Below are 144,179 nucleotides of genomic sequence, written 5' to 3' on the forward strand. Positions count from 1 at the left end.
AGACGAGGCTTGTTAATTTATGTTTATTTTGGATAATTGTAGGCCAGAAGATGGTGGATTTTATTTGTCCTTTTTTTTTGCCTTTTTTGGCGTTTTTTTTATTGGTCTTTTTAAGCTTTTCATAGGTCTTAAGGTCTTTTTTTGCACTTCATCTTTCGACAATAAGTTTACTGGGCATTAACTCGAATCACCACCACCTCTTTTTAGTAAAGAAAGTTCAAAAGATAAGACATTCTTCAACGACTGAACTGATAAGACCAGATCTACAACAATCACAAGTCAGATAAGGAGGCGTAACAATGTCCTCCAGCAAGGATTGATGAGGGTGGGGAAGTTGTCTGATTTTAGTTTTGTACTTCAGGTGGAAGAACAGACAGTTAACCTACCCGAAACTTGTATTTCTTGACCATTATATTCATTAAATATGCAATTCGAATTAAATTGGGTCTTATTTTTACGTCCTTTTTTCCAGTATTTAGGTCCTTTTCTTAAAAGATATTTTTAGGCCTTTTTATAGGTCCTTTTTAGGCAATTTTTAGGTCTTCAACTTCCGAACCCTAATTATCATAATTGATAAGCAATGCTGGCGTTGATAGATTTTGAGTCTTTAGTTCTGGAATTTTCCCGTGCTCCACTTTCCACTACAATCCTTTTTATGACTTGATTACCCGTTCTCCTAACAGGTGTCGCTAGTGCTCTTTAAAAGCGCTTTATTTGTTTTAACTGTCAAGAGTAAATGTGGCTATCATTAGTGGAAAACATTTCTGAGTTTTTGATGTATATGCTTTTAATGCGATCCACTTTTTAAAAGCTTGCTTCGGAGAACTATATGCATTAGTCTCCTGTCCGCTTTCACTTTTTTTCTGTTTTTTTAGGTGAGGGTTATATTACCTAATTCTCAAATGTAATACACATTATTCTCTTTTTTTTAAAAAAATCATAAAACGAACTTGTAATCAATCTACATTCCGAAATTTAATTTCTGCAACCACTTTAATACGTAATAAATATTTCATAGTACATTATGTGTATGTTCCAACACAATGAAACCGATTCTTAACGTAATCGAACGTTAAGATGTTTTACATCCGTTGTACAGAAGTTTTTGTACTTATAGTTTACGGAGCTGTAAAATGTTTACATTAAAGTAGGGCAGTGGCGTATTTAGCGGGGCTATCGGACTCAAGCCCTCCCTGAAATAAATTTGTTAATTTTTCGCATTTCACGTACAACAATACCTAATCCTTTTTATCATTTCTAAGAATTTCATTAACTTTCCATATAAGAACTGCGTTGTTTTTACCTTTCTTTCGTCCGTTCTACTCTTCTTTTTCTTTTTCTTAGTTGTTACTTTCTTTCGTTTCTCGTATCATACTTTCGACCATTGTTAGTTGTGATTCAAGTCGGCCGTCGTCAGTAACACCAAAACTAAGAGGAGCTGATAAGCGAAACTGGTTTTCCACACTAACTTGCATAAATATCAACATAACGGGACTTTGGTTATTATAGGAAAGGGATATTGACATAATTTAGTTATAAAGAAAGGCAAATGTTTGAATTTAAAAAAAAAAAAAAAAAATCAAGAGGGGGGAATAAGTAGACCAGGAATTTAGATAGGCCAAGACCATGCTTTCTTTTTCTTCTATGAGTAGTATAAAAAGTTAGGTTCACTGCTAGATTTTTGTATCATATCACATAAGATTCACCAAACTGCAATTCTAGCTATTAAAATTTCAATTTATGCATAAATTAAATTATATTTAATTCTCAAACTCAGGTGGGAAATTGCCCCCTTGCTTCCCCATGTTGCGCATAGCCCCCGAAACAAAATCTTAAATATGCCACTGAAGTAGGGTAACCAGATTTAGAAAATAAATAAATAAATTGTAATAATAACGAGTCAGCATAGCAAACTCGCATAATTTGCCAATTTAGTGAAGTATAAATATTTTTATATTGTTACTCATGCTATTCAGGAAGAAGTTTCTACCTTTTAAAATTACCAGATTTTTTTATTTATTGAAATTAATTTCTAATTTGAAGTTTTAAGTACCTTTCAAAAATGAACAGGAACGAGAATTAGAGGCATCGATTATCTCTTGAATGACGCTGTATTATATTAATGACTGCATTTCTTGTAGAAGGTTTGTTCTTTCCTTCAAAAACTGTCCAATTATAAAAAAATACTAGTATAGTAGCTTACTAGGAGCCTAAAATGAATCTTTCTTCGTAAAAAGTAGAGAAAAGGACATCTTACATCTTACTTGATTTTCTTTGTGGTGGACAAACACCGTGTGCGTGGGTTTTCTCGGGGTTCTCCCGCTTCCCCCACTTTTTTCATTCCACCATTTCATTCATTACTCATCATCACCGTCTCCTTTAGCCTACCCGGCATAACCGTGGGACGTAAAACTCAAAAATTTCATTTCATTTCATCTTACTTGATTTTTTCTCAGAACATCATAGGACATTCTGAAAGAAGGAACGATTGTGTTTAGTGTTCTCCTTGAGACGACACAAGAAATAAGGTTTTGTCGTCTTGCAAAATTTTGTAGAGTTTCGTCTTGTTTTGTAAATTTATGAACAACATTTTGATTTTTTTTTTTTCATAATTCCATTTACAAGGTATCAGAATTCATCAGCACCACAAGAGGTCTAAAAACGTCGTGATATGACAGCATTTTAAAACCATATTTATTATTGGAGTATATTGTGTATTAACTTGTGCATTTTTAAACATTGGTAAATGCTCTTCATTATGTTCGTACAATCACTTTATCAATACATAGCTTTTATGTTATGAATACGAGGAGAAGTCAAAAAGTAAAGGGACTTTCAATTTCTTGCACTAGGGTTTGGTAACACTGCTAGTATCCAGCGCTGAATTAGTGTCTCCGCAACACTTCTATGCAAAGTGTCACTCTTATCCCCGCGTTAGTCGTTGGAGTGTAGCAAACCGTTAAACGTGGCAGCTCTATTGTCGATCTGCACCAAGGAGGAAAGGAGGGCAGTGAAACGATGTATGATGATAGCTGTTTATCGCGAAGCAAGATCTACGAATGGATAGAGCGTTTCAAACAGGGAAGAACTTTATGTGACGAAGAAAGATCGGGCAGGCCATCGACGTCAACGACTGAGGACCATTTAAAAGTCGTTGAGGGTATGGTGTCCGAAAAAGACGAATTACAGTGAACGAAATCGCCAATACTTTATATATCAGTCATGGTTCAGCGTATTCCATCTTACACGACAGGTAAGAAAATTTGCAACCGATGCAGAAGTCATTGATCCGGTGCAAAATTGCTTACAGGTGCAACCGAAAAACGTTTTTTTCGACAGAATAAAAAAAAAAAAATGTGAAATGTTGGGGAAAGTGCGTTGAAGTACAGGAAGGTTATGTAGAAAAATAATCTATGTTTCAGTTTTCTACCATTAGAGTAAATGTACCTTTTCTCGAAAGTTCTTTTATTTTTTGACTTCCCCACGTAATATAATACTAAAACAGTGCCTGAGATCTAAGGCTTGAGTGAACTAGAGTTTCCTTTATATATGCAATATTAATAAAGTAATAAGTGGACTTTGAAAAGTCATTTAAGCTCTGACCACTAAAAACAATATTGCGCCATGTTTCTGCGGAAATGACGTAAGTGGTGCCCAAGAATCTATCGACAATTTAAGAGGTTATCTGCATATAGAGCAAATAGGAGTGATTTGTTTTTAAATTTGAGTACATGTTGTAAAACTACATGTACAATATACCACCACGTTAAACCAAAGTCACTCTCACCGTAAAAATGTTAATTATAGCGCCCATGACTAAATTGGACGAGTTTCATAAAGTACACTATGCTTTCCTAATTTGTCGATTACAGAGACAGGCTTAAATTATGTTATTATTGTACTAGTTGCTGAACCTCCTCATTGTATGCAATATTTAATTATTCCATATACAAACTGTAAAGATTTCGAAGCAAATTTATTACAACTGACTTGTTAACAAATTAACTTTGCACTATCACAGGTAATTTATATTGGCTTCCACTTTACGCTGTTATTTCATGAAATATAATTTATATCATAAAGACCACAATTGCTACTAGTATATGTCAAATTTACACTGTACATGAATCGTTCAGGGCAAATACACTGAGAAAAAAATGCAGGTGACGTACTTGACAAGGTAGGTTATATTTGTAAATCCTATAGCTTTTGGACTTAACGTACAGCAAACGTATAACTGAAAACGCATGTTTTATAATACTTTCTGTATAAGTGTTCCATCTACACGTACTTCCCGTATGAAACAACATAGGCGGTCAGGATCTCACATACAAATGAACGCATATAACATATAGCTGACGAAGGTATATATATATATATATATATATATGCTCCGCATTGATTTCTGTAGTAAACATAAAGATTCCGTATATTTGTACAATACACCGCTTTTCCGAGAACGGATTTTTCTCAGTGTACACTATTTCACTTTCACACCACGCACATCTTCTAAGTTTGAAATATATGTACATTTTACATCTTAAATTCTCGTGAAATCAACCTAATCCAAGAATCAAATAAAAGTGGATTTGTCTTTAAATACCTGTTACTACGTTAGAGATTCGAAACAATGCAATGAAATCGTTCAGTTTTACGTCCCATGATTATGTCGTGCAAACTATATGAGGCGGTAATGAAGAGACTGAATGAAAGGGTGCAATGAAGAAAATGGTAGAAAACAAGGGAACCCCGAAAAACCCTAGTTGTGATTGAACCAGAAGCCCTATGCACCGGAGACGAATGCCGTACCATTGAGACCTCTAGAGAGATTCGAAATAAATTACATAAATGATAAAATAATAACATGCATTCGAGATTCTACAAAGTATTTGAATAAATTCTACATATAAGTAGATAGTTCAGTTAAAAAACGAAATGAAATTAGTTTAACGTCCGACGGTTATGACCTTTCGGTGAAAGAAGACAGATAATTACTGAAAATGAATAATGATTAAATCAAGCTGTTGTGCTCTCCCAATTGGAAATCGAACCCGGGATCATGCGCACCAAAGGCATACGCGCGAACCATTAGACTAGCATGGTAGGTTTACCTGCTCATTTTACAGTTCAGTTCGCTCTTTTTCATTATGAGAGGTTCTTGCTGTGGGCAAGGAACCCAATACATTTGCTTTGCTTTAGTACTCTTCGTGTTTCTCCTTTTATTTAAGCACCTCTTTGACTGGTGTTGCGATGGATCAGTTTTCAGAAATCCTTCTTCACTAACTTATTTACATTTATTTTTAACTTTAAATATTAGATCCACATTTTAGTGGAAATCTCCATTGCGATTGGGAATGTGAAATTTAAAGTATTGGGTAAATGATGGCAAATTGTTGGGTGACCAATATAAAGTTTTAATCACGTTGGGTTAACATATTTTTTAACTTTATTTTTGCAAATATCGATTATTTACCAACGCTGGATCTACCAAGTGTGCTGCTAGTGCATATTTACAAATGACAAGTGGCCCCGCGTAGCGTAGTCGCTAACGCTCTCGCCTTCGGTGCGAGCGGTCCCGAGTTCGATTCCCCGTGGGGTCACTCGGTCGAAAAAGTGTAACACGCTTTTATAGGCCAGCCACCCTGAATGAGGTTTTCCTGGGTTTTCTTCATTCACACTAGGCAAATGCCGGGGTGGTACCTAACTTATAGGTCCCAGGCCGCTTCCTTCCTTCCCCATCCGTTCTTCCTTCCCTTTCCCCGGATTGTGTGCTCGTTGAGAGACGTCATCCCTCAAATTGTGATGGGCTAAATGACCTTAGATGCCGAAAGCCCAGAAATCCAAAATCCTAAAATCAAATGGCAATGACTTGTTGATATAAGTGACTTTTACCTCATTCTTCCTTTCTGAACTTATTATTTACTGATTGCCGAACACACTTTCATCATCTGATTGGTATATTAAACTTCTAGGACGGTATTTAGAGAGAATTCGTTAATCAAGCGTTAGTCACGCAATTAGTTAGTGTTGTATTAGTACTGTACTAAAAAGGGTGTACTTTTTGGTATTAAGAGTCTGCTTGGAGTTCAGCTAATAAATTGATTTAGGTTTTATTAACTAACTAATATAACCTCAATACATCGAGTGAGAAATAAATCTGACAATTATGGAAATCTACACGTGCGCATATAGGAAATTCGATATATATATATATATATATATATATATATATATATATATATATATATATATATATATATATATATATATATATATATATATATATATATATATATATATTTCGAATTTCTTATTTCATGTATCCTCAGTTTTACAGACTATGAATGTGCACGTGTAGATTTCCGTAATTGCCACATTTATTTCTTGTATATATATATATATATATGTGTGTGTGTATGGTTTGACATTACAACTTATAAATACTTATGAAATCGAATTATAATTAACTTACTCATTTCTGAGGGAGTATTTGTATTTACGGGGGAAATAAGTAGAAGTCAATTAATATTAGTGACAATAGAAGGATTATATGTTGTAATTATAAGGGAAGATAATTTATTGATCAGTAGTACGTATCCCTCAGAAACTGGAAACTTTCTTCTTATCTCTCACTGTCACTTTAAGAAACAGTTCTGTTATTGTAGAGGACTCGGCTTAATAGCTGCTTCATAGTTAACTCATCCAATGAGGTTATTAGGAAAGTAAGACTAGTAGAGGAAAAGGTTTAAATATGGGCTACCACTTTTATTTTCGTTCTCATTTTCAAACAATGTATATAACTGAAAGTTTCAATGTTCAATAATATATTTCAAAGATTACTCTTTACTACAAATATTATAAAGTAAATAAAAAGTAAATATTTCTTTGGAAAAAAACTAATTTTTTTAGGAGCTCCAAAATTTAAGTTTTTAAAAACTGGTCTAAATATGGGCCCCACTTTTAAAAAATCGAAAATAAATACACAGACCTTAAAAGAATACAAATCAAACAGTAAGATTAATCCAAATGCAAATGAACGTTCTACTTGCAAAAATCACATATGTATATGTCAGCATCTGCACCTCCACATTCAGTGTGTGCCCACATCAAACAAATTTGGCACATAACCCACAATTCGTTAGGACGGTCCTGTGAAAATTTCATATCATACAACATGCAGTTTTCATCGTTCTCTTCTGGAATTCTCTGTCATATCGGGAGTTCAATGTCACTTTCCCCGCTGTCAATTAATTAAATACCAAAACAATTTTCATCTTCTGAGTCACTACACTCCTGGTTTTTATCTTTCTTCTTTCCCACTTCTGATTTTTTTCTAGTCTTCTCCGTTTCGATCCATTTTCCCCCTCTGCTGTCCTGGAACAACCTTGTTTTCTCAAATTTTCAATGCCCTCTTTTATGTTTTCCTTAAGAGTTTTCAAAATCCAAATGCCTTTTTTTCCTTTTTTTTTTTTTTTTTCGTTGCTGACTTTGCCATAGAGGCGGACAAGGCACTTTTATATGGAGAACCTGTTATGCAGGAGGCGCCTGCAGCCTTCGGACCTCGATTACTAACCTTCTTAATTGCAGGAAGTGGTGAAATGTCGAAAGGTGTCACAAGACCCTAGCCCATATTTAGACCAGTCATTGTAGCCCATATTTAAAGAAAGAGGCCAATTTGTTTTGAAATGTTTTGATGATGTATCCTTATAAATACTTACGATTTAAACATGCAAATTATAAACGCTATGTAGTAGGAATACAGTTCATATGAGGCAATTGGTTTAAAGCATTTGTGGAAACAAGAAACGTGAAGTATATACATACCTACAAAACTTTTAGCACGACGAAATTGTCTTCTGCGCACTGAACAGCCAACAAACAGAAGTACACATGCTCCGGTCTGGCCCCCAACTAGTGCCTCGTCTTTTGTGTATACAAGTAACGAGCTCTTACAGTTTCCGCCTCAGTGCAGCACTGTGGAGCGCAGATATTGCTGGTAGCCCATTTTTAAACCCTAGCCCATATTTAAACCTTTTCCTCTAATTAATTACCTTTGTATTCTCATAATGTAAGTCTATTGTGGCTAAACCACAATACCCTCTGCTCTAAATTAATTAGTCACTTGTGATTAACTTAGTCAACAACTCCGTGCTAATCGGAGATTCTGAATACACTTTTGATAACTATGCTTTAGTCATATTCTTAGTATGGCGCTAATCATATGTCAAAACGACTCTGCATAGGCCCTTAGTTTCTAATGTAAATAGTTTTATTCTTCTAAGTAAATAGTCTCTGTTCCATTTCTTTCGAAAGTTTCTCTTTAAACTTTGTGAAAAGGGCGTAGACGATTAAGTATCATTTATAGCAGCGCTGAAAATACAGTTTTTCCATTGTCTTCACCTCATGATAATGTTTCCTTTGTATGTTGCAGGGCTTCGTCCACGTGCGGGTGTGGTTCCCCCAGTTCTCGGGCGTCGTAATGAACACAGATCAGGAGGTGATTATTATGTGCAAGCCACCGGAACCCACTGTCATCGAGAATAAAGCAGCAGGATTCGCAGGAACATTGTAAGTACAACTTGCATTACAACAAGAATAAAACAATTTTCTTATTTTTCATAACATTTCTTTTATCTACGGCATCTTCGAAAGAAACTTTTACGAAAGATTGTTCAAAAGTTCGTTGTACAATATTATTGTCTACACACCGGACATATGAACACTACACAAAAGCTACGAAAATAAAGTAGCGGGTGCTGAGAAGAGACAAGAAGGTTAGGCCTAGTTGCGTAGAATGAAAAACCACGAACCTAAAATCAGTAATACTATTCTAACACGTTCATTCTGTTCTGTCAGAGGGGAAAATTCTGTCTTTGCCTGCTAGGTCACGAGGCTTACCTGTAGGTAAAGGGAGTACTCACGGAGGGGTTCACTGGGTCCAGATCCCCCCGAAAAAACTTCGTAACTTTTTTAATACTTTAAGATTTTTCTGCACCAGGGGCATATTCACGAGGGTTAACTCGGATCGACCCCCTTCCAACCTTAGTAACTCGACACACATTTGTATAGTATCTTAATAAAGCTATACTTGCTTTAGTAAGGACATGATTGATATGGCCTAATACAGAGTTTCCCAACCTTTTTCAACTTGCGGCACACTACAGTGTAACTTGAATTCTCGCGGCACACTCATATATATATATATATATATATATATATATATATATATATATATATATATATATATATATATATATATATAATTATTATTATTATTATTATTATTATTATTATTATTATTATTATTATTATTATTATTATTATTATTTGTATATATGAAATACCGTGATTTTTTTCTGTGATTAGGCCTACTGATCTTCTCACAGAGAAGAAAGCTCGATGACTGGTTCTCCTTTGTGGTAAATCATTATGCTTATTGTTCATTCTAATATAAAAATAGTAAACAATTGTAGTGAAATATAGGACACGGGTTTTTTTTTTAAAAATCCACTTTCTCTTTCGAAAACTGTATCCAACCTTTCACTAAAAAGGATGATCACTAAATAACGAACGAATAAACAAATCTCTTGTACTTTTAACACACAAATGTAGGTAATTTTTACGCATGTTTGCTTTGTCAAAAGGATTGAATGATGTTTTAAAATTTCAAATTACGAAATAAACTGCAACAATGAAGCAATAATGGTCATGACAATGATAACAAAAACTTTTCTCAACATTAAAAATGTACAGACAAGTAACACAGTATAAAACCTTTATTCATAGCAGAGGTTCATAGTAATGTGAAATACAAATATACAGTTTTCCCTATGTCTTGCAATTTGATACCTATAGAATTAACAATTTTGTTTGGATTTCCTCGCGGCACACCAGCGACCTATTCGCGGCGCACCAGTGTGCCGCGGCACACCGGTTGGGAAACGCTGGCCTAATATATGAACTTAACATTACATGTGTAGTCTTTCTTTTCTTGTAGAAACAATTTAGTTGTACCATTTTCTCTGAGAACATAGGTGAACGCATTTGAAAATTACTTATCGTTTTCTCGATTATAGGACGACAACAGTTTAATACTATATAGATCAAGGATGTTATAAAATAGAGGATCTGCCCATACGTATCTTCATCCTATGAACTCAGTGAAGCCGAAAAACAACTGAGCATCGTCTGAGCTAGTACGTCTGATTGGCTACTCTCGTTTCCGCCATGTTTGTTGGCAAGAAACATTGCGATATTAGTGGCGCGGAACGGGCAGAGTAGGTGTGGCGGAACTGTAACGTATGGCTTCACGATTTTGTTGTATGGGCAAATCCTCTATTTTATAACATCCTTGATATAGATCTAGTGTCCTGTAGTATTAGATCCCCCAACTTTGGACCTCCTTTAAAACATTTCTGGTGTTGGCCTCTCTGTGGGGCTCGTATTGCTGTTACCCAAAACCTTTGAAGATATGCATTGATGTCCTAAAATGGAAGAATGCCCCCTAAAATATAACTCAACGAAGCATAAAAGTAAATAATGCACGAGGGAGGATAAGAAACTAAGGTTACAAGGTCGACATTTCTGGAGTTTGTCTGTTATAGAGGAATGAGTATGTAGTAATTTTAATACATGGAGTTGTCAACTGTGCAGAGTTTCTGCCACCCACCACTTGTGGCGCTAGTTGTACGTAAACACAAATGGCGACTCGTTTGGAAAACTGTTCTCGCAAAGAAGTCCGCTCAGTTACTCGATTTCTGTGGGCGAAACATGTAACCGCGGCTGAAATTCACCGGTAGCTGGTAGAGGTTTACGGCCAGGACTTCCCACCGAGGGGTTATCTTCCTTCAAGACAATGCGCGCCCACATACAGTCCAGAAGACCATCCCGCTTTTGAAGCAGTTTCCGTGGGACATCATCGAGCACCCTCCCTGCAGGCCGGACCTAGTTCCAAACGACTTTGATCTGTTCCTACACTTGAAGGAGCACGTAGGGTGTCGTCGCTTCGCTGTAGACGAGAATGTGAAACACTTGGTGACAATGTGGTTGACCACGCAAGGACAGGGTTTTTACCAGGAGGATTCTTTAAACTCATCCCACGAAGTGATAAGCCTCAACCGATATGGCGAGTGTTTTGAAAAATAATCTAATGTATGTATTATCTGTTGGCTGTATTGGTTGTATGAATTAATAATATACACGTTTCAATGCAGGCTTTGTAACTTACTTTCTGATCAGCCCTCGTAAATATTTAACAAAGATTCATAAGAATAGCAATTACTAGGAAGTTTTCCAAGCAGGAGCGTCATTTCAGATTTTGCTTTGGGGGGGGGGCAAGACCCCTTGATATAAGTAAAATTTCGCGTTTTTCACTGATTTACTACTATTCTATTGATAAAATCTATATAGTCTACATCTCAAACTCATAACCCCCTCCCTGCCCCTCCTCCCCCAAATGACGCCCCTGTTTCCAAGTTGGTTTCGTTCTGAATTCTTGTCTTTAAGCTCTAAAACATCGATCACAGGGCACAGCACATCGCTGACTTACAAAAGGAAAAAATTATGTGGTTCTTATCTCGTTGTCAATGCTGTGGCCTAAAATATGAGCAAAAATATTCTTTTATATCGCTTCAGCGTCAAGTATAACCTAAAATTAAAATATCGTTCAAATATACATTTATATGGCCGATAAAAGTCTATTTTCATGTTTGCAAGAGTCAGAAATGTGTTAGTGTCAGCAGTTAGGATGAATCTGATGCAGCAGCTACAGCAGGTCTACTAAATGATCCTCCACAAAAGAACATTAGGGGCGGTATTCAGAGAGAATTCGTTAATCGAGGGTTAGTCACAGACTAGTTAGTAAGCATACTAATTCTTTACTAAGGAAGGTGCACTTTTTGGTATTCAGTCAATTTTGAGTGCAACTAAAATGATGATTTGAGTATGATTAACTTATTTAACTGCAATGCATCGGGTGAGAAAAAATAAATGTGACAACTACGGAAAAGTAGATCAGCGCATGCGTAGTCTGTAAAAATGAAAACACATGAAATCCGAAATCCGAAATGTTGTGTCGCACGCTAAACCGTGGGTAAAAGATTAGCCTTTGCTCCAGATTAATTAGTCAAATGTGATTAACTTGGTCAAATCCAAGTCCTAATCAGAGACTCTGGATACAATTTTGATAACCATCGGTTAGTCAACGACGTAGTATGGCATTAATCAGACGTCAAAACGACTCTGCATAAGGCCCTAGGTGTCTCAATGAATCATGCTAAATAGAACCATAGGAAATTACCCTATAAAAGGAATCAATTTTATTTGACATAGTAAAGTTTACGTAATCATCCCTATTCAAGGTGACCAGAACTTTTACTTTTAAAAACGGGACGCATACAAATCGGCGAGCGACGGGGGGAAGGGGTGACTTCCACATTACATTTTGGGACTCAGCAGTGTTTTCAATTTACAAAATACACAAGTAAGAATGATAACAGCGTTTCTAACTTAAGTACTACCCAAAAATACTTTTAACTACTTCAACACTCAAAATTACTTCTCGATTCTTTCTTGAACCACAGAACACTTAATTTTCATTTGAATATTCAGTTCTAGGCACGGCTGAACCTTCCCAATGAGTGTTAGTACGGAAGAGTGTAGAATTTACATTGGCCATTTATATTTTGAATAATAATTACGGGACACCTGGGTCACGTTTGTTTAAAAACGGGACATTTAAGCGTCCCGTTCGAGAATCAGAAAGAAACGGGACAACGGTTGAAAATAAGGGACTGTCCCGGCTAAAACGGGACGTCTGGTCACCTTGTCCCTATTGTCTATTCAAAGCGTCATTGAATCTAACAGTGGATTATTTTATTTGCCAATGAATATATTAAGAAAATATTTTTATTCTTATGTTAACACATAATTCACACCTAAATGCAGTGTACTTATTCTGCGAATTCCAGCTTCGAAAAACATTTCTTTATTACCGAATTCTAATCAAGGTTATAGAAATGTATAAAATTACTGCAGTACTACAGCCTATTTGATGTTTCTGCACTCTTATTGACTTCTTCATTCCTTCCTCCCCTTTTCTGAAGGAGCTGGAAAATCTAAAGAAAGTACACATAGTGTAGAAACATTTCAGTATAATAATATTATACAAATTGTGTAAAATACTCTGAAAAGAATTCTACAACAATCGACACAATCAGTGTTGAATTCAGACATTTTCACCCGGGGGGGAATGTCAACTCCTCGGGGGAGGGTTGTTTTTCTGTATTTTTGCAAGAAAGCAGCATATTTAACGATTCCATTCACATGCACATTTTACCTAATATTGAGACTAATTGCTGATAAATATTCAATGTAAGATTATAATTTACAAAATAATAATAATAATAATAATAATAATAATAATAATAATAAAAAATAAATAAAAAATAAAAAATAAAAAAATCGTTTGATTTCATCTAAAACATTAAATAAAGACTGGCAAAAATATTTTACACTAGACTTTAACTGCTATTTACAGTAGCTATTTTTGTTATTTCCTATATTCAGTAGTTACTGTTTGTTACTAATGTAGAAGTTTTTCAAAAGATTTAAATTAACTCAAATATTTTTTGTCCTAAAACAAACACACACAGAAATATCTTAACAAAAAGTTATCATTCTTTCTCACACTTCTGATTCTAAATCAACCATATTAGCCTTGGTTTCTTCACTGCATACACATCAATAGTTTAGTTTACGAAATCTTCAGTAGGATTAGTACCGTGTCGTGGAAAATCAGCGCTTGGCGCGAGAGTATACGACGGCACCCCCGTAGAAAATATATATATATATATATATGAGTGAGGTCGACAGACCAGCCGCGAAAGGTGAGAGAATTTTAAAAAGTAAACCCTGCTTTTCCTTGATTTTGAGCATTTGCATTACTTTTTTCCTTTCATTATATATATGTGCACATGTGTTTCATTTCTCTGTTTTTTTCCTTCTTTTCTTTTCTTTTTCCCTCCCGAATTTTGCGCCCCTTACTTCGGCGCCCGGGGCCGTCGCCCCGCTTGCCCCTCCCCCCTGGAACGGCACTGAGCAGGGTCTTCATCACCTTCAATAGCAATCTTTCACTTATATACTACTATCATATTGATAAATTTTATATAAGTCTCTAATCCAGGAGGTATAACTGTTCCTTCCTGATCCCTCTAAATGACGCCCTCTGAATCTCTCCCTTTAACTGAAGTATTTTTAATTAAAGAAATATGTGTTTACTTTAACAATCGTAAAACACATTTACGTCAGTTACTTCCGATGCGAGAAATGGGATTTAGGCCCCCTATTTCAAATAATGCAAGAACTGTATATTTTCAAGAACTGAAGTCTGTTGACATCGGAGATCATATGGAATGATCGAAAGATCTTCCCTATCTCAACCTGCGCTAGTGCTACCTACTAATATACAATATAGGGCGAGAGTATAGTACCTACTAAAATACAAACCTTTCTTCAACAGTTGACAATTTCATATTCTGCCAAACTCGGTCATAGCGTTAAGAAATACAAGTTTTATTGGCTATTTGGTATTCTATCTTAGATGTTACATGTTTAATATTTATATACAATGGGTCTGCGTCATTTATATGTATATTGAGAGATTGGATTTCGTCTGCACGTGCACGGAAAGAAAGCAAATAATTGGGTGAAGTAATTTCTACATTTTGTGACTGAAATTTTTTGAGTTTCTACGGGGGGAATGAATTTTCTTCGGGGGGGGGGGGAGATTCCCTCCCGGGCTACCCCCTGAATTCAACCCTGGACACAATAGGCAGAATGTAATGTTAACATGTCCTAATTTTGTATTTGTATTTTCAGTTCAGCTGGCGCGAGAGTGTCTGGCATTGTTGAAGAAACGCCTGGGCGTTTGGAGTACGAGGTGGCGCTGTACAAAGAAGCGCCTGCAAGGATAGGCAATAACACAAACGAACTCCCCGTGGACCAAGCTGTGCCAATTGGAACTAAACTGCAGCTGAGAGCCAGGATTAACCCCGATTCAGGTAAATATCAACACGGATTTATTTCATGAAACATTTAAGTAAGCTACGCCCTAGGGACATTTATTGGAGGCTTGTATACATAACGTGATCATCTTCTTTGCGGGAGCTCCTGTGGTTCGGATTTCACGTTAATCAGTAGGTCCTGTCTCATATAACCTCGCCGCTGAAAGGAACGTTCAACTCAAAATCAACTCAATGACTCGATCATCTAGTAGACGTAAACTAAACACACGGCACTCATTCACATTCTATTAGCAACTTTCTAGTATTTTCAAAATCATTACACTTAAAAGGATACCATGATTCGTTATTATTATTTTCTAGAATATAATATATTAAACATTTATTACATTCCACGATTTGTTAGAATTAATAATGAACAAAAGAACTTCAAAACAAGAATTTTAGGAATGATCTAAAAATGCATAAAAAGTTTACGATCTTGGCCGGTAATTAATTTTTGGACCAGAGGCCACAACATTTTTGAACGGCCCCTAAATCGAGTTTCCCTATTTGTTACGGAATAAGCGCATTATACCGAGTTAAGTGATAGTTTGGGCTTGGCTATGTTACATGTAGTTCTCCAGATATAAGACCTACAAGTAAACTTTTAACTGGAATATATTGGATCTTTTAGAGAAAAATACCTGAACATAAGCTCCGGGGAAGCTTACCCCATTTCGATCGTTTATCATTAAGCAATTTCAACAAAAGTGGGAATGATCGAAAGCCCCCCTCCCCCCAAAATACAAGATTACATTGTATCAAAATAGAATATTTTTATATAATTATACTGGAAAATTATATAGTTATCACATTATTTCCTTCATGTAGGCTGTAAACATCTAGGAAGAGTTTCTTTTCGGGTATCCATTAGTATTCCAGTGAAATTACTTTAACTTCCGAAAAAAATTCCGAAGAAGTTGAATTTTTGTGGAGACCTTTATTTACGTCTTCAGCATATTCTATAATGCACCCTTAAAATTTGAGCCATGAGCATTATCATTTTTTTCAAGGAACGTAATTATGAGAAACATTGTACTTTATAAAATTCGATATGAAAAAGATCATTATTTTTTCGTAGAATCAATCATTTCAAAGATATAAACTGAATTATGTTTGAACAGAGATAGTGTACACCACTATAATCTTATATTGTATATAAAATAAAAGTTCGTTTGTTTTTGTTTGTCCGGTATACAAACCCTTGCCGATTGCTTCGTATGCCTATAAATAACTCTATGGAGGAGACCAAAGTTTGGAAGAGGCTGTAGGCTATTTAGAATGTTTTATGGGAACCCTACGGGGGAATACGGGGTTCAAAGTGGAAAAGATGGTTTAAGATTTGTGCCAAAAATGAAATATCGCACGAGCACCTCGTGTTAGGAACATGAAACCCATTTTGTAAATTCATTGTTAAAAACAGGTGGACATACTCATCTGACTTACAATTAAAAAAAAAAAAACTCTGGATAAGACATTCTTATCACCAGGGCCCGGATCTTGTTGACAAGTCACCTTTTTTCTGTTACGCATAGGACAAAGCAAGTTCAAATAAAAACGTTATCCATCAACTCTAAGTTCTAAAAATATAACTTTTTAGGGTCAACTTTTGGTCACTTTTTGCCGTTTTGAAATTTCAGGTCATTTTTTAATATTTTAAGGTAACTTTTAGGTCACTTATGGTCTTTTTATTCTTTTTTTCCTACATAAGGAAATCTTTAAATGAACACGATTTACGGATGTGGAAATTACGAAGTTGAATAATCTTTTTTCTTACTTCCTGACTATTGGAGTGGAAAAACTGCATTCTTAACAAGCTAATGAAAACTAAACTGTAGCTGGTTAACGAAAGGTGGGGGTTGGTAGGTGGCCAAACAGATAGTTTTGGGTTGTTGACCACAAAGGATGTGATCAGATGAATAACTGAAAATGGATTAGAAGGCATACAAGGGTTTTAAACACGTTTTTATCTATTATTTTCATGTAGTCTACACTTGCTAACTTTTATTGTTTTAAGAGTGCTTCCTAGTTTCAACTCGGAAGTGAATTGACGCTTTCAATACTTACAATGCCGTACAATGGACTCATCAATAGAAATAAATGATCAATGGACTGCAACGAACTGAAATAAAACTTTTTGAATATGAGTGAGAAATGCTAATTAAAAATCAAATGGATATTAAAAAACGTCAATGTTTAACGAAATAAAAGTTTGAGAAAACATAAGTTTTAAGGTCAATTTTTGTGATTTTTAGGGTCATTTTACAGGAATTTTAGTGTCATTTTATAGGTCACTTTTTGAAAAATTTTAGGGCAACAAGATCCGGGCCCTGCTTATCACCAAAGGAGAGTGGAATAGGTGTGACGTAAAAATAATCGAGAACAACTTATATTAATGCCGAGTTTTTCAGGGTCGCTGAAATGAATAGTAACTTTCCCGATGCTGCTCAAGTTTAATTTCTGACCCATCTGCTTGCGGAATGAGAAGAAATGAAAAATAAATTATTCAAAATGACCGAGATCAATACTGAAACCACAGTTTTCGAGGTTATTAAGCACATTTGTGACACTTCCCGATGACATCGAAGCTCAAGTTTAGCAAAGAACGTGCATGTTAGCTGGCTGGAAATTGATAGGGGCAATGCCTCGTCGTTACTTTCACTACTTAGTTCTTTATGCTAGGCTTATTTCGAACTTTCCCCTTTTTTCTGTAATTTTCCTGGGCTACGGGACTCCCAATGGAGGAAACCTTTCGAGAAAACCTAAACTTACAATGCCATCTATCATTAATCGAGAAAAATGTTGCGAATTAAATTTACTTATGTTTTCTTGTAGAATCCGAATGAATAAATGAATAATAATAATAATAATAATAATAATAATAATAATAATAATAATAATAATAATAATAATAATAATAATAATAATAATAATAATAATAATAATAATTTTAAAATGGGGTCCCTATTTTAGTTATAGTTGTCTCCCTCACTCCCAAGGGGCGGGAACGGATTAATTTTATTACAAGTGAATTTCTTCCTCCACAATACAACTTTTAATTTCGATTATTTTCTTTGTTCGATACCTGTTTTCTAGATATTTTGCAGTCTCAAGTTAAAAACCTCCCCCTACTTCTGTCCAAACATAAGGGAGCACGGTGGCTCAGTGCTTACCTCGGCTGCGTTCGATCGCCGGCCAAGTAAGCGTGTAGTGGACAACATCGTATCCGTTGACACTCCCGTTTCCTTCCACATTCTCATTCTACCGATTCTTCCATTCTGAGTCATTCGTCCTTGCCTTTATCATTCGCCTCCCTTAGCCTAAAGGACGTAACATGGGACGTCAAACTGAGAGATTGCATTTCATTTTTGTTCAGACATAATCCAATCTATATCTCCGAAACGTTTGATTCTACGCAAAAAAGAAGTGTAAGAATTACTTTTTTGTGCAGTATTTCGTAAACTGCAATTTTCCTTAGTACTATTTTCTTCAAAAAATTGACAATTTTCAAGATGACTGGAAAGAAACTAACTAAAAAGCGAAAAATCCATGATTGAAATCAAAGGTATTTTTCATGGTATGCTGAGGACATCAAAATAAAAGGTTCCATAAAGATCCGACTTGTTCGGAATTTTTTCGAAGTTCTGCCCATTCCCATTCCCCCCTTTTTTGGTTTAATTTTCCCTGGGCTATAAATTGCTCAATCGCTTACCAGAAGCCATTAGACTGAATAAAGATGTCGAGAAGTTCAAGGAAGCATCTAATGTAAGAAAAAAAATCCATTAAACGGTGCATTCTATTCTGTCCATGAGTTTCTTAAGGAAGAATATAAATAATAGTCCCAAAATAACTATAGCAATGATCTGTTGTACTTAATGTCATTTATGTAAATAGTACTTCCATTTATTATGATCAAGTAATTTCACTGTGGCCCATAATTATGTATATTGTGTCTGACTGACTGTAGTATTTTTAATTCTGGATAAAAAGTTTCGAAATTGCAACACTGTGTAATCTGAGAGTGGATATAACGGTCACTGAACTTATCATCTTAGAACCATACCAATGCGAGAGTGACTGAAAGAAACATTCAAGAACTGCTGGATCGGTCGACGTGGGTTTATGAAGTGGTCAGCTCGATCTCCCGACTAAACACCACCTGACTTTTTCTTATGGGCTGTTTTAAAGGACAAAATGTATCAACATCACATACGAATTACAGAAAGCTATCACAAAAGAGTTCAACAGGATACAAATACAGGTCTGTCAAACTTCTTGTGACAACGTTGCTCTTCGTCTCCATGCATGTATCGATTTGGATGGTTGCTCTTCGTCTCCAGGCATGTATCGATTTTAATGGTTGCTCTTCGTCTCCAGGCATGTATCGATTTGGATGGTTGCTCTTCGTCTCCAGGCATGTATCGATTTGGATGGTTGCTCTTCGTCTCCAGGCATGTATCGATTTAGATGGTTGTTCTTCGTCTCCATGCATGTATCGATTTAGATGGTTGCTTTTCGTCTCCAGGCATGTATCGATTTTAATGGTTGCTCTTCGTCTCCAGGCATGTATCGATTTGGATGGTTGCTCTTCGTCCCCAGGCATGTATCGATTTAGATGGTTGCTCTTCGTCTCCAGGCATGTATCGATTTAGATGGTTGTTCTTCGTCTCCATGCATGTATCGATTTAGATGGTTGCTTTTCGTCTCCAGGCATGTATCGATTTGGATGGTTGCTCTTCGTCTCCAGGCATGTATCGATTTAGATGGTTGCTCTTCGTCTCCAGGCATGTATCGATTTAGATTGTTGCTCTTCGTCTCCAGGCATGTATCGATTTGGATGGTTGCTCTTCGTCTCCAGGCATGTATCGATTTAGATGGTTGCTTTTCGTCTCCAGGCATGTATCGATTTGGATGGTTGCTCTTCCTCTCCAGGCAGGTATCGATTTAGATGGTTGCTCTTCCTCTCCAGGCATGTATCGATTTAGATTGTTGCTCTTCGTCTCCAGGCATGTATCGATTTTTATGGTGCATTGGTGGACCATGCTACGGCGAACAGAGATTAAAATTCTTGTAAGGAAAGGTATGAGAATAAGGTGTTCATGTTCAATTTTATGTTAGGTTATGTTGCTAGTTTCTTTACCGCTGTCTTTGAAATATCATATAATAATTATGGGCCACTATGTAAATGTAAACACAATATGTACGAATCATGTTAATGCTTTCTGATATATTCTATACTAAGATAAAATTTACATGTGTATTCATTACTGAAGGTAATGAATACAATACAATAGAAATATGTGTAGAATTCCAAAATGGCGTTACTTTTGGTCCTTTAGTCTTGACATAGTTCAACGCTAATCAATAGTCGTATTTCCAAACTTAGAGGAAATACATGTCTAATAGGATCAATTATGTGAGAGCTATCATAGAAAACATAGATAAAGGGAGAGAGACACGCTGACGCTAAATGAGTGTAATGGTAAAGATTCGCTTCAATAATTAATAATTACATGCAGTCACCAAACTTATTCTTTTCCATATTTGTGAGTTATGTACAGGGTGGTCCAAAAGTAGGTATACACCCCTGCATTGATGAAGCTAACATTCTAGTTCATGAGTTTATTTACTTCGGTTGTTCCGAGTTTAAGACGTAAGTAAAAACACATTAAGAACAAATAATAAAGAAACTAAGTCTACCTGATCTATAACAATAAGAAATTATATAAAAAGCAATGAGCTGATCAGTATGGTACTGTATGTCTACTTTTGGACCACCCTATATATTATTCCAGAAACTATGTAAGTATTTTAACTTACAACTGAACGTAATTTATATGTTCATGTGAAATATAAGTACACATATTACAATAGCCCCCTGTTTATCTATTTTTCAGCGTGGAAATACGTCAAACTGATAGAAGTGACGGTATCACCGGATCCAGAGAAGCCACATGCCCACGGTCACGTAGCCCTCGTGAAGGATGGGTAATCTATTTACTTATTTATTTATTTATGTCTGTGTTTACTCTCAGTTTACGCACGATAGTTGTCACCATTCAAAGTGCATGTTTATAATGTTCACTCTTAAACAAGGATCGAAAGTCATGCGTAAGCAATTGGAAAGCTTAAAGTGACTTTAGGTTCTCGTAAGTGAACGTGTCTTGAAAACAATGTAAGTTTATATTTTAATGTATCTTAAGTAATCTCGCTGTCCATATAAGATATTTCGGCTGTAGGCTATATTGATTTTTCAATACATTATTCTATACTATAAAATATATAGGCCTATCTATTTAAAAATATATATGAAATATTTCAAAAAGAAAAACATGAAATATCAGAGATGTTGAATGAACATATTTAATAGCTATATACAGTTGGAAATTCAATGTATTAATGTAGCTTATTGTACAGTCAGTGACAAAAGTTCTTTCTGGTTGTAGAAATTAGTTTCGTAAATAACTTCAGAATGCAAGGACAATTTTTTAACTACAGTTTTCAGTAAACTTTAAAGAATGTAATTTTGTGTACTACCCAACTTAAATCATGTAATTGCGAGAATACTTGTTGTAATTAAACGTACTAAAAACTATTGCTATAATGCTATAAAAGAGGAAGGAAACAAAAATCATTTTAAATATTTTCCATAAATGTGCCAATTTCAGCAATGTTGCAAATTTCAGCATTGCTTATCATATCTCAGGAACGGTTTGAGATATCGAAGTGCTGTAAAGGGGAAAATAATTTGTATGTTTATTGCAAACCACACATGTAATTAGATATGACACTTAACTAAGTTCTTTTTTTCGAAATAAAGCCTTTCAAAAAAATTGAAATAGTCAAGCCCTGGTAACTTCGTTTCTATTCATTCGAAAAAAGTCATACCATAAGCATGGCATGCAAAACCAAGATACTTTCGATATGCATTATCCTGTTGTAACGTAATAGTCCCAATAAATGTATATTTTATATATATTTTGTATAAGAACATTTGTAAGAGCGCAAAGGATAAAAACTACATAGAGGGAGAGATAGTCTATAATTGACAGGCCTATGTCTGAAGTGAGCTACCATCTGGTGGGCAATCTCGGTACTCGGTAGAGAACTAAACCGGGCCGTTACGAATTTGCCTCACTTTGGATTTCGCAGGTAAGGAGTAATGACATATTTAAGTTACTTCTATTGAAAGGATTTAATCTATAAAAATGTAATACTTTAATTTTATTTAGACTATATGTAAATGGAAAAGGAAGTCTTTAGGTATCATCCCGGCATATTTAGGTCTCATGGAAAAATATATTTGGTCTATATTAACCTTCGAAATTTAACCTGCCACGAGGCCTTATGCAAACTAATCATTTGTGCTCACAATTAAAAGTATTAAACTTGTTATTTGTCTTGAGACTTTACGAAATTAATGGTTTAGAGTATATAAAAGATACCGTATTTAAATTACGATTTCGATATTGAATATTTATATTACTTGTTGTTCTTCGTTACATTTTCACTACTTGTTTAACGTGTATAAAAAGCATATACTTTCCATGTTAATAAAATTGTTGCTTTAAAATTAGTATTATATTTCCCACGATATCTATTAATAATCCTTGTGCTGGCCTCCGTTGAATTTATAGAATTCACTAGAAGCCAAGCATGTTACATAATTTTTAAGGCTGCGAAATCCAAAGTCCATCAAGTGGGCAAGCATAAAAATTACAGCTGTCTTCTTGATGAGATATCGTGTGGGAAAAAAAAAATATTGAAAGTTGTGAGCACCTTAGAGATTTATCAAGTGTAAAACATGAGTGAACATAATTTAATTTCTTTCTCGGATAATGAAGATTTTACTGAAAGTAATGAAAGTGATAAAGGTGAATTTAATCAAACTATTGAAACTGAAAGTGAAGTTGGTGTGGGTTACCCAAACGCCCAGGTTTTTAGAGAGCCACTTAATGTTGAGTTGAATGCACGAGGTTCACGGGAGCCATTTCGTGCTGAACAAACTGCACACACAGCCAGTGGGTTATATGGTGCAGAATTAAATGCACACTCCTTTAGAGAACAATACTGTTCTGAACAAAATGTACAAGCTCCGTGTGAGCCCTTTAATAGTGAACATTTTTCACAGACAATTAGGTACCCATGTCCACGATGTGGCAATATTAGTGGTGCAGGTAAACCTTATGTAGGCCAATCAAAGGTATCTTGGACTAAGGTTCCGATGCGACGCGGAGTGAATGTACAGTCTGTAGGCCAAAATAATCTTGGACAAGGCACAGATATACATCAGCGTAACATTTATTTTTCAAAACACAATAATAAAGGTACTCCCAATGTACAGGGTAGGCAGGATCAGTTCATGAAAAATGAACGAACTGTGTCCTATAGGAATGAAAATGAAACGCAGTGTAAACAGTATAATGAAAGTAGAATGCCGTCTTCATTGGCACAGATGAATTTAATGCAGCCAAATATGGCACGTCCTGCTATTCAATGTAACTTTGATAAATTACTAGGGCAAAGTGTTTTCCGTTCATTGGAACAGCAAATTAAGTCATTACCTATAGTAGATGGCACAGATAGCCATTCTTGTTTCATCTTTCTGGTTAGGTTAGATGAGCTTATAAGGAGGTATGACTTGGAATTAGAAGCTATTTTGGTAGCAAGTTTAACCCAAACTAGGGGTGAATTTAACAGAACCTTTCATTCTTTCCTTACACGTTGTAATGATTGGGAGGAAATTTGTACTAATTTGCTATGTAAATATATATCCACAGTAGGTCGCACACAATATGTACGAAAATTCTTCTACCGATTAATGAATGATGGGGAAGAACTTGGAACATTTTTCCAAGAGAAAATCAGTGTTGCCAATGTTCTGGGTATGACATACACTGAACAAATATTTTGTAATATTGTAACCAGTCTGGTTTTACCAGAAATATACCAAAATTGTTTTGGGGAAGCCATACCATCTTCAGTTTCTGAATTGTTGACCATAGCGCAAACTTACGATCATTTTGTTAAATATCAAAGAGATTATATGTCACTTAAAACAATGCCACCTGCTATAAATATACCGAACATTTTTGAAGAAACACAAAATCATTCTAAAATTCAAAAACAAGTTTCTGGCTTGCAAAATGAAAAACGTAATCTTATTAGATGTTATAAATGTGCTGGTTATGGACATACTCAGCGGTTCTGTGTTAGTGGAAAAACTATGCGTACATCAGTGCCACCTTCAAAAACACTAATTAATATGCAGCGTGATAAACAAATATTATACATCATAGTACTAATTGCGGGCATCACAAACTCTTGTTTATTGGACACAGCTTCTAGTATCAATTTGATAAGCAGAAAATATTTACATCAAATTATGTGTCGTGTTCCTATAAACCCTACTTCAGCAGAATTAGTGACTACCACTGTTGATGGTCATTTGGTTGAACTTCATGAAAACACAGAAATTAAATTTTCAATTCAAGGTTGTGAATTCAGTGAAACATTTTACATCATAAACTCTCCACATTTTGATTTGCTGTTAGGAAATAACTTTCTTTTAAAATGGAAAGCTGATATCAAATTGAGTGCCAAACAATTTATAATTGAACAGAAGAATCTTACTGTTCCTCTATTTTGGAGGGATTATTTGTCTCCAATGGAAACTACTCGTCCTATATCTCATTCCAGCGTCTCCGATGCGGTCCGGAGTCACTCTAGAGAGAGGCGTAATGGACAAAGGATCGTACGGGAAGGACACTGGAAACCAAAAACAAATAAACAAAGTGCCCGGCAGAAACAGCACTGTACCTTTCTGGCAGCAGATTCCGGTGGACCGGAGGACCAGGCCACAACAAAGAAACCAGGTAGTGAATACCTTGTTTATTATCATAATAAAACGAATAGCATTAATGACATATATGATGAATGTGATTCTGACAATTGTAATTTTGATAATACTTCCTCTCTTTCAGTTAAACTTGTAGAACAATACCCAGATTTACCATGTTATGTTGAAAATCTTTGTGAGAAATATAGTGATGTTATCACTGAACAACTAGGGACAATAAAAGGGTTCACTTATGAAATAGAAATGGAGGATGAAACTCCAGTACGTCTCCCCCCATATCAAATTACAGGCCCTAAACTTAAAGCTCTTGATGATTATATAAATCAGCTTATTGACAAGGGAGTGGTTCGTGAGGTCGATTTCTCTCCTTATTCGTCTCCGTGCTTTTTAGTTCACAATAAGGACGGTACTCCTAGACTTGTTATAGCATACTCTGAAATTAACAAGAAAGTAAGGGTTAATAGTTATCCATCCCCGCATGTAGAAGCTACTATAGCGAATTTAGGAAAGGATACCATCTTCGGAAGATTAGATATAAAGCAAAGTTTCTATCAGTTCTCTATCTCTGAGAGTAGTAGAAAATATACTACATTTTGTACACCTAATCGTTTACTAGAACATTTAGTTCTCCCAATGGGATTTCGTTTGAGCCCACATGTTCTTACTAGTTTCATGTACAAAATCTTTGGGGATTTAGTAGGTAAAAATCTTGAAATTTTTCAAGATGATTTCCTTATTCATGCCTCAGATATTGAAACATACAAAAGGGTATTAGAGGAAATTCTTGAACGTTTTCGAAAATGGGGAATTACAGTTTCAAAAAGGAAAACACAACTCTTCCAAACTAAAATCAAATTCCTAGGTTATGAATTTGAAGCGGGAGAAACTAGAATTGATCCGGATAGGATTGACACAATTCTTAAATTACCTAAGCCCAAAAATAAGAAAGGTGTAAATCGTATCTGTGGGTTTTTTAATTATTTCCGAAAATACGTGAAAGATTATGCGGAAATCATGGAACCTCTTCACCGCTTAAGATCCAATAAAATTAAATTTCACTGGGGTGAGAGGGAAGATGAAGCCTATAATAATATTAAGCAAGCATTTGTTGAACATGCTGTATTACAATTACCAGACATGAATAAATCTTTTGTCATTCATGTAGATAGTACTTACAAGAAACATTCCGCTATACTTTCTCAATATGATGATGATGGCCTTCTTAGACCCGTATCATTTTTCTCTAAGAATATTTCATCAGTAGATTGGTCTAAAAGCATATATGAACTTGAACTACGTTCTCTTCTCCTAGCTATCGAAAAATTTGAAATGTATCTTATAAAACCATTTACTGTTTTTTGTGATAATTCATCAGTCACGTGGTTGTTACGGAATCATAAGCGTCAACGTAAGTATGGTACATTAATTGAAAAACTATCTAAATATTCCTTCAAGGTTGTTTATCTCCGCAGTAAGCAGAACCTTTTATCTGATTTTATTTCGCGCACGAACAATGGTGTGGAATTCTATACTAATGATCCTTCAGTTAATGAAATTGAAGAATTTGAAGGGAAACCAGTCAACCTTAGTTTCGCCAATTTTTGGAGTTCACCCTTGTTTAACAAACCGTTAAAAGAACATCAAATGGAAGATCCTGAAGTACGGAATATTATCCAAGAAGTGCGGCGAGGTCAAAGGGCGGATGAATACTGTCTTAAGGACGGAATCTTAATGAAGAAGACCCGAGGCAGAAGAAACCATGGTTGGAGGATAGTCATCCCTAAGGAAATGGTGTATCCTATCATGAAATATTTTCACTGTGATGAGATGGGCGGATTTCACGCTGGATATTCCAAGACGATAGCGAAGATAGCCTCCAGATGTACCTGGAAGACCTTATACCGTGACGTCAGAGAATACGTGAAAGGATGTCAGCGATGTCAACTCTGTAAGGACACCAACAGAAAAAAACAAGGAGTTTACTATAGTAGGAAAGTTACTACGCCAAACAACAGCTGGTATTTGGACACTGTTGGCCAGCTTCCAAATTCTGGACCTTATCGTCATATCCTCGTTATTACTGACGCAGCATCACGATTCGTCATGCTTCAACCTTTGCGTTCCTTGAATTCCAAGGTTATATGCAAACATTTAATGAAGTTGTTCATGTTAGTTGGACAACCTCAGAAAATCATTCATGATCGTGCTCAGGTGTTCTGTAGTCATCACATGAAACAATTTCTCTTTAGTTTAGGTATCCAGGATGTGAGGACAGCTCCGTACAATCCTAGCAGTAACCTTTGTGAAAGAGTGAACAGAGTGCTTAAGAACATGCTCCGTGTTTATTGTAATGAACATCAAAATAATTGGGCTGAACTGTTGGATAGAATCCAATTCACCTTAAACATCAGTAAGAGTGAGAGTACGGGATACGAGCCATCTGAATTGTTTCTTGGGAGAAAACTTTATACACCTTTGGACGTGTTGTGGGAAATAGACTTCGACGAGTTAACTAAGGCGCCGGATAAAGAAGAAAGGTTGAGGAGAGTCATCATCAACATTGATAAAGCCTGGCGTAGAAAGGAGAAATGTTATAATAAAAATAGAGAACCTAGTAATTATTCGGAAGGTCAGAAGGTATTGGTTCGGAAGTTTCAAAAGGCTTCATTACTTAAACATTATACTCCTAAATTATCCCCCTTATTTTATGGGCCATTTGAGGTCATTAATAAACCTACGTTAAACACCCTTTGGTTAAGAAAATGTGATCAACCTAATGTTATCATTAAGAGACATATAAATCATGTTAAACCTTATGTTGATAATAATGAATCTTAATATGTATATGTTATCTTGTAATCATTGTTAGATATTTTTGTGGGTTTATTATTTTTTCTTTGCAGAGAGAAGTATTCCATATCCTCCTAATACTTTGTAAAGCAGGCATGGCAATAAGATGTAATATGTAAGAGAGTAGTTTATTATAAGATTCTGGAAAACTGTAAGTAGAAAATTTTTGGTCAACAATTCATATTCCATTTATTGTGGACTATTCCTTTTGTAGTAAGGTTAGTATCCTATATAGAGAGAGGGGTAGGATATATTATGTAACGTAATAGTCCCAATAAATGTATATTTTATATATATTTTGTATAAGAACATTTGTAAGAGCGCAAAGGATAAAAACTACATAGAGGGAGAGATAGTCTATAATTGACAGGCCTATGTCTGAAGTGAGCTACCATCTGGTGGGCAATCTCGGTACTCGGTAGAGAACTAAACCGGGCCGTTACGAATTTGCCTCACTTTGGATTTCGCAGGTAAGGAGTAATGACATATTTAAGTTACTTCTATTGAAAGGATTTAATCTATAAAAATGTAATACTTTAATTTTATTTAGACTATATGTAAATGGAAAAGGAAGTCTTTAGGTATCATCCCGGCATATTTAGGTCTCATGGAAAAATATATTTGGTCTATATTAACCTTCGAAATTTAACCTGCCACGAGGCCTTATGCAAACTAATCATTTGTGCTCACAATTAAAAGTATTAAACTTGTTATTTGTCTTGAGACTTTACGAAATTAATGGTTTAGAGTATATAAAAGATACCGTATTTAAATTACGATTTCGATATTGAATATTTATATTACTTGTTGTTCTTCGTTACATTTTCACTACTTGTTTAACGTGTATAAAAAGCATATACTTTCCATGTTAATAAAATTGTTGCTTTAAAATTAGTATTATATTTCCCACGATATCTATTAATAATCCTTGTGCTGGCCTCCGTTGAATTTATAGAATTCACTAGAAGCCAAGCATGTTACACTGTCTATTTCTGTTATGCTGTATGTGTGATAAAGGCTTTCAAACTTTGAATGTTTGTGATACTATAACATTTTTACTTTGCAACAATGATTAATAAATGTGGTATTTTAAGTTTTCGTTTGAAATGCTGATTTGAAAAATGTAATTATCTGGTGTAATACCATTTAAAAAAAAAACAACTTTATATTGGGTTGGAAACACTGTTTGTTGGATGCAAAGATGGCCCCTTTCTTATAGTTGCTTCGTACAAAGTTTTGCTTTTCTCCCTCTTTTGATTTCTCAGTTATCAGTTATATATACAGTTTGTTTCAAAAGTCCGGGAACACTTTAAAAAATATATTGTAGCCAAACTAGTAGCTTTGTAAACTAACGAAGTAAATAATTTGGAACATTGAAGTTCTATTTTTTTTTTCATTGGAGGTGTAACGTGTAGTTCCATGTATCGCCACTAGGTGGTACTAAAATCTAGATGGCGCTTTCTGGAGGTGAGAAGGCTTTCTGCGTCCTACAATTTGACAAAACAAAGAGTGCAACAGATGTCCAACGAAAATTTAGGTTGAAGTACGGTAAAGCATCACCAACAAGAAAGGCAATCTACAATTGGCATGAGAAGTTCGTTGAAACAGGGTGTCTGTGTGCCAAGAAGAGAAGTGGTAGGCCAAGCGTGAGTGCAAATGACGTTGAACGAGTGAGAGAGAGAAGCTTTCAGAAGGAACCCAAGAAAATCGTTAGTTACGCAGTGCTTCACTTGAGTTGCAAATGTCAACAACATCTGTGTGGCATATTTTGCGTAAAAAATTAAACATGAAACCATACAGACTACAGTTAGTGCAAAAGTTATATCCAAAAGACAAAGAAGAGCGTTTCCAGTTTTGTTGTGCATTGCAGGACAAAGAGGATTGGAAGTCTCCAGATATCACCCCTTGCGATTTCTTTTTGTGGGGGTACGTGAAGGAGCTTGTATACGTCCCTCCTTTGACAGGTGATGTTAGGGAATTGAAAAGGAAAATTGAGCAAGCAACAGCAACAGTCTCGGAAGACATGTTGGGTCGTGTGTGGCAAGAGTTGGATTATCGCGTAGACATTCGTAGGATCACACGTGGTTCCCACATAGAGTGTCTGTGAAATAAGCATTGTTCAAAACAAACTTTACAGTTTACCCTTTACAATTATGCAATTCGTTACTTTCCATTGTTACTAGTTTGCCTACAATAAAATATTAAAAGTGTTCCCGGACTTTTGAAACACGCTGTATATAAAGTACGGGACAAAATTAAACGATCGAAAATGCCATTAAAACTTATGACGATGTTGGTCGTTTATTTTTGTCCCGTACTTTATATATATCTTTCCGATAAACGATATATCTTTCCAAACAGTACCAATAATTATTTTTCACTATTTGATAGTCAGAGTCGCAGTTCTATATGTAATGTTTTTTTTATGATCAAAAATACAAACCAACTATGCTTTAGCCGTGAAAAGAAAAGTTAAACTTTAACAGGCGTGCCGTAGGATTTTAAATACACAGTTAAATTGAAAATTATTAGAAACAGAAAAACATTGAAAATGCTATTTTACACTCACGATCACAGCTTCACCACAGTTTTGCACTGCGTTGTAGTTGTAAATTTTGTGTTGTACTGTCGAAAACACTTTTGTTGCCTCCTACATATTTTGTGTTAAATTATAGTTAACAATCTCATTTGTGCATTTTTTTGTGACAGGTGCCGCAACCGAGATTTTGCGTCTATTATTCCTCACCAGCCAGCGAGGTTCCGAGACAGATCGAACGAAGTGTTCCTTGACTTCGAAGCTTTCCTGTTGAGCACAATGAAAGACAGGTCAACGCTTTGGATTCATTCACAGATCAAGGCCTGCATGGAGCCATCCGATTGCCAACCCGTAAGTACAACAATCATCTACAGCTCTTACTTATCATAACAGGGTAATTGTATAACGAAAAGAAAAGAAAATTTAATTATTTCCGCACAAAGTATGGTTAAGAGTTAAACAAACATTATTCTGACTAATATGCATTGAATTAAAATAATTTTATTTAGTTCTGAGGACCATATGTTCTGCACAATCGCACAAAAATAGCATAAAACTGGTCACAATACAAGAACCCCAAAACAAAGCAAACACACATTAAAAATGTTAGAAATTACAATGCTGAACATCATATTGTAAAGTACCCAAAATCCTTATATGTATTTTGGAAATTTATTTTGATTATTGTAAAACAAGGAAGTGATATTCAAACTGTTTAGGAAAATAAAAATAGATAACGTAGGCATCGCACCACAATTATAGGAAGCTTTCCTATACGGAAATAACAAAGTAAGGCATTTCATAAGGAGACCTGAGCTAAGCTCTACGCTACAACCAGGAAGCATCCCGGAAAGGGGTTGTGCTGGTTGAGGACGGAGAGTAGACTGGGGAGTTGTAATTAAGATCGCATAGTGTAAAGACATCGATTGGAGATTATCAAAGCTGAACTACCTGTGAGTATTACATCTATTTACGATGTTGGATAATCATAATGGTTAACCTTCTGTGCCATTACGATTTAGTAGATTTTTATAGTTAAAACCATTTCAAGTCCTGATAGCTTGTGGTGTGATGTCGAAAATATCCAAAAGAAATTCATTACCGTATTTCATTTCTTATTTTAAGAAGATTAATTAAATCCATCATTGAGTTGGCTAAATACACGGTGTTACAAATTTCAGATGAGCTACGCTCTGTCCCCAAGTATAAAAAGTTTCTAAGATACTAAGTCATTCCAGTTAGAAATTTGTAGCACACGTTAATATTATATTTAATCTGTAACAATAATATGCTATTTTACGTATTAATCATAATATATAACGATAATGATAATCTGGTAATCTGTTATTTACAATATATAGCTGAATGTATGAATATAATGTACTATACGAAAGAAATACAACGTGTGATCAAAAAGTAAGGTGAATGTAGTTTCACAGTGCCATCTATTGAAGTTGTATCCATTTCAACTAGTAAACCCGGTCGCCTAAACCTTTGGTACGGTCAGTGTCCAGTTTGAATAAGTTGTGACATGAAAGGCAGAAGAGTGAGGACATGTTAAGAATGCCTGTCGCGCGTCAACATTAAATTTTATTCTAAGCTGCAAAAAAGTGCCGAAGAAGCTCACGAAATGTGAAAATCAGTGTATGGCGATGAAGCGGTGGTATTGAATATTGTTTACAGGTGGTATGAGCGATTTAAAAGCGGCCAGGAGTAGGTGGAAAACGAGTAACGCTTGAGACATCCTTCGACGTCAAAAACAGATAAAAATGTGCAAAGAGTGGCGCAAACAATTTGTTCAAACAGGCGAATGAGAATTAGAGAGCTTTGCGGAGAACTGAATATCTTGTATGTGTCCGTAAAAAACATTTTAACCTCCAATTAAATGGGTAAATGTGTTCCTTCTTCACCACGAAAAGGTGTCGTGCCATAATTTGCTTTTGATGCACGAGTTTTTGGCCGATAAAGGTGTCCGTCTCTCCACATCCACCTTACTCACTAGATTTAGTACCATGCGACTTCTGACTCTTCCCAAAAATTAAAACCATGCCTAAAGGTAAACGTTTTGACACCATTCCTGACCATTCCAACGCCCTTCCAAAAGAAGCCTTCCAAAAATGCTTCCAGTCATGGATTGAACGTTGGGATAAGTGTATTGCTAGTCAAGAGCAGTTCTTTGAAGGAGATTAAATCAAATTCCATGTAAACATATTACTTTGTTTCTAATTAAATGATTGATTGTACTTTTTAATCACACCTCGTATATACACGTATATTTTACGAATATAATATATATAATGATAAAGCTGATTCGTTGATCGAATAAATATAATGTCTTAAGAATAACGTTCCACGCATATACCCTTTAGATAAGTAATAGAAATCAATTATGAAACAATGTTGGAAGGAAACAGAGAAAATAGATGGAACACGATTTTGTCCATCACAAAGTCATGTCCTGGGATCGAACCAGGAAACCCTTATTCCAGAGAGGACCATCCTATCACTGAGCCACTGCATTCCCGAATTAACTGACTAGTTTACCGTGCTATTCCTTTTAGCATAGAAACTATATGAGACATGCATTGGCGTCTCTGCCATGTAAAATTTGGGGGGGGGCATCAAAGGAAATGATCTAACTGTTAGTGAGTATCTAAATAAATTAAATTAAAATAAAATATTGAATATTTCGTATTTCAAAATATTGGGGGGGGGGGCGCGTCCCCCAGTCCCCCCGCCAGAGACGCCCATGGAGACATGACATATTACTTAAAGTAGGATCCGAAGAAGTAATTGGATTTTTATCCGAGGTGAGCACCCTTACCGAGAATCAAACTTGAGACCACGCACAGAAAGCACATTACTACCACTTGGACAGGATCATCATCATAGGTATTCTGCCATTGTTGGCAGGTCACTTATCGCAACTGAGAATCTTCCATGCTCCACGGTCTTCAGCTAACCTCTTCGTCTTCACGTACGATTTTTCTATTTTGATATCGTCCATTAATTGTAGTGTCCTTCGCCCTCTCACTCCCTCTCTCTTGTCCCATACCCTCTAGCACGTCACTCATGATACAGTTCCTTCTTAGCCAATGTCTCAACCAATTTCTCCTCCTCTTCTTAATAATATCTAAAATTGTTCTTTTCTTCCCTACCATTTCGGAATGTAATTATGATAGGGTTAAAACGGGCCCAATTCTGTGAATAATTTCCTACAGTGAGCTGTTCGAAATTTTTGAAAACACAACTTTTACAATTTTCTTTTCTTAATCCAAGATTACTACCGTGTTTTCTTATACCACTATTAGTACCGATACGTAAGTTTTACGAACACGAAACACTAGCATATACTAGCTTTCATGCGATTCTGGAGAGAAGGGGTAAGCAAAAACATTGCTGCATGTAAATTTTACTCACGATAGTAATTTAGGGTAAAGAAAAAACTTCATTTGAAGTTGTTGGATTTTTCCAGATGAATATATCTCATGTAAAATGAGAGTTTCAAATTTGCGTGGTAAACAACTTCTAACATTAATTAATAGAAAGAAAAGATAAAGAAAAAACTAAACAGGTATTCGAAAAGTGGAAAGAAAATAATATACGATAGAACACAAGAATTAAAAGAACATCATTTTATTTCACTGAAATATAAATTGTTTCAATATTTCGTTACTGAAAATTGGAACAACACAGACAGAATTTCATAATTACTTTTCTTACGAAATATAGGGAATTTAGTAAAGTTTGGGTAATAGAATAAAACCTTTAAAAGTCAAGAATTAGCCAGTCTATATCAAAGATATAAAATTCATTATGATACTTACTATTTTCGTTATACCGTATAAGTGATTATATGGCGAAACCAGTGACAGTTCTTGAAAGAAATCACACTAAAATTTAAGCTAAGAAAAAGAAAACTTAATATGTATTAATTGTTGTGTAAAGCATTAGCACATTAATTTTCTTCCTTAAGCGTATAGGGATAAAATGCTAATTTTTCCATGTCACTTCCTCAAGAACATCCAAGCCAAATTGAAAGCTTAGTCCTAAAACGTTTTAGAATAGTGCTTGCAATGTAGAATCTAATGCTGAAATAATGATTAGTTTGGTTCGTTTTAAGTTTAGCGTCCCGTTCAGCAACGAGGCTATATGAGACGTGGACCTACAGCTTAACGCAGAATTCGAACCATATGAACTGCCGGGAATTAAACCCGGGTCTTCCTTAGCAAAGGCGCGTGCCATAACCATTTAGCCACATGACATACACGCTTAACATTCTAGGTAAGACATGGACATCTACATGAATTATGTTATATCAGCATTGCAGAAAAACCTTCTAATATTCACGCGAATTAATTTATTTAAACTATCTACGAGTACGCTTAAAACCATTAGAACAAAAATATTCACTTTTAAGTTGAAATATTAATCATTTGCAATAATGTTTCTACGACAATCAGGAATTTTTAAGTATACGTCTTATCAATGTTTCTGGATGAATTTGTTTAAAAACGTTAAATTCTGTAAGAGATAAATCGAAATTTAATACTCTTTTTTAGAAGAAATATCTTCAATTTCAGATGATGTAAGAGTTGTATATGTACACTCATGTCCAAAATGATTATCACATATCTATAACTGTCTTCTTGTAAGAATATAGCTTGATAATGATTTTGCTGGGTACTTTTAATACTGATGCTGTGTGTATAATCCAGAAATGTATATTTGTGGTAAATTTCATAGGAGAAGAACTATAAATGCGAAAATTAGAATGATAAAACAAAATGTTGCTTAATTTATAAGAAAGTTTTATTTTCGTTTTATTGTTCTTATTTACTGCTCTTTTGACATGAAATTTGCCACATATATGTCTGACGATTATACACATACTAACATTATAAGAAATACCGGGCGAATTTGTTATCAAATTATATTCCTATAACAACATATTTATAGACATGCGACAATAATTTTGGACATGAGTATACATACTGTGTATATACGAGTAAAAGAGTTGTGTTATACATATGAGCGGCTCGGGAGAACATAATGACAAGCGCTCTCTCCGGTGAATTTGAATTATTAAATGGGATAGGTAGTGATCAGACCGTAGAACAGTAATGTACGTAGGTAGTTTTATTTCTGAAATATACCTACAGATGGTGGGAGATGCTTGTTTGGTATATGCCATTACATTCAATTACATAGAAATGGTCAACCTTCTTTCCTGGTTTACTAGAAATTTAGAAAATGTCACTTACCACGATGTTCGACGAAGTTGCTCATATATAAATGAACTACCAGAGAAAGTAGTGAAAACATAATTACACGCACATACACATAAAAGAAATAACTATAACTACTTTCGCTAAATACTTTATCAGATAGGAGCGAAAGAAGAACGAAAAGAAGAAAGTACAGTAAACTTCCCTCCGCTACCTGATGAGACATTTAGCGAAAATGGCTATTATCTTCCTTTTTTTCTGGTGTATATAACTATGTTTTGTCAAGAAATTCATTATATATATATGTAAGATTAAATTAAATGTAATTAATTGATATATATTATGTATTATCTATTTTTAGGAGTTTTGCTTGGACTTATTTGAACCGTCAGGACATGGCAGAAGGCGAAGAGACACCGGAAACAGCTCCATTGAGCAGATTCCAGAACCTTCAGCACTTACCAATAGATACAATAAATCTGCCATGCAGTTCACCAAATTCAATGAAAACATTGAGTACAAAGTACTTATGCCTGGAGGTAAGGCATTATTGTAATGGATATAAACAATTTATTTATTTATTTATCAACATAACAGGCAGATGTCCAATTAGAGCATTGAAATATTACAAAATATTCTTACAACAGTTCAGGCCCGTGCCGTGGAAAATCAGCGCCCCGGGCGAGGGTATACGACGGCGTCCCTATACATATATTCCAAGTATATTTTCCTTTCTTTTATCCCTTTTTCTCCCGATTTTTCGCCCCTTACTTCAGCGCCCGGGGCCGTCGCCCCCATCACGGCACGGCCCTGCAACAGGTTTTTTAGTGCCTTACAAGAATTTGTGCATATATAAATTTTATGATATTTTGGACATAATTTGTTGTAGACATAATATATTCACCAGATTGATGACTTCAGCATTATGTTGGTCCTAGACATTTTGCAATAGAAGGGATCTTGTATTATTATTTTTATTTCTAACTGAAAGAATATGGAAGTTCCATAATGATATAAAGTTTGAACAATCGAAATCATTTTGAACCTTGTTTTTTTTTTTTTTTTTTTTGTTGTTGTTGTTGTTGTTGTTGTTGGAGGAATACTAGATCGGCAATATTACGCCTTTGTTTTAATGAGTAAATATTAAAATTGTCTATCGATGTACTATAAATTCCTGTTACTTTGTATATCAAACACCTGAGAAATTTTGATTAAACTTTTTCAGTTTGTTGGCGATACTTTTGTTGCGAGGGGTTCCAAATTACAACAACACATTCCAACTTGGATCGTACATATGAGTAATACATTTTCAAGAGCGTTTCAATATTACTGAAGTCCTTATTACTTATAATTATGAATCCTAATCATTTAAAAGCATCATAAATAACATTTTTGATGTCTTTAATGAACTTTAATTTCGGATTAAATGTAACACCTAGATCTTTAACTGTATTCGTTCTACTTATAGAAGCATTACTAAGCATATAATCATATTTAAGGGTATTTTTGCTTCTGCTGAACGATAATATGTTTATGTTTACTCCAAGTTTATTTACTGAACACCAGTTCGCAATACTATCTAAGTCGTATTGTAAATCAAGACAATCATACACAAACTTTATCTTGGTGTCTACCCTGAGATTATCAGAGAACAATAATTTTTCACTGTTGGGTATGTGATGTGTAAGATCATTGATGAATAATAGAAATAGTAAAGGGCCTAGATTGAAACCCTGTGGAACTTCTGATCACGCAAAATACTTGTGATTTAAATTCTTTATATACAACTGTGTGCTTATGTTCACTTAGATATCGTTGCATGAGAACCACAGGAACGTAACTCCATTTTCGTAGTTTTACAGGCGAGAGGACAAAAATATTATTTTGTTAGAAAGATGTGTTTTTAATAAGATGGTGATTGAGCTACATTACAACAGATGATCAACAAGGAGAACAGATGGCGTTATGTTCCATTTATACCAAGTGGGGCTTTCAAAATTATATCCAAACATGAAGAAAACGAAAAATGCATTTTTGGAATTACGTTCCTCTGGTTCTCATGCGACGATATGATGAAAAGAATTTGGTGAGGGCTGAAGAGAAATGATAATGATATAGTATATTTCACAGTATTTCATGACATACTCTATCGAAGGCCTTCTCAAAATCAATGAAAAGTGTATTGTATTTCTCTTGTGGCTATAGTAACTAAGTTGAAGTATTGAAATCATTAATTAAACGTTCTATAATTATACATGTAAGCTAAAGTAGAAGACGAATGATTATCAAATAATTTGTTTGAATGGTGAAGTGGAACTACCTCCGGAATACCTCCGTCAGAGATATCCAACAAAAAGCTTCAATGAATATCATGGAATTAGGACTTTGAGGCATATACAAGGTGTTACAAAAATGTGTCACAGTATTTTGGGAATCGATTCCTCTCATAAAATAAGAAAAAAGTTCATATGGACCTGTGCCCAAAAGTGCATAATTTCGAAGTTATCGGGTGCCGAAAACGTGAAATAAGTGAGTTTTAAAAGTACATAGCTTCACTACTATGGGACCTATCGTAGTCGGGTCAAGACATTGAGGAGCTAGTATATGAACTATCCAAATATCTATCTTTCAGAACCTCCGGCACTTGCACTATCATTTTTAGAGAAGCTGTTTGGGACTACTTGATCACTCTCCACCCACCTCTCTAAAAATTGGTGTGCAAGTATTGAAACATTCTTAAACATGGATATTTGGATAGTTCACTTACCAGTTCCTCAGTGATATATTGACCCGAATACGATAGGTCCCATAGTAGTGGAGCTATGAACTTTTAAAGTTCACTTGTCTCACGTTTTTGACACCCTATAACGCCGAAACTATCCACTTTTGAGCACTTGAGGATTCGACGTAGAAAGGGGAAGTTGGTTGCAATTATTATAAGACGACCGTATCTCAGAATCCTTTACGATTAGCATCATCAAATTTAGTATTTCGACTTATTGTTTAGAAAAGTTGTACATGTATTTCAGCGTTTCTTGATATTTGACATAGAAAGGTACAGAAAAAGATGGAGGAAGAGAGAAGCTTGCGCTGTTTCGCCATCTTCTTTAACCGGATATAGACGTAGTATTCATTAAACCTTATTCTCAAGTGCGACAAAAGAGAACTTCTGCTAGAGCTGTACGACAGAAGATGTCCATGGAATTCGCACTGCCCTTCATAGATATTATCCAACATGGCCCAAACACGAATTTTTCTCTGTATGTGTGTTTTTACTTCCAGAGGCAACAATGCAAAAGAAAAAAATCTTGTAATCCTAAAAAAATCGAACTTAAGTTCTCATCCGTATCAACGAAGTTCTTATACCCTTCATGACCCAAAGTGTTTTATTTTGGATGCTCTTTAGTAGGTTCGGAGCCAGTACTAATCAACACCACTGAACGTACTGAAAAAAATGTTTAAACTTAAGCTATTACGGGATTTCCTAGGGAGGGAGTCTTTCGAGTTGTTTTCCTATACCCAAAAAACAAGTGTAGTTTACTGGCTGGATGAAAATTGAAGTTACTATTTTTTCAGAAATGGATCTCGGGATTTTGTTCACATTTCTTAAACAAAGATATCATTTATAATCTTACAAGGGTGATTTAGAAAGTAATGCCTCCAAGGTGATATTTTTATTTGTGTTTGACAGCAGCGATACAGCTATCAGTGGAAAGCTTACAGTGTCAGCTACAAGTGGTTGCATCATTTTCAACATAGTCCCTATTACGGGCATCATACTTGCACCAACGCGAAACAAGGTTTTTCATGCCGTCGACGAAGAATTGTGGTGGCTGTTTGCGACATCTTGCCAAACTGCTGCATCCACCTCCGCGTCCCAATTGTAGCGTTGGCCCTTAAGGTGATCCTTAAGTTTGGGGAACAGCCAAAATTGGCAGGGCGCAAGATCCGGACTATAGGCAGGATAAGGCAGACTGTCAACAACACTTTGCCAACAGATGGGACAACTGTGAATTTTTCGGTGGAGGAGATTACGTGTGTCGGTACTCCATCGATTGATGCTTCGTTTCTGGGTTGTAATGGTGTACCCACGACTCGTCGCCGGCAGTGAATATTCCTGGACACACAATCTTAAGCAGTCAGAAACTCAATGACAACCCGCTGTTTCAACCGGACGTCACCACTGGATATCATGGATTGCTCCATTACTCTGGAATGAAAAGAGGAGGGTGAAACAAGTGACATTCTATAGCTTAAAATCAGTGTACTAATGATAAACAGTTCAGAATGTTTGCGGTACTATTGGCCAAGTAGTGTGCTTGGATGCATTACTTTCTAAATCACCCACGGACAATATGACATTGTTCATTTCTGTCAAAAAGCCCATGAAAAAGTTTGATGTTTGTAGAGGATTTCTTGCAGAAAATTTTATCCAAAGAAGCAAGATCAATATGTAAACGGGCTACATTGTGACGTTATTTGCTAAAGGGCCTGCTCTGTATAAGAGTGGCACGTAATGCCAATTTGTCTTAGCTCTGAGAGGACATAGCTCCCTAAAGTATGCCTAAATGAACACTGTTTGCGTTTTGTTTTAACAATTTTGTCAGAAACGGCCACGTAGATTTCGTTCATATTTCTTACAAATCCCACGGTATAATTAAACTTTCACAGAAAATCCAATAAGGGTAGTTTAGTGAAAAATTAGATTTATTTGGACATTTTCTTTTCTCTAGAAAATAGCTATAATAATTCCGCTCAACTCGACACTGTAACATTATTCAATTATAAAAAGTGGAAACAATGAAATTTAGTAGGCTGCACTGTCCATTTCATTTTTCTTTGCATAGACAATCGGTATGCTTCCTAGTTTATTTTATACATTACTAGCAGAATACACGTTTTCCGCACGGGAAGAATGTCTCATTTTAGATATAAAGGGTTCAATTTTGATTTAAACGACATCAGAACTGTCACTGTTCGTCACTAATATCGGTCATTTTGGATCATTTTTGAAAATGAAAATCAAATGAAATTTTTAGTTTTACGTCCCACGCTTATGCCGGTTAGGCTAAAGGAGACGGTGATTATGAGAAATGAATGAAACGGTGGAATGAAGAAAGTGGGAGGAAACGGGAGAACCCCAAGAAAACCCACGAGCACGATGTTTGTCCACCACAAAGTCCGCACGGCGCGAGCTGGGATCGAACCAGGGACCCCAAGCACCGGAGGTGAACGCTCTACCACTGAGCCATCGCGCCCCCTGTGGATCATTTTTATATATTTTTCCCTCCTCTTCGTCCCAACTTGAGGAGCTGATTTTGGATTTAAACGGCATTGTTCATCTCAGCGACACCGAAAACTATGGATTTGGCACCAATATCGGTCATTTTCGATGATTTTTTAAATATCTCCCTCTTCCCCAAGTTTCACCGTCAAAGGGAAATTATAAAAATCATCCTAGGCCCGAACTTTATCTACGATGAAAATTTGATCAACATCGTTTCCCGTGGTTCAAGAGTTATTAAGTTTTATTTATTTTTCTATATCTCCCCATCCCCGTTCCCAACGTTGTGCCATCAAAGTGAAATGATAAAAAACATCCCAGGTCAGAACTTCTAAGTTAAAAATTTGATGAGATCGGTCGGGTGGTTCAAGAGTTATTAAATCACAAATATAGTCACTTTCATGTTTATTTACATATATACATTAACTTATAAACACTATTTATACAGGGTGTTTCAAAACAACACCGACAACGTTAGGGAGGTGATTTCTGACACTAAGATAAGACAAAACGTATAGACCAACCTGGGTGCACAAATGCTTTCTTTCGGAGTTATAGACTGCCGAAAACATAAAAAAAAAAAAAATGAACTTTAAAGGTCCATAGCTCCAAAACTATAGGACCTACTGTAGTCGGGTCAAGACTTCACTTAGGAACTAATATGTGCACATGAAATACATTTTTCAGAATCCTGCGGTACTTCCGCATCAATTTTTATGGAGGTAGCTGTGAGTGCTTCACATTAAATGCTCGTAGAAAAACACCCTCTGTAAAAATTGTTGCTTGAGTACCTTAGGATTCTGAAAAATGTATTTCATGTGCACATATTAGTTCCTAAGTGAAGTCTTGACCCGACTACGGTAGGTCCCATAGTTTCGGAGCTATGGACCTTTAAAGTTATTTTTTTTCATATTTTCGGCAGCCTATAACTTCGAAAGGAAGCATTTGTGCATCCAGGTTGGTCTATACTTTTTGTCTTATCTTGGTGTCAGGAATCGCCTCCCAAACATTGTCTGTGTTGTTTTGAAACACCCTGTATAAAGGAATAAATAAAATGCAAGGAATCATTTATATACACATTTTTATTTAAAAACGAAAACAAGAAAAATAAAGTCTAGACAAAAGTTTACTGAATGACAAATGAGAAAGATGTTCAAAAATTTAACGGGTATTGCATTAGAAACAAAATGGCTAAAGAACGAGTTTTTGCACTTCTCTGAACATGAAATACCTCACAAAACTTCATCACATATTAATGTTATTTACCTGTAATGATTTTGTAAAGAGTTCAGGAAAAGGGTCATTTGATGACTCACAAATAAACCTTTCGATGTCGAAATCGACTTTGTTGACCAAACTTGGAACGGAAGTGGGGAGTGTCACGAAACGAGTGTAAGAGAAATTTAAAGTGCTTCCGTCCATAAAGACGGCCACAGTGGCCAAATCCCAGATTGATCAGAATATGCCAGAACAGTGTGTTACAAGTCTGAAAACTTCAGTATAAATGTAAAACTGGTAAAGGGATGGAAACTCGGAGCAAGTAGACATCTATTAGAGGAAAGGCTTTTCACGGCCGCCATCTTGAAGACGGTCATTTTATATCTCGCTCGATTGTTTTAAATAGGAATGGAGTAATGTAATATATCAAACTGGGCTAGAATTTTAAGAAAAATACAGTGATGAAGTCTATCTTGCCTTACACTTATATTTGTGAGACAAAATTGGAAACATTGACCAATGTCATGCTGTTGATTAGCTACTAATTCCTTCTTTCCTTTGTTTTTCTTATAGAGTACTATCACCAAGTGACGGCTCTGGAAAATTCGTGCAGCACTTTCTTAGCTGTAGCAGCCGTTCTTGGATGTCTTCTGTGTTTCTCAGCGTTCATCATGTGCTACCTGGCAGCTCGACTCCACTCCACGGTCAACTCACATCGTCGAAAATCCATCGACGAACTGGTGAGGGAACACAAGAGGAAATATGCCGCATCCTCCATCGATGACAGTTACAACAGACAGTGCCAGTAACCATAAAAGAAAATGGAACACAAACTGTAGTGTATATGTTTTTGAGTGAGATCCAAATTACAACTTCCCTACCTTTGAAGAAAAGGGAAAAGAAAGAAAGACTCGTGGAGTCTTCTTTTAAAATGTTAATTATTGTTGTTATTGTTGTTGTGTTGACATAAATGAAGAAAGAAAAAAAAAACACCAAAGAATGTACAGTTATCTGAAGTGAGTGTTTGTAGCGTATCTTAGCTTCTAAGAAAATAATTTTGGGCAATTTTAGTCCTTTTTAGCTTAGGTGGACAAAGAAGTACAAAGCGAGGTTTAGGAGACTTTTCAGTTCTGTACAAGGGAACAACTATTTATAAACAGTCGTATTTTTTACCTTTGTGCTGGTAACACTGCCTTACTGTATGAGTGTTACCTGTAGCGGTAGAGTTTGGGAATTTCGATTTGGGTTGCCTGGTTAACGGTATAGCTCGTAACATTGTAGTTTCTTGCATTATTTCATTGCATTGAAACTAACAGTTCTTTTTTTAAAAAAATTTAAGCTAACAATTACACAGATGCTGGTGAACAAGACGGGACTTGCGATGAAAAGTTTCATTTTTAGGAAGGGTATGCATTTGTAGCGTTTATGATTTTCTTGAAGTTAAGATTATTCTACAGTGATTAAAAAAAAGAAAAATGTGGGAGTAGAAGAATACCATTGTATGGAAAATACGGTACAAGGGTTACAATCCAAACCATTACCAGAATCGACCTAATGAACTCTAACGTGATCGGGATTGATATCTGACTGAATCGTGGAGTCAAAAAAAGTAATTGTGAAGTGAAACGACGTATGGAAGCACAAGCATTAGTTTCTCTGCTGTATTGTGTGTTCATGTTAAGTTTTGCTTACTCAGAGATCAAATTAAGAAAGAATACAAATAGGACGATAAATCGTCAAAATTAAAGACTGTGGACTACAGCAAACAATGTGACGAAGAATGTATAATCTCTTCTCGTTGTTATTATTGTAAGAACGATAGTTGTGCTGGTAAACTCTTACGTTTCATAATGACATTAATAGTTAAAAAATACGATATGGTTTTAAGGTGTTTTATAAACTTCCTTTTATCCCTTCGTTTACAGAAAATATTAGGTGAAAGTCACCAGAAGGACAAAATTTGATATAATTTTGGGATATCTTCAAGTATTGGTTAACTTTCGTGTTCAGGAATTGTAGTAAATACACTTTATACATGCATTATAATTTTTTGTTTTAACGGAGAAGTATAAAATGTATGAAAATGTATTTACTATAGGTAAGGGTTTCAAAAGTAGATGATATGGTTGTTATTGTAGAATAAGAGGTTCAATACGAACGATTGTATTTTCCCACCAATCATTTTAAATGTTGAAACAAAGATATAACGAAAAAAATATGTTGAAATCTTGAATATTCGATTAATGTGCTGCAGAATATAAGCAGAAATGAAGAGTCCTTTTATACTTGTTTGCTTCCATATTTTTGCTGTGTGCGCTAAACGATAAATTTATTTGTAGATATTGGATTTGTATTTGCTTATGGGGCATATGACTACGAGGGTGATTCAGAAAGTGATACCTTTGTTTGTGTTTGACAGATAGCACCGACACAGTTATCAGATGAAAGCTTGTAATGTCAGCTACAAATGGTGATGTCATTTTTCAATACAGTCCCCATTACGGGCAACACACTTGCGCCGACGCGAAACAAGGTTTTTCATTCCGTTGACGAAGAATTCTGGTAGTTGCTTGCTACACCATTGCCCAACTGCTGTATCCACCTCCGCGTCACAACTGCAGCGTTGGCCCTTAAGGTGAAGCTTAAGTTTGGGAAGAGCCAAAATTGGCAGGGCGCAAGATCCGGACTATAGGTAGGAAATGTCAACAACACTTTGCCAGCAAATGGGACAACTTCGAATTTTCTGGCGGAGGAGAGGACGTGTGGTGGTATTCCATCGACTGACCTTCGTTTCAGGATCGTAACGGTGTATCCACAACTCGTCGCCGGCGATGAATGTTCCTGGGCGCATAACCTTCCGCAGTCAGAAATTCAATGACAGCCCACTGTTTCACTTGTTTTACAAAATGACGTCACTACTGGATGCTATGGATTTCTCCATTATTCTGGAACGAGAAGAGATAGGGAGGTAAAACAAGTGACATTCTATAGCTTAAACATCAGTGTATTAATGATAAACAGTTCAGAATGTTTCCAGTACCATTGGCCAAGTAGCGGGCTTGGAGGCATTACTTTCTAAATCACCCTCGAAGAAAGTAAGCTACGTAGTATCTATAAAAATGCTATCAAATAAACCAGTAACTGTTTCCAAACTTTTTCTTATATGTCACAAATTTGGGTGCGCAGTTTATGACCTCATTAATTTTAGGCACCCACATCTATACACTATATGAAAGTTCTTGAACCAATTATTAGTCCATATAATAGTATTTTACAGATATTATTAGGCTCATTTTTTAAATCTTTGTTTTCTAAATTGTTAAAGTGTTCAGTAAAATTCAAAGACAGTGTGAAGTGAGTGTAACGAAGAAGCTTAAACACCACTATGATTATGATGATACTTTTAATCTAAAATATTTAACACATATTCAAATTTGACACAGTGGCATTTATACCTTTATTAAATTTCAGTGATATATTCTCTGATTGCATGTATGGATTTTGCTAATTTAGAAGAAAGATAAATTCCGATTTTAGCACTTGAGTAATCCAGACATGAATTATATACTAGGGCAGCTCATGTTTTGAGAATAATTTCTAAAATTCTTTTTGCATTTTCATCATTCAGAGTTACTGGTTTCAAAACAAAGATAAAATCACTCTTTGTTTCAACAACTGTAGGAAAAAAATGTTTCAAGTGATTGGTGAGAATGATGTAAATTTTTTTTAGTGTAATGGCGTTTTTATTTATACGTCTCTCGAACAAGTAAGCTTTAAAATGAAAGATAAAAATATAGTGAACATTGTACTTATAATGATGTTCTAGAATCCGTTTGTAGACATACTTGTTTTTCTCCGGAACTATGTCAAAATAATAATAATAAAAGAATATTGTCTTTTGTACGAATGCTTTTTTGTTTCATCTTCAGTGGCAATCCTATTCCTTGGGGATAAGCAATATAATATAATAGATATATTGCTTATCTCTTATATATAGTTAATTGAATTGAAGAAAATTATAAGGGTAAGTGTAAATCTTCATAAGTAGTTTACGTCAAAATCGAAAAAAACGAATTTTTTCTGAGACTAAAAATTCATGATGTATGATAGCTGCTTCAGCTATTAATATGATACTGATACCGAAATACAAGGTATAAACGAAAATATGGAAACACCTGGTATAAAAGAGGTGGTCGTTTCAAACACGATTTGCGTCTGAATGGTAGATGACGTTGTGGTCACCAGCACATCCTGTGAGGTATACAACCTGGCCAATCTATCAGACGGGCCAGTTACAGTTCGGTGACCTGTTCGTGCAGGTTATCGTGAATCATGTCTAAGCTGACAGAGTTTCAAAAAGGGCAAATTATGAGTACGCGTATGGTGGGAGCTTCCGTGATGAAAGTAACGGAAATATTTGGTATACCACGAGGCACAGTCTCGACGATCATGACTGTTTATGAGTGTTCCGGAAGAGTAGCATCATCGAAGCACCAATGTGGACGCAAGTGTGTATTGCGTGACAGAGACAGACGCACATTGGCTGGGATTGTGACCAAGCAGATCACCACGGCGTCAAAAGTTACAGTTGAGCTGAATACAGTGCTTATAAACTCTGTTAGCGTGAAAACAGTCAGAAGAGAACTCCAGAAGCAGGATAATTATGGCAGATCTGCAATTCCTAAACCACTCGTGACTGTTGACTACGCTGCTGTACGGAGTGGTGCAACGCCCATAAAAATTGGACAATGGAGCAATGGAAGACAGTCATCTGGTCGGGTGAGTCTTACTTTACATTGTTTCCTACCGCTGGCCGAGTTTGTGTGTTCAGAACGCCAGCACAAGCGTACGATACACTGTTACCAAGAGTGAAACATGGGGGTGGTTTAGTGATGATTTGGGCAGCCATATCCTGGTATTCTACCGGACTCATCACCTTCCAAGAACATGTCACTGCCAAGGACTACGTAATTATTTTGAGTGACCAGCTGCATCCTATGGTGCAAATTCTGTTTCCACATGCTAATGCCGTGTTTCAAGATTACACAGCCCCTGTTCATACATCTCACATCATCCAGAACTGATTCGATGAGTACGAAGATGAAATGTCACATCTGCCATGGGCTCCACAATTGCCAGACCTCAATATCATTGAGCCCTTGTGGTCAGTTTTGGAGACCAAGGTGCGAGCACGCTATCCACCCCACCGTAATCTCTATAACAACTTGTAACTGCTTTAGCAGAATGGTACAACATCCCTTTGATAACCATACGCAACCTGTATTTCTCTATTCCCCGTCGACTGGAGGCCGTTCTGCGTGTCAAAGTGGTCCTACTCGCTATTAATACATGTAATGTGCAATTTTCTAGGTGTTTCCATACTTTTGTCCATCCCCTGTATATTCCCTTTCGAATCGATTAAGCTCAGTCATAAAAAATAAGAAATAATTTAAAGTTCCACTCTTGGAAGATAAATATGTAGTGAAACAGTTAATAAGTATACTGAGACCCTTCTCGGGAAAGCTGCAATAATAAAGAACAAAAGCTTTTCCCTCATTATCATACCTTCGATAGTTGTGTCGGTGGTCTGACACAATTTTATTCTAAGGCCAACATAAACTGAGCTCTGACAGATCTAACATTGTTTACGTTGACGACAGTGTTACGAACTGTCATAGCAACAAGAATCAAAGCGACCACTTGACGGAACGATGAAGAAATCGAATTACTTTATCACTCAATGAATCAGATTATAAGTTGAAATATTTACAAACTAGATGTTTTAAAAATAATCGTACTTCACTTTACTTCTCAACGTCCAAGCACAACATAGTTCCACTAGGCCTAACGTTATTGCCACAGTAATGAATATTTTTGTCTTTTTCGATTGATACAAATCTGTCCTTTTGACAAGATTGCTATGGAAATAGAAGTGGGGTTACACGGAACAACAACCGGTCAACCTTCCCCTGACGCTGCAGAGAGTAAGTTCTCGTAGAATTGAAAGCGAGGAGGGAGGTGTCTATGTATATGGCTCTTCTATAGTTAAAGCACAATATGACCCTTGATTTGGAATGTCAAGCTGAAATTTGTAGGATTTCTAATGGTCTTTGTAGGAAATTTGTTGACATCGGAAACAAAATATACATAGTCTATATATTACAGAGACCGTTACAATGAGCTTTTCATAATGACTGATTTAGAAATTGAGTAATTGGAAAGTAACAAACATGATCCAGCTATGTTTGTCTTTTTCGTAGAAGGCTTTTTTTTTTTTTTTTTTTTTTTTTTTTAACCCTATGTGAAGAGGAGGATAGGTTTAGAGCCAACAAAAATACATTTGGAATACAAAATACATTTGTTGTCTCCATGGTAACAGAACACTGTTGTTGCATTTATACCTACTCATTACTGTGGAAGTTTTTGTGACAGATTGTTTTGATTTTTTGTGTTATCATCTCAGTGCATTGGTGTGAATATCGTGGTGAAATCATTATTTTCATTCATCAGTGGAACATAGTTTGTATTTGTATTATTCATATAGACCTAACATATAAATTTAGTATGTGCATGTGTTTGCGTAAGAAGTGCGGAAAGGGGGTGCCCTTGACTACTCAGGCACTGGAATTTGTGTTTAATTTTAGGAAATATTACAAAAAAGAACGTAACGACGGTCATTTATTGCCATTGAATAAAGTGATTGAAAGAGTAGCTTCAGCTTTACGCATTAGCCCTGCGACTGTGAAAAGAATCACAAAAGAGAAGTGTCCGAAAGACCTCGCTGAACCGACGGAAACTTTGTCTATCCTAGGAAAAAAGCGCAGGATTTCTACAGCAAACGGGATTAAACTGTCTACAATTGAAAACCATTCTCTAACATAAATAGTTTTCAATTTTTTTTAAAAAAAGATGTAACATTATGGTCCTTACGCAGTCGTTCTGATGCGTGTTTAGTGTCATGCTAAAGAGTTGAGTTGATTTTGAGTTTTATGTCCCTTTCAGCAGCGAAGCTATATGAGACGTGGACCTACTGATTAACGTGGAATCCGAATCACATGAGCTTCCGCCCGGAATCGAACCTGGGCCTCCCGTGCCAAAGGCGTATACTAACCGCTTAGACACGAAAAAGCTCGATGTCATATTAAAGAGTTCGACTAACATATGTTTCCATGCAGTAGTCAGGCCTTTCGTATTGTGAAGTAGCTGTGTATTAGATGTGAAGTGACCATGTGATAATTGTGTAAACTCTTAACTTAATTCGCTAAATTCAATTATTTTATTAAATTACATTATTAACGACAGAATCATAAACTCTTGAAATTCCAAAGGAATAAAAACTTTGATCAAGACTGTACATTCCCAGACGTCTCTGTAAACACATATTTGTTAATAAACTTGACTAGTTTCCTTATTGCCTTTCTGCATACCTTCAAGCATAGCCTGATACTTCCCCATTCATTGAACTCCGAAGTCATCATTCTTCAGCCGAACAAAACCACGGAGGACACATCAACAAAGGGATATTCGCCAGGAAGTAAGTTGAGGAAGGTGCAGGATCATCGGAGACAAGCAGATCCCACCATTGGAGGACGACCGACTCCATGTCCAAAGAATGCCATTCTGCCTGTTCATCGCCGCAGACACTTTTGAGTTTGTCAGCAGAGTAGTGGAATGAAGCTGAAGAATATTATCGCATAGACGTATCATAGAGAGAGTTCGACGCCCTTAGCAGTCCAGCAGGATTGAGTTCCAGTTGTTGGCTGATTCCAGAACATCCAGGTTCTTCCACGGCAAACCCTTCATCGTTCCAGATGACCAAGACGACGCCAGCCTCGTTGGAATTATCACGCTAGTGTTCATTCCTATTTCTTAATTACATCCCTTCTCTTTCTCACCTGTTTCCACAACTAGTCATTTTTCAAAATTAGAAACATTTGAATTTTATTTAAATTCAACCTCAATTTTACAGTTAAGTACCGTGTTGTGCATCAGTTTCATCTCCATTTGGTTGCATTCATTTAATAAGTATTGTGAGCTACAACTGATGGCACAGCACCAGCACAGTATGACGCTAATCATACGTCTAAATGACTCTGCATAAGGCCCTGTGTATTTAGAAGTAACCAGTGGTGTTATTCTAATTTTTTAACAATCGGTAATATTATATATATAAATAGAGAGAGAGAGAGAGATTAGACACAAAGGTAGATACATAGATATAATTCTCTTAGAAAACAAACAAGGTAGACAAAAGCTTTTGTTTTATTGGATACCACAAGTGACAAGTAGGGACCTACACAGCATCCTAATACAAGGTGCTGTGACGAAATTAGGTAGCACTACGAATATTTTGGAAACGAAATATCCAAGATAGATGGTTGTCAACAAGTATTGGAAAGACCCTAATCCAGCAATGGATCGACAATATTGTTGGCATGTATGCGTTTCAAATATAAATAGCCCTTACCACTCACTCATGTAAACCCAGTTCTCATTCTTGGTATCTGAGCATTTGATTGATTGATTTTGAGTTTTACATCCCGTTCAGCAGTGAGGCTATATGAGACGTGGACCTACTGATTAACGTGGAATCCGAAGCACATGAGCTCCCGCCGGGAATCGAACCCGGGTCTCTCGCGCTAAAGGCGCGTACGCTAACTGCTTAGCCACGGAGGAGCTCTCTGAGCATTTGAGATTAAGAAGTAAACGTTTATACCTTGTTCTGAGAAAGCATATGTTTAACCCTGCAGCTGTAAGAATTTCTGAGAACAAAGACAGTTAAACTAAAATTTACTTGTTCCTGGGTGTAAGTGGGTAAAATTTACTGTTATATCTTCGTATAACAAACGGTTCTGCGAACTGGAAATATTTTAACAAGCGGTCCTAGCGAACCAGCTGAATAGCACCATTGGAAGTAACGATTGTTTTCTTTACGATTTTGTAAACAATCTTAACCCTATATTGCGCAGTGTTAATCAAAATTAACAAACCATGTTGAGTGTGATACTTTGAAAGTCATACCTTAGATGGTGCCACTTCTGTTTCAGATGGTTTCCTTTATGCCGTGCCATCTGTTATGAACACTCATAATTGCATCTCCTTCGGAAGGAGAGGTTTTCCAGCAGTTTCTGTTGCGAGGGCGGATACAGCGTGGGTGAAATGCATTGCTTTGTTTATTTTTGAAGCAAGAGGAGTCGAAAACAGGGAAATTTTTCTTTGAAAAAATATTTTTCTAGAAGGTATGTGTCTGTTGTTTATTTTAAGTGCTTGTAACTTATTACACTAATTTCGTTTTGTATTTGATCGTCCGAAATTTGTTTGTATATTCTAATTAACATTGAGCAACTACGAACCTCTTTTACTAAGAATCAAACATTTCTTCGATAGGCCTAATGGAAAGTTTTAAAGGTTGGTTTCTTACCTTCTTTTCTTTGACTTTTGTTGGAATTTTTATTGGCTCATGGAAAGCATTGTTGCGTGTAGTGTATGCTTTCAGTGTTACCAACTTATGAATAAAAATAATATGAAGTTGAACACGAAAAAAAAATACTAAACGTAACAACGTCATTTCAGACATCTTTCTCTATTTTTTTTTTCGATTTTGTGTTACTTTGAAAACCTCAGTTACTCTTTATCTTTCTTTCCTTTCTGTTACTCTTTAGTATTATTTACCGATTTATTGCCCGATAAAGATTCTTGAAGACTGCAAAAGTTTATATTACTTTAACACATGAGCAAGAATATATTTCGGAAAAACGACTCGTTCAGCCATACATACCTCCTGACAACAGTGAGGATGAGCAGCTCCAGGTAAGCGATAGAGTTAGGAGTTCTAGATTCAGACGATGAAGAATGGCGTCCTAAATCTGAAACTTCAAATGGATCAGAAGATATGTTCAAAACTATTGTACTCGAGTATTTTGCTTTGATTTCATTGAAATCGATACTTTCAGATTAGTAAATTGGTTGAATCGTTTGCATTTTTTTACAGATGAAACTGTAAATGCCAATTCCAGTCAGGCTACAACTGCTGCCAGTCGTCAGCCCCAATAGAAAAGAATAACAAGAAATTATCCACCTTTTCAGTCACCACAATAGAAATCGCGTTTGTCTTCTCCAAATAAAATCAGATCTCCAATTGAATATTTGCAAATGTTTTTAGTGCTGATATTCTGGATTTAATCGTTCGTAAAAGTATTTTATATTCTAACCAGAAGGACCCCAATAAACCTTTGGAACTAACTAAGTTAGAATTAGAAATATTTAGGAACCGTAATGTTCATGTCCATTATTCGTATACCAAGGACAAAATTGTATTGGAGTTCGATCTATAGAATTCGCCAAGTTGCTAATATCATGTCTTACGGCATTGTGTTTCACTTCAAAGAAAAATTGTTTACTGTCATTCTATACATAATAGGTGTGATCCATGAAAGATATGTTAGTAATTTCAGATTAAACATACTATGTTTCAGCATACCTTATTATACATATTGTTTACTAAAGCATGTTATGAAAATCTGCGCAATACTATGTGTAAAGAAAGTCTGTAACGTCTAAAAAAATCTGTATTGGATATCAATGAAAAATTAAACAAATACGGTTCATAATTGCGCAATGTTAATTCAAATACACAATTCTCCTGACGTCATATGGTAAATGTGAAAGTCAAAATTTATTATTAGTTCGGTTTAGATACGCGAATGCAGTAAGAAAAAACATCTAAATATTTTTTTCTCGAAACAATTAATAAATTGCACAATATAGGGTCAACGCAATACTAATTTGTTTGTTTCTTTTTACTGATAATTTCGTCAGGCATAATGTTAAATAATATTTTTGTTGTAATACATAGGTGATTCTTTTCCAACAAAAAGTGCCCCTTGTTATATTGTATTGTTACAGAAGATAATTGTGGCAACTGCGCTTTATCGCACGTGAGAGTTGTCAGAGCTCTTCTTCGCGCGGCCTCGCTCTAGTAATTTACGGCTTTTTTATTTTTATTTTTTTTTTTTTATTTTTTAAATTTGCATGATTTGAGGCATTCAGAAGCCAAAACGAATAACTCCATTTTTTGTTGCTTTTTAGTTCTACACATTTTTGACCTGGAAATGATACATTCTTTTCAGAGGCAAAATCGATTAACTCTATAATGTAACATTTGCCACTAGAATGCGTAAACGTCCTCCCCACTCTTGTTTAAATACATTGGGCCTTATGCAGAGTCGTTTGAAGTGTAATTAGTGACATACTAAAGTGTTCGACTAACAAATGTTTCCTGCAGTAGTCAGCCCTTTAGTATGACTCTAATCATATGTCAAAACGACTCTGCATAAGGCGGATTGTATCCAAGTTACTAAAATGTTCAATACTGAAAAAATCTCGTTTGAGGGAGTTAATCGGTTTGGCACCTGAACGGCTCATTTGTTCTAACACTAAGGAGTTTCAGAAAATGGAATACCTTCAGTATAGAACTGTCAAAAATAAATAACAAAATATAGTCCTTTAGTCTAAACCCTCCAATAACATATTAAAACTAAAATGAAACACTGAATGAATAGCATATAACAATTTATTTTCTTTTAAAAATAACAGTAAGTGAGAAGTAGGCATAACAGGAATAGGGCAAGCACAGAGAAACATCAAAATTCAACAACATAACAAACATATATGAATATCTATATATACATAAAAACATTTAAATAACTTGCATCAAAGCGTTAAGATTATATTTTCCTTAAAACTTAAAAAATGGAACAGAAAATAAAATACAAGTTTATATCTGATATTGGTTCTATATAAGTAACATTTAAAATATATTTGGTTGGATTCTCTTACATATAAATGAAACTGGGAATCCTTTAGATTTGGAATACCATGGATGCCATATTTCGAACAGATTCACCTATTACTATCACTGAAGGGGTGTTATCCAAGTAGTACCAATGAATGATACACTTGAAGGAATTTCGTTTATACAGGAATTACATAAACATTCATGGTAGGTTGGAAAAGTGTTCTCATTTCCTTTCTCTTACCATTGGGTATATACAGGGTGTTTCAAAACAACACTGACATCGTTTGGGAGGTGATTCCTGACACCAAGATAAGACGAAAAGTATAGACCAACCTGGGTGCACAAATGCTTGCTTACGGAGTTATAGGCTGCCGAAAACATGAAAAAATGAACTTTATACCTCTAAAAGTATGGGACCTACCGTAGTCGGGTCAAAACTTCACTTAGGAAGTAGTATGTGCTCTATCCAAAAATATATCTTTCAGAATCCTAAGGTACTCAGGCAACAATTTTTATAGAGGGAGTTTGGTTACCGACATATAATCTGAAGTACTCACCGCTTTATATATAGGCTTTAGGCTCTTTGGTTGCTGTCGCTTGCCCACATTTTGCCGTGGTTTCACAGTAACTTTTACAAGCAAGTTGCTTTTACATATACATAAAATAAAGTGAAAATGATGATGTGTTATGTTAAGAATTGTATACAGAACGATTGATAACACGAAAACTATATCATATAGAGTACACTTGTCCATTTTCAGTTTATTGTAGTACTCTTAGCGTACGTTAGAATCTTAGCAAGAGTCTGCTGTAATGAGACTTTTACAATTACTGAAAGAAAAGTCAGAACATGCTTAAATTATTTATATAGTTGCTAAACTGAATACATAAGATAAGAATATTTTACTTATTATATTGAGTCCTAGTGAAATTCATCGTCGCTTACAATCAATTTGTCTTTTCAGTGCGGATGTTTGGACCTGTTACACACATTGGCCGACCATTTCGAAAGTTCATCTTCAATGGTTGCGCTGCCATTTCCGATGCATGAACTTCTGTTTTTATTATGATTTGGTTTTTAGCTCAGTGCTCCGTTCAGCAGCGAGGCTATGTGACACTTGGATCTACAGCTTCACGTGAAGTCCGAGCTCCTTCGTGGCTAAGCGGTTAGCGTACGCGCCTTTGGCGTAAGAATCTCGAGTTCGATTTCTGGCGAGAGCTCATGTGGTTCGAATTCAATTAGTAGGTCTATGTCTCATATAGCCTCGTTGCTGAGAGGGACGTTAAACTCAATTTGACGTGAAATCCCAACCACGTGAGCTCTCGCCGGGAATCGAACCCACGTCTCCCATGCAAAAGGCGTGTACGCTAACCGCTTAGTCACGAGGGAGCTCTTGTATTCTTATTGTAAACGGTTTACAAGCAACGATGAACTTCATTAAAGTTATTTTTCCGCTGGCGGTTAAAAATTCAATCTTTGTGAGATATTGTAACCGCTGGCTCTTTCATTTTACATGTTTCTCAGACAGAACGAGTCAACGCAATTCCATGAAGCTTGGTACGTTTGTAGAGAGGGGGAAGGGGGTCATAGCTACCGAACAGCAGTCGATACCACAGTTTCATTGTCACGCAACGCGAGATATTTCTTTGGTGAATCGGTTCTTTACCCTTGGCAGAACAAATAATTTTGTTCAAGTTATATCTTTTGTAATTTGGAAGTGGATTCCCAGTTTCACACAATATACCAAACTTGTGATGTATAGCAAGAAATTTACTCAACAAATAAGCTTTAATCCTCAACAAAATAAACATATTTTAGAAAGAAATGATACTCATGAAAATTTATTAATGGATTTAGTACAAGATTAACAACCGCTAACCTTTAATTATGTACCCTGGGATGATTACTTTCCTGGTTTGGCAACCAATCCTCCGATTAGAACTCTCAAGCCAAATACATAAAGGTAAATGATCGTTAATCTTGACAAAAATGTGCCACACTTTATGTTTGTTAAAGTACTCAGTGCACGGTTACATGTTTCTTGAGATCTATCATACCTTCTATTATTCTTATTCTTGTTTCTTTGTTTGGACATTTACTCCAAATGGATAAATTGCACAAAAGTACTGTTTTGTACTCCATTTACGCGAACTTACTACAAATATAAATAAAATAATATTTTCTGAGAATACTACTGAACACGACTTACTGACCTAAATTCAAATTTGGCTTCTTACTTGGTAGAGATAAAAACAAAAGTAAGTAGCATCAACATACCAGAAACAATCTATTATAACGGATTTTCCTTAAAGAAAAATTTTAAAAGGTACAGTCTTCAGCAAAAAAATATACTCTTCTGTACAAACCGTTTAGCAAGTAATTTTGGAATAACAGTCCACGTAAGATTTTGTTTGATGGAGACAGAACTATAATATTACAGGGATTATTAAGGAGAGTGATCGAACACGTCAATTAATTGTCATATTTTCTTCTTTTCAAATTTAATCACATTTATCTTCAGAGTAAAAGCAAACAGAAGTTGAAATAAAATAATTCGAAGCAAAACCAAATCTTACAAAGAAACAAGTACGTTCACGAAGTTAGGGTAAAATCATTTATTGTGACTTCGCATATATTTTATATAATTCTGTTTATGAAAAACATACTTTTAACACATCGTAAAGTTCTTTATAGCTTCAAACACGGAGGATGATAAATAAAGTCCGGTGGTTACCAAATGATCCAATCTTGGGGTTCCGATGGTTAAGCCGACCAGACTTTATAAATATGTACGCAATACATAATAATTATCATAACATATTGGAATTAATTTTAACTTTGAAGTGGCTGAGTAGTTACATATATATATTTAAAAGCTTCATTTGTAAGACGAAGAATTTCTTCTGTCACTTACGATACATCAACAAGCAACACTATACATTTTATTCGCAGTACCTTCTAAATGCTGTTGCCAAAAGTATGGCCCTCAATTAATGGTCGAATGGACAAAATATAGAGCACACTTTTCTGTCACCTTTTATATCATGTTAGAAACTTAAGCAAATTTATTCATTCATTTCCAATGGGACTAAGTTTTTGGTAGAACAGCATATATGTATACATATGACTGAAATGCCCCATCATAAATTTAGCACAACTTGGAAGATTTTATTGAAAAGAAGAAGAAAAAAAAACAGTGATATTCAATTCGATATCTCAAATATATTCTGAGAGAAATCCCGAGTTGTACGAAAGGAGAGCCATACCAATTTCTCTACTCTCTATAACTGGCACGACAATTATAACGTTGCTATGCCTCCTAAATAATCTTGTATTATCCTTAATTACCATAAAATCAAAACATGACTTGACTCACTAAACGCCATTGTTAATTTGGTACATCTGTCACAAGAAATTATACATTTCTTTTCTTAGCTTGCAAAGACTATTGTGGAATGTGCATACAATATCTTATATTTTCAGGACAGTCATAGAAGCAACATCTCTTACTACTAAAATATAATAAAGAGAATATAATTTGGTCGTTGCAAAGGAATACAGTTTTAGACAAAATATTGAGAACTTCTGTTGTATTATTCAAAAAACTTAAAACTGGCGAACGAAATATCAATAACCTTAATTTTACGTAATGGAAAGGAATGGACGCAATCCATTTAGAAAAAAAGAACAATCAACTTACTCAATTTCGGGCCCGCGTCGAAACTTTAGGTGACTGATACTGAGAGAAGCTACAGTACCCACAACTAACATATGTGTAGATATTTATATAATAATAATAATATACAAACTAATACGTTGCGTTTACAAAAATGCGTTACAATATTTTGAGGATACATTCCTTACATCAAAATAAGAAAAAAAGTACATATGGACCTGTTCTCAAAAGTGGATAGTTTCGGAGTTATAGGGTGCCGAAAACGTGAAGAAACGAATTTTAAAACTCCATAGTTCCACTACTATAGGACAGATTATAGTCAGGTCAATATATCACTGAGGAACTGGTATGTGAAGTATCCAAATATCCATCTTTCAGAACCTCTGGTACTTGCACAATCATTTTTAGAGAGGCTGTTTGGGAGTACTTGATCACTCTCCACCTATCTCTAAAAATTAGTGTGCAAGTATTGGGAACATTTTTAAACAAGGATATTTGTATAGTTCACATACCAGTTCCTCAATGATGTCTTGATCCGACTACGATAAGTCCCATAGGAGTGGACTATTTGATTATTTCATAGGAGTGGACTATTTGATTATTTCATAGTGGATTTTGATTATTTGCTAGGAGTGGAGGTATAAACTTTTAAAGTTTACTTGTTTCACGTTTTCGTCACCATATAATTCCGAAACTATCCACTTTTGAGCACAGGTCCATATGGACTTTTCTTCTTATTTTGATGTGAGCAATCTGTCCCCAAAACATTTTTGACACATTTTTTTAACACCCTGTATATCATTAGGTTCCGGGTATTGATATTGATCGATTGGTTCCGAGTATCGAGTTTTTAGGCATTGGTATAGATAAATAAGCAATTTATTATTTCAAAATCAATGATAATTCAGTTTGTTAATGCTTGACAATATGGGGCTAAAATTCTTATATTAGTCTTGTTTTTCCTGTTGTATAAAATAATATATAGACATATATTAGTTATCAACTCGTCTTAAATATGTTACACACAGATCCTATTTACTCTCTAATTTTTGCTTAAAAATAAAATAAAATAAAATAAAATGATTCTTGTAACGAACAGACAACGCATTTAGATCAGTCTAACTGCAAAATGTACAAAAGAAAGAAATATACAACATCCTTCACATAAAAACAATGGCAACAAAAACTTGTATTTCTTTTCTTCATACGGAAACCAAGCAAGTAGTAAATATTGCTGAATTTTCTACAAAATATGTTCAGCCTTCTATTTTTGTGATAGCACATTTACAAAGGATTTTTTTTTAAGTTCCCTAGCTACTGAGTTCTTTCTTTTTTCAAAAAATAAAACTAATCTAATTATCTATCATGGACCAGCCACATGACTAGCATTAATCTGTCTACTGTATCTACGCGAGTCACTTTAAAAACTCAATATACATTACATTTGATTTGATTGTTTTATATATAAGATTTATCAACTTCTTTAGCCAAGTTTTCTCACTTTGGTATTACTATGACTACAACTAAATACGAAAGCTATTTCACTTGAGCAAATTAAGAAATAATTACCGTATTTGCTGACTTATAAGATGCGCTTATTTCCTTTGAGAATAAGTCCAAAAAAATGGTATGTGCCTTATATTACACCAATACAAAGGTTTTGATTATTTCGATTTCAATAAGTATTTTGTATTTTGTGTCGTTTGATGCGTTCCTTGTTTCCTTACTGTGTGCAACAGCATAACAGCTACGTGAAATTCAGTGAATCAGTAAATGGAATTTGGGTACACCAGCTTTAATTTACCGTTTCACAATACGTATACTTTTTTCTGGCTTCTCATGAACTATACGAGGCGCATTCAGAAAGTAACTTTCCTATGCGTCCCATAGCTAGGAAACCGTATGCTGCGCGAAGCGATTGAGTGCACGTGAGAGAATAAGGTTCTAGCATGCCGCATGCATTAGCGGAGCTTCCCTAGTGCTCTCAGTAGCGTCGTGGCAGTGGTTGAAGATGGGCGTTCCTATTCCAGCTCCCGCCGCGTGTGAAGTGCGAACAGTGATGAAGTTTTTGAATGCACAGGGCATAGCGCCCATTGCAATCCATCGTCAGCTGTGCCAGGTCTATAGGCCTAACATCATCAGCAAGCAGTTCCTGCAGATTTCCCGCTCCTTATTGCACACAACTGTCACGGAGCGCCTGTTGTTCAAGGAATTGCGTGCCAGATGGGTGCCGAACCAACTGACTCCAGAACACAAAGTAAGGAGCATGGGGTCAGCATTGATATTTTTTACAACGATACAGCTGATGATGGATTTCAAACGGCGCTATGTCCTGTGCATTCAAAAACTTTATCGCTGCTCGTACTTCCCATGCGGCGGGAGCTGGAATAGGAACGTCCATCTTCAACCACTGCCGCGACGCTACTGAGAATACTAGGAAGTTCCGCTGGCTTATGCGCCACACTAGGACTTTACTCTGTCACGTGCACACAGTCGCTTCGCGCAACATACGGTTTCCTAGCCATGGGACGCGTGGGAAACTTACTTTCTGGATGCGCCTAATAGAAATTTCTACACGCGCGTGCAATTCTACTTAGTTAGATATTATTAACTTCGAATATATGTTTAAAATATTAGTTTGAATTTTAAATACGTTATAATATGAAAACAAAATATGTTTAATTCAAACTTCAATACAGGAAATGATGTACACGTCTTATATGCCGGCAAATAAGATATATAATGTGGTCACGACTGAAACGCCACCACCTTTCAACATTAATATCTTTTGGATTTAGAAAAAAAAAGTCTTGGGGAATATTCTTTGTATACAGGGTGTTACGAAAATGTGTCACATATTTTGGGAAGATTCCTCACATCATAAGAAATAAGAAAAAAAATTCACATGAATCTGTGCTCGATACTGGATAATTGGAATTGTAGGGTGCTGAAAACGTGAAACAAGTGAATATTTATAGCTCCCCTACTATCGGATCAGTAGTTGCGTCAAGACATCACTGAGGAACTTGTATGTGAACTATCCAAATGTCCATGTTTAAGAATGCTCTAGTACTTGTATACCAATTGTTAGAGAGGTAGATGGAGGGTAATCAAGTACTCCCAAACAGCCCCTCTAAAAATAATTGTGCAAGTGCCGGAGGTTCTGAAAGATAGATATTTGGATAGTTCACATACCAGTTCATCTGTGGTGTCTTGACCCGACTACGATCGGTCCTATAGTAATGGAACTATGGGCCTTTAAAGTTCACTTTTTTTTTCTTATGTTTTCGGCACCCTATAACTCCGAAACTATCCATTTTTGAGCACAGGTCCATATGAACTTTTTTTCTTATTATGATGTGATGAATCTATCCCCAAAATATTGTGACAATTTTTTTGTAACACCCTGTATACGTAAATGTAATGTCTTCACCCTACTGAAGAAATTACAGAAAGTACGTTTACTCACATGAAGTGGGTATGGTAAGGTAAGAATATTCCTGCTTTGTATCGCCAGACACAAGTACTGATTTTTGCATTTAAAAAAAGTACTTAGATCTGAAACCCATGTTCATTTCCCAACATCCCAGCAACGAAACAGCCAAGAAAAGCGAATTAATTTACAGTTTACTCAAGTGTGTATGTATATATATATTTTTTTTTGGTACAACTAATCTAGATCAAATACATTTCCTTAAAATAAACAGAACACACTATCCTCACATTCTCTCTATGAAAAGATATATTTTTTGGCTGTTACATTGCTATCTACAATACATTTTAATTTACAAATTCTCGATCAACTTTATAACTAGAATGAATATACATAAAAATCGAGAATACAATAAAAAATAATTACCAGAACTAACACTATAATAAAATTCTACTGATTCTAATTGTATTTGCAATTATTTACAAAACCAAGATAAATGTTGAATATTCATTTACAAAATACATGGCATTCACTTAAGTTTAATAAATTCTTATAAGCTCGTTTCCTTTAACAGCGGAAAACTAAATCAGTTATTATTATATTAACATCTAAATAATTATACATGGTACATAAATGCTCTACAACATTTTTATTTTTATATTTTTACGTGACTAGAACATTGAAACTATTTCACTTTGTGTACTACTTCTAAAGGAAAGTTTTGTAACTAAATGCGTGAAATCTAGGTGGGTAAGTTGCCTGGATTTTACCAGCTAACATTTCCAGTTAACACTCTTCAGGCGACATATTGACGGAAATTGCAACATCGTTTCCAAGAAATGATTCATCTTTACATATTATTTTTTCTAAGAAAAAATCTTTCAAACACCAGCATACATGCTATACCTACAATATGTATGGTGAACTAAAGAAAATAGTAGACTTTTCTTCTATACTTGAATTGTTCTCTTCTTGCCATAATGTTTAATTACAATAAATTTGGCAGCACTGAAATTTTCAAGTTCTAGCATTTTTTTTTTTTTTTTTTTTTTTTTACTAGACTTATCAAAATAATTTAACGTACTGATTCATGTAAGAAGATCACTTACCTATTGACTTTCTTTTCTTTTTTTAGGTGTAATGTCTAACGGTTATGTCTAATAGGATAAAGGACACGAATTACGAGAGTGAGTCAAAAATTATCCGCAATGCAGCTGTAACTTTTCTTGTATTGTGCATACTGATCTCTGAGATAATTTATTTTATTGTTATGCTGCTGTGGTCTTGCTATGAAAGTTTGATCGTAATTCCTCCATTTATCTTTCTTTTGTTGCAGATAGATCATGGCTGCTCCATTAGCAATTCACGCTAAAGAAGAACAATGAGCTGTGAACGAGACGTTTCTTTAGACAGACGAGTGACTATTGATAAAGACGCACATCGTCTGGAAATTAGTCATGGTTCTGTGTGCGAAAGCATCCACAACAGACTTGGATTTCATAAAGTCACGTTCCTCTTTGGTGCAAACTTTTAATGGAGCGGCCATAATCTATCTGCAACAAAAGGAAGATAAATAGAGGAATTACAATCAAACTTTCATAGCATGACCACAACAACATAACAATAAAATAAATTATCTCAGAGATCAGTATGCACAATACAAGAAAAGTTACAGCTGCATTGCGGATAATTTTTGACTCACCCTCGTATAAATACAACTCAATGATTATAAAAGAATATTTATATAACAAAAGTAATTGACATATTTTAAACCATAATTTAAAAGACTAGTACCCTGGATTTAGTTTGTTTATTGCGTATTTAAAAGCGTTCCTGAACGGTTTCAGTCACTTATATACCCTGACCTTTCTCAAAAGGTGACGTCAGTTAGATGAAGTTCGAATCACTTCATGAAAACATCTTGCTCTTTAGGTGCAAGGGTTCTAAAATTGAAAACTGAACAACCGACCTCTTGATAAATTTATTTTTGTACAAACGAATTGTTACTGAGATTCGTTGGTGAAAGACTGTATCTTTTACGAACCCTCATTTGGGCAGCACTACCGTGTTTACTTGCGTAATAGTTGCACTTTTGTACCAATTTTTTAATGCGAAAATCCAACTGCGACTATTACGCGAGGAAAGCTGCCATTCAATTATCTCGAACCAATTTCGAATTTCGATTTGTGTCAACATAAAATGGAGGCTGGAAGTAGGTTGCTTGATCTTTGTTGACGGATCGGTCACGATATTACGTATCAGTAAACAGGAAAAGTTATTTGCTCGGATTTGCGCAAGATAAACCATTTCGAAGGAAATATCGTTCACAAAGACAAAAATCCTGTAGACTGCGACTTTTATGCGGGAAAATTTATTTGGCGAATATTTTTACTTCAAACTTGAGGTGCGACTATTATGCAAAGGCATTTATTACGCGAGTAAATACGGTACTTCTCTTGAAGATACTTTTACACATAAAGGGTAAGATATTTTCATAAAGTAATTTGACTTTCACTTCAGTGATTAATTGCTGAAACCGTGCAGAAAATTTTAAAGACGCAACACTGGAAAAGACACTGGCAAAGCCCGGAAAAGCACTTGAACACGGTGCTGTTCGCAGGAAGCTCGTATGGCTTAGGATCAAAGGGACCCTCCATGACACAGCTGAATTTTCTTTTGTGTCCGCCTCCCATGTATTAAGGGATACAATCCGAAGACTGTAGGACTCATTTAAGAGCGAATGGGGTATCGCTAATAAAGCAAACTATATGATTTTTTTTTTTAAAAAAAAACGTACTAGTAGGATATATCTTCGTCGATTTCATTTTATACAACACAAAGACGAGCTTCAATTCAATATGGCATCACGATTCTACGAAAAGTTGAATATTATTAAATACATGTGTATATGCTACGATGGTATTAACACAGTTATTCTTTTATTACATCTACATTTGCTTTAAAGTCATTATTTTCATTAACATACACTAACATTTTATTTCTCTTATAATAAGCAATTCGTTTAAGATAGCACCATTTTCATTTCCTCCGCTCGCTACTTCATCTACATACAGAGTTGCGAGAAGTCAGTTTAAATAGTATTTACAGTATAAAATTTACACTGTTGATCACAGATGCGTATTTATTGCATTTGTATCATACAATACTAGAAGCTCCACTTAAATTATTTTAACCTTCTTTTCTTAGATTTATAGTTACATTTTAAGTGATTTATAATATTTTATTACTCATATATAGTATATCTTTAAAATTAACCATATACAGGGTGTGGGAAAAGTCCCGTAACAGCCCAATATCTTGCGAAATATACAGATCAGCAAAACAAACAAAAACATATGCTAAGTAATTTTGTAAAAGCTATCCAATGATACCTTTCGGGGGTTAGGGGATAGCTTTAAAATTTGAAATGGAAACCCCCATTTCTTATTGCACATTTGGATTCTCCAGAAAAAGGAACAGTGATTTGACCCAGAATTGAACATAATGCCTTCACGGATGGTGCTTGAATCGACACACACAAAAAAGGGGGGATTAGCAAAATGTTATGAAAATGCGAATTTTCAGTCCCATACTCTGGGTCATACGGTTAGTGTCCTGGACTGCGGAGTCCTCAGTGCGATTTCCGCGCAGACTAACTTTTTTATGTTTAATTTTTTGTACTCTAATAATGAATTCATACATTTTAACTTCGATAAAAATAATATATTTGTCCATAATTTATTAACTTGCAAGAAAATACAAATTGCGACAAAATTGGTTTGTTTTTGTTGTAAATAACCCTGTGAACTCTAACCCTATTACTAAGAACCATTTCATAAAGCTGGTTTGCAAAACAATTATCGAAATTTGTATTGTATGTAACTTGAATAAAGTACTAATTGAAGTTAAAACGCATGGACCTATTATTTGAGAAAAATAACAAAAGAAAAAACATTTACTTTGAGCGGGAATCGAACTCAGAACCTCTGACTCCGTAGTCCAGCACGCTATCCGTATGACCACACAATACCGAACTGATAATTCGCATATTCATAATGTTTGCTTCCCCCCCCCCTTTTTTTTTTTGTATGTCACGTCAAATTAGTATTCCTTCTTCTGGAGAATCCAAATGTGCAAAAAGAAATGGGGGTTTCCATTTAAATTTTTAAACTCCCGTACCCTCGAAACGGGTGGGGATAGGAGATTGCATTTGGTATCATTGGATATCTTTCTCAAAATTACTTAACGTGTGGTTTTGTTTGTTTTGCTGATCTTAATATTTCGCAAGATATTGAACTGTTTCGGGACTTTTTCCGCACCCTGTATAATAAATGTGCAGCCAAGCGTGTTACTTTGGCACTTAAGTTAGAGAACTATTAAGGTCGGAAAAACTTTGTTTGCACTAGCGAGTGTATGAATGAATAACAATGCGACTTCTAAAACATTTACAGGTGGCGAAGAAGGGTTAGAAAAATCTTTCAAAGAATTTGTTACTCATTTTACAAGATTCTTCTTTTGCTGCTATGCAATACATAATTTGAAGGGAATAAATGGCCTACTGATCCACTCTGAGAAAAGCTTTCATTTTTCAAGAAATCCAAATTACCAATATGGTAATTATTTAATTTTAATAACTGTATGTTACAACCATTTAGTTTATTACAAACTAAATACAACTATTATTTAAGAAGTAGTTCACGGGATTCCAAGACAACATGATACGTAATCAAATGAAGTGGAGTTCGTTCCTGCAGTCGCTGACTTAAACTTAGATTTTGGGGGAAATGTTATTCTGGGAACACTGTTAATTTCTATGGTTAGCAACACTGAAAATTCTTCAGACTCATATTTGCTGTTGTAGAATAACATTATCTATGATTATGGTAAGTTACATTACGTTACCTCCTTTCAGTTATAATAAACAAGCAAAAGAAAAATTGTAAATTTTGTTTTAGAAATCTTCAATTATTTTTTCTCTCTCAACCGTGGTAATTTAAAGATATGCACAAATTGTATCGATACTTATGGTCACCTGCCTTAATCAGAGCGTAACTGAGTTGATTTTGCGTTTAACGTCTCGTTCAGCAGTGAAGCTATATGAGACGTTATGACGCTATATAAGACATTACTGGGAAAAAGTAATCTGAAATAGTAATCTAGCTGTTTAAAAGATTAAACTGAAGTAACCAAAATTTGTACTCAGGAATTACTACATTACTTACGAAGAATTAAGTATGTAACAAGTACTCACTTATTAAAATTTCCATACGAAATTTTCTGCAAGCAATCTGATTTTTTTTAAATATGCATAAAAGATGAAATACTTTTAAAACACCAGCGGCCATTCTCACAAATATATTTCGAATTTTATGAAATACAGTAATTAGTTATTCCATATAATTCCAATGAAAAAATATATTCCATTTTAAGTCTTAATTTGTTTCATATTTTATGACTACAGATATATTTAAATTTTTATTCACAAATTTATACAAAAAAATAAACAAAATAAATTAACATATACAACGCGTACCCTAGAGTACCTTAAAATATAATTTATAACACTCATCAAGTAGAAACATTTTTTTTTTTTTTTTTACAAAGTATACACATATCTATGCATTATAATAAAAAGAAACTCTTATATTGTGAACTAATTCATATAACATATAAGATAATTTTTAGCTAAAAATGACCAATTTCGAGATTCGAACAAGTGAACCAAATGTAAGAAAATGTCTTATCATTTTTAAGGGTGAAAGAACGATAGGACAATATCTAAAATAAATAAATAAATACCTAACAACGTAATAAATAAATTAATTAAAGGACTGCCAAAACAACCGAAATGTAACCCACTGTAAAAACACATTAATAAGCGGAAATTGACGGAAATGAGTAAATATTTCCAACTGAAGTTAAGATTTTGAATAAAAGGAAAAAAAAAAATGACAATGAGATTATGTAAGACTTGTTAAGAAATCATTTAACAGTAATTTACACGAGTTTTCTAATTCTAATGACAAGTTTCAGAAACAATTCTATCTATATTCAATTTGGATTTTGATTTTTTTTAAATTTTTTTAATACAAACCGACTTTTTTGCTTTTAGAACCAATGAAACAAAAAGAAGAATACAGCCGTTTTATGGATTTTAAAGTTAAAAACACATATTTCCTATAGTTTGAACATATATCTGAAGAAGGAAGCATTTAGCTGTTGAAACTATCATAAGAAATAATTCTTTTATGGAATTATTTTTGTGTGTGTTCAATCTTCAGTATGTGTTTCATTCGTATTTCATACACAATATGGCATAATAAATTATTTTGCAACAAAGTTACATAAAACTTATCACATATAATGAAGTTTTCAATGTGACTGTACGAAACATACAAAGAATTTCAAGTTTCCTTAGTGAACACTAAAATATAGACAATTTACCATGAGAACAAAATAAAAACCTAAAAACAAGACATGGACGTATTTACGATACTTTATTTCTAACATCAAAAAGGAATTTACGATAAAATAGATAAATACGAGAATTATTTTCTAAAGCCTTGTGCAGCAAGACGTAAAAAAAAAAAAAAAAAAAATATATATATATATATATATATATATATATATATATATATATATATATATATATATATTTTGCATAAATCTTGTAAGGTTACTGGTCTGTTGATTTTAAGGAATGTAGAGGATGATTAACACGGGACAAAGTATCACTTTCATTATAGGAGCTTAAGCTGTGGAAACTCTTGTACACATAAATACCTGAGTTTCTCCTTGTTTTCAACGAATGAAAGAATTGTTAATATCTTATGCTTGGCCTTGAACTTTGGCTTTTGTGAATGCCTCATACGCTGCCAGTTCCTTCTTCTCCTTCATCATATTGCGAGTTTCGAATTCCAACCTGAAACAAATATTCTTCCATGAACTAACACAAGCAACCAATTTTAACACATCACTCAATAAGTTGGTAGAATGACATACATATGTCGCTACTATTCACATATCCATATGATGCTAAAGAAGTACTATTCATCAAATGATACGTGTCAAAATTTCATGACAATCTCACGTTTAGTTCACAAGCGACAATGGTTTTAGTGAGGCTACTTGTGTAATTTTCAAAAGAATGGAAAAATCGGCATTTCGTGTATTGATACAGCAATGCTTTTTAATGGGAAGAAAATATCATTCAAGCAAAGCAATGGGTTGAGAAGTGTTTTTCGGACTCTGCTTCATCGAAACAATAATATGGAAGAGATTTGCTGATTTTACACACATCCGTGCTTGTACGTGAAATGCTCTGTTAGCCCAAATTCGGAAGTTATTCCAGAAAATGTGAAAAAAGTCCACAAAATAGTTTTGGCTAAGCGTAAATTGAAATTGAGTGAAATAGCTGACACCTTAAAGATATTAGAAAATAGCGTGTTCACTATTTTGCATGAATATTTGTCCATAAAAAGGTTTCGTTAGAAGTGGGTACCGCGTTTGCTCACAATTGACGAAAAACAAAACGTGCCGACGATTCAGAGAACTGTTTCAGCGCAATAAAAAGGACTTTTTCATGCGTTATGTGACAGTAGATAAAACATGGATCCATCAGTACACTTGAGAGTCAAATCAGCAGTCAGCTGAGTGGACAGCAATCGGCGAAAGCCGCCCACAACTGCAAAAAACGCAAACGTCAACTGGTAAGGTTCTGGCTTCCATATTTTGGGATACGCATGGTATTGTATTCATCGATTACCTTGAGAAAGGAAGAAATATATATATATATATATAAAAGTCAAATGAATAAGAAAAATGCTAATTCAGCAAAACAATGCTTTATCAGAAGTCGATCGCAAGAATGGCAAAATTGCACTTTGAATTACTTCCCCATCCACCATATTCTTTGGATATGGTTCCCAGTGACTATTATCTGTTTCCAGAACTAAAAAGAATGCTCAGGGAAAGAGGTTTGGCTCCAATAAAGAAGTATTTGTCCAAACTGAAGCCTGTTTTGAGACTAAAGATAAATCGTTCTAGAAAAAAGGCATTGAAATGTTATAGAGAAGCATTGGAATGAATGTATTACTCTTGAAGGAGATTGATAAAAAAAGTCGATTTTTTTCTAAAAGTTGTTGTTTCATTATACGAACTTATTGAGTGATGTGTTACGTATTTAACATAGTTGTTGCTACGATAATTTTACAATGTAAGGAACAATACTATTGACTTTTTCATCCACGATTAAGGGGCCGCGGTGGCTCAGTGGTAGAGCGTTCACCTCTGGTGCTAGGGGTCCCGGGTTCGATCCCAGCCCCCGCCAAGTGAACTTTGTGGTGGACAAACACCGTGTGCGTGGGTTTTCTCGGGGTTCTCCCGTTTCCTCCCACTTTCTTCATTCCACCATTTCCTTCATTACTCATCATCACCGTCTCCTTTAGCCTAACCGGCATAACCGTGGGACGTAAAACTCAAAGATTTCATTTCATTTCATTTCATTTTCATCCACGATTAATTGAGCTGAGCGAGCGAAACTCTTTTGGGTTTAACCATATACTTGATTTATATTTCGTTTATTTATTTTAGTCACGAGGAAGAAGATAAAAATGGACAGAAAGAGTAACAAACGAAGAAGTTTTAAAACGGATAAGAAAGAAGAGGACGCTTCTAGCCACCATCCTTCGTAGAAAAATCAATTGGACTGGACACATCTTACGAAGAAATTGTCTTCTTCATACCGCCATAAAAGGAAAGACGGAAGGAATAGGAAGAAGAAGAACACAAGTGATCGATGATTTGAAAAATAGAAGAAAATAGTAGGAGTTAAAAGAGGAAGGTGAAGATCGAGAAGGATAGAAGAAACATTTCCAGGTTCAAATTGAAAATTAAGACGAAAAGAAATAGGAAAAAAGAAAACCTCGCTAGTCCCAGAACCTGCCAAAAGGCGGAATACTTAATAATAATAATTTTTCGTAGGTTTTTAGAGCAATCTTTTATACAATTTTAGAAGTCACGAAGGAAAATCTTCTCACGCCGAGCGTTCAAGGATTACACACATCGTCGAGGAGTGATGTCCGGAAAACTGTCGCATTAAAACTGTAATGCCCATAATTCGCACCTACCAGTTAGTTCGATACGAATAGTATATTAATAAAGAAATCAACAATTATCAGTGCGTTATGTGTTACAGTAGTGAGGTCGCTCTAAGCCTAAAATCTATATTTATAGAACATAAATAAAGACTCTCAATTTTTCTCATATTTGGGTGTAGATTATCAATACTGGCTCCAGTTCTTCAACTTCCCTTTCTTTTTAACAGAGTATCTAACAGGTATGCCCGTCGACATGAAAAGAAAAAAAAAATCAATAGCAAAGACCGGATGTTCAGTCACTAAAATCATATGAAAATGGGCAGGCAAATAGACACTTATAATTCAAGAAATAGGAAGGCAAATAGACACTTATAATTCAAGAAATAGGAAGGCAAATAGACACTTATAATTCAAGAAATAGGAAGGCAAATAGACACTTATAATTCAAGAAATAGGAAGGCAAATAGACACTTATAATTCAAGAAATACGAAGGCAAATAAACACTTATAATTCAAGAAATAGGAAGGCAAATAGACACTTATAATTCAAGAAATAGGAAGGTAAATAGACACTTATAATTCAAGATATAGACAGGAAAATAGGGACTTATAATTAAAAAATTAAGCGCTAAAATGTACCCGAAATAACAAAACTGAACATCAAATGACATAAAAACCAAAATTAGTGTTAAAATAATCCAGAATCACGCCTCATGGTTGATTTGAGAAAATATCATGTTCTAAAGAAAGAAACATACAATTACTTCCATACAATAAATTATTTAAATCGTTTTTCACTTCACACATCCATCCAGTTTTGCAGTATGTTACATATAACAGTTCAAAGAAAAAAAAAATTATGGGATACTTTCAAACAGATGTGCCCATCCCCTCCTGGAAGTGTTTGAGCGGAATCCCCTCCCCCATAAAAATTATGTCCGGTGATTTTCTACACTGATTTATATGACAAATACATAGGAACCTACTTCCCTTAATGGCATGTGCTCTCTTGTGTTTAAACATTATCAGCTTACATCCGCTTACGCTTCCAAACAGATTTTTGTTGTTTCATTCAAAAAAGAATGTATTCTTTGCCATGACAGTTATTTTAAACTGTTGCTTCACAATTATCGTACTTAAAAATATCATTATGGTATAATTAAGCTCTTTTAACTAAAAACTATGTCTCCAAAAAACCCTGTGGGCGTTAACAGCGCTCTAAAACCTGAACAGACCAAGCGTAATATTTTGCATCGTACAGGCTTTGCTTTTAACAGACTTAAATCTGTTTTAAACTACTCATTGAGCAAAACAATACATTTATTGCAAAAAAATATTAACGTGTAACAGTCTCGCCAACAATCCACTTTGGTTTCATCAGACATGATAGTGCCATAGTTGGCGAAACTATTACACGTTAATACAAGGGCTGTCCAGAAACTACGAGACGTTTTGGCCTATCGCGGCAGTGGGAGGTACTAGACTCGTCATCTTGGCGTCAAATGAAGGAGGTGATTGTCGACCGTCGAGAGAATGAAATAGATGATAATCTGTTGGCGTAAGTTCCGCAAATATAGTGCATGGCACAATGTCTCCCAGCCAAGTTGCTGAAAGGTCTTTCGGGTCCTCTTTTGCCACATGTGGCTTGCCATTGACGTGGAGGTACAGCACATCCTTGTGCTTCTTCTGCCGCAATGCATAGTGCACCCTTTGCAACTGCTGAGGGTAGGGTCAGCAATGATGGTCTGATCATGTGCAAGGAGCTCGTAATGCACCACTTGCCGACAATTCCACCTAACCTTTCCTGGTGCACAGGTGGTCTTGAAGTGTAAGGAAAAGGGTCACGTGGCGACAAACCAATGTCTGGTATGCGTGGGAAAAATGAAATCTGTAAGTTTTACGTCCCACGGTTATGCCAGTTAGGCTAAAGGAGACGGCGATGATGAGAGATGAATGAAATGGTGGAATGAAGAAAGTGAGAGGAAACGGGAGAACCCCGAGAAAACCCACGAGCACGGTGTTTGTCCACCACAAAGTCTACACGGCGCGAGCTGGGATCGAACCAGGGACCCCAAGCACTGTAGATGAACGCTCTACCACTGAGCCACCGCGCCCCCAGTGTGCATGGGAGTGTTATAGAGGACCCACTTTTCGTCACCAGTGACAAGCAATCAAAAATGGGTGTGTTCAGGTGTCGAATGAGCAAAGACAAACAGGCTGTTACCCGTTGTTCCTTGTTGGCTACTCACTTGCTTAACTTGTATGCATTCGCCACTCCATACAGCTGAGTCTGATTGTTTCAGCGGAAATATGGAACATCCTGAACGGAATTTCTGGAACCAATGCCTGGCGGTGAGTTTGTTCACAGCATACTCCCCAAATACTTGACATATGCGACTATTTGTTGCGGTAGCTGACAAGCCCAGTTTAAAGTCGTACAACAAACAGACACGAACAAGCTGCTTCCAAACCTTCATTTCTCTTCGACACTGAACGAGCTGTAGAGCTCCTCCGTGGCTAAGCGGTTAGCGTCGGTTCGATTCCCGGCTGGAGCTCATGTGGTTCGGATTCCACGTTAATCAGTAGGTCCACGTCTCATATAGCCTCGCTGCTGAACGGGACGATAAACTCAAAATCAACTCAACTGAACGAGCTGCAGCTGTTGTGCCTGTATTACTGAAGGCCATAGTCAGACTAACTTCCGATCCCTTGGCAGACAGATGCGTTATTTCGTTTCCTCTCTGTGAGTGCATGATTGATAGAATGTCAAAAACGGCAAGAACTTTTTTGGTTACCTTATACTCCACTGTGTTGCAGGCACTGTTCAGTCCGTGCGATGAACGGGTACTTCTGGTAGTTTATCATATAATACGAAATAGGAAAAAAAAAAAAAAAGTCATGAACACTGCGTTGTTACACAAGCTCAAATAAACTGGGGACGAACCAGGATTTCCTTCACTAGAGGAAGACGCTTTATCAATGATCTACCATGTCTCCTAACATATATTGGAGAAAGATGACAATATTACATATAGAGATACTTCCGCTAGTGAAACAATGAAAGAAAGATGCATAGGAGAAAGGATCTCAATCAACGTAACATTTAAAACATTACAAAATTATATTAGAATTGAAAGTTTAACATTCATTTTTAAAACTACTATCTGAAAATGCTTCAAATACCTGTGGCTAATAATACGCTCGACAATCTTCTCGGTTGTCATGGAATTCCCCGACTCGATTTGTAGGAACTTCCCTTGTCGCTTGGGCTCAGCGTATGGATCAGATCCATCGATATCCGGCTGAATTGGAGTCATGCCATGGCAAACTAAGTCCACTTTAAAATGTTCCATGAGATCTTTGGTCACTGGGTACGGAGCTCCTATCACTACCTCCGATACATACTGGAAAAAAATCTTTTCTTTAAAAAAAATAATATCATAGAAAATACATTTCACATTTTCAGACTTCTACTTCATTTTACGAATAATATTGTAACTGGCCAATTATAAACATTGATTTCAAATTTAATATTACTTGTCAACGCGAAGATGAACAAACCAGCAAAAAATTGCTACACATAACTTCATGTTAGAAAATCCATAGTAAAATGTTAAGAATTATGCAATTTCGTCTGTGGATTTGCTTTATGTGCTGAAGACAGCTTAATTTATATAATGAACTTCCTCATTATGTAAATCTTGCAAAGACAGATTTCTATCGTCTGAACCAAATTGTGATTTGAAAATGAACCTGGATTTTCTGGGTCAGTCTTTCGAGCGCGTGACTCTACGTCATAACCACGGGTACTTTGGGCAACAACTTCAGCATAGCATAAAACCTTAATATATTTTCTGGATGGCATGGTATGTAGCCAGATTTTATATCGTTGTTTCAATGTCGCTCTAAAACTGGAATTATATCATAACTTCAAACTCCGAACATCTTCGACAGTATCTATTAAAGTTCGGAAGAGTGACAGTTACTTTTAAACACCTCTCCTCTCCTCCATGCAGTCCTCTCTGTGGGTTTCTGCTAGATCAAATACTTGTGCTGAGACTGCACTTTAAAGGACCAATTTGTTTGACAATCACTTCAATTGAAATGTGCTTAAGAGAAATCTGCCAACTGCCGAGTATGTCACATCACATAAACAATTCATAGACACCACATAACAACAAACAATCATACACATTGAGGCTTGTATCTTAATTCACGGCTAGAATTATCAAGTTTAATTAACGCCATAAAACTCTACTATCAGAAATATAGAACAGAGTTTGGTTATGTTTAGATTATTAAAAACCTCTTGCAATGCACCCCAATTAAGATTTTATAGATGAACCGAAAACATAACCACATGGTGGAGATACTGGGCAAAATTCATGCCATTAATAGGTTAAGAAATTATAAACGAAAACTAAGAGCGAAAAGTATATATGCAATGCACTAGACCGCCACGCCCTGCCAATGTATCGGGAAGTTGTTCAACCACCGTCAGACATTCACACTGAGAGCCGCGGCAGCCCCATGTACACCATGTTGCAGCGAATCGTTAGGGAAACATTTTCCAGTAATTTGGGCATTGTATCCTGCACAAAGATCAAATACTGTGCTCCACTCAGTCTTCGGGGTAGTGGCGTGGGAGACCCGGGTTTGATTCCGGCTGGAGCTCGTGTACTTTGGATTCCACGTTAATCAGTAGGTCCAGGTCTCATATAGCCTCACTGCTGAAAGGGACGCTAAACTAAAATCAACTCAACTCTTCGGGGTAGCATGCATGAACCGATTAGTTGATTGAGTCCAAATGGTGTTGATGACGAGTGACAACCGCACCATGGGAATGTGCATCTGTCCACGCCTGTGTGTGTGTTATGAATGTTGTCGTTAGTGAACAATACTGATGCTTGAAACAGCATGAACCACTGGTAATGGTCTGTTGAATTAACCACTGGCAAAATGCTTCACGTGGTTGGAAATCCGCTTCTGTCAGTCCTTGTACCCTTTGCAGGTGGTATGGGTAAAGGCATTTTCATGTAACGGACGCCATACAGTCATGTGACTAACATGCACTTCACGGCTAAGTTCCCTCGTATTCGTACCTGGCTAATTGTCCAAAACTTCTAACACACGTTCGTCCGTAACAGGTGTTTGTACACGACGGGGTCAACCAGCATCCACATGGTCAGGCGGCTACCATACGTTGATAGTACAGTATTCTCGTACATTTTATAAATTTTCAGAAGAGAACAGGCGTACTAATTTATTTAATTTTGAATTAGATGTTGAAGTTACCCTTTCCCCGTATGTAAGAGGAACAACATGTATACAAATCAGCAGAAGTACTCGAGAGAAAAGTTATCCTGGAAAGAACAGTGTGATATGTGAAATACAATATCGAGTAATTACACGATGCACCAAAATATGCAACAGTATTTGCTCTTTTAGTTAATAATTAGTTGCAATTGTTAGTTATATAGACGAACAGAATTAGTCTACGCTCTCATACACATTCATATGAGATGTGAACAAAGAATAAGAGTGATAAAGCAACTTACCTTACAGGCTAACACACTAAGTACTCTTTCGTGTAGGTTCATGATGGGGTAATTGCTCCCCTTGTATCTATTTACAACGGGGTCTGTATGAAGACCAACAATAAGAAAATCGCCTTTCTCTCTCGCTTTCTCCAAGAAGTCCAGATGACCTACGTGAAACAGATCAAAGGCACCTGCAACATATATTATCCTATCGCCGGGCTGAAAAGCAAAAGAAGTATCTATTAATGGAGACCGCATTTGAAAATTCAACATATATGGGAGATTTGTATGTTAATTACAATCGTCCAACCGAACCTGACACGAACTCTCCTATATCTATAAAACGGATTTCGAAAATTTTAGAAAGTGTGAATTCTTCTGAAGTTCTAGCTGACAATATTAATAAATTAAAAATTATAGCGCAAGATTTGGAAATCATAAACTTATACCCAGTGGCGTTTTTACCACAAGGCGAGCATAGGCGTCTGGGAAGGGGCGCCAAGCCACCGGTATAAAAAAAAAAAAAAAAAAATCATAATAGGTATTCTGCCCTTACTGGCTGGTCACTTGCCGCAGCGGAGAAGATTCCATGCTGCACGGTCCTCCGCTAACATCTTCGTCTTTACATATAATCTTTCTACTTTTATATCGTCCATTATTTGTAGCCTCCGTCCGTTCCCTCTAGCACGTCGTTCATGATACAATTTCTTCTTAGGCAATGTCCCAACCAGTTTCTCTTCCTCTTCTCAATAATATCTAAAAGTGTTCTTTTCTCCCCCCCCCCGCATCATTTTTAACACCCTCGCTCGCTTTGCGCTCGACCCAACTAATTCTTTCCATTCTTCTCCACACTCACATTTCGAAAGCTTCCAGTCGTCTTTCATCACTTTTGCGTAATGCTCATGTTTCTGACCCATACAGTACAATACTCCACATGGAGTATTTTGTGAGTCTTTTTCTTAACAATTCATTCAAGGTCCCACAAAACAGACTTTTCTTCCTCCTAAAGGCTTCTCTCGCCATTCCTATCCTTGCTTTTATTTTCACTACTTCACACCCAGTTGAACATATTTTATGTGATTTGTTAACGTAGCTGCATTATAACTAAATTGATAATTGGAAAATTATTATTATTTCAATTTATCTCAATGTTTTATTTTTGCTCACCGTTAACAGTTTGCAAGCATGTTAGGTAAACTATTACTGGGTAACTCTTTGTTAAGACTATTTGAATGACACCATTTTGTGCATTGAAAACGGAATTATATCAAAAGTTGATTATCACCGCTTGCTTTGTGAATTTTTGAGAAACACAACAACACGCAAATTTTTGTAAGATGTGTGTCCTATTTAAACTTAAGACTGAGATACGAAATATGATGATTAAGGTAGAAGAATGTTAATTAAATGTGTTTCCACATTTGATATTAAGATTTTGTTCTTTTCTTAACCTACTACACTACAATTACAGGTAAATCAATTGATATTACACAAATTGGCAATTGGTATTGGGACAAATTTGGTGTTTATATAGTACTTTGTAATAATAAAAAAATGTTACTGGAAAACAACTGCTTAAACTTAAAATTTAGCTGACTAAAACCACAACCCATACTACTACTACTTGGTTTAACAGGGGGCGTTACATTCCTGCTTTGCCTACGGGCACAAATAACTTAAAAATGCCCCTACTGATCGCCAATAGTAACATTTTTAGATGAATTTACATACGTGTATCCAGCGGCGGCGATTAGATGTAAACAGTTGGAGGAGGGGTGGGGGTAAGATCATCTGAATATTTGTGTACCAATGTTTGTTTTCCTGGTTGTTTCTAACACTTTGTTTGACGAAAGGTTGTATAATTAATAGGATACTATCTTTTTCAGTTTTAATACCGTACATCAAATTTCATATTTTAATAGGTAAATTAACAAGAGCAACGCAAGTAGGTACTAGCCCTTTGTACTCTTAAACAACGAAAGTGTAAAAAGAGATTTGATTCCTTCATCATGAAGATCTTAAAATTCTGTCTGGAAAATTGAGTGATCAGATTATTTGATAACAAGTTTGCAAAACAAACAGAAAGGATAATATTAATCATAGTAATGAATAATGAGGCTTATTTTGCAGAAGTTATATTGAAACTGGGGATTAATGAACAACGTATATTTTTAATTTCACACATGCCATTAAATGTATGCTTTTACTCTTAGAAAATGAAAGACAGTAAATACTACAAGCATATGCTACGACATTTAAAGAAATATGCAATTGCAATATTAATTGCTTTGAATTTCAATTAAAACGCAGTTCCTATAGCTTTCTTAACTTCACGGGAAGACAAATAACCAATACGTACTCACGCAACGGCAAATATTATATGACACCATTTTTTTCTATGAACCAGTAATACATATAAAAACTTTACATTTTCAAATGAAACTCTATACATTAAGGCGTTAACTTAAAAAATGTGAGCGGCAACTGCCTCTCTTGTCCCGCCCCCCTTTTCGCCACTCCTGCGTGTACCTTTAAATGCATCTAAGCAAGGAATGAGAACCATTTGTAACTGAATACATAACACAGAACACACAAGTAATGCAGTTATGTCCTCTCGGTAGAGAATTCTTGTGTCTAAAATTGTCACTACGTCAAATTCGTGAACGTACATTTTTTTATTTACTTCACTCTGTAAATGTACTGTTCACTGTGTTCTTTCGGTGTTTTCAGACACCTACCTCAGTAGATCCGGGAAACTCATGCATTATCCATCTCATTTCTTATGATTTTATCTTATACTATTTCATGTGCATGGTAAACAATGATCAGGTCAAAAAAAAAAAAAAAAAAAAAAAAACTTGTGAGTATGATAATGTAAATTTCCTTGCACAAGAATCCTCTCCTTTTAAAATCTTACTGCTGTATAGACTTAAAAATTTATGGTAGTTTGTAATTTTGAGCAATATATCTTCGGTATTTTGCAAAAATGGGGTAACTTACATTTTTGATGAAATTGGGATAATAACATTTTTGAACTTGAAATAATCTTCATGCGAAACGGTTATAACTACAACCTAACCAATAAAGAGATAACTAGGGGTATAACTGACCCAAAAGTAGCCTGTGGTATACAGGTCAACACATTTTGTCTTCTGAAAAATTTATAATTTGTCAGTTATCCTCTTTTTTGCAAAATAGCGACGATATCTACATGTCGTATTTCCTCGTTACATATACTTGCGGTAAAATTTTTCGTTCAAATTTAAAACTTTTTTGATCTCATCGTAGTTTACCGTGCACAAGAAATAGTGTAAGGTAAAATTCTGCAAAGTACAAGAAGCTGCTGCGAGAAAGGTGTCAGGGATAATCGAAACATTACATTGAATATCACACGCAATAAACAAAAGAGTACTTTTCAAATTATTCCATAAGACTTTACGTAAGAAATTATGAAAGGATCAGATGTTACAACAAGAGAAGGTAACAGGGGTTGGAATGAAAATATCCAAAAGCTTATCATAAAAAAGATCAATAACGATTTTCTAAAGAGTAATTACTTGTGAGGGAATCTCAGTGTTGTTGCGTTGTCATGTCTCTTAGGAGGCAGGAATTGTTATAGATAAAACATCGAAAAAAAACCTCGAACCTCGAAAAAATCCACGCACATGGTGTTTGTCCACGGTACGTGACGTTTGGGCGCCGCCGTTTGGGCACTGGACGTTTGGGCGCGAAGGCATTTGGGCGCCAGACGTTTGGGCGCGAGTTAAATTAAAAAGTCATTATGTTAGGCGCTGAGTACTAAGTTCGAATCAAGATATCACAAGGTGTCTACTGCAGGGATTTATTTGTAGCCAGGGAATTTCCCCCCTTCTAAATTTTGATTCCCTGTCTCTAGGTTTAATTCAGCCTTCTCAGCCTGGGAAGATATTTTCCCCGTTTCTTAAGCTATAAACTCTTTTGAAGTGCAAGATTCAACATCATGTTTTAGTAGCGATTCTTTATTTTTTTCAGTATGTTTATTGTCGCGAGCTATGTTGGTCTTGTTTATAAAATTGCTTTCTGAAGAATTGTTCATAGAATTGCTTTCAGTTTCTTCTGCAGAGTGTAAGAGAGGCTTTTCCAACTTAAACTTACAGCATACTGACGCTAGAAACCATTTATCTGTAAAAACCCTGAAATCTCTTCTTTCCATAAACGTTAATGGGCCAGACATGACATCTTTCAATGCAGAAAAGTATGCCTTCAGCTGGATAAAAAATGGACACCATATTGCTACCGACAAACCAACTAAAAAAAGACGGTATCCGATGTAAACTAACCTCCTATTGCTTCACTATTCTAAAGTGGGATACGCTAAGAAAATATTGTTAATTTCTAAAGACAGTGTTAGATAACACGCCGTAAGTCATGCTCCAGCTTAACTCAAGGTGAAATCGGTAGTCAATCCTTTCCCGTTATTTTGTTGTAAAAACTGTAAATATGGTAGGCTACAATGGCTGTTTCAATTTCGAGAGTAAAAGTGAAAGAAAAGGTATTTTTTTCCTATGTAGCATTATATTGGTATTTATTTAATACATGCTCATGATTCTTCAGAGACCAGATTACAGTCTTTGTTCAATTCTGGATTCGTTTTAATACCAGTATGTTTTGTTGACCAGAAGTTTATTTTCAGCAGAACAATGCTAGGGTCACACACCCCTGAATCTAATTTTATTAAGTAGAAGGAGCAAGTGCAAAAACTCATTTATGATATGACGAATGACATTTAATACAGTCTTTCCCCTTCTATTTAATAAAATCAGGTTCAAGTGTATGTGCACCTATCACTGTTCTGCCCAAAGTAAACTATTACCTTTTATCATATTTATTGTTCGGGTGAGGAATTTGGTTTTCAAAGACCAAATTAGAACGGACTAAAGAATTATTTGTCATAACAAAACTGTTTTACGTAGGAGCGTGACACTTGTTACGACAAGTTCTGCAGATTGCAATGTAACTATAGGGCTTTTACTGGATGCTGCACACTTGTCTTCAGCAGTAGGACGAAAAGTAGCAAGGTAACACATGTAAACTAATTTACCTAACCAAATCTTATCTAACGCACCTATCCATATTTATCATAAAATTGTTTTTAAAAAGGTAAGAAAGGTAAAGAACTTGGGGACCGCCTATCAAACTAGTACCATAATTTTAAAGTAGATAGGTTTAAAAATAACGTTGTCCCAACCCGACTGTAAAGTTGTTCTGTTATACGGAACACAATCTTGCATAAACATTCCCCTCTTCTACAAAATCCACAAATAAATCACTGGTCTACTGTAGTGGAAGTCCTTGAATTATACTGGATTTTGTTTTACATACTAGAAATACTGAAATTTGAAAATTCTAAAAACTGGATTAACAATTAAATTTTGTGAATTTAAGTTTCAACCAAAGTTAAGTATGCTTTTTATTTGACAACTTTTCAAGCAAAAGGTAAGTAGACCAGACTAGATATGATTGACTGCATTACGTACATAGTGAACCTATTCCATTAGAAAAATTAAAGCAGGACTGCTACTGTAGTTATGCAATAAGTGTGCATGTCAAACACATTTTTAGTGGCTAAATGACCAATATATGTACACTTAACTATTATGTTTCACTTTGAAATCGTTCTTTTTTTCCTTTCGCCACTTTCTTTAGTGCAGATTAAATGCTTACAATGGGACGAAAAAAAATGCGTGTTAAGTTTCGATTTTTATATTGGAATGTTAATAAAAAAAAGTGATACCAGAAATACAGCATACTACAGTTCCTAAACTCAATGTCTTAGACACCCTGTATTAGAAGCTTTCCCTCAACTCGATTAGGATTTAGGATTTTTAGATTTCTGGGCTCTCGGCATGTAAGGCCATTTAGCCCATCACGTTTGAGGGGGCACACCATCCGGGGAAAGGAAAGGAAGAAAGGATTGGGGAAGGAAGGAAGCGGCCTGCGATCTATAAGTTAGGTACCACCCCGGCATTTGCCTGTGTGAATGAGGAAAACCTCATTCAGGGTGGCCGGCCTGAAACAGCGTGTTACACTTTTTCGACCGAGTGCCCCTACCGAGAATCGAACCCGGGACCGCTCGCACCGAAGGCGAGAGCGTTAGCGACTACGCTACGCGGGGCCACTTCTCTCAACTCGAGTACGCGGAAATCTTTTATTGGTAGTTCTTTATTGGACTTAAGGAAGAGAAGAGTTTGGTAAACGCAATACGAAAGAAAGCAAATTTTAATATTCATAAGTATGTAATTATTAACTTTTATAAAAAATACAAAAATTAAATCAATATGTTTTAATTAACATTAAGAAAATTATTAACAGTTCGTCTGATTCCTTCATTTCCTAGCTTTCTTATACAAAAATTAGATCAACATTAGATCAGAAGTACAAGAATCGTGAACAAGCGTAAAATCAATCCATGACGAGGTTAGGCAACAAATGCCACAAACGCATTAAACTATTTAATTTAAATGAATAAATAAAATAGAAAATAGATAGATAAATGAGGTGAGATAAAGATAAAAGTGTAGGAAATGTATATATCTTGATTCGCGCTTAGTTTTCAGTGCCTAGCTTACTATATATTATGCAAATTGTGATTTTTACTATGTATCTCGCGCCCAAACGTCTGGCGCCTAAACGGCTTCGCGCCCAAACGTCCGGCGCCCAAACGGCAGCGCCGAAACGTCCGCGCCCAAATGGTGGCGCCCAAACGTCCTGTCCCGTGTTTGTCCACCACAAAGTTCACTTGGCGCGGACTGGACTGTGATCGAACCAGAGGTGAACGCACTACCACTGAGACATCGTAGTCGTGGGAGAACGAAGTTTGGACAGACTTACTTTTGCCAATTACTGTCTAGCGCAGTGGTTCTCAACCATTTCTGACTGATGACACACTTTACTGAAACTTCACGACATCGCGACACACTTGTTCGATATTTTTATTATAAATCAGGGTTGGCAAAAAACCATGGTTTTTATTGAAAAAAAAACAACAACAAAAAATCAGTTTTTTTTTGTTTAAGCCTGTTTTTTTTTTGTTTTAACCAGGTTTTTTGGTTTAAATAATTTACTCTATGTATTTATATTACATATGGACAGAAGTTAGTTTGTTTCGCCTTGGTGGTGTTATGCAACAACAAGGTTATGCTGAAAGGGATCACATAAGCTTAAAGCGGAATCCAAACCGCTTCTCGGCTTACATCCAAGAGAAATTGTCCATTTAGACACGAAACCGGGACTAATTGGTCACAAATGCGATTGCTGACTTACTCACGAAGGACTCCTGATAAAAAATACGTTGTACTGATCTTTACATAGGCCTACTTGTTAATATAATTGTCAAGAGTCATTTCAGAAGGACAAAAAAGATAAACAGTTACACAAGTAAAAACATTATACAGAATTATATATAAATCGGGAAACTCCCGCCTTAGCCATTGGGAAAATCCTGTTATTATTTTAAATGTATTTGTATGTAAAATTTTAAGGTCAACGTATCATAATCACTACGCTGAAACTGAGGTATTAAATTACAAATGTGGTATGCAGATATCATTCAATAAAATTAAAACAAAATCGAATTCAAGCTGATGTTGGAAGCTACGTAGGCAGTTAATACATTTTACCAATTTCTATCAATATATTTAAGCAACCTTGGCTTCTTTATAAAACAACAGGCATTCCGGCAAGTAGAAATATATAATTTGGTTTCGTTTCGTATGTTTAGGCTTAACATCCTTATGAAATACCAAGGTTATCACGGAGAAGACTTTCGCCCAAAGGGACACCTTGAATCGCTACTTGGTTTACACTTGAAAGATGGGTTGTGGTTCGACCGAGAATTGAACACGGGACTCCTTGATTAAAAGGTGAAAAGTACATAAACGGAATGCAGATGGTGTGATATGTGGAGACGTCACCATGAAGTTCACACGCTTTAAAGCATTTTTCGTTCTTTTCTTCTTTTCTTTTTGGTTTAAACCAGTTGGATTTTTGAAAAAACCCAGCTGGTTTAAACCAGCCAACCCTGTTATAAATGATGATGATTATTATGATAGTGAAACCTGTTAATTTTTATGACTATATAGCACTGAGCATAATTGCTACCGCTGGAGGTGTTGATTAATACAGTCTGCCTCGGTTTTAACTATTATTATTAAATTCTTCCTGATTTTTAAATTCTAAAATTTTTTCGATACACCTTAGGGGACTGCGTGACACACCAATGTGTCGCGACACATCGGTTGAAAACCGCTGACCTAGTGTCAGGCGAATTTGAAGTTACTACTTTTTTTTATTTTTTTAACGTCCCACTATTATGTTTTTATGATGAAGGAAACTGGTAATTAATAAAGTAAACGATTATGAAGAAATTGCTCGGTGAGAATGTGGCACGAAACGGAAGAGCTGCGACAAAATCCATACAATTGTTTTAGTTCCAAAGGAAAATCTATTTCTAAAACGGAAATAAAAGTACTAATTAAAACAAGAATAGAAAGAAAGAAACATATAATAATACTAGTTTTATATAAAATATTACTTTGAAATGATATCAATAATAGTCAGGCCAGAAAGGTAATCCCGCCAAATATACATAGAACTGCCTTTTCTCGAACTCCTTCCCTAAACATTGATTTCTTGCGATGCTATTTTGAAATCAAAAGATCCAATATATTTCTGGCAAAAATTTTCTTGTAGGCCTTATATCTATAGAACTACGTATAGCGTAGCCAAACTGAAATGAAATGAAATTTTTGAGTTTTACGTCCCACGATTATGCCGGTTAGGCTAAGGGAGACGATGATGAGTGATGAATGAAATGGTGGAATGAAGAAAGTGGGAGGAAACGGGAGAACCCAGAGAAAACCCACGCACACGGTGTTTGTCCACCACGAAGTTCACTTGGCGGGAGCAGGGTTTGAACCCGAGACCCCTACCACCAGAGGTGAACGCTCTACCACTGAGCCACCGCGGCCCCATGTAGCCAAACTGAAACTATCACTTACTCAGTATGATGTGCTTATTCCGTAAAAAATACGAAAACTCGATTTAGGGGCCGTTCAAAAATTCTGTCGCCCCGGTGGCCACGATTGCAATCTTTTGATGCATTTTTGGGATCATTCCTAAAATTCTTGGCCAAAATCGCAATCTTTTGATCCATTTTTTTAAAAAAATAATTTCTAAAATTCTTGTTTCTACGATTATTATTATTAGAAATAATGAGATACAACTGTTCCTCCTAATTACTACAAACTACTAATATGAATTAGGAAGTATCAAGTTGCAATACTTCGTTATCATTAAAGTTTTCCAAGCTTTATTAGTAGTAAAATTATCTAACTATAGTCTCCTGATAGATTTCTTCCTACACTTAACTGAGAAGAAGTAAATGGACCCGTTATCCTCCACATTAACACAGCAGTTGCGTGGTTTTTTCAGCTATTATGTAATGGCTGCGAGAACATCCTTTCGAAGAAATGCTGCTGGTAAACTTACCATGCTTTGTGGTCCAAGAATCTTTTTCCCACCATTCATCTGTAAATGGAGATGATGATCAATATATTTGTAACAAAGGCTGAATTCTACCATCTACAGCGTGCTTCCGTTTCCTCAAAGCCACATCACTGTCATTTTGTTAGTGTCGCTTCGACAGTTTTCATGCATTTCAATTTCTAGCAACGCAATATACAGTAGACGACATAATTTAATTGTCCTACGAAGACAACGAGAGGCATGCATCTAAACGGTGACAAAATGGAGTTTCCTTTCTGTAGACAATAACAGTTTGAACACAATTTACGAACAGTTTTGAACCATACAAGAGTGATTCAAAGACTTGGTATAAAATATTGAGAAGTAGTTTATTAGACCATTTTGTATAACAAATCATTCTGCAGTTTTGACGGACATTTAGAACTGATCCGTATATCCCATAGAACGACACATTAACAGAGGAAAATGTACATTACGAAATGAATATACGAGGGTGCTTCTAAAAGATTCCAGCTTGACACTGAAATATCGAGCCACTGGTAATAAGCCGTTCATGGCATATAGTGTCACCTATGGAAGAAATAATGTATTTATGGCATATAGTGCCATCTATGGAAGAAATAATGTATTCATGGCATATAATGCCATCTATGGAAGATATAATGTATTCATGGCATATAGTGCCACCTATGGAAGAAATAATGTATTCATGGCATTTAATGCCATCTATAGAAGAAATAATGTATTCATGGCATATAGTGCCATCTAGGCAAGAAATAATGCATTCATGACATATAGTGCAATATATGGAAGAAATAATGTATTCATGGCATGTAGTGCCATCTAGGGAAGAAATAATGTATTCATGGCATGTAGTGCCATCTATGGAAGAAATAGTGCCATCTATGGAAGAAATAATGTATTCATGGCATATAGTGCCATCTATGGAAGAAATAATGTATTTATGGTATATAGTGCCATCTACGGAAAAGAAATAATGTATCCGTTCGAACAGTCTAGATTGGTTCACTTTGTTGGAGACAGTTATGTTGAGCTCAAATACTGCATGACAATGCTCCAGTCCTCACGGTTGTTGTTACCAAGATTGCAGTGCTACATCTGGGCTGTAGAGTGGCCGTCGAATCTGCTCGAAATCACAGTCTTCCACTGCAGCCTTGCAACAACAGTTGTGCGGACTGGGATGTCATGCAGTAAACAGCTCAACGCACAGTCACATTCAAACGACTGCCTCTAAAGAACTGACGCAGCTACATTATTTCTTCCACAATGGCACTCTATGCCATGAATACATTATTTCTTCCACAATGGCACTCTATGCCATGAATACATTATTTCTTCCACAATGGCACTCTATGCCATGAATACATTATTTCTTCCACAATGTCACTCTAAGCCATGAATACATTATTTCTTCCACAATGGAACTTTATGCCATGAATACATTATTTCTTCCATAGATGGCACTATATGTCATAAACTACTATATTATCAGTAGCGCAATATTTCAGTATGAGGCCGTAAATTTTTGGGAATAACCTCGTAATATACATGCTGTTTTCCTATTAAAAAATAAGTTAGAAAAAGCAAATCATGCGTCATCAATCCGAAAAACCCAACCTTAAGAGTGATAAGAACCCAACCTTAAGAATGGACAACACAGCTCCCGCCACCATCAACAACATAGAAACATTTTCTCTTTTTTACTTCATATCTACTTTAGTATTCTACTGTTGAAATAAATTAACAAATTTTCCACTTCACAAAGCACAAACACAAGGAAATGTTAATCTACGGAATTTCTATTTTACATTATTTGCCTTCAGGTCTTTTTCTACAGTATTATTTAGTAAGGGGAGATGGAGGAAGCTTCAATATTGTACAATTGTTAATCGCCACGGACATCACACTGTACATCATCAGTGGTGGAAAATTGATTTTACAGTCTACGGCAGGCGGATGCAATTCGTTACCACGGGATCAAACAACCTTCTGTACAGACGTGATAAATTAACTTTCTTTTGGCGTGAGATGGTTCCGGAGCGCAATCCAAAATTAGCCGCTGCTAAGAGGAACACGGAAGATCTGTACAGTATGTAACCTTCGGTGATTCGTGCGTACAAAGAATTTTAATATTGAGAGATAACTAGTCTAACGTCCCACACTTATGTATTAATACTACTAGCTGAAATACCTGTTTGTCTGGACAAATATCGTATTTGAAATAACGGTGAAATAAATAAGGAACAGCAACGCGTTCGGCGATGCCCCTTTCAATATGAATGTAATAAATAAATAACGAACAGCAACTAGGGATGTACCGATATATCGGTATTGGTATCGGTGATATCGGCGCCTTTTGGGAGTATCGGTATCATCAAATGAACACCGATATTTACCGATACATTTTTCGAACTTTCAAGTTCTTTAATATCAACAGTCACACTTACATTCCATATGTTCCTTTTTGACTTAAAGTTGATCTAAACTATTATCAATAGTATAATCCATTTCTTTATGTATGTGTGTGCCTTTGATATGCACTACTCGTATTCAACTGATATTTTTAGTCTCTCGATGCCAAAATAGTGGTGAAGAAAAGCCAAAGATCTTCAGTCAGGATCATGGGCGCCCGAAGGAAATTTTCTAGGGCTCATGGCTGCAACATTACGTCTGGTATTTAATGTACATGGTTTGCTATATTATGTATACATTTTCGTGAGCCAAGGGGAGTCCCACCATGCCGTCCCTCTTCGGGCGCTTAAGATCTGGATAGCAGACCCGTAATTTGAATCCCAAACGAGACAAGAGGCTTCGATTCAGAAGAAAATGCTATGGAAGAAACTCACAAGACGCTCACTTTGTCATTATTTTCTCCTACTTACTGGTTAAAAATAATTAGTTCTAAAGTTAATAAATAGTTATATCGTTTTCGACTTCGCTTAAATATCCATTTCAACACCTGGTTCAGCACGCATAATTTTGTAAATAATAAAAATTTGTAACAGTACTATCCGTTTGCATTATATGTATGTAATAGTCATCATCATAATAGGTATTCTGCCTTTATTGGCAGGTCACTTGCCGCAGCTGAGAAGCTTCCATGCTCCACGGAGTATGTAATAGAGACTAGTAAATACAATGTAACTATCAAAGTACATTATCACTCTAAATATCAATCCTGACTAATATAAGTATTTACTGCTTTTAGTTCATTTTATGTAAGCTGGATTAAATTTAGAGGAAATATATATTTTGTGTGGAACCTAATATGAAATTCTGTCTTTTGTCTTTGTATGTCAAATTTTGGCCTTATATTTAATATACCCTATTACAATGTTGATCATTCCATTATTCTGAAAATTCCTGACAATAAATAAGGAATATGTCTAAACGTATCGGTATCAGCAGTATCGGGCTCTTCAATATCGGTATCGGTACATCCCTAATAGCAACACCTTCGGCACTGTCCCTCAATGAGTGAAATGAAGTAAATACAGAAGGCCAATGCTTTCGGAGTTGCCCCTGTCACTTTCCAGACCGGCTGCTGTGTCCTTTCTTGCCTAAAGTTGGGCTGAAATGTCATCAAGACTGCCACCAATCAGTTTTTTAGCGATCCCGAAAACTATCAATTTGACACTAATATCGGTGTTTAGCCGATGTTATCTTTAACCGATCACGACAGGCTTAAAGTGGGCTCGAACGGTGTCAGGAGTGTTATTGTTCATCTCAGCGACTCCTAAAACTGTGTATTTGATATTAATATTGGTAATTATTCACCCATCCTCCCAAACCCCATGATAATGGGGGATAAAGTTGGACTTGAACGGCGTAGAGAGTGTTATTATTCATCTCAGCGAACCTAAAAAGTATCAACTTGACTCTAATATATCTAGGATCCCGGGTATTTACCATCTCCCTTTATGCATACATTTGACTGCCCAGTAAATCCAATCTTGTTAAAATTAAAAAAAAAAAAAAAAAAAAAAAAAGTTTTTGTAGGCGATTAGATCTGATTAATATCTATCCCGTACCAAATTCAATGGCTCTAGGCCATGGGCGCCTGAAGAAAATTTTCCAGGGGGGAGGGGCATGTCTCTGGCTGCTAAATTACGTTTGGTATTTTTTATTTGTATTAAGAAAATTTTAATAAATTTGAGTTGTTTCCGTGAGCCAGTGGGGCAGCCCGCCCCCCTTCGGGCACTCATGCTCTAGGCCATTGCTTTCTATGCGAAAAGCTGATGAGACAGACAGATACACAGGTGCGCTCATTATTTTATTATTAGCAAAAATTAAAGAAAGGCTAAATACCGTAATAATTTAACCACATGCCAAAGAGGATCGAAATATGAAAACCCATATAAAATGGTGCCCATTAACAAAATCCACACAGCCTAGGAACGACTCTTAGATACTGTACACCAAATATCGCTGCATTACTGAACTATTCACACCCCCGAGATGATGCTCTAATCATACAATTCAAAAGTATAACTACAGTAATAAATAAATTTAATTAGAATATTTGATAGTTTTGTTGTCGATTTACGACTTTGAAATAAAAAAAAATGTATATATATATATATATATATATATATATATATATATATATATATATATATATATATATATATATATATATATATATATGTCGCATGCAACCAAGTATATCATGCATTGTTGTAAGTATATTTCATATATAAATAAGTATTTATAAGATAAATTTACTCTACTTAAGATCAATTCTTCATATTCAAAAGAAATTTGTAATTCGTTGATTACATACATTCAATTACATCATATTGTACTGAGCCCATTCAAATTAAATTATTCATACTTAGATATCTGATACTTTTTATATATGATCAGATCACGAAGCAGAAATCTAATAATTCTTAAAATTTTTCCGAATTAAGCACTACATTTATGTTAGGGAATTCTCATATTACGAGGAGCGTCCAATAAATTATCTACCTAGACAGGAAGGAATGCCGATAGGTTCACCTGGTCATCACTGTTTTTCGATGTAGTCACCATAGAGGTCTATGCACCGTCGCCATTTTTTGGGCAGCGAAGAAATTCCAGAGAAAAAACAGTCTTTGTCACGGCAAGGCCTGCAAACTACTGAGAAACGACCTGTTGGACCTCGTTGCCCGACGAAAAACGTTGTCCCCGCTGGTGTTTCTTCAGGTCTTGGAAGAAAAAAATAGTCACTAGGGGCCATGTCCGCTCTATAGGGAGGATGAGTCAACCCTTTGAAACTAGGAATGGCCACAAAGTTCCGGTTCCGGCACGCGGAGATCCGGTTTTCAGAACAGGTTCTGGAACCGGTTCCGGACCTGGATCCGAAAACCCGGTTCCAGAACGGATCTTAGGAACCGGTTCCAGACCTGGATCCGAAAAACCGGTTCTGGCCATCCCTATTTGAAACCACAGTCCAACTTCTGCAAATCCATTGTTTGCGGCGTAACACAATCACACTACTCACAGCCACTGTGTTGCTCCGATTGACCTCAAATTGCTCAGCGGGGTTCCTCACAGTGGCTTTGACGTGCGCCGTCAAGCGTCGTTATGCTTAGCTCCTCGTTTCCTGTCTAAGTAAATAACTTGTTGGACGCCCCTCGTATAATGAAAAGCAGACACTTTTCTCATTGCTTCACATTATCCTTTACGTAAGTTTACAAGTAATCATGCTTTTTTCATGAACTTGTCTCGACTCAGAATATGTAATAGCAAGACTTAAAATTTCTAAGTTGGATGACACTAATTTCGTTTAAATCCACCAGTACAAAGCTCAGCAGGTTATCGTCCTTGTTTTATCGAAGCAGAACACTCGAGCAAGTAATATTGCTAGAAACTATTAATAAAAAAATTGCTGCTATTAATAAAAAAGTTTGGATGGAATCAGTATTGGACTATTAACACGACGACGATAATAAGAATATGCAGTGGCGTAGGGAAGGGGGGGGCAGAGGGACCGGCTCCCCCACAAAGCGGTTCGACAATGTACTTCGGTACTTTGATGTTTGTAATTGTTTATATATTTTTATGTTTATATATTTTTTGTTTGTAATTTTTCTATATGTACCTATAACAGCACTTCCCCCCCCCCAAACACATCCTGGCTACGCTACTGGGTATATGGGTATATGGACATATGTAAGAATTACGTATAGGATTACGTCAAGGGAGGAGAAATGCCCACTGCTTTCTTACAACACGAGTTTTCTTTCATTCTCTACACAAATTTTAAAACTTTCGTGATTTTTTTTCTCTGTAATAATAGCCGTAATCATGAAGAAATTGATATTTTCTTTCTAATCTTCCGGATCATCATCTTTTAAATTATGCACTGTATCCGGGTACAATAAAATTCTGCTGAGATATTAGTGTGTTCTTCACGAAACCGATCTACAAGTCTAAATGCAATTTAACTGCACTAAACCACTTCAGCAACGATACAATTATTATCATTATTTCAGTAATCTCTGTTTCCTTCGTCAGTAGCTCTGGGAAACTTACATGAAACACTGTTTTCATATCTCGTAATTTCACTTTACATTTTTTTTCGGAGCTCAGTAAAAAAAAAAAAAAAAAGCTCAAACTGCTGTTAATGTAAATCCCCTGTACTCGAACAACAATTCTTATGAACGATCTACTATTGAAATATCTTGCAACACAACAAAGGAAGACTTTTTCAAGCACAACAGATTTATATGAACAAAAGTTTAAACCTACCTCATCAGTTTTCAACTGTGCATACAAAAAGTGCAAAATGAAATTGTGAGAAGCGAAAAATTCTCTCATGTTGAGTTTCCCCAGAGCTATTGCCGAAGGCAACAATGATTGCGGAAACAGTGCAGTGCATTTAAAGTGCATTTGGATGCAATAAGTTGTTATATTTATCATTAATTATATTGTAATGATAAATATAATTATAATCAATAGCTCTTGTCCTGATGTGGACATGTGCTCTTGTCCTGATGTGGAAATCCTTACAATATAAATATGCATCAAATCATATCCTTAAATAGAGAGGGGAGGGAATACTTCGAAAAGAAAGCTTTTGTTATGATTATTTTTTGATTAAATCGAATAAATTAAAATAATGATTTATAAGAGTATAAATAATTCTCCCCGTTCTGTATGACATGAAAGCTGGACGTCAATCTGGTGGAAGAAACGAAGGCAGAAATTCTGAAAACACAATGAAACCTCCGAATAACGGACACATATGGGATATGATTATCTGTCCGTATTTGAGAGGTTATACAAATTTACATTACTTACAGCTCATGAGATAACTGTATGCAGTATACAGTAAGTAAACCCGTATAGCTATAAATGTAAATATAGAGTAATACTGAAGTACTGTATTTAGTGTATTAACGAATGGAGAAAGCAATCGATTTTAACACACAAATTCCTCTGTAAATGCGATACACAAATAGTGAAAAAGTGTATGACTGAACTGGAACTCGAATCCGGAATATTTTTTTTTTTTTTTTCGGCGTACCGTACCGATGATGGTGTTAACCAATACACTACCCAGCCTGCTCCCGGTACGTCGAAGACCGCGGGTTCGAGTCCCGGTCCAGTCGAGAGAAACAAAAGTGTCGCTGGAAGATGTGTTTATATGGGCTGCTAAATATACTACATGTGGGTTAATTTTCTTCTCTCAAGTACATTTCCCCTTAAAAATTAGTTAATTCACATATTGACTGTACTAAGAGCAAAAGTAGCACATGAAACATTGTGATTAAATTCTTAAACGTTATTATGGACAGACAAAAGAGGAATTTCAAGTTCAGCTTTCAATTCTTCCGTATGCTGTTCTATGAGATCATTAAGTTATGGGAAAGGGATTTTCTGTCTATTGCATTGCATTACAGATTTATTTTCTAATTGTGGAAATATTTTCTGTACTAAATACGTATGAAGTGAGAGTAATTATTGTTCGTTATGAAGAGATTACTAAAACGTTCGGGGTGGGGAGAGAATAATGGAGGTTTCACTATAATCGGAAAAGAAGGACAAACAAGATGGAGAGAGAATGTTACATAACGCAAAATACATAATATATACAGAATGAGTAGTCATGACTGTGTAAGAATGGGCGGTCATGTCTCTGCTAGAAAACAAGTGGACCCTGAACAGGACTACTAGAGAAGCTTGTGGAAAAGCTGCGTAATCGATTGGCTTGGAGTTTAACATCCCTTTCAATACCAAAGCCATTTAAGATGTGGCCTACATTTTAATACGCGATTTTTTCGACTTATGTTAAGCATTAAGTAGTAATGTCTTATAGAACAGCTATGCCTGTTTGTGTGTCGATAGATATTAGAGCGAAAACGGTCAGTCTGATATACATTGCACGGTTCTACAGTGCTCCCAACGCCACGCATTGGCTGTAAACACACTTCAGACGGCAATCGCAAAGACGACGTCATTAGCGATCGGCAAGTTATGAACATTCAAGCAGTCAGTAACATTTCTGCATAAAAGAAGCCAGAACACCGCAGAAGGCATCAATCTCCATCTACGATGCCTGGTCTCTGGATTTTATCCCTCTCTCTAGGACGCCTGCTCTCTGAGAGGTATCTCGGCCCCAAGATTCTTGGTTCATGTTGCCCCAAGACGCTTGGTCGTTGGGCTCGTACAAATTCATCTACAAACCACTAAGATATCTAGAGAATCATATATTTTATGTGTAATATTTACTGCTGCTAAGAAAGAGACTTTCATAATAAAACGTGATTGGGGAAAGTCCAAAATTCCCATGTACCATCTTTTAGCTCTTCCCTAAAAGAGAGAATACAATATTCAGCGCCCTAAGGATAGACTACCTGCATTATTATCCCTCTCTTCCACCCGGAAGTGACAGAAATTTACCATCTTTGATTTCAATGTTCATCGTCATAGAGCAAAAACAGAGACACACAGCGATGCACGGTTTTCCAATGGGAATGTAATGTCTCAAGAACAGATCCCTTCTCTATCCTATCGCAATATTGAAACCGGAAGCGGTTAAAAAGTGAACTCCAACTTCCTGTTACGATATTGATCATCATAGAAGAAAAATTGTAATAAGGGATACTGAGAAACTTTTTATATGAATTTAGTGTTCCAAGAGTAGATTCAATGTCCACTTCCCTCCTATATTCAAAGTTCCTCTATTGTAACTGGAAATGGCAGAATTCTACCATTTCCGGTTTTAATATTGATCACATAACAAGTAACAAAAAAAAACTGAGCACTCCAGGAACAGATGTGATCTTTAGCCTTCTACGGAAACTGAAAGCAATACAAATTTATTACAATTTTCGGTTTTAATACTGATTCCCCAAAGAGCAAAAACTCATTTCTCGATATGAATTTAGTGTTCTAAGATTAAAAATGCACGTTAGTAGAATTTTGTTAATTTATGTACTTTGTAATACGAAACATGATCGCTTATTCTGAGGGAAGAACGTAGCCTGAAAGTATTTGGGAATAAAATCCTTAGACGAATATTCGGACCCAAGAGGAACGGGAATGGGGAATGGCAGAAACTTCAGAACGAGGAACAACATAATTTATACGGTTTACCCAACATTGTTAGGGTCATCAAGTCTAGGAGGCTCAGATGGGCAGGTCATGTAGCCAGAATGGAAGAAAGTAGGAACGCTTTCAAAGCTTTAACTGGAAATCCAATCGGAAAACCACTAGGAAAACCTAGGCACAGACTGGAGGGCAATATTAAGATGGTGGATCTCGCAGAAATAGGAATATAAAGTAGAAACTGGACTCAATTGGCTAGAAACACAAGTCACTGGAGATCTTTTGTGAACGCGGCATTGGACCTCCGGGTTTCATAGGCCATAGAGTTAGTTAGTTATGTAATACGTATAGTATAGCGTTTATAAGTATAATAAATATGTCCCAAGATTAAGTTCGCTGTCAGTCTCAATCGAAACCGGAAGTTCTAGAAATATATTACTACCGGTTTAATACAGGATTTTCATTCAGCAACAGCGGTAAATCATTACAAAAAACTGATTTTTGATATAGATTCCATTTTCCCTCTTTATCCGTGTATTGAAACTGGATCTGACAATCCATCACTTCTCTTTACAATAACGGATCCCTCTAATTCTAGTACAGTTTCACAACATGAGATGAATCCCACTTACTTTGTAGTCATACTGTTAGTCAGGTGCTTTGAAATTCAAACTACAGGAGATAAATGACCCTACCTTAGGCTCCTTTCCCTCGCTGAACTGAATAATCTTCTGCGTCGTTGGAAGAAACTGTGAACAGCCTGTCCAGGGACTTCTTGCGGCTGAATCCAGTCCCATTGTGCTAGAACCTTCTCTCTCGACATCGTACTCCAGGGGACCTTGTCGGAAATGCTGCCTCGTCAAAAGAAGCATCCTTCCTACAAGATCCGTCGTTGACACGCCAGCTGTTCGCTTCACTTCCCTATCAACATAATACAAGCATGTAGTTAATGTGTTTTCAGAAATGAAAAATACAGGGTGGACATAAAGTCTCTCCCTGATAACAAACATTAATAACAAGAGAACTAAGAATGACAGAAGCATGCGATTTCCGACAAATAATAGGAAAAGTTTTTTTTATTTTTTTTTTTTTAACCTGATTTAGAGAATGTTCACATGTACTCCATTAGTTGCCCATGCGATGCCACATGCAAAACTTGTGTGTCGGGGACGGTCCTCTTGTGTTAACGCATGAACAATCTGCATCTTATATGCGTATAACTGCAGGGGACCCTGTCGGAAATGCTACCTCGTCAAAAGAAGCATCCTTCCTACAAGATCTGTTGTTGACACACCAGCTGTTCGGTTCACTTCTTTATGCAAAAGTTTCAACACAGTTGACTACGGGAAGCCCAGTTCACGTGATGTGCAACGCAAAGATTTCCGTGGGTTTCGGGTTAAAGCAACACGAACAGCTTCCACACGTTCCTCACTAACACATGGTCTACCGCTTTTATCACGATCTGAAACACTTCCTGTTGCTATACCATTCCCTTATGCTCTTAACACCTGGTGGCTGCTGTCCATACTCTCTCTTGAGTGTTCGTTGAACTGTGACGGGAGATTTTGTTTCATGCTACCACAACATACACTTCGCTTTCTGCTGTGCTAACGCTCTTTTTAAACAAAAGACTGTTGTGCTGCGGTCAGCTGCAGTAGATGGCAGCACAGGCTGTGGCAAAATCTTGAACTATCATACAAGCGATGTTTTTCAGATCGCATGCTTCTTTCATTCTTTGTTTTCTTGTTATTAATGTTTGTTATCAGAGAGAGACTTTATGTCCACCCAGTACATAAAGTACCATCAAAAATCATTGAGAATTTAAGTGAGGAACATAACTTGAAGACACTTCATCCGTAAGCCATTTCACATTGAATTAAGTTAACCATTCCCTCCTCCCATCCCCTTTTGGAACAAATGTTATTTATACATTCTCAATACAATGTTAACCCAAAAACATATTGAAAATAATAAAGATCACTATTACGAACCAGATCAATAAACTCAAAAAGTGCTCACTTTGCTTATCCGAATTAATATCAATTATATAAAAAATCATATTAAACTTATATTTTTCGTTGACATCTTTCAGCACTGCCAAGCCTTAAGAAGGAAATGCATTTAGTAGAGAAGATGTACAGGAATAAAGTTAGTAGAGTAAACGACCGGAAACGCCATTAAAACTAACAACAATTTTGGTCGTTTATTTTTGTTTCGCACTTTACCTTTTCCGTTTATTAATAAAATTGCCCTTCAAGCGGTTCACATTATAATAAATCATAAGCAAGTAATTTTTACTAACTGACATACTTGAGCAATGACATTTAGTCTGTGATATTTCCCATAGTATCGCACTAGTTCGCGTAAACATTACAGATGTTCCGAAATTATATAGATACAGATGAAATGAACTGGAATTTCTTGTTTTACGTTTTTCAGTTACGCCCTTTAGCTTACAGGAGACGGATAGTTAATAAAAATGAATGGTTATTTAAAAAATTATGAACTATGAGAGGAAACGGAAGAATCGCAAGAAAACTCCCAGATAGGATGTCATCCACCGCAAACCCACACAGCCTGGAATCGAACCAGGGAACCCTCGGACCAGAGGTGAGCGCTCTACACTGAGCCACTGTGCCAACACATATATAGATAGATAGTTTATATAAAGTAAGAAGATTCATGCAGTTCAACTTACAACATTAACTCCATCTAATCTCTCTTGAGTTCTCCTATCCCTTCCACCACTCCTATTATTAAGTTACAACGTTTATGCTAGAAAGCATCTCATTTCTTAGTCAAGATCCACAATAAATACGAATGCTAACCCTCCCGAATTTGTCTCATTATCCTTGCCTTCGACCTCACTTTTTCAATCTCTGCTGAGTGGTAATCTGTCTTTTTTTTTTTTTTTTTTTTTTTTTGCAATGTTATTAAACCGACTCAAACCTAACCACCAAACAGAAAATATCAACAAAACAGAAGAATTGCTATAACCCTACTCTTCCCAGATTTCAATCCCTTTTCACCTCAACCGAAGGGAGAGTGTATCCTTATTATTTATTTATTGATGACTTCTTCTACGTGGCGAAGTCTTGACCCCGCAGTCTTCTCCGAGCACTATTACCTCCAGCGTAATTGATGAAGCCAAACTTACATGGAGGTTCTTCTTTGCCCGCAATCTACCATGGCATTATTACTGGTCCACCCAACCAAATAAATCTAAGATGCTCCCCACAAGGAGATCATTCCAGTCCCCACCCCAAAAAATACTTACACATCCCTGAAAGAATGTTTTAGCTTTCTAACAGTTGTTTCCTGGAAATACACGTAGCCTTAATTCCCAAACAAACTTCCTATCTCTACTTCTTAAATAACCTCCAACCACAACGGTTGAATGCATAGGAATCTTGGTGCTGCAATCTGACCTCACGACCATCAACTCCGCAGACAAAGGTTTCACATTCGTGGAGGTCACAACCATGACTTTCTCACTAAAATCCAATTTCATCATGCTAATCACTGTCTCCTCGAAGATCTATCTCAACTATTATCTTGTACCTTAATCTAAAAATTCCTGACTTCCATCTTTTATCTAACATCTATAAACCCATCAGCACCCCATGGAAAGCATATTCTAGTTTTATGTCCCTCGATTATGTTAGGGACAAGCATCTTCCCAGTACTGACAGTTTAGTTTAAAAGGTTAGAAATCAATTTAAATTTACTTACTTGTATCTCCCTGCTGCCTTCACTAAGTGATATGTATCTACCCCATCAGCAGTCATTGTGATGTCGTCTGAAAGGAAATTTTGATTATTAATCTCTGAATGTAGTTTCAACCGACAAACTTGTGTTAGCTGAAACTATACAACACATCTAAATATGCATATCAATTGCGCAAGAAGTCATTTGCAAATCTAATAGAAGTAAAAACTTCACCGCAAATGCAACCAATCCCTGCTCTGATGTGCGAATTATCGGGAGGGAAGGGAGGTCGGATTTTCCCAATCACATTTTGATTCTTCCGCCCAAAGTAACAAAATAAAGTACCCCTGCTCAAACTATGTTTAGAGATAAAAAGGTTGAATACAAATATATGGACGAATTTCATTGGTTTTTGCTATATCATGTAATTTTAGTCTGCTATTAAAATTGAAATGAATTTTTTTAGTTTAATGTCCCAAGGTTATGGCTTTAGGCCACTAGTTGAATTCAGAAATGAAAGGAGTAAACTATTCACCTTTAACACACAGAGTGAAAAAAAAAATGACCGACTGGACAGGAATTCGAACCCGGAACCTCCAGTATACTGTGCCGATGCGTTAACCACTATGCCACCACACGTGGGTTGTACCAGAGACCCCTGCTGTGATTGAACAATCCTGTGTTTATATACCGAACATCTTATGACTGCTCTATTTGATATATATATATATATATATATATATATATATATATATATATATATATATATACTCATAAAAGGAGGAAACAACCGTGGTACAGCTCACGTGGTCCAAGATGAGGGCACTGACCGCGAGACTGAGTGGCTGTTCTGTGAAGCGGACTGAGTGGCGTAGTGGTTAACGCATCGGCAAGGTATGCCAGAGTTGCCGGATTCGAGTCCCGGTCTAGTCGGTCACCTTTTTACTGTTTTTGTGTGTTATAGAGTTCACACCTATAAATGATCTGGTATGTAAGAAAAATCGGTTGTTTCCTCTTTCATTAATATCTATATGAGATTTTATTTTTGGTAACTTATAATATTACTAAATCCATAAAATCAATAAAATGTTAGAAAAAATGAGAAAGGGCTTTGAAGAATATGGGATGAAAACAAATGTTAGAAAGACAAAAACCATGGTGATTGGAACGAAGGGGTCTGTGTCAAATGTAAAAGGAGGGGAGAAAATAGAATAAGTGAATAGTTTTCGATATCTGTGTAGTATTCTTAGTAATAACATGAAGTGCGAACGTGAAATAAAAGCAAGGATAGGAATGGCGAGAGAAGCCTTTAGGAGGAAGAAAAGTGTTTTGTGGGACCTTAAATAAAGAGTTGAGAAAAAGACTCATAAAATGCTTCGTGTGGAGTGTTGTACTGTATGGGGCAGAAACGTGGACATTACGTAAAGGTGATGAAAATCGACTGGAAGCCTTTGAAATGTGGGTGTGGAGGAGAATGGAAAGAATTACTTGGGTCGAGCGGAAAACGAATGAGAGGGTCTTAGAAGTGGTGGGTGAGAAAAGAACACTTTTAGATATTATTAGGAAGAGGAAGAGAAACTGGTTGGGACATTGCCTAAGAAGAGATTGTATCATGATGGACGTCTTAGAGGGTATGGTGGCGGGAAAGAGAGGGAGGAGGCGAAGGAGACTACAATTAATGGATGATATAAAAAACAGAAAGATCATACGCGAAGACGAAGAAGTTAGCGGAAGATCGTGGAGCATGGAAGATTCTCAGCTGCGGCAAGTGACCTTCCAATAAAGGCAGAATACCTATGATGATGATAATATTAATCGACAGAAGCCAATTAGCAATTTACAGAGTAAAGATGTGAGACTGAACCGGGTGTGTCGAATTGGAGTTCCTGCCTTGTGGTGCCGGTGATACAAGTTCTCCGCTCACTTTCTTCGTAGTATGTACACTCACGTCCAAATGATTGTCGCATATATGTAACGGTCTTCTTGTAAGAATATAATTTGATAATGATTTTACAGGGTACTTTTAATACTGATACTATGTGTATAATGAGAAATGTATATGTGTGGTAAATTTCATAGGAAAAGAATTATAAATACGAAAATTAGAATGAGTAAAACAAAATGTTGCTAAATGGACAAGAAATTGTTATTTTCGTTTTATTGTTCTTATTTACTGCTCTTCTGACATGAAATTTGCCACATACATGTCTTTGCCAGTTATACACATACTAACATTGTAAGAAATACAAGGGCGAATTCAATATCAAATCATATTTCTACAACAACATATTTATAGACATGGGACAATAATTTTGGACACGAGTGTACATAATTTCACTTTTGAGGTCAGAGTTCCGTCATTTACACCTATAGTACGTGATCTAAGAGATATAGGCTGATAACTTTTTTCTCAACTAACGATAGCTTTTATACAATTACTGCGGTTGTTCTCGACTCGAATAACAGCTTAATAAACGAATAAACTATAATTTCTTACCTCCGTGAACACAGAAATCACAGTTGTATTTATCAAGAGTTTCCAAGGTGGTAACGTAAGGAGCGCCCTCTACAACTTCATCTACCCATTTGATACCACGAACCATCTTGTACCTGAAAAGTAAATGTTAATAAATATTACAATTCCACCAACAAAATTATGTAAATACTCAACTACTCAAATTTTCCATTTTTACTTCCTCCTTGTATCATATCCTTTTCCCTCGAAAAGATAATGGAATTCCATTATACTAAGAGGATATTGTACATTATGAAAGAGATCTTAATGGGCTTTAACCGCTAAAGACAGAAGTCAGCAACTTCCTCTCGATAAATCACATCTCCTTAACCCGACATTACATCCCAACGCGATTATTTACAGTGATACGCTTCTTTTTGGATTCAACTAATAAACGAGGGTAAATGTAACCGAAGTCTAGTGCGTGTCATTACAACAACAGTGTTACAAAACGATCTCCCAACGTAGAGAACTTTGCCCATACGACACGGTATCTCAAAAGAACCATTTCCAATATCCGGAAGAACCCCGAATTGGAAGCGCATCACAAAGCGAACAGTGGTCAGGAAACATCGTCGCAGGGGACAAATAGAAGTGGGGTGTGTGCCCAAGTGTATGTGCGTGTGTGTGTGTGTGAGGGGGGGGGGGGAGATGACCAACAAGGTTTGGTCCACTTTCTACAGTCGAGGAGACTACAAGAACCGCCGACGTTGTCCTGACTTTGTGCTGCATTGCAATGAGAAGTTTATCAAGAGATCTTTAATGACGGTGGGATATTGAAGCCGTGGAACGCTTCCACTCGTCGAAATGCTTTCCAACACCAAAGTCAACACAGCTTATTTTCAGCAGAACGTCAAGGACCTTCTGTATGACTTACATATTTCCAACCTTACGGTTCAGGGATGCGAGCTTTGAAAACGCGGTAGACTTTCCTTATGGGGACTGAGTTTAGCCAATCAGGAATTGGAATGGAGATATCAGGAAGCTAGTACTTACGCATCAAAAAGTCTCGCGGCTAATAACAGTGAATGTCTATCACATGAAAGTGTTTTAGAGCTGTTGTGTATCCATAGAAGTTATTTCAGAAAGTAACCGGACTTCTTTCATTTAACACTCGCCTATCACTTTCCAAGAATCTGATTTTTTGAGCTTTTTACATTACGAACCTTTGGTTATTGTTTCATCATGAATTAACATTAAACAGGGTAAGAGTACTTGCTGTTTCTCCTCGAATTATTTATTTCATTACTGCTACAAGCCAGTTCTTATATAGTTCGTATTCATAGCACTGTTGTTTCTTATTTCGGCCTTAAATTGATAGCTGTAGTTTAGGTTCAGTAATAGGTGAAGGTAATAGGTGTTGAGAATCAACTGTCTATGCAAGACTGCGCGCGTTATTCGAAGTCATTTTAAGAGGTTTTTAAATTAGGTTTGTTCATCACAAAAATATAGGATAATTTTAACAATTAAAAGGAAATAGAAAATATCAATAATACAGAAAACTTTCTTCAATTGTAAATTAAATCCTTCTATTTTACTTCCACGATATATACCCTGCAAGTTAAAGGAAATGGGTGATTAATGAAATATATGATAGAAGGAATCATTTATTTTAAGGCGGGAGTTTTTCGCATTATTTTCTATAAACGACACAAATGGATAATTAATGAAGTATATGATAGAAGGAATCATTTATTATTAGGCGGGAGTTTTTCGCATTATTTTCTATAAACGACACAAATGGATGATTAATGAAGTATATGATAGAAGGAATCATTTATTTTTAGGCGGGAGTTTTTCGCATTATTTTCTATAAACGACACAAATGGATGATTAATGAAGTATATGATAGAAGGGATCATTTATTTTTAGGCGGGAGTTTTTCGCATTATTTTCTATAAACGACACAAATGGATGGCTAATGAAGTATATGATAGAAGGAATCATTTATTTTTAGGCGGGAGTTTTTCGCATTATTTTCTACTAGTTGAATATACCCATGCTTTACACGGGGGCTGTATTTGGAATTCAACGCCTGTGGAAGTATCACTATTGATCTCAGCAACCGCGAAAACTATGGATTTGATACTAATATAAGCCATTTTGGGCTATTTTTTACGTCTCGGTATCCCCCCCCTCCCCGCTGACTCCCGGCCAGCATACAATTGTAACTAAATTTGCAAGTCATCGCTAATGGAAGTGTCACCATTGATTTCAGCGACCGCGAAAACTATGAATTCGACACTAATATCGATCATTTTCTACTACTTTTATATGTCCCGGTAAACGCCCCCCCCCCCGGTTCGAATTTTGACAAAAGCGTTTAACTCTGGTCTGGAGCCTGGACCAAGGTATTTGTGACTAAAATTTGGTAACTCTCGGTCAATTTGTCTGGTTCCCAAGCCGGTTCCGGTAAACGCCTTTCTCCCCTGAGACCCCCGGTTCGAAATTTGAAAAAAGGACTTCGTCTTAATCTGAGAACTGAGCCAAGGTACCAATGACCAAAATTTGGTAACTCTCGGTCCACTTGTCTGGTCCCCAGGCCGCACACAAACAGACAGACAGACAGACAAACACAAAAACAAACTCTTTATTTTATTTATATTAGATAAACGACACAGGCAATTTTGTTCATATTTCACAAATAAATATTTCATTAATAGCATGGCAATATGGCATAACTCATTTGTCTCGAAAAAGTTTTACAAGGGGTAAGTATTTCTAAGGTGATATTTGGGACGGGACACTCACCCTATTATCTATGGCACTAATTTTTATTTATTTATTTATTTTTTAATTTCACTTTATCTCGGATACTCTGGTAGCAAGGTGATTTCCGATTGCCTTTCTTGGGATGATGACGTTCTAAGGACGGGATCTACTATTTAACGTGGGATCCCAACCACTTGTGTCTCCACTGGAAATCGAAGCCAGGACGCTTTAATTGCAATAAAAGTTGTTAGTGTATATTGCAATAATGACTATCTTCCAATAAAGTACTTTATTAGCTTTTGAATTTAATGTTTTATTAAGTTCATCAAATGTGAAATTCGAATTGTAAGGGTATCTTTACTAAAGTTAAAAAAAAAAAAAAAAAAAAAAGAAACATACAAAATAATACTATGTGTTTATTATATATTGTGGAAAAACATATTTATGAGCCTTCCAGAAATCAGTCTATTTGGTATAATATTTCTAACAACCTTTAAGAATTGCTGCTTGACATTCTACTAACATACATTACTACTATTTCACAATATATGAAATATACCATACACATTTAAAAAACCGAATATAATCTTAATGCTGAAGATAACTGTAATTCAATTCAAAACTATTTCTAAATGTATAAATACTAGGTGAACCTACTGGTTGTTCAATTTTTAATCAATAATTTCGCTAAGTAAGCAAATTGGACGAAAAATAAAACAGCAACAGTTGACTTGTTGGTTTCTAGTGGTTGCGGAGCCATAGAAAAGGCATTTTCTGGAGTCCGAAAAAGCGGATGATGCATTTTCGTGGTAGAGATTGTTAAGTGGAAGGACGATTATAGGATCTCAAAAGCGGGTGGTACCTGCTAAAATCGGACAGTACGGCAACCCTACTCTGATTATTTGTTTGATCACCCTGTATGCTCAAAAGTTTTCACTATTCTAAAGCAGTGTGTACATTAAAGGACAATTTACAGGGAAGATAAAGTGTACATCAGAGGAAAATTTAGGGTACAAAGTAAAATCTTTCCAACCCTTGTATTTCCATCTTGTTTCAATGGAACTCTCGTAACCCTTCTACAAGTAAAAGGGATATGTTAATTTGCTTCCAAAGTGGTTGAGTTGAGTTGATTTTAGATTAGCGTCCTTTTCAGCAGCGAGGCTATATGAGACGTGGAATCCGAACCACATGAGCTCCCGCCGGGAATCGAACGCTTCCAAAGTGGCAACACACATAGGTAATGCTCAAGCTATAAATTGAGATTTTAAGGCGAAAATCCCCAAAACAGAAGTAATAAGCCCATTTGTATTATATACCTGGTGAACAAATTATCTACACATATTGATCACAAAATACTGTAATTAGCTCACAAAGTACAAGAGAGTATTAACAGAAATACTGTAATTAGCGCACAAAGTACAAAATACTGTAATTAGCGCACAAAGTACAAGAGAGTATTAACAGAAATGTTCCGATTATAATTCACTCTGGTATTATATATGCTTTTTCACTTGCTTTTCGACCGTAAGTCACGTTTACATTTTTTGCGCAGAACTAGTACTTGATTTTTTATCAGCCTCTATCAATGATTACCATATCACTCTAACTTGGAGAACACTCAATTCTGCTGTCTCAAAACAATGTATCAAAAGCATATTTTAATTGTTTCATTAGTCTCGAAGCTAAATTTTGTTGGTTAATATAAGAATTCGCACCTGCACTTTTATTTACGCTCTAGAGTAAATGAGACTTTTTGATGCATACATTTCTCATACTATTTTGATGATATATCCATTCTAACTCCTGATTGGCTAATCTCTTACCCCATAAGGAAAGTCTACTGCGTGTTCAAAACTCGCTTCCGGGACCACAAAGCCTCGAGCGAAACAGATCGATCGTCACAGGCGTTCTACTAATGGAAGGCAGGAGAGATAGGAATTCGAGCGATCCCATTTTCTTCCATCCACGTAAAATCCTCGGATGTCTTACCAATGGACTACCTTAGATGTGAGTCACTATATCTTGCAGAACATTCTGAAAATTGTCAATTCGTTATGAAGAGACATTTTCCTTCCCATTCTAAGCAGGGGTTTGTTACAGTGGAAACTACGCTGCTGGCCGTCACATCGATCACATTCGGTGGTGGAGAAAAGAGAAATAGCCAGGTAAGTTGTTCGACTACTTCTGTCGTAGCCAACCTTCTGTATGTCATTCAAAAAACACGGCAATGGGCAAGGTAACCGTGTCTATAAACATTTTTCAACATCTCAAATATTTCCGCTGGAGTGTTCTTTAAGCGTGCACAGAACCTGATATTGACAGTTCGTACAATTGTTTACACGATGATGAGGTATTGGAACACCAGCCTAAACTTAATCGCGCTACATGCCACACTAGTAATCGGTGGAGATGGAAATTTTTGTACGTATTCCCGAGACTCAAAACTATGAAATATTTCCATGAAAAGAAAAAAAAAAAAAAAAAAGCAAAAAGAATCGATCTCGTTTTCTAATTGCTGCACTATATATATATGGTCACTCCTTTCTTGCTTTTAAAGCCTTCAATACTGAATTATAAAAGTATATACAATGTTGGAACAACATACGCTTTAGACAAGTACTAAACAAATATGGGGCTTTGATTCTTTTATCCTTCAATAAGATCTCACACAACAGTGATTGAAAATTATTCGAGGACACAATAACTGCATTACAGGAATAAGCCAGTTGGGCGAGTAGTACTCAAATGAAGTAACCTTTGCATGTAACCTCGAAAGTAAGCTTCACTTTAGTATAAGTCCTCACACAAATGACAACAGAAGGGCCTCGAGTGACCATTTCTAAAATACATACGGGAAAACTTACCTTTCCTCTTGTGTAAACACTGGTGGTCCTTTATGTTTAGTAATTTCTTCATCTGTATGAACTCCTACAATCAAATAGTCACCGAGAGCTTTCGCCTGCCGCAAGGAATTTGCATGGCCAAAATGAACCATATCATAGCTGGAAATAAATAAGTCATGAGTAACATGCTTTATGTACAACTATACGATTTTTAAAAAGCTATATTTTTTAAACAGAAAATTTTAATTGCAAAATATTACAACTGTTTTAACCTTCCAGAAACCATCTAAAGCAGATACAAATTTTGAAGTATCAGGAAGGGATTACTCAATTCTAGATCAACTTGTTTTTATTGTTAAAATTATCTATCTACTTTTTAAATATAATAGTTTTTGACTTTTCGAAATATATCAGAACATGGTACCTTATACATTGTATTAATAACAAAATCACAACCCTCAGCTCTCATTCAGTAACAACAATTCAGTGAAATGATTCCTTATGCTTTTTCCAAAGATTACGAAACTAAGCGTCGCAAAGCCTGCTTTCGTCTAAGAATTCGCAGTTACAAGTCACTAAGGTTCGATATAGTTTCTTGTGGAGAGTATGGAACACATTATAATATAACGAATTACTCACCTACTTATCTCATTGTGCTAACTGTTACATCTGATATTTCGAGTGCTTTACTCGGGCAGTCCTCGTATTGCAATAAGCTCGTCATGTGATTAGCTGTATTAACACAGTGGAAGTTATAAGAATGAGTGATAAATTATATCAATATTTGGTTTTAAATTACAAATCTCCAGTAAAATTGGTACTCCATAGTACTTTCCCAACAAACACCACCTTTACAGAGACACTTATGAGTCGGGTGGGGATATTGGTGATACAGTGAAATTTAAGAGCTATGTCGGTGGTAGTTCACTACCAGAAGGGCCACCTCTACCGAATTGGTCTAAATGGAGTATCCAGACGAAGAGTGTTCTTGAAGAAGACAGCAATTCTCCAGTAGCCAAGTTGGCGGAAATTATAGTGATTGATATGGTAACTTCAACATTAGTCCCAGGCGTGGTCAGAGTGACTTTAACGGTTGGAATATTGTGGGGTGGAAGGCAACGGGAAATCACCACTTTATTTTCCCTACTTGGCTGGCAGCAAAAAGAGAACATATATACAATGGAGAAAAAGACTCACAAAATGCTTCGTATGGAGTCTTGCCCTGTATGCGTCGAAAACACGGACATTACGCACAAATTATGAAAAACGACAGAAAGCTTTCGAAATGTGGGTGTGGAGAAGAATGAGAATTCACTGAGTCGAGCGGAAAACGAATGAAAGGGTGTTAGAAATGGTAGGAGAGGAAAGAACAATTTTAGATATTATTAAGAAGAGGAAGAGAAACTAGTTGGGACATTGGATAAAAAGGACATGCTAGAGGGTATGGTTGCAGGAAAGAGACGGAAATGGTGAAGAGACTACAATTAATGGACGATATCAAAACAGAGAAATCATACGTGAAGACGAAGAGGTAAGCGAAAGACTGTGGAGAATGGAAGCTTCTCAGTTGCAAGAGACCTGCCAATAATGGCAGAATACTTATGATGATGATGATGAGTAAAATTGGAGGCAACTACTATTCTTTCTCTAGTGCTATACGCAACAAATATGAATTGATTTTTTAAAAAAATATATTTCCTGGTTTTATCAGCAAATGGAGTCTTTGGAATAAATGAATTAAGCATGCATCTGTTCCTGATGAGGAGTGCATGAGAGAATCACCCGAAATATTGGATATAATAATTGACAAACCAATACAACAAGGTGAGTGATTCGTTATACAGGATCTGTATCAAAAGTAATAAGACTGGTTGTATAAAACACACTTTTATTGACAATACTGTTGAATACACATACTACCACTCAAAATAAGACTCATCCACAGTGACACAACGCCTCCAACGATATGTCTATAGTTGCTATTCATGGTGGAACTCAAGTTTCGAGAATCTCGCTCAGGTAGTATGTTATGGCATCTCCGGTCGCAAAGTTGTGCTCTTTGAAGTCTCTCTTCAGCCTCAAAAATAGAAATAATCGCAGAGTGAAAAATCCGGACTATACGGTAGTTGAAGAAGCGTTGCTATGTCTTTTGTAATCAGGAACTTTGAGCACAGTCTTCGAACACACTTTGCCATAAGTCATCGCTACAATGTCATGAACTATTGTTTGCGGCATGCTCAATTTCTCTTCTATTAAACAGACACTCAAGCGTCGGTCAGTGTGTAACAAATGGCACACACACTAACCACATTTTCTGTCTTTGTCGCGATAGGGGCCTAGAACAATGTTTGTTCCACATGTTTCCTCTCTCGTTTTCAAAGGCTTTGTGCCAGCTAAAACCTGGACATGCACTCATTGCCACAGGGACTGCCTTTAATATTAATACAGTCCTGATTTACCGAGTTTTACGCAAAACTTGACAGCGAAACGCTTTTCCATATTACTTGTTCTTATTCGTGAGACGCACCTCTCGCATATAAATTCGATTAACCGGCTGTCCGCTCACATACACTGCTTTCTATCGACTAACATGCCACCGTTGCACAGCTGAGTGTACCATTACCTCCCCTGGTTTAACCGTCAAATGCGTCTGCGCGCGACAGTGGCGCCAGTCTTAATTGCAGGACTGTTCCTATATGTTCGATACGTTTGTAGTGCTAGAAGTAAGTTAAATGTGCAAATGTATCTTTTTATTTTATTTTGTAACTTAATTTTAAAAAATTTAATCATAAAACTAGAAGATGAAACAAACGTTAATGTATTCAGTTGATTTGCGTACCTGTATAATAATGCATAATAATAAATAAAAGAAAACTTACTTGAGTACATCGTCTTTCATTTGTTTACTCGAATTTTTACTAACTATTCGCGATTACCGAAAATTCAAATAAACAAATAAAGGAAGATGTACTCAAGTAAATATTTTTATTTCACTTGCTGTTACACACTATTAGAATCTAAGACGTTACCCATGATGATAAAACTATACACAGAAGGTCACACGTCGCGCCTCTCTCAGAACAGGTGTACAAGGAGCAAAGGTTAAATCCACACTTCCTCAACTTGGGTACATAGTAAAGATATAGTGAGTGCCACGCTCTGGGCGTCTTTCCTCTCAAAGATACCCTTTTAGAAAGGCTGGGTGATCCTCAGAGCCGTACTGGAACGGAAAAAGAAGTCCCCCCTCACCGCTGGCAGGTAGAGGTCTTAACGAATATTTTTATGCCGGAAAACTGCCCTTTGATTATTTCTGAAGGAAACAAGAAATCTTCGGTATATGTTCTTATGCTATATGAAGTCTTTTTCCACTATCCTCATTTATGCGTATAACAAATGTCGCTGACGCGCCTGGTCTACGGACGCACTTTCGTGTTACCATGTGGTCTTCCCTCTGCGCTCCTGCCCTTACAAAGTTGGCCAATCTTCTGTTGATGGTAGCTCTGGTTGACATCCTGTTTTCAACGTTGTATTACTAATTGCTATTTTCTGTTATTTTAATCTTACACAAAATTACTCGTATTTCATTTCTAGTCTTCACTCGTAACTGTTAATCACAAATATTCATTTTCATGCTTTCTTTGCTCTTCTCTAAATACACATGCATCCATATTGTATCACTGCGAAAAATTAGAACCTTTAAACTGTAAACTGTTGCAAACTGCTAACTGTGACAAATAACGAAAATAATAAAACCTTACCTTTTCACTGCGATTGAGGATATAACTTCGAAACTCCTATTAAGAATTCGTGAACGATGTCAATCTTTCTGTTGCATGTTTGAATATATATTCTGTCAAAATATCCACTCTCACTGTATTAGAAAGTGATTCTTAAGAAAGGATTACTGGGTGCAGATTCACTTAGGAGAGCTAAATATGAATACAGCATGTGGACATGTGTCAAAAACTACAGCGTATAAAACACGAATGAATTTAAGAACGCAAACCAACTTGTACTAGGAGGTCACTAAAAAGCAAGAACGCCGAGTCAGGGCAGGAGCGCAGATGGAAGACTACACCGTAACACGAAAGTGTGTCCGTAGAGCAGGCGCGTCAGCGACAGTTGGTATACGCATAAACAAGGATAGTGCAAAAAGACTTCATACTGTATAACATAAAAACATGTGCCCTGCGTGTACGGAGATTCCTTCCAACATCAAAATACTGTCCCAGTTCAGGCACATCATGCTACATTCATAAAGTAAATCTCAACCACATTTGGTTAAGATTCAATTTCCTTCCGCTGTACATATCTGTTCTTTCCTACACTATTTCAGCACACATATCCTAGGTTAGTTACTACAAGAGTGGGTTTAAAACACTGACACGTTACGCTCTGTTACCTGATTACCTAATACCGTACAATATGCAAATTCACATTCTACACAATTTAACTTTGTCTTTCTCCCTACTTACTTACTCTACAGTGATGACGTTTATTATTTTTTACCCTCAGACTCATGCTGACATTTCGTCTGATTCAGTTATTTTTCTTATTTCGGGGCCACAATCTGCGGCAGTTAACAGATAAAACTATTTATATTATGCATACATTTCAAATATTGTAATGAACTATTATATGCATATTAAATGTGTTTAATAAATCCTACAAATGCATAAAGTCCATGAACTTGTCAAATAATTCAGTATAGTTAGAACTTGCAAATCATTACATTTTACCAACTGTTGAAAGCGTGAGTATACAATTCACTTAAACACTTTAGCGGTATACAAATATAATTAACATATCTTGAATCCCAATTTACGGAAACATACATAAACTCATATGTAGTTCTTTCATCACGAAAGGAACTGCTAGTATCTTATGGATCATTTCTTGTGGCAGGAGTTCCACGGTCCGAATACACTTTAAAAGGGCTTAAGCATTATGAGTATAAATATACAACGTACCAAGCCTACTCTATATAAGGCTAGGGTCAGACACGCCTCTTTTTTCTCCAGGGGAGCAGTGGTAAAACCATGATGTCACATGGCAACAACTAAAGGGACAAACACACACACATACACAAATACAAAATAATGGGAAAGATGTGTGGCTGAAAAGAATAATTTGAGAAGCATTTCTGTTAGAAATCAGTTTGTTTCTTGATTGTGTTGTGGACTGTGTTTAGTTGTGTGTATTTTTCCATTATTATCATATATTCATGTGTTAATGCTGAGTGAGTGAGTGCATGTCTAATATCTAAAGAAAATGCCGTCTGAGTGTGCTGTTTCAACTTGTAAGAACAACAGCAGAAGTTGTAATAAAGACATTATTTTTCATCGTTTCCCAAAGGATTCTACGGTCTCTGCGGTGTGGACAGTGAGGTGCAAACGAAAAGACAGTTTTAAGCCCGAAAATAGTAGAATTTGTTCTACGCACTTTTGTAGTGATGATTATAAGCGTAACTTGGAACATGAACTATTAGGCCTACATCCCAGAAAACGTCTTAAACAAGATGCAGTCCCCAAAATAAGTTAACCGTCTAATTTTTCTCCCCAAAAATCAGAACGAGGTGATCGACAGTTAGTAAGAGAGAGGAAACGACAAATAGCGAGCATACTACAAGAATCACCGTCATCTCCTAAGAAGAAGTGTAAAAGTGTACCGAGTGATAATATATATGATAATGATAATGTTCTCCAAAATAACTTAGTAAGAGAAAACGAAGACTTACGTGCACAGCTAAATAATTTAAAGAACCAACTAAAAACCGAAAAAAGGCGCAATAGAGCTTATCAACCTCAAATTTCGAATTCGTGTAATAAAAAATTGAATCCCAGTAGGCAGCGCAGATTCGTTGCGAGTGAAGTTTGAAGAATTTTACAAACGTCATTCACTGATAGCCAAATTGATTGCCTACTCAATCAGAAAACGAGAACTAAGTGGCAACAAGAAGATATGACAATGTGTTTGTCTCTTTGGACTTTGTCAAAGAAAACATGCATGTTCTTGCGCGAAAAGTGCCATTTTCCACTGCTGAGTGTAAGTAACATTCGCCGTTGGTTTCGTTCAATAAATTTTAAACCAGGTCTTCTGAAGCAAGTCATATGCACATTGAAGACCAAAGGTGAAAGTCTATCTGTTTCAGAAAAATTGTATCTGACCTCTTTGATGAAATGAACATTCTCCAAAAAGCTTGTTATGAAAAACGGACTGATACTGTATATGGACCTTCTAAACAGGTGTCAGTGGTGATGGTTCGAGGATTAGTGGGTAAATGGAAACAACCAATATATTTTGATTTTGATATTAGGTTTACAAAAACATTATTTGACACAATTGTCCAAGCTCTAGAAGAAATAGGGTATCCTGTGGTTGCTGCAGTATCAGATCTTGGAGGATCAAATAGGCGTCTTTGGAAAGAGTTAGGGATAACAATGAGTAACACGTCATATCGCAATCCTTTCGACACCAAAAGAAATATATTCTTTTATGCCGATATTCCTCACATGATTAAGTTATTAAGGAATCATTTCTTAGATGAAGGCTATGTAACACCATCAGGAGATAGAATTTCAAAATTCTCATTAGTAGCTCTTTCGAAATATGACTAATGAAATTAAATTAAAATATGTCCCAAACTTCGTGACATTTATATTAACGTTCATGGAACATACAAACAGTGCGTGAAATATGCGACAGAACTTTTTTGGAAAGTGTTGCAAAGGCAGTGCGGTATGTGTATCCAAAGCAAGAAACATTATCGAACTTCATTTTGGCTATAGATACATTTTTTGATGTTTTTAATTCGCGCCTACCTTTCGATTTTAGAAAGCCCTTAAGAAGTGCTGTTGGAAATTCTATTCAATCTCAATTAAGTATTTTGTCACAAATGCTAAATCTTACCTTAGGTATAAGAAAAGTAGGAAGCAAAAATATTTTGCCATTTCAGGAAGGTATTGCAATATCTAATGAATCTTTAATACCTTTATTCGAATATGCCAAAAGTAAATATGGTATACAATATATATTAACGAGTAGACTTAACCAGGATTGCTAGAGAATCTCTTTTCGCAGCTGACCCCTTGCTGGTGGACAGTATGATCATCCTACACCAGTTGAAGTTAAGTATTGATTAAGGAAACTAATTTTAAGTCGCAATGTTTCCGCTGTAAGTTCAAATTTGAATGTGAGTGAACACAGTGACGAGCCGTATGTTTCCTCCGAGTTTTATGTATCACTATTGAAAGAATCACAGAGTATAGTTGAGAACCTCGAACATAAAACTGGTGAATGTTCAAGTAGTAATTATACAATTGAACATGAAGGGCTTCATCGGAACTCTGTACACGGAACGCTGGAGGAAAATAGTGATGAGAACATAAACATGTTAAACGAAGGTTTGTTGTATATAGCTTTCAAAGAAGGTAAAAAATATCCAGAATTATGCTCAGAGGACAAGAAAATAATAGATGGAAAAGTTTCATGGTTGTCGTTTCTCTCTAGAGGTAGTCTTGTGCACCCGTCGAATAAATTTTATGAAGATGTAATGTTCATGAACAGAGAATTTTTGAAGTTTCATGGTTCAACATCACTTCGACAAAGAGCAAAAGTTGTGAAAACCCTATCCGAATTGACATCGCGCAAGATACCACATGTGCCTCTTAGTGTAATCGAAAGATTTATAAGATTAAGAACTATCATTAGGATTAGGCATATAAACAATGTTAGCTCACCAAGTCACGCTCAACAAAAGAAAATGAAAAAGTTAGTGAAGTAGTCACACAATGAAGCTTAACGTATCGATATAGCGTCGATGGAGAGGGTAAGTTTTTCATTTTATATTTCTCGCAAAAAAAAAAAAAAAAAAAAAGTCTTTTAGTAGAATAGTTTTTAACCTTATGCATTTTTTTTTTTTTTTGTAAATATAGCAAGTCGATTCAAATTTCTTACGCAAATTACTTTTTTTTAGGGATTTGTTAATTACTTCTCATTTACTTGTTTTCATTTATGCAGCTAGTTACTTCATTTCGGTGTTTGTGCGTATGTCAAGGGGGGAGTAGACTGTTGCAACTTCTAAAGTTAGTGTGAAAAATGCTATTTATAAGTAGCATTTTTTTTGTTTCACCTTAATTTTCGGGGGAATCTACACCCCATGGACTATCCCCTGGCTACGTCCCTGTCGCCAAGTTACAAATAAATTGCTTAGATAGCTGAAGGAAGGAAGTGATCCCGAGTATTTTGTATCTTATTTTTAATAATAGAAATGTAGCTAAATGGGGTGATCTGGGCGAATATTGTAAAGTTAACGTACTCCAAACTAGGAAATTATTTATTTTTTATTTTCCCATTTCGTTTCTTTCATCCGAAATTTTTGTGCTATTATCTTCTTTCCATAGAATTTACAAGGTGGTAAAATCGCCGTATTTCAATAGGCGCGGGAAATGACTTCAGCAAGCTCTGTGGGTCCCCTAGCTTGATTCTTGACGCCACTCAATATCACAGATCACGTGACAAGAGTACGACCCCAGCCTTGTATAGAGCAGTCTTGACAATGTACGGATACATGCAATACAAACTAACTTAGGGTGCAAACAAGCATAAATAAACTTGTAATAGGTAGCCACTCAAAAGCACGAATCAGGGCAGGGTGAAGTTGGTGGATGTCTGAAGGGGGCAGCCGGGTCAGGGTATGCGCGGATTGATCAAACACCTGTGTTTCTCATGTCACTACTAGATATCTTACGTGTCAGAAGCTTTAAAAAGAATGAAATGAAACCTTTAAGTATTACGTCCCACGGTTGTGCCAGTTAGGCTAAAGGAGACGGTGATGATGAGAAATGAATGAAATAAAGAAAGTGAGAAGAAACGGGAGACGACATGCACACGGTGTTTGTCCACCACAAAGCTCACTTGGTGAGAGCTGGGATCGAACCAAGAACCCCATGCACCAGAGGTGAACGCTCTACCACTGAGCCACCACAGCCCTCAGACAGCTTTAAGTATTGTTATGGATCATGATTTAGAACGCTGCATTTACATAAAATTTCAGTACATCAAGGCTTCCTTATGTACTATTATGTCCTTAAAAACATACAACGGATTACGTTATAACAAACACACATACTATTAGGGACATCAGCGGTTAAGATTCACATAATTTTGATTATTTACATTTTTCCCTTCAAACAACATTAAGCATCTTTTTTTTTCTGTACGTTTTACAAATTTATGCAACCGTTAACTGAAACAGCATCAGTATTTAGATAAATTTAGGTTGAAAGTAGTAAACTGAATCCAAGCGAAACTAATTGAAAAGTTGATCAAACGTCAAAAATTAAGTTTTCAAATTATGCTTATCAAAGCAGTAAAACAAATATTCATACAATAACTTATACGTGCAGTATAATCCAACAGTTAAGTGAAAATAATTACACTCTCTGCAATATCATGCAGACTACACATCTGAAGTGCAAGGAAATAAACATCTGGGGACCGGTTGTTGGATACACACCGGTACAGAAATATAACCTGGGATCCCAATTTTAGATCAGCAAGTACCTCATGAACTGGTATATAACTGAAAAGCTTTTATATACACACATGCGTACTTAATATACAAAAATAATCCCAGGTGAGTCAATTTCTGTTGACATGACAACCGCTGTTATCGGCCTTTTAAAAAAAATAACATTAAAAATAGCAGTAATAATATAAATATATATTTTTTACAAAGCATTACAGCTTACCATCCGTCACACCAAACACGGATTTCATTTCTATCTTCCATTTCTTGGTCTCCACGTCCATTCATATTTGTAAGCTATTCACGAGACGTTCTACATCCACAGTGTTCTACGCTAGAATACGTTTTCGCCCCTACGTTGTTCCGTCCATCATTTCATCACGGCTGACGCCAGCACAACACGCTGCACCGCATTGCACTTGTTTCTTATCATCGTCTACCTCATTGGTTGACTTGAAGGAATCTTCTTCTTACGTAATAGATCACCTCACGGAAAAAAAAGAAAGAAATTTATATATATATATATATATATATATATATATATATATATATATATATATATATATATATATATATATATATATATATATATATATATATATATATATATATTTAAAAAAACGAGTAAATTCATTACGATAACATAAACGCATTTAGTAGCCTACAAGAAGAAGAAAAAAATGAAATAGTTTCCGACCTGCTTTTCGGTGTACATAGTCTTCCTAAAAGCCGTCGAGGCTGTCTAATCTTTGAGGCAACAAATCTTTCTGGCAGTCAGAGATTATTAAGATTAAATGATTAGAAACAGTAAGATAAACTACTTAAATATATATACATACATAAATTAGGGCATTTTTTTTTACTTTTTGTTACTAATTAAAGTTGTCTAAGGCACGCCCACTTTTGCACTTTACAATCCGTGTCATTTTAATGTATTTTCTTCTTCGAATCCCCGACCGAACCCCCGATTGGTTGTGGAGGGGAGGTGACTGTGGCAGTTATACTTTGCTCCGGAAATCTTGTTTTTTTTTTTTTTTTTTTTTTTTTTTTTAAAAGTTTTTTTATTATGAAAAATGTTTGTCGTTATCTATGACTGTTTCTGTTTTACTGCGGTAAATGTTGAAACCGGAAATAGTTAATTCGAACCATTTCTGGTTTGAATAGAGGGTTAACAGAAGAGATGGAAATCAGTATTGAAACCAGACGTTCATAGTAAGTACTACGTTTACGGGCGCATCGTCGTGCGGAGGGAGAGGAGGACATGTCCCCCAAATGGATGAAGGCTGAAATTAATTGTATGGAAGAAAGGAGGAATACTAAGTAACAGTATTACTCTGCATATATAGACTATACATACATATACAGTGTGTTTCAAAACAACAACAATGTTTGGGAGATGATTCCTGGCACCAAGATAAGACAAAAAGTATAGACCAACTGGGTACACAAATCCTTCCTTTCAGAGTTATAGGCTGCCGAAAACATGAAAAAATGAACTTTAAAGGTCCATAGCTCCAAAACTATGGGACCTATCGTTGCCGGGTCAAGTCTTTACTAAGGAACTAATGTCCAAATATACATGCCTCAGAATCCTGCAGTAATTCCGCAACAATTTTTATAGAAGGTAGTTAGTGTCAGTACTTCAGATTATATGCCCGTAACCAAACTGCCTGTACAAAAATTGTTGTGTGGGTATCTTAGGATTCTGAAACATGTATTTTTGGATAGAGCACATATTAGTTCCTAAGTGAAGTCTTGATCTGACCACGGTAGATCCCATTTTTTGGAGCTATGGACCTTTTAAAGTTCCTTTTTTCATGTTTCCGACAGCCTATAACTCCGAAAGGAAGCATTTGTGCACCCAGGTTGGTCTATACTTTTCGTCTTATTTTGGTGTGAGGAATCACCTCCCAAACGTTGTCGATGTTGTTTTGAAACAACCTGTATATCTATATCTATATCTATATCTATATCTATATCTATATCTATATCTATCTATCTATCTATCTATCTATCTATCTATCTATCTATCTATCTATATATATATATATATATATATATATATATATAATATATATATATATATATATATATATATATATATATATATATAGAGAGAGAGAGAGAGAGAGAGAGAGAGAGAGAAATGAACTCGTCTTCTGAGAAGAAATTGTCTTCCTGAATGCCATGATATGATCGGAAAATATGAGACAGAGAAAGACTATACCAATGGTAAAAATAAAATATATCTAGAGAGAAAAGGAGGAGACAAGTTAGATATTGGAAAGTTTAAAGATGAGGAAATTTCTTTGAAATCTCCAAGAAAATTATATCAGTTGAGAGAAAGTAGATGCAGGAACTAACTATTACATAGGTAGTTGTAGAGATCTTTTGAACGTTGAGAGTAAAGGTAATGAAGGTAGCTCAAATTAATCAATAAAAGGCGGCTTGTAGCAGAAGCTTTACAACACTAGGAAATAGTGTTGAATTCAGACATTTTCACCCGGGGGGAATGTGAACTCCTCGGGGGAGGGGAGTTTTGGGTGAAGTAATTTCTACATTTTGTGATTGAAATTTTGAGAGTTTTTCCTGGGGGGAATGAATTTTCTTCGGGGGAGAGATTCCCCCGGGATACCCCCTGAATTCATCCCTGCTAGGAAAACAAGATTATAGAAACAAATTTGAGCTAAAGAATGTAAAATGAAGTCAACCTACTATACTACTCAAAGGGTTGGTTGTTAAATGTAGGGATGGTACCGAGACCGAGACAGACCTCTATAAATCGAGACCGAGTCTCGGTCTCATCTCGAATATTGATAGCTATTAAAATTACCTTTACTCAAAATTTGTTTCGTTGCCGTGTTAGATAATATGGGAGTTGCTGAGTGATGTACAGTGGCATATTTAGGTGGTGGCTACGAGGCTCAAGCGCCTCCCGAAATAAATTTGTGATCATTTTTCGGCACTGCACGTACAACAGAAATGTTTCTTACTCCTCCCTCAAGTTTCTTCCGAAACAAAATCCACTGCTGATGTATATACTCTCTCTCTCTCTCTCTCTCTCTCTCTCTCTCTCTATATATATATATATATATATATATATATATATATATATATATATATATATATATATATATATATATATATATATATATATATATATATAATATATATATATATATATATATATATATTATATATATATATATATATATACAGAATGTCTGAAAAAGTCCCCTGACATAGGATAACTCTGTTATTATCAGAGTTACAACAAAATGTAAGGGGGGAAAATCATCTCCAAATGTGATGTTTTCAATCTAAAGTGAAGGAACTTTTTAAATCGGACGAGTTATTTGGGCTGTACACTCTTTATATGGCCAATGTTAGATGAAAAGGCAACGTTGCCATTTACTTGATCCCACGACATAAGTAAATGAAGTTGCTGTCTTTTACGCTAACGTGTCGATGGGCAGCACCCATTTAAAATAGTTGTAACAGTTTTAATTACAACAAGTCGCAGTTATATTATTTTAAGCAGTGTTGCCCACTTAAATAAATTACTAAGCCATTGAGTCAGTTTTGCCAGATCCGAAGATTTAAAAAAAAGTAGCGTGTCTGTGCACTGAAAGCAGCGCATTTGAACTAGTTTTAGCCCAAATATATAGAAACGAATTATTTAGCAACTAATGACTGGTATTAATGAACTAATTTTAATATGAAGTGGAAAATGTTCTGGACATATTGCAAGAAAAAATTATGATTGATTGACGAAAACAATTTTAGACTGGATACCACGAGGCAGAAACAGCCTAGGAAACGTCCACATACAAGAAGGTGTGACGAAATCAAGAACCATCATTGGGGTGTAACCTGGAAAAAAATTGCTCAAGATAGATAGTTGTGGAGAAAACTTGGAAAGACCTTCATCCAGCAGTGGATTGATAATGGTTGATTAAGAAGATGATGATCATTTTATTATATCGAACCCTCAGAGGTAAAGTAAACCAAGTCATAATTTCGTAATTTTACAGAAGCGAAAAATCGATTCCTTAAGTGAGACATACGTGGTGTGGCAATTAAATAACGAGACTGGTGTCATAAATGTGATGTATTGTAAAGAAAGTTACAGTTGACTGTTATGACCTTCAATTCCCCTCCTCTATCTATACACCACTGCATATGTGCCTTCCATTGTTCCAATTAATGCTGTAGGTCATCAAATGTCACCCTGTTCAACAACTCTGCCGTTTTTCGTTTCACCTCTTCCACAGACTGAAAATGTGTTCTCTTCAATGCACTTTTCACTTTTGGGAATAGATAAAAGTCACAGGGAGCCAGGTCTGGGGAATACGGAGGATGGTCGAGTACAGGAATGCGCTTGGCTGCTAAAACTGCTTCACAGAAAGGCATTATCGGCAGGCGCAGTCTTGATGGAGGATCCGTGCATCGTTCTTCCACAAATCCGGTCTCTTCTTCCTTATTCTTTCCCTCAGCTTGATTAGGACTTCTTTGTAGTAGGTCTGATTCACCGTTTGACCCTGAGGCATCCATTCAGTCATGATGATACCCCTGATATCGAAGAAAACAATGAGCATTGCCTTCACTTTCGACTTGCTCATTCGTGCTTTTTTCATTCTTGGCGATGTGGGAGTCTTCCAGTGCATGGATTGACGCTTAGTCTCAGGGTCATACTGGAAAATCCATGTTTCATCACATGTGATGACACATGTTAGCAAGTCTGGTTCTGCTTTGAGTCGTTCCATGACGTCAGAGGAAATGGTCTTTCGAATGTCTTTTTCTTAATGAGAGAGGTTTTTCGGGACAATTTTTGCATAAACTTTTGTCATGCTTAAATTGTCATGCAAAATTTGTCTTACTGTCTCTTTTTTAATGTTCATCATGTCTGCGATCATCCGGATGGTCAGACGTCTGTCTTTCCTCACAAATTCATTAACTCTTCTACACTGTCCTCTTCATGCAAGTACGCGAAGTAAAGAAAAGCTGTCAGAATCATGAAACAAACAGTGGCTGCTCATGAAGGTTCAAGATCAACAACACATCATTAGCTACCTTCACCCCCACGATCCTGCGCTACAGAAGGTGGGCAGTCTCTTCTATTTAATTGCCACATCTCGTATAGCACTATTTTTCAGATTGTGCTAAGTAGTTACAAAGTAGTAGGATGCTTTTAGACTTACATTATTACACCACTAAAAAGGACATAGTCTATCTAAAAGTATTCTTAACTGGATTTTGACCAAAAAGTGACAGCATATTCTATACCCAGGGCTGGATTAACTCATCTGGAGGCCCAGGGCTAGGAAAAATATGTGGCCCCTGCTGACTTAACCTAATACATTTCTGTCAAAGCACAGTAGGAAAGTTAAGGGAATATGTTTGCTTACATTTTATTTTATGATGATTGTATCTTCATAATTCTTTTTAATATCAAGTTGAGATTTTGATCAGAGTTTAGAGCCCTGTCGACCTGGAGACCCGGGGATAGCCCCCTAAACCCCTCTTTGAAATGACAGCCAAAGCAGAATGTGTTGAATAATAAATGAGATTGTGAAATTTCAATTTCGTACTATTAAATACATTCGTGCTGCTATGTGGTGCGTTATCCGCTAGGAGGTATTGAACAATCTGATTCAAAGGAAGGAAATAAACTATTGTATAGTACTGGAGTTAATTTAGTAGAGTTTAATTGTATAGGCCGTACTAAGGCTATATGAAACAAAGTCTATTGCTGAAAGTGAAATATGGGTTACTATTAGGGTTTTATCCCAAGTATGGTATACCCACTGATGACTGATCGAAACTAAGATCGCAATTTATCAACCGAGACTGTATCGATACCATCCCCAGTTAAATAATTCGACTAATGCCACTGAATATAGTCTTGAGGTCGTACATCTCTCAATGGACTATTATTGACGTGCTTTCTTAATTAAGAATCAATTTCCAATCATAAAAATTTACAAGTATCACATGCGTTTCCTATTGGTGTAACTAGAATATTTTGCTAGAGGGACCATGGCTCCTTACTTCTGAGAACTGAAACAACCTTTCAAGAGATTCGACTATATTCCAGGGAAAGGCAACAGTATTCTGAAGGGCCTGTCCTCTTGTCCCTTCACTAGTTATGCCTATTATGTTTCCTCTATAGCCAGCCATATGATACAGCCGGCCCTCGGGCAGATCTCAGCCCACTGGTCCCTTTCATCCTGAACCGTTACTGAAAATCTGTTCCTTATATAATCTCTGGAAACTTTTTGTGGATAACTGATATCCACCTTGAAAACAGCTTCCACGTTGAAACATCCAGTATACCACCGAACATTGGGAGTGTTTGAGAACAGGAAGGGTCAAGTTCCCCAATAAAATGTAAGTAAATGCAGTTTTCTGCTTCTCTTTAGAAGGTAAATTTTTCATTATTGTTATAACAGTTTGTTTAAGTAACTAACTAACTCTATGGCCTATGGCCCGGGGGGAGCTCATATGGTTCGGATTCCACGTTAATCAGTAGGTCCACGTCTCACATAGCCTAGCTGCTGAAAGGGACGCTACACTGAAATTCAACTCAACTCTATGGCCTATGGAACCCGAAGGTTTAATGCTGCATTCACAAAAGCTCTCCACTGACTTCTATCCTTAACCAACTGGATCTAATTTCTACTTTGTATTTCTATTTCTGCGAGATCCATCTTAATATTGTCCTCCCACCTGCACCTAGGTCTTCGTAATGGTCGTTTTCCGATTGGTCTTCCAGTAAAAACTTTGAAAGCGTTCCTACTTTCTTCCATCCTGGCTACATGAGCTGCCCACCTGAGCCTCCTAGATTTGATGACCCCTAACAATGTCTGGTAAACTGTATAAATTATGTAGTTTCTCGTTATGAAGTATCCGCCATTCCCCATTCCCGTTTATCTTGGGTCCGAACAGTTTGTTTGGAGGTTGAAATTGGTTTAAGTTTAGAGTTCCTTTCAGCAGCAAGGCTATATGAGACGTGGACCTACAGCTTAACGTAGGATACGAACAACATAAACGCCCGCCGGGAATTGAACCCGGGTCTCCCACGGCAAAGGATTTAACAGTTTTGTGTTCCTGTGGAGTTTATTAGAACAGTCTGTATTAGTGTAAATTGAACGAGTTTCTTCATTAACATAGCAATTCGATTTTTGTGAAAATGTCATACATTGTCTCGTACGGCCCTCGACGACAGTAAATCCTCTATGACCGGGCCACCCTTTGTTCTAATTTGCATATGCCTGATCTAGAAAATACATTTGATGTACATTTAAAGGATTTTGTCTTTCTTAAGAAGTGAAATTTATGTTTGATGTTTCACCTATTTCTTGGAAAACAAATAATTAAAATTACAAAACATTGCATAATATGGGAAGAACCTCTGACCTTGAGTGTCTCTTGCTTACATCCGTAAACATGAGTCACAACTGAACCAAATAACAATGGGAATTTTTTGCGTAGCTTTAGTTACGTAATCAATATTGTATGTAGAATAAGTATTCTTACTAATTAATTTCTCAAATACTCCAAAGTGTGTATTATGTTAGTCCTCTTTTTCTCATAAATTATTACTTTTCTTTATCTTTTTCACTTCCCTTGCAATCATTGTTACATATCAATTTCTAGATAAGTGCTAACCTTTGCTGACATTGAATACTTCCTGAATCCTCTGAAGTATTCAGATTTCTTAATTATGCTACGCACAAATGTATGGAAACTCGAACTCCTACAGAAGATTCTGTCCGTCCATCTACCAGTTCGCAGGTATCAAAGAAAAAAAAAACTGCGAAAATATTTACTTTTACTATTTATTTATTTTGTAAATATAGACTTAGCATTCCCAAAATAGGCACCATCGAGTGTTTCTCCCAGCCACACTTGCTGGGAGCAAAATCTCTCGCGATTACGTTAAATACGGTTACATCTAACTTGTGCAGGTCACAGTAGCGTAGTAAGAACTTTAAATGCAAGCATTAAAAATTTCGAGGAGTCATTTGTGTTTGGCATGCCCTGAAAAAAAACGGAGAACACACTGATGGTAACACACTCTCACTAATCTAAATTGTACGAGGGTGATTCAAAAAGTAATGCCTCCAAAGTGATGTCTTTATTTGTGTTTGACAGATAGCACCGATACAGATATCAGTAGGAAGCTTGTAATGTCAGCTACAAATGGTGGCATAGTTTTCAACATAGTCCCCATTACGGGCAATACACGCGCGTCAACGCAGAACAAGGTTTTTCATGCCGTCAGCGAAGAATTGTGGTGGCTGCCGGTAACACAATTGCTGAACTGCTTCTTTCACTTCCGCGTTCAGAACTGTAGTGTTCGCCCGTGAGGTGATCCTTAAGTTTGGGTAAGAGCCAAAAGTCGCAAGGCGCAAGATCCGGACTATATTCAGGATGAGGCAGAATGTCAACAACAGCTTGCTAGCGGATGGGACAACTTTGAACTTTTTGGCGAAGGAGAGGACGTGTGGTGGTACTCCATCGACTGACCTTCGTTTCAGGGTCGTAACGGTGTGTCCACAACTCGTCGCCGGCGATGAATGTTCCTGGGCGCATAACCTTCCGCAGTCAGAAATTCAATGACAGCCCACTGTTTCAACCGGACATTACCACTGGATGCCATGGATTGCTTCATTACTCCAGAATAAGAAGAGAGACGAAGGTGATATTTTATAGCTTAAACATCAGTGCATTAACGGTGAACAGTTTAGAAGGTTTGCAGTACTATTGGCCAAGTAGTTGGCTTGGAGGCATTACTTTCTGAATCACCCTCGTATATATCCATCGACCGTGTTTCAGTATTAAAGATGTCCTCGGTTCGAAAGCCGTCCATCATTCTGATTGAGGTTTTCCCAGGGTTTCTTTTTAAAGTGGTTACGGAATTTCATTACATATCGCCTGGTTACCATTCACACAATTACCTTTACTACACGCCTAACAGTGGTAACCTTTCGCTGTTAGACACTTATCTTGTAATGTGTCATGTGGTATTGCCACATAGTCATATCTTTATCGGGCACTACCACCGAAACAAAGCCCTTGGAGGGCAAAGATAACATGTTTTGTCTTCTTTTTACATGTAGCATCATTTCCACTGAGCATGAGCATGAGTTTTAGACCATCCGATATAATGTTATCGGGAACAAATGAGTGTTACAGGGAACAATGTTTTCAACACTTGGTAATCTGTCAGTTTGTATCAAATTGTTTAGAATGTGAAAGGATTTTGAAAATTAATTTATTATAGGCAGTTGAGTAGACTACTAAAGATATACCACATTGACTTGACACTTAGTCTTCCGTTAAAAGCGCTGCTATCGGCTGAAGGAATTCCACTCCCTTTCGTCATCCGCTCTCTCGCTTAGCAACAGCTGAACCCTCATTGGCTAAACGCGTGGGCGTGTGAAGGTGTGAGTTTTAGTTCGCTTTTTGCCACGGCTCAAGACATTTTGGCAGCACTATAGCATTACTATTCTTTTGGATAAATTAATTGTTGACTCATATAATAGCTGTAAATAGTATTTTTCACGCATGATAACATAGAAACGTATCTTCAAGTGTATAAAACAAATATTCACTTATTTATTTACCTTCTTTTTGAAGCGTAAAGAGCTAGATGCTAGGTTCAATTCCCTTTGGAAACATTTGGTATTTAAATTTCATGTCATAATTCAGGTTGACGTCTTCTTTGTAAACTTGGTGCTATACTAAGTTGTTACACAAGATACATAAATGAAAAATACCGTTAAATTTTGTTAAAATTCAGCTAAATCTACTTTCAGCAAGATATACCATCCCCATCAGGAAGTCGCGGTCGGAAAGAGGGATTGCCGCCGTCGACGGTGGCGGGCCGCCGGAGGCAGCCGGCACCCGTCCGCGGCGGCACGACGATCTACTTGTTCAAAGTTCCCGACTTTTTGCCGAGGCGGCAAGCGGTCAAAAATCGTCAAGTAAAATTCCCTTTGCCGACTCTTTGCCGACTGTTGCCGACCGTCAGAGCCGGCAAAACAATCGGAAAGGCCTCTTTCCGACCCTCTGCCGACTCCTTATGTCGGCCTTTTTTCGACGGCGGCGCCGGCGCATTTACTGCGCCTTTACGGTTGTTTGCCGACTGCTTGGCAAGACAACTTTCCGACGGCGGTGCCGACGCATTTAATGCTCATTTCCGGCTGTTTGCCGACCGCTCGCCAAGGCAATTATTCATCGCGGTCAAAAATCGCGCTGAAAGATGCCGGCGTCCGGCGCCGGCAATCCGACCGCGGCATCTGGTCGGCATGGACCAATTGTCCGACTATAGGCGGCAGAATCCTGATGGGGATATAAAGGTAATTTTTCTCATGAGCAATATTTTTGACTTCTTGAAGTTTTTCAAGCTTAAATTTATTAGTTTCTCTATTCATTTCAATCTTACGACACCAATGCTTCTATTTGCACTGCGATTATGAAATACGTATATATTAAGCAAGGATCCATGAGATTCGTTTTTTATTTGACTTTATTGAGATCATCATATCATTAGAAAGACCTAGACGCAGATGGGAGGACAATATTAAGATGGATCTCGCAGAGATAGGAATTCAAAATAGAAACTGGATCCAATTGACTAAGAATTGAAGTCAGTGGAGAGCTTTTGTGAATACAGCATTGAACCTCCGGGTTCCATAGGCCATACAGTTAGTTAGTCTTTATTGAGATCATCTAGTGGATGGGCCTTATGAGATTGTGATGATAGTGCGTCCATACGCTACTTCACACGAAAATTATTGAATTAACTCTTAATTGTGTTCGTGAAAAGTGCTGGTGTTAAAATGCTGGTGGGAGTCCAGCAGATCCCAATGAATAACAAAAGCAGAATTGCTTATTTCAGTCCCATCTGATTCAAAAATACTACACACATATCTTCGTTTCCCGATTTCTTAATTCCTGAGAAATACAAATGTCCTATGCTAGCATTAAGCTCTACTATGTCCAGATCTTGTGTAAGTAGGGTAAGGCCTCTTGTATTTCTTCTTCTGTCTATCTTCACGTTGGAATTATCAATAATGTTTTGCAACATATCTGCAGTGAAAAACAAACTCCAGACTTCTTGCGCCTTATGCAGAGTCGTTTTGAAGCGCTACTAGTGTCATACTAAAGAGTTCGACTAACATAAATCTCCTGCAGTAGTCAGTGTTTTAATATGGTGCTAATCATACGTCGAAACGACTCTGCATAAGGCGGCTTATGTCTTATCACTAGTAATGGTCAAAGTGAGGCGGTATGCAGTGGAATGCCATACTGCTTCTGGTTTTTCAGCAGGCCCGACGTGTCCCGGTGCGCCCTCCGAAACATCACGATATAAATAAAGGTAAAAGCTTTCACTAATAAATTCTTACAATTTTATTGGTAAAGAAATCGGGAAAGGTGCAGTGCCGAAACCACATCAAAGATGAACGATTTTATTTATTCTTCTATATACCACAGTTCTTTACAATAAATAGCCTACAATTAGTTACTGTTGGTAAAGAACCCTTGAAAGGTACAGTGCGCCCTTTACATAAGGCGCCTTATGAAACATCACATTATAGGTAAGTGGTTTTAGTTATCCTGTATACCAACTTTGTATAATAAATTCAAATAGTGACTGTTAATAAATAATCTGTAAAGAATAAGGCGTCCTTTACATAAGATACCTTTCAAAACATCACATTATATTTTAAAATAACATTTTATTGTTCTGTATTTCAGTTTTATATTGTAAATTCATACAATTGCTATTGGCAGAGAAGAGATAAAGAGTATAATCACTTACAGAAATATTATAAAGTTATGTAGCTATAAAACGAAACAATGTGATACATCAAGAATAGCTCTGGTGGTCAAACATATGATGTATTCATGAAATACTACATTGACACTTGTCTCTAATTTACGATTTTCACGGCATCGAGGCCTTCACAGTCTTAATATGCATCCATATATCCGAGCATATTGATTATTCCTATGTGTTTTAAAGAGTGTTCAGATAATCGGTACCAATTGTATTTCTAAAATATAGCTATATTAATTTCCGTGAAATGTAGTCTTCCTCTCACCACGGCATGGCGCGTCCTCAGGTTGTGGATCAAGGAGAAGACCTCCAGAGCTTAGCTGCGAATATATTGAATAAGCAGTCGCGGACAGACGATAAGGGGTGATCCTCCAGCTTGGGGATTTGGTGTGGGACTAGCAACCTCATCCTGTAAAAGAGGCTTGTTCAGATATATTCGCAGAATCCTCGGACCAGAACTACTAACTTGGCACGAACTCAGCAAAGTAAAATCGACATGAGATTTGGAACATGGAATATAAAAAGTCTCTATAGGGCAGGCGAGTTAAAATTTGTAACGAATGAGTTTAGAAATAGAGAATGGACCTATTGGGATATCAGGAAGTTAGATGAGAAGGAAATAGAGGAATCAAGTCGGGAAATTTTACGTTCTTTTACGGGGAACGAATTAAAAATTACTAACTTAGAGCAGGGCTTTTCGTTCACAAACGAGTAATATCAGCAATTACATGGGTTGAATTTGTTAATGATAGATTTTCTTTTACTTCTCCTAAGGGTCGGTGATATAATATTATTGTTTTAAATGCACATACCCCAATAGAAAATAAGGGTTACGATAAAAAAGACAGTTTTTACGGAAGAATAGAACGGGTATTTGATCATCTCCGGCAATACCATATGAAAATTCTGTTCGGCGATTTCAATGTGAAGGTAGCACAAGAGGGTATTTTCAAACCGATTATAGGTAGTAAATGTCTGCATAAGACAGGTTGTGACAACGGCGTTAGACTCGTGAACTTTGCAACATTCAGAAACCTTATCATGAAGACTACAAAATTTCTACATCGGGACATTCATAAATATACTTGGACTACATCAGATGGAAAAACACGTAGTCAAACTGATTACGTTTTAGTAGACCGAAGAAAACAATTTAGCACAACTGAAGTTCGGTCGTTCGGAGGAGCTGATGGTGATACTAATTTCCACCTGGTAGCAGCGAAAATAAGAGAGAGACTATCGTTGAATAAAGGAAATATTCCACATCTGAAAACGGAGCGGTTTAATTTAAATAAATTATAGGAGAGTCAGGTGAGAGTGGAGCCAGATTGAATTGTCGAATAGATTCTCGGTTTTAGAAGGTTCGGAGTGCACTAGTGTTCAAGATACTTTGTTGAAAGTAGAGATACCATTAAACTTTCAGCAAAAGAAATATTGAAGCACACAGAAATACGTAGGAACAAACCATGGTTCAACCAGGAATGCACTAAAGTAGCAGAGAAGAGAAAACAGAAGAAACAGCGTTGGCTACAAAATCCGAACGAAATAACCACATAAAATGTCATTGTCGTCTGGCAGAAAACTTCGAAAACTTTTAGAACAAAGAAACGCGAGTTTTCAAAGCTAAAATTAATTAACTTGAAGATAATAAATAATAAAACAAAAACATTCGGGACATGTATAAATCAATCAATGAACTTACGAAATACTATCAGCGTCGTGCTTATACATTAAAGAAAGCCAACGGAACAGTTCTCACTGATCAGGATAGCATCTTAAATAGATTGAAAGACTTCTTTGACGGTTCTAGACGGTTCTAACACATAGCCAATAACTACTGTTCATGGAGAAAGTGAAATGCACACAGCATAACCGTATATTCCAGACTCTAACCAGACAGAAACAGAAATCGTTATTTAAAAATTAAAAAAAAAAAAAAAAAAAAAAAAAAAAAACACACACATCTCCGAGTGTACACAAACTTTTGGCTGAATTAATTTTAGCTGGAGTGGAAAAATTATAGAGCAAGATACACTAACTCATTCTCCTTAACTCATTCTGAAACAAGGGGGAATTACCACAAGAGTGAAAAGAAGCATTGTCCCAGTTCAGAAGGAAGCAACAAAACTGATTGTAATAATTATTGAGACATTTCTATTTTGTCTACATCCAATAAATCCTCTTAAACATTCTATGGGCAAGATTGACTCCATACACAGATGAAATTATTCGAGATTATCAGAGCAAATTTAGGTAAAATCGATCAACTATTGGCCAGATATTCACCATTCGACTAATACTTGAGAAGAAATGGGAATGCAGTATCCTGGCATATCAATTATTGACTTTAGACTTGGATAGGAAGCATACTTACAGAATTTGGAATACCGAAAATGGTAGATTATTTAATATATGTTTAAATGAATCCCAAAGTAAAGTCTGAGTAGGAAAATTTATGTCCACGAGCTTTCAGGTTGAAAATGGCCGTACCAGATTATGACGTACGGTACGCTGATGATGTAAATTTAATAGGAGATGATAAAACAATAGAAAGGAATGCAGAAATCTTAATTAACGCTTGCAGGGATATGGGTTTAGAGGTAAATGCAGAGAAAACTAAATACATGGAAGTTTGTTGGGATCGTAATAGTATTGTATTGTATGGATGTGTTAAAATATCAAATAATACTTACTTTCGAGAATGTGGATATCTCCAAATATCTAGGGTCATTATTAACAGACCAAAACTATAATCGCTAAGAAATTTGATGTCAATTGAAAGCAGGGATTTCGTGTTATTATTGAGTTAAAAATATTTTGTTATCGCGAATCCTGTTGTAGAATTTGTAGCTTAAAATATAAAACGATAATCATGCCTGTTGTGCTGTATGGTTGCGAAACATGGTCACTGGCTCTGAGGGAAAATCGCAGACTTAAAATATTTGAAAACAAGATTCTTAGACCAATATTTGGGCTCCAAGAGGAACGGGAATGTGAAATGGCGGAAACTTTATATCGAGGAAGTGCTTAATTTATACGTTTACCAAACATTGCTAGAGTCATCAAGTCTAGGAGGCTCAAATGGGCAGGTCATGTAGCCAGAATGGAAGAAAATAGAAACGTTTTCAAAGTTCTAACTGGATATTTAAATAGGAAAACGACCATTAGGAAGACCAAGACGCAGATGGGAGGACAATATGAAAATGGTTCTCGCAGAGATAGGAATATAAAGTAAAAACTGGGTCCAGTTGGCTAAGGACAGAAATCAATGGAGTGCTTTTGTAAGCGCGGCACTGAACCTCCTGTGTCCATACGCCATTCAACTATATTAATGTGTTGATATATTTAGCTTCTTTTTATTTGACAGAAATGTTATTACAGAAGCTAAAAAAGTATTTATCTAGTAAACATGATTTTGATTCGATTTTTCCACAAATTAGCTATTTACGTTAATACTAAAACAAATTTGATGATGATTTTAATATAAAATGACACCCTACTTTCTTACAGTCTCTCTCTCTCTCTCCTGTATATATACCTGTTTGCAGTGGCGTATTTACGATTTTCTTTCGGGGGGGCTTTACTAACTTTCGGGGAGGGCTTTGCCTGAAAATGTGAAAATTCTGCAAGATATTTCATATACTTTACTATAGTAAGTAAGATTTCGGGGGGGAGGGCTTAAGCCCGGAAGCCCCCCCCTAAATACGCCACTGCCTGTTTGTATGGGCGCCCTTTGAGTAGACTTGTCCACCGCCCTCATTACTATCCCAGCACGGGCCTGTTTTACAGTGATGAGGGCATACCGTTTCTGGTTTGTCAGTGATCAAGACATACCGTCACTGGAGAGTAGGTGCTAGATACCTTTAATAAATCCATTTTTATACAAAGTAATTAACGAATAGCTTTGGACGGAAAAATATTTTATTTCTTTTGTAGAAATAATTTCTAAGTTGACAACACCGACATTTTGTTATAATTTCTACATTTTGTTTTTAAAATGAGGTGTCTTCAAAGAGTTCATCTAGTTTATATGTTGATTTGCCATATTGACAAGGCTGAATTAATCCATGTGGAGGCTCAGGGCTAGAAAAACTATGTGGCTCCTGTTGACTTCACCTAATACATTTCTGTGAAAGTACAGTAGGAAAGTTAACGGAATATGTTTCATATTTTTGCTTACATTTTATTTTATGATGATTGTATCTTCATGATTCTTTTTTTAGATAACCAGTTGAAATTTTGATCAGAGTGGAGGCCCGGGGCTATAGCCTCCCTAAGCCCCTCCCTTAATTCGGCCCTCCATATTGAATTCTTTCTTTCTTATGTATATGTGTGTCTATTCTTGCCTTAATGCATATAAATACCGTGTTTTGAGTATGCTGCTAGGGTTTATCTGCTGGGGGGGGGGGCTTCCGGGAATTTGGAATACCCCACAGTCGGGTGGGGGTCCAAGAGTTTTCTCACAGGAAATTGTTAATATCCTCATTCGGTTTTTGAACATTTTCGTGTATAATTCTCTTTAATACAACATAAAGGGATATTTTTAATTTTTTTCATAAAGTTGTTGGCGGGGGACCAACGTCTCTCCATATCCCTCCTCCTATCACTACAGAGAAGTCTCCAATGGTTTTCACTCATTATGTAAATAGAAATGCAATATTTTAGGCAAAATAATCTCACTGCATTTCAACATTTAAATTGCAGGTATATCGAGTCAAAATCGTTATTAAACATACCGTTTCTGCTTTTTTCCACTTTTAACACTGCTTATCAGAATAAATATTTCTTGTATCTCCTTAAGTTCAGGCAAACATAACACAATATTATATGTACAAGTTCTAGATCGTTTCGTAGGTGCAGTTTTATTCCTCTTGAAACATTTTTCTGCCACAATACGTACAATTTGGGTGAAACAACTTTTTCCTCAGGTCAATCTTCAGATTCGCCAGATAAGAGCTCTCTTCTGAAGATGTTTCATCAGCACTGATAACATGGTCAGTTTCGTCTGCAACACTCTCAGTATCAGATACAATGTAATCATGATTGTCATTTTCAGAATCACAGGAGGATGCTTCTAGCAGCAACGAACAGATCGTTTTACTGTTCGTTACGTAACAAGTTATAATTCCGGACCTTAAAGACACAGGGGAGTAAGTCATTTTTTTTCTGAAAATGAGTTATTGCCAGATTTAAAACGCGTGTTCTGATATCTCTTATTCTTAGAAAGCTTGTAGTTGTATTATGAATACTTTATCAAATAACAACAATAAAATTGGATATAAGTCCGAAGACATTTAAAAGCAAAAAGAAGTAAGTCACTGTTTTCTGTCTCTCCTGAAAATTTAATAAAAATGACTTACTCCCCTCTGCCTTTAAGGTCCGGAATTAGTTTCTTTTTCTATGGAGTAGAGAGCTAGTGATTGAAAAGAAACTCTTTATTCATCTACTTATGTCTATCATTATTGTGTGATTCTATGGATAATATTCCTGACTCTAGCCTGTAGACGGTTACACCCTCTCTTTGATACAGAAATTTCGACATTTATAATGCAATTTATTGGTTGAGGGTGCAGTAGATAAACGAAAAGTGGTGAGAATATAAGAAAAATAATTTTGAATTTGAAGAAAATAAATATACTTGCTAGAAAACGATATATATATATATATATATATATATATATATATATATATATATATATATATATATATATATATATATATATATATATATATATATATTTACATCAGCTAATCATTATCAGAACAAACACAATTCGAAGCTTTCTTGCACCCACTGGAAAACGTGAAGTATATTAATATCTATTTGCATATATTGTTATTGTAGACTGTTCCCATAATGCCCACCGACTTCGATTTTACAAAATTTGAAAAATAAATTTCACTTTTTATTTAGTGGTCAATTTGAAGGCATTTTGTTATACTACCATTAAGAAACCCATATACATCATATTACGAATCAATCATTATGGAACAATCTCATGTGTGACACCCAGCAGTGGTACCAATCTTTGAGAGTTTCATTTACAACTCTTTTCCTTTTTCTTTTTTAACTGATTTTGTGAGTAATGGTGCATTCAGTATAAAGGTACAACAAGATATTCTCTCTCTCTCTCTCTCTCTCTCTCTCTCTCTCTCTCTCTGTGTGTGTGTGTGTGTGTGTGTGTGTGTGTGTGTGTGTTTGTTTCTAGTTTCCGGCGTAAGCATGTGGATACTACCAGGTATACTTTCGTGTGTACATATGCTAGTGTGTGTGTGTGTGGCGCGGGTATATGAAGTATTAATTGGGATCGCGTAGTGCAACTTATCGCTATTAGTACGTACATACAAACGGCTGTTACTTCCAACGATAACTTTGAACAAATGCGATTTTTTAAATTCTGCTTTTTGCAATAAATAAGTAGAGTGATTCTTCTCGAGGGAGTTCCCCTAAATGGTAGCCCCTACCATGTCCAATTGAATCACAAATTGCCGCAATCGTTTGTACATTGTTTGTACAGAAATGTGCAAGCCAAATTTTCGTTTGTACACTATTAGGGGCGCCGCAAGAACGAAAACAAATTGGGGAGTGTCTAACTGTTAGCCCCCCACCAACATGTCCTATTCAATCACAAATTATCGCAATCGTTTGTACTTCGTTTGAACAGAAATGTGCAGGCGAAATTTTCGTTTGTACACAATTAGGGGCGTCGCCAGAACAGAAAAATGGGGGCTGTCTAAGTGGTAGCCCCCCACCCAGGTCCAATTGAATCACAAATTGTCGCGATTGTTTGTACTTCGTTTGTACAGAAATGTGCAGGCGAAATGTATGTTCGCACGCAATTAGGGGCACCGCCAGAACGAAAACAAATTGGGGGCTGTCTAAGTGGTAGCCCCCACCAATATGTCCAAAGCAATCAAAAGTTGTCGCATTCGTTTGTGCATCGTTAGTACATAAATATGCAGGCGAAATGTTTGTTTGAACAAACTTAGGGGCGCCGCCAGAACGAAAACAAAGTGGGGGCTGTCTAAGTGGTAGCCCCCCCACCATGTCTAATTGAGTCACAAATTATCGCAATCGTTTGTACATTGTTGTACAGAAATGTACAGGCCAAATTTTCGTTTGTACACTATTAGGGGCGCCGCCAGAACGAAAACAAATTGGGGGCTGTCTATCTGGTAGCCCCCCACCAACATGTCCTATTCAATCACAAATTATCGCAATCGTTTGTACTTCGTTTGTACAGAAATGTGCAGGCGAAATTTTCGTTTGTACACAATTAGGGCCGCCGCCAGAACAGAAAAAATGTGGGGCTGTCTAAGTGGTAGCCCCCCCCAACCATGTCAAATTGAATTACAAATTGTTGCAATTGTTTGTACTTCGTTTGTACAGAAATGTGCAGGCGAAATGTATGTTCGCACGCAATTAGGGGCGCCACCAGAACGAAAAAAAAGGGGCTGTCTAAGTGGTAGCCCCCCACCAACATGTCCTATTCAATCACAAATTGTCGCAATCGTTTCTACGTCGTTTGTACAGAAATGTACAGGCAAAATTTTCGTTTGTACACAATTAGGGGCGCCGCCAGAACAGAAAAAAATGGGGCCTCTCTAAGTGGTATACCCCCCACCATTTCCAATTGAATCACAAATTGTCGCATTCGTTTGTGCATCGTTTGTACAGAAATGTGCAGGCGAAATGTTTGTTTGAACAATCTTAGGGGCGCCGCCAGAACGAAAAAAAGTGGGAGGCTGTCTAAATGGTAGCCCACCCACCACGTCCAATTGAATCACAAATTTTCGCAATCGTTTGTACATTGTTTGTACAGAAATGTGCAGGCCAAATTTTCGTTTGTACACTATTAGGGGTGCCGAAAGAACGAAAACAAATTGGGGGCTGTCTAACTGGTAGTCCCCCACCAGCATGTCTTATTCAATCACAAATTATCGCAATCGTTTGTACTTCGTTTGTACAGAAATGTGCAGGCGACATTTTCGTTTGTATACAATTAGGGGCGCCGCCAGAACAGAAAAAATGGGGCTGTCTAAGTGGTACCCCCCACCATGTCCAATTGAATCACAAATTGTCGCAATAGTTTGTACTTCGTTTGTACAGAAATGTGCAGGTGAAATGTATGCTCCCACGCAATTAGGGGCGCCACCAGAACGAAAAAAATTGGGAGCTGTCTAAGTGTTAGCCCCCCACCAACATGTCCTATTCAATCACAAATTGTTGCAATCGTTTGTACTTCGTTTGTACAGAAATGTGCAGGCGAAATTTTCGTTTGTACGCAATTAGGGGCGCCGCCAGAACAGAAAAAAATGGGGGCTGTCTAAGTGGTATACCCCCCACCATTTCCAATTGAATCACAAATTGTCGCATTCGTTTGTGCATCGTTTGTACAGAAATGTGCAGGCGAAATGTTTGTTTGATCAAACTTAGGGGCGCCGCAGAACGAAAACAAATGTGGGAGGCTGTCTAAGTGTTAGCCCCCCCATCATGTCCAATTGAATCACAAATTGTCGCAATCGTTTGCACAGAAATGAGCAGGCGAAATGTATGTTTGTACACAATTAGGGGCGCCGCCAGAACAGAAAAAATTGGGGGCTGTCTAAGTGGTAGCCCCCCACCATGTCCAATTCAAGCACAAATTTTCGCAATCGTTTGTACAGAAATGTGCAAGCGTAAAGTTTATTTGTACACAATTAGGGGCGCAGCCAGAACGAAAACAAAGTGGGAGGGCAGTCTACATGGAAGCCTCCTACCATGCCTAATTGAATCACAAGTTTTCGCAATCCTATGTACGTCATTTGTACAGAAATGTGCAGGTAAAATTTTCGTTTGTAGACAATTAGGGGCGCCGCCAGCACGAAAAAAAAAGTGGGGGCTGTCTAAGTGGCAGTCCCCCACCAACATGTCCTTATCAGTCACAAATTGTCGCAATCGCATGTACTTCGTTTGTACAGAAATGTACAGGCAAAATTTTCGTTTGTACACAATTAAGGGCGCCGCCAGAACAGAAAAAATGGGGGCTGTCTAAGTGGTAGCCCCCCACCATGTCCAATTCAATCACAAATTGTCGCATTCGTTTGTGCATCATTTGTACAGAAATGTGTAGGCGAAATGTTTGTTTGAACAAAATTAGGGGCGCCGCCAGAACGAAAACAAAGTGGAGGCTGTCTGATTGGTAGCCCACCCACCATGCCCAATTGAATCACAAATTGTCGTAATCATCTGTACTTCGTTTGTACAGAAATGTGCAGGCGAAATGTTTGTTTGTAGACAATTAGGGACGCCCCCAGAACGAAAGCAATGTAGGGTGCTTTCTAAGTATAACCCCTCCACCATGTCCAATTGAATCACAAATTGTCGCAAGCGTTTGTACTTCGTTTGTACAGAAATGAGCAGGCGAAATGTTTGTTTGTACACAATTAAAGGCGCCGCCAGAACGAAAACAAAGTGGGGGCTGTCTAAGTGGTAGCTCCCGACCATGTCCAATTCAATCACAAATTGTCGCAATCCTATGTACGTCGTTTGTACAGAAATGTGCAGGCAAAATTTTCTTTTGTACACAATTAGAGGCGACGCAAGAAAGAAATTAATGTGGGGTCTGTCTAAATGGTACCCCGTCCATCATGTCCAATTCAATCACAAATTGTCGTAATCGTTTGTACATCGTTTGTACAGAAATATGCAGGCGTAATTTTCGTTTGTACACAATTAATGGTGCCGCCAGAAGGTAAACAATGTGGGACTGTCTAAATGGTAGAAACATTAAAAAAAAAAAATGTGTCACATTTATGGAATATTTTTCTAACAGGACTTTGTTCACACTTTTGTTTGGTTTGGTATGTTCACACTATGGTGTGATTCACTATATTGATCTTATTCTAACGATGATGGAATTAAATGTTTATTTTTTGTTTTTTGTTTATATTTATACTTACAATCATTATTGCTGAGTTAGTTTATCACTCCTTTGCTCTTATTATTAAACTTATTCATTATTTCTTACGTGAGCTGAATCCTTATGAGAAGAATTTATTTTTTTCTTTCTATCTTGCGCAGAAACCGTTATTCTCATCTCGTACAGGAAATTGATAAGTGGAAGATATAACAAATTCACAAAGTAGACTGTTAAAGGGAAAATTATAACACAGTATTTTGTTTTATTTGATCATCTTCATTAAACTCATTTTGCAGAAACTATAGAATGCATGGTGAAGTATTTTGGTGCATTCAGCATTCTGATTTACGAGTAGAGTTGCTAACTGGCCGGTATTTGCTGTGATTTTGATTAAGGCCGGTGACCGGTACAAACTTATTAGCCCCCTTCTGACGGGTATTTTGGAATCTGCAATCCAGAATATAACATTGAACATCGAAATTTTTCAACAGTGCCTTTACAAACACAAATTTCCGTAGTATTATACATTACCGATATTTTTTTTAATGTATGGCAGTTTTTTTTATTTATTTAACATAACAAATTTGATAACACTTATATTTTATTGTAAAAGGATTTTATACATTTATTGAGAGTAGAAAATGACTTTCTAAAGCAATTTCCTTTGTTTGAAGTGTAAGTTTATAGAGTAAATTTCATTTTATGAATCAACTATTGTTACATAAAGATTAATATCCAGTATTATTCATCTGTTTCGATAATTTTAAACAAGTGGCAATTGCTGGTAAATAAAATAACGATCAATACAGTCTTCAGTTTCTCATTTGTACAGAGAATTTTGAGGGTGTGCCGGTAATTTTGTTTTCCTGAGTTGGCAACCTATTTACGAGGTTTTGTTTCAACTCTGCTACGTAGTGGCTCCGTACTGACACTCCGCATGCAAATAAGTATGTAAGGCTACCATACGCCCCGGTTTCTTAAAATTTGTTCCGGTGTGCAGAAATTTTCCTTCTTGTCCTGTTTTTTTCTTTATTATTATTATTATTATTATTATTATTATTATTATTATTATTATTATTATTAATTACATATCAAAATTTCTGAAAAGATAATAAAATCGACATATTCCTTTTGCTTTCAATTCCGACAATACTATAGGAACAATTTCATTCTAATCTTTATTATTATTCCAATCGCTGCTTCCCCGGATATAACATGCAATGTTTAAATCCTCCTAAGTAGCACTCTTATCACTAAAAGTAAGAATGTATACCCCGAGGTGGCAACAAATTTTTGTGACGTTGCAGACCAGCCCCGAAAACACATTTTTTCTGCTTCAGAAAAACAATTTTGCAAATTGCTTTCTTTTAGTTCGCATTTTAGGTTAACAAAAATAAATCAGTCTATTGAAATTTGGAAACAACTTCATAAATCTGGATTTTTTTTCTTTATAGACATGTAGAGCGTGTAAAGGTGGTATGTGTAATAATATTGAAAATATAATTTTTGCCTAAATATTGTATGTTCACTGATTGCGTTTATATTGTATAACAGCTTCTAGCTTCTATAATAATTTTTAGCACTGTTGATTAAGTATGGACTATATTAAAACATTATTTTAAGTTTTATAACTAGTGCGATACTGTAGTAAAATTGGAAAGATAAAATTAATACAAAATGCAATGTTTACTACTATTTGTAAGATGTCCCGTTTTTTCTGTTTTCAAAAAGTGTGGTAGGATTAAAGTATGCTAAACCATACAAAATAAATTGTACTGTAAATTGTACCCCTATGATAGTGCTCTCAAACGGGTCGGGTTACGGGTCGAGTCGGGTTGTCGGGTCGGGTTAGCTCGTGTCGGGTCACTCGGGTCGAGTCGTCACATTCTTCACTTATTTTTTATACGGAATACTATAAGGAGCTTTGTTGTAGAATTAGATTCGAAGTTGGTGAATGAATGATAATTGTGACTAATTGAAGGTGAAATAGTAACAAAATTTTAATTTAACCCTATATTAACTAATAGGCATTGTAATTGTAATTAATATTACTACTGACTTTTTTCCTTTCTGCGTTTCTATGTCAAGTTGAATGTCACATTAAGTGAAATTGAAAGGAAATATCTAGTTAACGTCCAACGTTATGCAGCAACGCTAAGAGAGACAGCGATGATGAGAAATAATTGAAGTGGTTGAATGCAGAAAGTGGGAGGAAATGGGAGAACACCGAGAAAACCCATGCACATGGTGTTTGTCCACCAGAAAACTTACTTGGTACGAACTGGAATCAATACCCATGGATCTTCGGGTCAAACATCTGCCTTTGGGCAGGACACATTATTATTATTATTATTATTATTATTATTATTATTATTATTATTATTATTATTATTATTATTATTATTATTATTATTATAACTTTAAGAGTGCCCAAGAAAGTTCCGCCACCTTTTCACCAACACCTTCGAACATTGGTATGTAACCTAAGACGTACCTGGAATATCAAAAATCGTCTCCATCAGCCTCGACGACCTTCTGCCGACGTTCTGGAAGGCTATGGATTCCATCGCAGTCGAACTTGGTGGGACGTGAAGTGAAGAAGGTATCAAGTGCATATTGAACCTCTACTAGCGATTTGAATTGGCGTTCTCTAAGGTGATTGTCCAAGGAATGGAACAGGTGATAATCGGACGGTACAATGTCCGTGGAGTATGGCGGATCCAATAGTGTTTTCCATTCAAGGCGTAGAATGATGTACTGGGTCATTTTAGCCACGTGGGGCTTAGCGTTGCCTTGTAACAAGAGGACCCCTTTGCGATTCAGAACTGCTGGATCCAGACAGGACACAGTGACAGTACACAGTTGCATTGATGATCTGACCAGCTTGTAGCAGTTCCCGATGGACGATGCCTCGAGCAGTCCACAAAATGCACAGGAGAACCTTATTCTGGTGTAGTGCTGGCTTGGGCTGTTTTCAACCGGTTCATGGGATGCTAACCAACAATGACGACGACGTGGAGCTTCGTACAGGACCCACTTCCCATCACATGTCAACACCCTGTCCAGAAATTGCTTCTTCCTCAGACGAGACACCAAATAAACACAGGTGTCTGCTCGCGTTGCTTTCTGGCTCCAAGTCAAATAATCTAGGACCCATCAACCCAACTTGCAGTGCTTTCCAAGTTGATGGTGGTGGTGCCGAATGGTTTCTCCACTCACACTGAAATGTAGTACCAGTTCCTCACATATCTGTCTTCGCCTCAATTACTGCCTGAAGATCTTTATTTTGAACATCTGTTTGTCTTCCGGCACGTGATGCGTCTTCGAGTGTTTCGTCACCGTCCTTAAACCGTTAGTGCGTTTGCACACGGCAACGATAATATCGGTGGAAGCCCCGATAATATCGGTGTCGGTGTCGGCGTACTTTGCACACGTCGCCGACAATATCGGTGGAAGCCCCGACAATATCGGTGTCGGCGATAGTTTGCACACGTGGCCGATAATGTCGGCGCTGAGACTAGTATTGGACAGGACGTGAAAGAGAGAAGATGAGTCCAGCTATCAACAAGAGATATCTTCTTGCCTTGTTGTACTTACGACGTAGAAACAGGAAATGTAGATCGCGAAAGCTTTGTGTTCATCCATTATTGACTGTGCGTTATGTAGAAGGTGCTTTTTATACACTATATGAGAAATTACGCGAAGACGATGCAAAATTTTTTCATTACTGTCGCATGTCCACACAAACTTTTGATTTTTTAATAGAAAGAATTGGAAACCATATTCAGCGCCAGCATGCAGAAATGAGACCCTGTATTCCTCCCATAGAAATGTTGGCAGTTGCAATAAGTCATTATTATTATTATTATTATTAAAAAGATTTTAAAATATTCGAGAGTGGGTATACGTTATGGCAATAATTTCTAGAATATCACTTTCAATGGAAAAGAACGTTTTTTCCCGTCGACGGGCTTTAACTCTGACGAACAATTATACAAACAAGCGTTTTATCCAGTCAGGGATTCCGCCAGCCCCCCCCCCCCGATAGGGGTGTCACCCCTAAACTTCGAGTAACACCCTCCAAACTTCTGCCTTGATCCGAGCCTGAATAGGCGATTTTTCACAATTATTTCATGTTTTGTGCGAAGAAGTGCTATTTGAATATAGAACTCTCAAACGATTGAAAGAATAACTTTCTTCAAGGGATTTCTAATGAAGCTTTCCTGTGAAGAATGTAAACGCATTATATTTAATCATTTGTCAGCTCTAGCAACAAAACCTGTGCTTCTTCCAATCGGTACCGTTTCAGTGGAGAGATCATCTTCAACAATGAATAGAATTTTAACTTCAGAACGGTGCCGTCTCACTCCAGAACACGTTAATAATTTGAAGGTGTCCTGGGAAGAACCTTGTTTACTGATGTTTGAAGTGAAAATAAAAGTGTTGAGGTTGATTTTGAAAATTTTATAGGTTGTGCACAGACCCATCCGCCCATATCCAAGGGGGTCTAGGGGGGCGGCCCCCCTAAATTTTTGCTGCCCCCTCCTAAAATTTTCACGGTAGGGTTGCAAATGACCTATAATATGGTGATGAACTATAATATGGTTGGATCGGGCCATCCCTAACTTCTGTCTCTTCCCCCCTACATTTTTGGGTTGGCTACCGGCCTGGTTGTGCATACGGGAAATGGTTCAGAAGTCCTATACGAGTGACATCGGTTAAGTTGGACCATGAGTGAATCAAAATAAATGAACTTGCGTTTCAAAGAACATTAAAGAACTCGGAACAGTGATTTTCAATCTTTGTAAGACTGCGCCACGGTCCACAAATATGCTTGTAAATATACTTCCAATACTTTTTTTTTTTTTTTTCATTCATTAGGAACACAAAGAGCATTTAACTTGCTTAGTAAACAAACCCGCATAAGGCATGTATAAGTTATAAAGTGGTGTTACAATGTGTGAAAATGTGAAGAAGCGTAATAATGACGGTTCAGAGGAGAGTTTGTCAAAATATGCATACGGTAGTCATCAAGACTATTAATACATTCGTGAATATATGAGTCATATTGGTAAAAAATTACAAAATACATAATTACATTGGCTATAAATTTAAACGAATTTAGTTACCTACAATGTTGGGATAAAGGTACACTCATGTCCAAAATTATTGTCGCATGTCTATAAATATGTTGATGTAGGAATATAATTTGATAACGATTTCTACAGGTATTTATTATAATGTTAGTATGTGTATAATTTGCAAAGACATGTATGTGGAAAATTTCATGTCAAAAGACCAGTAATAAGAACAATAAAACGAAAATAAAACCTTCTTGTCCATTTAGCAACATTTTGTTTTACTCATTCTAATTTTCGTATTTATAATTCTTTTCCTACGAAATTTACCACAAATATACATTTCCCGATTATACACATAGTATCGGTATTAAAAGTACCCTGCATACTCATTACCAAATTATATTCGTACAAGAAGACAGTTATAGATATACGGCAATCATTTTGGACATGAGTGTACAATATCTGCAATTAGCAATAAACGTTCTAGTATATCATGTTGTAGTTTTAGCACTTCAGATATCAGATCGAGTTCATCTAACCTAACCTAACCACTGACGGATCTCAGTCGCGAAAACTTTTCCATTTTAGGCAGAGCAAACAGAAAAAGAGCGAGAAGAGAAATGATAAATTTAGAACATCCGACGTGTATTTGTCCATGCATACATTAATCGAGAAAACTACGGCGGATTTTAGTTCAACATCACATCAGTCAAGTGAATTAATTCGTTAATACTATAACTTACCTTGATTGTAATGGGTATTCACACAAAATAAAAACAAATAAATAACAAGGATTTTAGGAATGATCCAAAAAATGGATCAAAAGATTGCGATCTTGGCCAAGAATTTTAGGAATGATAAAAAAAAAGAAAGAAAGAAAGAAAGAAAGAAAGAAAAAAAAAAGAAACGCATCAAAAGATTGCGACCTTGGCCACTAATTAGCTTTTGGATCAGATGCCACAAAATTTTTAAACAGTCCCTAAATCGAGTTTACGTATTTTTTACGTAATAAGCACATCATATTGAGTTAAGTGATACTTTTGGTTTCACTACACTATACGTAATTCTCCAAATATGGGGCGTACATGAAAATGTTTGATTGAATGAAATATATTGGATATTTTGGATCAAGGGCCACAAAATTTTTGAACTGCCCCTATATCGAGTTTTTGTAATTTTTTACGGAGTAAGTACATCATAGTGAGTTAAGTGATAGTTGGGTTTGGTTACACTATATGTAGTTCTCCAGATATAAGGCCTACAATTTTTTTTTTTTTTTTTGGCTGAAATATATTGGATCTTTTGATACAAAACACGAAATGAAGGTCAATGCAACATTTTCTACTTTGTTGAAATTAGGATTGCAGTGGAAA

The 144,179-nt window shown here is 36.3% G+C and overlaps 1 protein-coding gene across 2 annotated transcripts; it reads right to left on the reverse strand.

Moving 5' to 3' along the window:
• Positions 1-53,595: 53,595 nt before the first annotated feature.
• On the reverse strand, positions 53,596-116,409 carry Pect (phosphoethanolamine cytidylyltransferase). Of its 2 annotated transcripts, XM_081753984.1 has the most exons (9): positions 116,196-116,409; positions 106,465-106,602; positions 100,871-100,983; positions 98,398-98,464; positions 95,361-95,586; positions 85,111-85,149; positions 75,601-75,801; positions 73,226-73,446; positions 53,596-67,866 (listed from the first exon to the last, which is right to left on the reverse strand). In XM_081753984.1, exons 1-9 carry the CDS (start codon positions 116,258-116,260, stop codon positions 67,773-67,775), a joined length of 1,164 nt encoding a protein of 387 aa, XP_081610110.1. In that variant the 5' UTR covers positions 116,261-116,409; the 3' UTR covers positions 53,596-67,772. The 2 variants fall into 2 exon arrangements, with proteins under 2 accessions (XP_081610110.1, XP_081610111.1); XM_081753985.1 differs by lacking the exon at positions 85,111-85,149 and having other exon boundaries at positions 116,196-116,406.
• Between the last annotated feature and the right edge of the window lie 27,770 nt (positions 116,410-144,179).

This window comes from Thermobia domestica, chromosome 3 (genome assembly GCF_964235325.1).
Source record: "Thermobia domestica chromosome 3, izTheDome1.hap1.1, whole genome shotgun sequence".
Taxonomy (NCBI): domain Eukaryota; kingdom Metazoa; phylum Arthropoda; class Insecta; order Zygentoma; family Lepismatidae; genus Thermobia; species Thermobia domestica.

What these genes read in the sequence shown, in the direction of transcription:
- Pect (XM_081753984.1), bottom strand. Translation starts at nt 116,260, where the DNA reads ATGAATGGACGTGGAGACCAAGAAATGGAAGATAGAAATGAAATCCGT. An exon ending in TGATTTCTGTGTTCACGGAG is followed by an intron (nt 98,465 to 100,870) that starts GTAAGAAATTAT and finishes ATTTCCTTTCAG; the next exon opens with ACGACATCACAATGACTGCT. An exon ending in TTCTTGGACCACAAAGCATG is followed by an intron (nt 75,802 to 85,110) that starts GTAAGTTTACCA and finishes TTTGCTTTTCAG; the next exon opens with CCCGGCGATAGGATAATATA.